The sequence below is a fragment of the Hyperolius riggenbachi genome, chromosome 11, assembly GCF_040937935.1.
Source record: "Hyperolius riggenbachi isolate aHypRig1 chromosome 11, aHypRig1.pri, whole genome shotgun sequence".
Taxonomy (NCBI): domain Eukaryota; kingdom Metazoa; phylum Chordata; class Amphibia; order Anura; family Hyperoliidae; genus Hyperolius; species Hyperolius riggenbachi.
The window spans coordinates 76,167,874-76,288,840 of NC_090656.1; the positions used below are offsets into that span (position 1 = coordinate 76,167,874).

Below are 120,967 nucleotides of genomic sequence, written 5' to 3' on the forward strand. Positions count from 1 at the left end.
ATATAAAACTTGTAGATATAACATAGAACCTGTATGAGCCAAAACCAATTCCGGGTACAACCCCCTGTTTGTACTTGGCGAAATGAAAGTTTCTGATATAAGGCCAATTAGCTTTATAATAGAGTCAGTTAGTGCTTTAATTGCCACGTGCAACCGTTACATCTTTGCCAGAAATAGTAGTGTTATATGGCCCATAGACATAAGCCTGGTACACCCATCCAATTTTACTTGGCCAATCACTGGCCAATTTTATCACCTCCATATAGCATGTGAACCAACAGAAAGTGAATACAGGTAGTCCCCGACTTAAGAACGACCCGCCGATACGAACGACATGGATTCTCTGTTTCCATGGGAACAAGTCAAAAAACATTTTTCCAAATTGGACTTGTAGTTATTGAGAAAATCAATTAAAAAAAAAAACCCAAAGAAAAAAATGGTTTTTAAACTTGTATAAACAGGTACAAATGGCAGAGGTGACACAGAAGAGCCCTGGAGGCACAGAGGAGATACAGGGGGAAGAGATGGCACAATGTTCCGACTTAAGAACAGATTCAGGTTAAGAACGAACCTACAGTCCCCATCTCGTTCGTTAACCGGGAACTACCTGTACTATGAACAGATTATGTAGGTAAACTCTCATACTACATGGAGGTGGTAAAATTGGTTAGTGATTGGCCATTAAAAATGAGATATGTGTACTATGCTTAAAGTGAACCTTAACTAGTTCAACCTATCTGGACGACTATGCTCGTCCAGATAGGCACTGCTGCTGTTGCTGCGCGCGATCGAACAACGCTCCCGCGCGCTCCGCTGCCCGCCGTTAGCCCCATTAATTCCCATTCACCGATCTAAGTTCCCCGCAGAAAAACCGACGCTTTCTAATCAGAGAGCGCGGTATTACTGCCCCCAGAAAAGTTCTCTGTCTTTTTTCTAGTTCCTGGATGCGAGATCGTTTGCATCCAGGACTGACTGTGGCCATCTTGTGGCCAAATAGTAAACTGCACTCACACATTTTTTATTAAACAATTACATTGTTTTTCATTTAAAATTAGCCGTTTCCCTCCCACAACCAAAATTACCCAAATACATTTTTTTATAAAAAAAAAAAAATAATAATAATAATAATAACAATAAAAAAAAAAAAAAAACAAGATAAATACTTACCTAAGGGTCTGAACTTTTTAAATATGCATGTCAAGAGAGTATATTATATTATTTTAAATTATAAGCTTGTAAATAGTGATGGACGCAAATTGAAAAAATGCACGTTTATTTCGAAATAAAATATCGGTGCCATAAATTGTGATAGGGACATAATTTAAATGGTGTAATTAGCGGGACAAATGGGCAAATAAAATACATTCGTTTTAATTACGGTAGCATATATTAATTTCAAGCTATAATGGCCAAAACTGAGAAAAAAATATTTTTTTTTATTTCTTAATCTTCCTGTTAAAATTGATTTTGAAAAAAATAATTCTTAGCAAAATGTACCACCCAAAGAAAGTCTAATTAGTGGCGGAAAAAACGAGATATAGATCAATTCATTGTGATAAGTAGTGATAAAGTTATTGGCGAATGAATGAGAGGTGAATGTAGCTCAGATGCATGAGGTTTGACACTGTGGTGCTGAACGGGTTAAGTAAAAAAAAAAAAAAAAGTTTTGCTCACCTGGGGCTTCCCTCAGCCCCCTGTAGCTGTCCGGTGCCCCGATCCTCCTCTCCCCGCCGGCGGCTACTTCCGGTTTCGGCGACAGGCTGGGAACGCGAGTGATTCTTCGCGTTCCCGGCCACAATAGCACCCTCTATACTGCTATTGCAGCCCTCTTTGCTATAGAGGGCTCTATTATGGCCGGGAACGCGAAGAATCACTCGCGTTCCCAGCCTGACGCGAAACCGGAAGTAGCCGCTGGCGGGGACAGGAGGATCGGAGTGAGGCTGCGAGGGCACCGGACAGCTACAGGGGGCTGAGGGAAGCCCCAGGTGAGCAAAATTTTTTTTTTTTTACTTAATTACTTTGGCCTCCTGGACGTACTAGCTACGCCCAGGAGGCCCGCGGCCGATCGCGCGCACTCCCGGCCGCGGTTCGTTAGCTTGGCAATCAGTGAATCGGGCTATGGTGCCCGATCACTGATTCCTCTCCCTCGCTGAAAAAGCGACAGCTTCTCTCGGAAGCTGCGCTTTTTCTGGCTGTAACGTCCCCCATGCGTCGCTCTAAGCGTGTGTTACGCTTAGAGTGACGTCATGTAAACAAACTCATGGCCGCCATCTTGTGGCCAAAAAGTAAAACTACAACTAAAAGTGAAAAAAATAAAACTCAAGACACATTAACATTATAAAAGTATGGCTTACATCCCACCCTCCCAAAAATACCCAAATAAAATGTTTAATACAAAAAAAAAATACATTACAATAAAAAAAAAACATGTAAATATTTACCTAAGGGTCTAAACTTTTTAAACCCCTCAGTGGTGAAGTGGTTAAATATCAATGTAAAGATGAAATATTTCTAATTTTTTTTTATTTTAAACTTGTAAATAGTGATAGATGCAAAATGGAAAAAAATGCACCTTTATTTCCAAATACAATATTGGCGCCATACATTGTGATAGGGACATAATTTTAATGGTGTAATAACCGGGACATATGGGCAAATACAATGCATGAGTTTTAATTATGGAGGCATGTATTATTTTAAAAACTATAATGGCTGAAAACTGAGAAATAATGAATTTTTTCAGTTTTTTTCTTATTCTTCCTGTTAAAATGCATTTACAGTAAAGTGGCTCTTAGCAAAATGTACCCCCCAAAGAAAGCCTAATTGGTGGCGGAAAAACAAGATATAGATCAGTTCATTGTGATAAGTAGTGATAAAGTTATGGGCTAATGAATGGGAGGTGAAAATTGCTCGGATGCATAAAGTGAAAACGACTGAAGGCTGAAGTGGTTAAGGTTCACTTTAACGATGCAGCTGCATGCCTCTACTTTTCAAAGGGTAATAAAATAAAAGCTGGTACTTTTGTAAGTTTTAGGGCTCTTCCACACTAGGGGTGTGACATTTTTTAAGTGCTGTCGATTTTCAAAATCGCCCTGAAAGCGCTTGTGCAATGATTCTCTATGAGAAATGTAACATCTGAGCGATTCGTTTCCGATCCACACAGATAAGCGGTGCATGAGCCATTTTTGAGGCGGTTCCGCCTCAATGGAAGTTAAAGGAAAACGCTCACAAAATCACTTTGTGCAGCGATTGTGTCAGCGTTTTTAAGAATAAATACATTTTATTTATTCTTTTCCGGATCAAAGAGTTCACTTCATGACGTCAGGAAGCAGTGGCGTAGCTAAGGAGCAGTGGGCCCCGATGCAAGTTTTACAATGGGGCCCCCCCAAGCATGGGAAACAGTTTGTTAAGGATTACCACTATTCAAAGTATCTATAGAAGTAATTATTATGAGCACAGGACCAATAGAGAGCTAATACTGTAGTTGAGGGAGGGCCCTTCGGGGCCCCTCTGGCCCAAGGGCCCCGATGCGGTCGCTACCTCTGCAACCCCTATTTCTACGCCCCTGTGACAGGAAGTGAAAAAACGCAATCGCTCTGCAAAGTCGCTTAACAAAATCGTCCAACGCACAAAAATCAGGGAAAAAAATAACGTCAAAAACTGGCCAATGCGAACGGCCACGCAAGAAGCAACGCAATGGGAACGAGGCCTCAGTAAGGGCTTAACCACCCTCTGCGCCCTCAGTTCCGCATTACTTCAGAGTTTGCAAGTTTCTATTATTTGTCTGCCGGGCAGTCAAATTCTTCATTTTTCAAAAGTCTGCGCTGGACAAGTTCAGAAACTGCACGTGCCCAGTATATGAAAATAAGAGCATTTGCACAAGGCATGCGTGAGTTCACAAACCACACACGCCCTATAAATGTGAATGAGTGCATGTACACTTAGCATGTAAGAGTTCACTAACTGCACATGCCCAGTTAAAGGTATTGGTTGTACTCAAGTGCTTCCGTTTACTGGCTATGCAAGGGCACGTGACCTTGTGCATGTGCATTGCAAATATTCTCATGAACTGGGGACAACACCATTTACAGACCACAAAGTGAAAACTGTCCACCTTCATATATCTGGGGACTGGCAATGTTAAAAATGTATCTATCATCTACACATTTCGGTTGTTACATTTGCAAGCCAGTGTTCTGAATACCTATGAGGAAAGTTATGCTGCCACCTACTGGTGTAATGCAGGATTACCTTTCAAATAATTTCGCAATGCGTGCCAGGTCTGATTGATAACAACAACAACAACAACAAATGACATTTGTAAAGCGCTTTTCTCCCGTAGTACTCAAAGCGCATAAGCATGGCTCAGACCATCATGGTACAGAGGAAGAATTTTATAAGTCTGGAAATGCCAGGCTAAACAGGTGGCTTTTCAGTCTGGATTTGAATAACTCCAGGGATGGTGCTGTCTTTACTGGGTGTGGCAGGGAGTTCCAAAGAGTAGGGGCAGCATGACAGAAGGCTCTGTCTCCAGATTTTTTGAGGTGCACTCTGGGAGTGATTGATCCCACTGATTATTTAGCTTTTTAGCCGATTCTCCGTCTCTAACATATTCTGACCCACTGACCCAGAGTGAGTATTCAAATCTGACTCAGCTAATTACAAAATTGTTGCCAGATGACTTAAAGGAGTCATCAGGCAAACTAGCCCAAATGGGCTTTACTCACCTGGGGCTTTCTCCAGCCCCTTGCAGCTGACTGTCCCACACCGACCGCTCCGCTCCCCGCCGCTGGCCTTACTGTGGCTGCGCGAAGCGCTGTTGTCAATCACGGCTACATGGGCCGTGGCGAACTACTTCGTCACGGCCCACGTGGCCGTGATTGACAACATCGATTCACGCAGCCGCAGTAAGGCCGACCGTGTGGTCGGCTTGAATAACGAGCAGCGAGACCGGGACAGCGGCGGGGAGCGGAGCAGTCAGCGTGGGACAGTCAGCTGCAAGGGGCTGGAGAAAGCCCCAGGTGAGTAAAGCCCATTTGGGCTAGTTTGCCTGATAAATCCTTTATTTATCCTCCTACATTTTGGTGTATATATACACATATATATATATATATATATATATATATATATATATATATATATATATATATATATATATATATACACACACACACACACACATATATATCCCACATTTTTTTATTTTATATTAAAACTACTTCATAAGTTTTTACTGTTTTGATGTTTCTGCTCAATGACATTCACTACAGTATGTCAGAGCCAAAATATTGGAACTATTGACCTTTTTATCTCTTTCCTACACTCAGAAGCCATTTTCTGCTAGGAAAGCGGTTTATGGCTGTAATTCCTTATCAGTGAGGTTACCCTACAGTCCGACCCACATACAAACTGTCACTTGTATACCTGATGTTTAACTCTTTCAGGCAGAGAAATAAAAAAAGGCACTCAGCATAGGTGCTTGTGTGCTTTGTACTGTATAAATACATTTATCTCTTTCTGTCACCACGTGTATCCAACAATCAGCAGCCTGATGTGCTTCACAAATCCAGGTAAATTATGCTTTTTCACAAAGATGGCAATGTGACTCATTCTCTTCAGTGTTGGCTCCCACCTTCCCATCAGAATTATGAAATGAGACACAAATAAGATACATTTAGGCCTCTTTCACACCAAGACGTTGCGTTTTAGGGGACGTTATGGTCGCATAACGTGCCCCTAACGCAACGCCTGGTGGTGTTGGAGGTGGACGCCAAAGTGAGCCGCGTTATGCAGCTCTTGGTGCACAGTATAGACTGCGGAGACCACGTGATTGGAACACTCCGCATCACGTGGTCCCGCCAGCCAATCAGCGGCCGCTCCAGGAAGTAAACACTGCAGTAGTGATGGGAAGTCCGGCTCTTTTCAATGAATCATTCATTGAAAAGAGCCGGACTTCCTATCTCTACTGTTCAGAATCGATTCAGAGGCAGAGCAACAGGACTGAACCTAGTAATGGGAAGTCCGGCTCTTTTCAATGAATCGATTCTGAACAGAAGCAATAGGAAGTCCGGCTCTTTTCAATGAATCGATTCAATGAAGCCGAGCCGAACTTCCCATCACTACAATGCACAATGCAGTGCAGTGAATATTAATTACCCATGTGGCTAACAATAGCGGACTCTCCCCTCCTCCTGTCCTGCTCAAAATAAAAAAAATAAAAAAACCACACACACAATACTGAGCATGTGCAATCATTCTAACGTAGAATGCACAGCATGCTGCACTTTCAAATAACGTGCAGCGTTACACTGTAACGCAACGTGGGCACCGTGAACAGCCCATTTTTTTTTCATTACTGTGCGTTGGGCTGTGTTACAGGCTGCACTAACGTGCGCCTGTAACGTCCCAATGTGAAAGCAGCCTTAAAGAGGAACTCCAGTGAAAATAATGTAATAAAAAAAGTGCTTCATTTTTACAATAATTATGTATAAATGATTTGGTCAGTGTTTGCTCATTGTAAAATCTTTCCTCTCCCAGATTTACATTCTGACATTTATCACATGGTGACATTTTTACTGTGGGCAGGTTATGTAGCTGCTCCTAGCTGTTTTGGCTGTTACAGACAGCTGTGAACAGCCATTTCCTGTCTGTGAACATTGTTACATTGTGGCAGTTTGCCCAGAGTACCGCGGTACCAGAGTTTCTTGTGGGAGGGGTTTCATCACAAAATCAGTCATACAGCGCCCCCTGATGGTCTGTTTGTGAAATGCAATAGATTTGTCATGTAAAAGGGGGTATCAGCTACTGATTGGGATAAAGTTCAATTCTTGGTTGGAGTTTCTCTTTAAGGGGAAAAAAAAAAAATCTTTCTACAGACATTTTCTGGGTTTCTGCAACAGGAACAGCTCCATCAGGACAGGGACTATAACTAGTGATGGTCAATGCAAGTTATTATTATTAATAATAATAATAATAATAATAATTATAATAATAATAATAATAATTATAATAATAATAATAATAATAATATTTTAGTATTTATATAGCGCCAACATCTTCCGCAGCGCTGTACAGAGTATATAGTCTGGTCACTAAGGCCACATACACACATCAGACCATAGGCTTTTGAAAATGAAAGATCACAGACCAATCTTACCACCCTTCATGTAGTAGGAGAGCCATACTCTACACAGTCTTTTCTATGGAGCTGAACTCCCCATCAGAAAAAAAATCTTTGCAAGATGCTGCACACACAGATGCTGTACAGACACAAAAGATCAGTATCTGCAAAAGATCTGTTCCTGCCAAAAATCCATTTGCAGATACTGATCTTTTGTGTCTGTACAGCATCTGTGTGTGCAGCATCTTGCAAAGATTTTTTTCTGATGTGGAGTTCAGCTCCATAGAAAAGACTGTGTAGAGTATGGCTCTCGTACTACATGAAGGGTGGTAAGATTGGTCTGTGATCTTTCATTTTCCAAAGACTATAGTCTGATGTGTGTATGAGCCTTTAGAGGTAGAGGATTAGCAGGATAGTCTGGCAACGGGTATTGCTTAATACAAAATAAATATGGCAGTCTCCATATCCCTTTTGCTTCAGTTGCCGGAAACAGTAAATTCGGGCGCCTGAGGCTAGTGGACAAATCGGGCGCCGCCATTCACTCCTATAATAAATATCGTTTAATGGGCGCCCGATAGGAAAAAAGGGCGCCGGAGAAAACTAACGTTTTAAAAGCGGCGCCCGGAGACTTAATGTTTTATTACGGTTTCTCATGATTACACATTATTTAATGATTTATACATTTTTAAATATTATTTTTAAACGAAAATCAGTACTTTTTTTTTTTTTTAAATTTTTTTTTTTTTCATTATTTTTAAACGAAAAAACCAACGGGGGGGTCTTAGGTTTAGGCACCAACAGGGGGTCTTAGGTTTAGGCACCAAAAGGGGGGTCTTAGGTGTAGGCACCAACAGGGGGTATTAGGTTTAGGCACCAACAGGGGGTCTTAGGTTTAGGCACCAACAGGGGGTCTTAGGTTTAGGCACCAACAGGGGGGTCTTAGGTTTAGGCACCAACAGGGGGGTCTTAGGTTTAGGCACCAACAGGGGGGTCTTAGGTTTAGGCACCAACAGGGGGGTCTTAGGTTTAGGCACCAACAGGGGGGTCTTAGGTTTAGGCACCAACAGGGGGGTCTAGGGGTTAGGGGTAGGTACAGGGAGGGTTACTTAGGCACCAACAGGGGGGGTCTTAGGTTTAGGCATCAACAGGGGGGTCTAGGGGTTAGGGGTAGGTACAGGGAGGGTTACTTAGTAATTTTTTTTTTAAACGTTATTATACGTTTCACTATTTAAACGAAAGATTAACGTTTTTACAATTGCCGATTTAATGCACATTATTTAATGATTTATAACTTTAAAAAACATTAATTTTAAACGAAATACAGTACAATACATTTTTAAACGTTATCCATGCTTATCGTTAAAAACCCGGCGCCCTTTTTTCCCAGCGCCCCTTTTTAACGTACGCTCAGTTGCCCTCTAAGGCCTTTTTTTCCACGGGCAGTTGAACTGTGTGCTTGGCAAACAGTTGCCAGGCTGCAGCAAGCAGAGTTTGAGAGGCTTTTCACTGCCTATCAACAGCCCAAAGAAAAGAGGCCTTAGGCATCTTGAAAATGAACCAAACCTTGATGGGATTTGATTGGTCCATTTTCAAGCTGCATACATTTACATACAAAATTTACATAATCCGGCATCAACTTAGAATTATTTGCATCTCACTGACCATCCTTAACTATAACAAGTGGCATCCCTGCTGCTGAGCAGTGGTGTAGCTAGGGTGCTATGGGACCCAGTGCAAGTTTTACATTGGGGCCCCTAAGCACTCGATACATAACAATTGATACAGTGCACTAAAATCTGCCAAGGAGAACCACAGTCAGAGGTGCAATAAGTGGGTGGGGAACAGTTAATGATTACTACTATGCAAAGCATTTATAAAAGTGATTATTACTGGCACAGGACCAATAGAGCGCTAACAGTATGGTTGAGGAGGGTCCCTCGGCGGAGCAGTGCTTTTCAGCGCTGCTAGATTTGGGCGCAGCCGGCGCCACCATAGACTACAATAGGAATCACTCCTATTGCAGCGCTCAGTGAGTAACGTCGGCTCCGTCAGAAGTCGGAGCCGAGGTTGCTTAAAAACATAATAATTCGGCCTCCAGCAATCGCTGGAAGCCGAATTATTTCATTCCCCCACTATCCATGGCGGCCTGGAGGGGGAATAGTAATTAAATCGGCCCGGACTTGTGCAGAAGCAGGATCAGCCGTATACCGCTCAGGGATGAGCAGAAACTACGCCAGTGCGAATTTACGCATCGTAGTTCGCATCTACGCATCGTAGTTCATAGGCGAAGTTTCAAAACTACGCTTACGAATTTACGCGTAGCGAAGTACCGCTACGCGTAGCTTACGCCTACTATGCATAGTTAACATGTGTATTGCGTAGTGAACTACGAATGCGTTACTCGCGTCTATTTTTCCGCATGCGATTGTATGCATACAAATTTACGCATTGGAAAGGGGAATGTACACATAGAAGGGTTTCCAGTATATGCATTTATAAAGAAATGAATGCGTACAATTTTCTGCATACGGGCATAAGTATCCGCATACACTACGCTTCGCACTACGCGAAATTGCGTATTTTAATGCGTATTCTATGAAATGCATACGAAGCGAATATTTGTTTTCGAAGCCGTAGTTTGGTGAAGCGTAATTGCGTAAAACTAAGCGTATTTCCAGCATAGCGAAGTTGGCTGACTACGACCATCCCTGATACCGCTGTATCCTGTGCCCAAGTCTACCGGCGCCGATTTCAAATGTACTCTCTCTCGGGGCCCCTCAGACCCAAGGGCCCAAATGCGGTTGCAACCTCTGCACCCTCTCATGGTACACCTTTGCTGCTGAGGTTTTTGCATGTAAAAAGAAAACCAAACAAGAAACTATTTCTTGATGAATCCAGGTTGCTGCAAGCTAAAGGGAGGACTATTGGTACAAATGCCCTCGCCCCCTAAAACCACAGCAAGAATTCAGCACCTAGCTGTGAAGATCTGTGCTCTGCTTATCTCCCTGTGCCCAATTTTACTTCAAGCAGACAGACAAATTACAGCGCTCAAGGCTGCACCTGCATTGTAAACCAGAGGCAATGCAGAGCCCCACTGGGGCTAAATACATGTCTTGAAAGCAAAACAGATGCAAATTATGTACTAATTCTAATCTAAAATTTGGATGTAGATTTGAAGCAATGAATGCAGCTAGCCACTAGTACGCTTACATTCAATCTGTACAGCGGGAGACATGGCAGAGCTTTCAAACAGAAGTTATACCTGAATTATCATTCTGCATAGATGTGCAAAGCTCCAGCGTTAGGTGCTGGAGGTGCTAGGTATGTAATATTGTCCAGTTTCTGGAGCTCTGCACATCCATTCAGATTGATCATTCAGGTATAACTTCTGTTTGAAAGCGCTGCCATGTCTCCCGCTGTACAAATTGCCCAGTTTTACTGATAGTCAGCTGAACATGGCTATGCATGTTTTAGGGTCCTATTATGCTAGCACGCTGCGGAAACGGTGCAATTTGGAACAATCGCACCCTAGCCAAAAAGTTACATGCACGGCATACCCAGTGCGACTGAAGGAAAAAACAAACAACATGCGATTTCCATTGCTCTTTTGGGAGTTGTAGGGTGATGCTCTGCAGGGGCTGCATTATTTCTGCTGCGCCTGGAGCACTTCTGCCCCATCGCTGCACTACAGGCTGTGTGTCATGTCTTACTGACTTCAATTGCCCAGTGCTGGTCGTAATGGAAAAATCTACGCTTACGGATCATTATGCGTAATTTTACGATATTACGCAATTACGGTTACGGCGTAGGAAATTATCTACGGTTCATCACTGTAATTACGTGTTAACTTACGCAGTTACGCGTAAGGATAACGTAATGTAGGCGATTATGCTACGATGTTACGCGTAGTGCCGTAATACCCATTAATGCGTACTTTTTGATGCATACGGACGATGTGTACGCAATAGCCATCAATGTGACAGCTATTGCATACACATCATTCGTATGCGTCAAAACGTACGCTTATATACTGAAGGGCGGGAGAAGATACTATTGGTTGCTTAGGATGTTGGCTTATTGGCTACTCTTAGAAATGGGGAGTTGTACGTTAGTAATTACGCGCAAGTCATCGTAAAATTACGCATACCTAGCAATTACAGTAGACAGCGTAATTACGATACCGCTTTACGGCTTACGCATAAATAATTACGCGTAAGACTAAATTACGTGTAGCGCTTACGCGTAATTTTGCATTGAAATACGATGCATAATTACACTCATGCGTAATTTTGGCCCAGCACTGCAATTGCCCACTGCGACAAGCTGTGGCGGGGGAAATTACCGCGATGCAACATGACGCAGTAAGTGTAAAAAGGGACCTTACAAGTTGTATTCCACCATTCTGACATTTACAATGGACATTACATCACAAATCTCATGTAACCTGTATCTGCAGTTCCAACAAAGGGGCTATGTATTGGAACAGATAAAATGGGCACATGTTGGGAATTTGGTCGTTGCCATAGGCCGCAAAGCAACTAACGTCTATGGCGGTGCTGGTGAGTAATTTGGGCACAGGAGTAGCCACTGAAGCTGAACTCTAGCTAGCTGATTTGATCGTCTTTACAGCTGCTGTAAATTGTGACTAGAGTTGAGCTGAAATTTTCGTAATTTCGCATTACTAAAATTACGCATGCGAAATTTGCGATTACGATGCGAAATAACAGTAGCGTAATTGCCATTAAAATCGTAATTGAAAATACCGTAAGCGTAATTTTCAACGCGTAATTTCGCGTTTCGTTCATGCCGTAATTTCGCATTAAACGCTACCGTAATTTCGCGTTAAACCGTAACGCTCCGTATAATATAAAAAAGCCGCCGACTTTAAGGGTTAATAGCAAAGCCCCCTTAAATGCTAAGAGCCTCAAATTTGGAGAATATATTAAGGAGATCAGGAGGAATAAGAGGAAAAATTTTTTTTTTCAAAAAGACCTTATAGTTTTTGAGAAAATCGATGTTAAAGTTTCAAAGGAAAAATGTAAACATTTAAAAACCCGCCGACTTTAACGGTTAATAGCAAAGCCTGCTTAAAGTTTAGGAACATTAGGGTATATTAAGGGGATCAGTGGGAATAAGAGGAAAAAAAAATTTTTCAAAAAGACCTTATAGTTTTTGAGAAAATCGATTTTTACGTTTCAAGGGCGAAAATGTCTTTTAAATGCAGAAAATGTCAGTTTTTTTTGCACAGGTAACAATAGTGTATTATTTTCATAGATTCCCCCAAGTGGGAAGAGTTTTACTTACTTCGTTCTGAGTGTGGGAAATATTTAAAAAAAAACGACGTGGGGTCCCCCCTCCCAGACCTCTTTAACCCCTTGTCCCCCATGCAGGCTGGGATAGCCAGAATGCGGAGCACCGGCCGCGTGGGGCTCCGCACCCTGACTATACCAGCCCGCATGGTCCATGGATTGGGGGGTCTCGGAAGGGGAGGGGCAGCCAAGCTTTCCCCTCCCCCTCTGAGCCCTTGTCCAATCCAAGGTCAAGGGGCTCTTCTCCACCTCCGATGGGCGGTGGAGGCCGCGATTTCCTGGGGGGGGGAGGTTCATGGTGGAATCTGGGAGTCCCCTTTAAAAAGGGGTCCCCCAGATGCCCACCCCCCCTCCCAGGAGAAATGAGTATAGAGGTACTTGTACCCCTTACCCATTTCCTTTAAGAGTTAAAAGTAAATAAACACACAAACACTTAGAAAAAGTATTTTAATTGAACAAAAAACATAACCACGAAAAAAGTCCTTTAACCACTTCCGGATTCTCGGAGCGTATATACACGCCCCTGAATCCAGAAGTGTATACCATGGAAACGGCTGCTCGTATGAGCGGCCGTTCCATGTCAGCTCACGGAGGGTGTCTCCGTGAACACCCTGCGAGCCGATCGGCGGCTCGCAGGGTAAATGTAAACACACGGGGAAGATCTTCCCCGGTGTTTACATGTATACGGCGCTGCTGCGCAGCAGCGCCGTAGAGGAGATCGGCGATCCCCGGCCTCTGATTGGCCGGGGATCACCGGCATCTGATAGGCTAAAGCCTATCCCATCAGGCGCAGGACGGATTTCCGTCCTGCGCCGCTCACAGGGGGAGGGAGAGGGAGGGAAGGGGAAGGAGGCCAGGAAGCGCTGCGGAGGGGGGCTTTGAAGAGCCCCCCCCCCCACAAGCGCAAGCAGCCGGCGGCGATCAGACCCCCCCAGCAGGACATCCCCCTAGGGGGGGAAAAAGGGGGGGAAGTCTGATCGCCCTGGCTGCTAGCTGATCTGTGCTGTGGGCTGGAGAGCCCACGCTGCACAGATCAGCATAAAATGTCATGGTGTGGAAGTGGTTAATATTCTTAATTAACCATTAATACTTACCTGTCCCTTTAAATAAATGATCCCTCAAAATAGCCTCGGAAATGTTCTATCAGTTACAATGTAACAAAGTTATTACAATGTAACAACTTTGTTACATTGTAACTACGCCGCACCCGACGTCACTCGCCGCCGCCGCATACGCGTCTGCGCTGCACACATTCCCGACAGAGCTCTGAGCTATATAGCTCAGAGCTCTGAGAAGCATCTTTGTATTTTGGCTCCAAGGAGCCCCATTGGTCCTTAGCAGACCAATGGGGTTCCTTCAAATCAAAAGGAACCCCATTGGTCTGCTAAGGACCAATGGGGCTCCTTGGAGCCAAAATACAAAGCTGCTTCTCAGAGCTCTGAGCTATATAGCTCAGAGCTCTGTCGGGAATGTGTGCAGCGCAGACGCGTATGCGGCGGCGAGTGACGTCGGGTGCGGCGTAGTTACAATGTAACAAAGTTGTTACATTGTAATAACTTTGTTACATTGTAACTGATAAAACATTTCCGAGGCTATTTCGAGGGATCATTTATTTGAAGGGACAGGTAAGTATTAATGGTAATTAAGAATATTAAAGGACTTTTTTCGTGGTTATGTTTTTTGTTCAATTAAAATACTTTTTCTAAGTGTTTGTGTGTTTATTTACTTTTAACTCTTAAAGGAAATGGGTAAGGGGTACAAGTACCTCTATACTCATTTCTCCTGGGAGGGGGGGTGGGAATCTGGGGGACCCCTTTTTAAAGGGGACTCCCAGATTCCACCATGAACCTCCCCCCCCAGGAAATCGCGGCCTCCACCTCCACCGCCCATCGGAGGTGGAGAAGAGCCCCTTGTCCTTGGATTGGACAAGGGCTCGGAGGGGGAGGGGAAAGCTTGGCTGCCCCTCCCCTTCCGAGACCCCCCAATCCATGGACCATGTGGGTTGGTATAGTCAGGGTGCGGAGCCCCACGCAGCCGGTGCTCCGCATTCTGGCTATCCCAGCCTGAATGGGGGACAAGGGGTTAAAGAGGTCTGGGAGGGGGGACCCCACGTCGTTTTTTTTCAATATTTCCCACACTCAGAACGAAGTAAGTAAAACTCTTCCCACTTGGGGGAATCTATGAAAATAATACACTATTGTTACCTGTGCAAAAAAAACTGACATTTTCTGCATTTAAAAGACATTTTCGCCCTTGAAACTTAAAAATCGATTTTCTCAAAAACTATAAGGTCTTTTTGAAAAAAATTGTTTTCCTCTTATTCCCACTGATCCCCTTAATATACCCTGGGAATTTGGTGTTCCTAAACTTTAAGCAGGCTTTGCTATTAACCGTTAAAGTCGGCGGGTTTTAAATGTTTACATTTTTCCTTTGAAACTTTAACATCGATTTTCTCAAAAACTATAAGGTCTTTTTGAAAAAACATTTCTTCCTCTTATTCCCACTGATCTCCTTAACATATTCTCCAAATTTGAGGCTCTTAGCATTTAAGGGGGCTTTGCTATTAACCCTTAAAGTCGGCGGCTACCTAACATTGATACATGCGTCAACTTTTCCGCTTCGGGAGCATGACCATACGCATTAATTTCGTAATAGCAGTTGCAATGCGAAAATTACGCAAAAATTACGCTTATGCGAAATTTCGCAAATTCCTTCTTCATTACGATTATGTACTTACGGCCATAAACGTAATTACACTAATTACGCGAAATTTCGCGAAATCGTAATTACTCCATTACGCTCATCTCTAATTGTGACTTTAAATTTGCTGTAATTAGCTGTTCTGGCAACTTGCGGCTTTATAGCTGCTGTAATCAGCGGTATTTCAGGCACTACAGTTAACTGTCTGGGCTGTGGTTTTGAGAGGCTATATTGCCGTTTGTGAGTGCGCTGGACTTTGGACAGCTTTTTAATTAAAGTTTGTTTGGCTGGTGAGGCAGTATTGTGCTGGAGTTTGACGCCTTTCAGCACTAGGGATAACTTTGGGCGCAGGGGTGGGGCTTGGATATAGTATAGCCAATCGTGGGGGGACGTTAGCCGCCAGTTTGTAGTCAAAGGGAAGGGGGGGGGTAGTATTAGGCATACGCAGTATATAGGGGAAAGGTAATTGTTAGGCATATATAAGTGGACTCTTTCTCCCATTCATGTGAATTAAAACAAGGTTTTTACTGAATTTTCACATTAACACCAGCCTTTGCATAACTGCGTACATTCTGACTGATTTCTTACGAGTTGTGAGCGACTACTATACTGTGCTGACACTGTAAATCTTATTTTGTGTATTATGGTGGCAATGATGGCCCCAGGGCCGGATTTAAGCCAAGGCCCCCTAGGCAATGGCCTAGGGCACCACAGGGGCAAGGGCACCAAAGCAGCAGGCTAAAATGGTGCAGCATTTGCAAGGCGAGCCTGATCTCCCTGCTGCCAGCCACCTGTGCAGTGGCCACCTTGCACTCTGTGCATATTGGCATTGTGGTGGGCGACTACAGATTTGGGCAGCATTGGAGACATAGGAAGAGGAAGCTTCTGCACTGGAGATGAGCAGAGAAGTGAGGGACACTGATGGAGGTGGGCTGTATTGAAAGAGGGGGAATGGGAAAGGGAGGGATTAAGGGAGTCATCAGGCTACTTATACGGGAGGGAACTGGATAGGGGTCCTCTCGCTAGCTATACTGAAGGGGGCGGCTGGTGACATTGGCCTTGTGCAGTAAAGAGTACAAATCCGGCCCTGGATGGCCCCGATTGTTTGCCGACAGTGTTCTCCATCTTTTTCTGCCAGTTACAATCATGGGTGCTTTCCTGCCTCAGACCTCCCTTTGGTTCTTGTTTTTAAGGTTTGTGTAGTATAACATATATTTCTAAAATTTGAGTATTAATAAAAATGTCCACTTTTACAAATAATATGAACCTTGCTTTCTTTTTGTATTGTCTAGTTAGTTCAGGTCCCATTTAGTTGTTTCCTGACAATGAAGCTCAAGTGCCTCCTTCTGTCCATATATAGGGGGGAGGTTAGTGTCAGGAGTAGGTGGGGGGGGGGGTAGTGTTATGAGTAGGTGGGGGGAGGGTACAATTAGCCATAGATAGGGGAGGGTTAGTGTGGGAATTAGGTTACAGTGGGTGGATAGTACAATTTGGTATAATTATGATATTCTACTATTGGGTGCAGTAGAATATTGGTTAAATTGATATTCTACTATCGGCATTTCTTGGCCCAAATTACCTGGTGCCCCTTTTAGACATACGCCTATTTATAAAGAGGTAATGGTTTGAAAAGAGATTGCCACATTTTTTTTCCACTTTACAAAATCTGATTGGCTATTTTATAGCATCTGATTTATGAAAGGGCAATCAGATTTGTAGTATGGTCATCACTACTTTCCTCACCATAATTATCTGGAAGTGAAGAGCCAATCATTTAAAGGAAAACTTAAGTCAAATAAAAAAAAATGACATTTACTCACCTGGGGCATCCCTCAGCACCCCGAAGCTGGATGGTGCCCTCGCAGCCCCGCTCCGATCGTCCTGTCCCCGCCGGCGGCTACTTCCGGTTCGGCGACAGCCGCCGACAGGCTGGGAACGCGGCTGATTTTCCGCGTTCCCAGCCGCTGCTATCACCCTCTATGCTGCTATAGCGTCTATATATACGCTATAGCAGCATAGAGGGTGATAGCAGCGGCTGGGAACGTTCCCAGCCGCTGCTATCACCCTCTATGCTGCTATAGCGTATATATAGACGCTATAGCAGCATAGAGGGTGATAGCAGCGGCTGGGAACGCGGAAAATCAGCCGCGTTCCCAGCCTGTCGGCGGCTGTCGCCGAACCGGAAGTAGCCGCCGGCGGGGACAGGACGATCGGAGCGGGGCTGCGAGGGCACCATCCAGCTTCGGGGTGCTGAGGGATGCCCCAGGTGAGTAAATGTCATTTTTTTTTTTACTTAAGTTTTCCTTTAAGTGGAGTAACAGCTCACCACTCTTCAGCCAGACCATTACTTCATAGGACTAGTTTCCATATGCAGCGCAGGAGCCACGCTTGTGATTCCCCCACAGTGCTTGCGATCCTATTAATTTACCATGAATGGGATTGCAGCGCAATCACCCCGAGATGCAGGTATGTATGGAAACATCAGACAGCGCAGCCTATGCACTCCCGGATGTCCCTGCAATCGCATTCCATAAGCACGGCTAAAAGTGCGCAGATGGAAACGGGCATTTACTAGAATAATAGTGGTATGGTTAGCAGACTCACATGACATTGCAGTTGTGTATTGCCACTTTTTTAATTGCAGTCTGTGGAAAATTGGCTAATGGGGGCTTTAAAACAGTAGCCCATAGCATTGGCTACTTTCAAAGGGACAAACTCTATTTGGTGGCATAGTGAATAGCACTCTCACCATGCAGCACTAGGCTCCCTGGTTCAAATTTGGGCCAGACACTATCCACATAGAGTGTGTGTGCTTTTCCTGCGTTTGTGTAGTTTTCCTTCAGGTACTCGTTGATTCCGATCATATCCCTTACATACAGTACGGTTGATTGGTTCCTCAAATAAATGCCCTTAGATTCCTATGGGAACATAAAACTATGGTGGCCATTAGTTTGTGAGCTCCTCTAATGGACAGTCAGTGACTTGACTATATACTCTGTAAAGCGCTGCAAGAGAAGTCAGCACTATATAGATCATATTATTATCATCATTAACAATAACCATAGCTCCCAACTGTCCCTCTTTCGGAGGGACAGTACCTTTCTGGGAGCCCTGTCCCTCTGCCCCCCTCATTTGTCCGTCTTTCAGGACTTTGTCCCTCTTTCTATGTAAATATATATATTTCTATACTAAAAATGGGGTTTCATTGACTCTAAACTTCCACTATCGCGAATCCGCATGCGTTGCCCGCATGCGGATTCGCACAGCTAGTACAAGTGGATGGGACTGTTTCCACTTGTGCGTTTTCCTGCACGTTTTTCTGTGCAGAAAAAATCTGCAGGGTGGGGCCCTCAGAATTCGCCTGCGTGTGGAATGCAGGCGAATCGCACGCAATGTATTTAATAGGGAAATCGCATGCGTTTTCCCCATGCGTTCTTTGCCGCGATTTCGCATAGGTATCAATGTTAATTCACACAGGCAGTGACATGGTTAAAATCGCATCACCCTAACCTATGCGAAATCGCATGCGAAATCGCGGCAAAAAACGCATGCAGAATCGCACCCGCATGCGATTTTCCTGCGGTGATTCGCCGGCGATTCCGCAACGCTATAGTGGAAACGGGCCCTAAATTGATATATTACTAATTTTAAAATGCTACTATGAAGGAAAATTAACCAGGATAAAAAGGACCAGTGTGGTTTGAATTATAATACAACATATTTTTCTTATGAAATCTTTATGGTATGCGTGACTAAGGATGTGGTGGGGGTGTGACCAGAGGTGTGGCAGGGGCGTGGCTTAAGTGTCCCTTTTTCTCATCTCAAAAAGTTGGGAGGTATGTAATAACAACAACAACAACATTTGACAGCCTATAAAGTTCCAATCAGGCTGATCACCACTTTACAAATTTGGCTATTGTGATTTTTGTTTGTGGACATCAGCAGAAACTAATGATCCAAGAAAAGCAGCAATCGGGCTGAAAAGTGACAAAAAGCATGAGGGCACTTATCATTTTGGTACTCTGTACAGTGGCACACAAAGTACTGCATAGTTTCAAAGTACAGCCAGAAAGCGTTTGTTGAAAACAGACTAGAATAAAGGCAGGGAACACAGATGATCCTGGCGCTGCTATTATGTTGTGCAAGCAGATTGAGAATCTTGTTTTTGTCAGAAGTATCTCCTTATCCTCCAGACCAAATATCACACAGGACAATGAGCTGGGGCTGGGGGTGCAGTGTGTGCCTGATTTTTTTACTTTATTTATTTTATTTTTTTAGGAGGGGGGAGAGGTTGTTGTTAGTTTGTTTTCTTTTTAAACTGTCAAATTACCTTGCAGTGAACTCAGTTACTCGTTCATTGCCAGTAAAGGTCAGTAGTAGATGACCACCCCCATTACTTGCACAACCTTTATATTTGATGCAGAAATACCTTTTGGAAAGGTTGGTCATGTGACACAAGTGTCATTGTCAGAGCTGCCTGGAGGGTGAGTGGCTTTGTCAGCAGAACAGAAATGTTCTCTTTGTGGCCATCTCTTTGGCTACAGAGGACGGTATGGGAGGGCTTACATACTTTACTACAGGCACTGAGAAGAGAAGAACTGGATAGGAAGGATGACACGACTCTGCTGAGCTGTAGCTACATTGCTGACCACAAAAAGTTCATCTCTCAGCAGAGGAGGGAGGAGGTGGATGGGGTAAGATGCTCACAAATTAAGACAGAGAAGGAATGGCTGGTCAGTCTCTTTGGCTGTTTATGCCATCCTACCTGAATGATGGTTAGGGCTGTGTGTAGTTTGTACCAAACCTATGACCTTTCCCCAGTGCACATGAGTGCAATTTCCACTGCAATCTCTGAACGTGCTCACAGATCAGCAATTCTTGCATGAGCCACCGGAAAACCCACCAAACTCAGAAGGAGATACTGAGAAGACTTTTTGCAGCCCTTATCCCAACAGGTGTAACGCACAGAGGCAACTGACTGGTATGCACCTTTATTGAGTAACATTGTGCACATCAATGTGCGTGGTTCTAGTGACGCACTGCATGATGTTTTGTGTTTTAAAGGGATACTTACGTCAAAAATAAAAAAGGATTTTTACTCACCTGGGGCATCCCTCAGCCCCCTGAAGCTGTATGGTGCCCTCGCAGCTTCGCTCCGATCCTCCTGTCCCCGCCGGCGGCTACTTCCGGGTTCGGCGACAGCCGCCGACAGGCTGGGAACGTGAGTGATTCTCCACGTTCCCAGCCGCTATATCACCCTCTATGCTGCTATAGCGTATATGTTATACGCTATAGCAGCATAGGGGGTGATATAGCAGCTGGGAACACAGAGAATCACTCGCGTTCCCAGCCTGTCGGCGGCTGTCGCCGAACCCGGAAGTAGCCGCCGGCGTGGACAGATGTATCGGAGCGAGGCTGCGAGGGCACCATACAGCTTCAGGGGGCTGAGGGATGCCCCAGGTGAGTAAAAATAATTTTTTATTTTTGACTTAAAGGGATACTGTAGGGGGTCGGGGGAAAATTAGCTGAACTTACCCGGGGCTTCTAATGGTCCCCCGCAGACATCCTGTGCCCGCGCAGCCGCTCACCGATGCTCCGGCCCTGCCTCCGGTTCACTTTTGGAATTTCTGACTTTAAAGTCAGAAAACCACTGCGCCTGCGTTGCCGTGTCCTCGATCCCGCTGATGTCATCAAGAGCGCACAGCGCAGGCCCAGTATGGTCTGTGTCTGCGCAGTACACTCCTGGTGACATCAGCGGGAGCGAGGACACTGCAACGCAGGCGCAGTGGTTTTCTGACTTTAAAGTCAGAAATTCCAGAAGTGAACCGGAGGCGGGGCCGGAGCATTGGGGAGTGGCTGCGCCAACACAGGATGTCGGCGGGGGACAATTAGAAGCCCCGGGTAAGTTCAGCTCATTTTCCCCCGACCCCCCTACAGTATCCCTTTAAGTATCCCTTTAACAACGGAATCCATTGCATTGCAGCGCAGCTGATGAGGTGTGACCTGTTCATAGACTTTGAATTGCATGTTACAGTGCCCAAAACAGTGTGGGCTGGAACCCACAAGAGCGTTTTTTTGAGCATTTTGGCAGCGCTGCGATACGCTAGCCAAAACGCTCAGCTGATGTTAATGGATGGGGCAACTTCCACAGGAGCGTTTGCGTTTCCCAGAAACGCAAACGCAGGACCTGCAGCATTTTGAGAGCGTTAGCGCTTCAATGTAAAGTATTGAAACGCTAGCAGAAACGCTCAGCAAAACCTAAACTGAGCGGTTTTGCTAGCGTTTTGTGGTTCAGCACACTGTAACAAAATTAAAATAATTCACAGGACCAATCAGGATAAAAACGCAAAACGCTACACAACCGCTGAGCAAAAAAATACACTGTTGCAAAACGCGACCGAAAACGCGCATGAATCTGCTTGCAAACCGCTCAGACAAAACGCTAGCGGTTGCGTTTTGCGTTTGCAGATTTCAGTGGGTTCCAGGCCTGTCAGTTACTTAGCAACATGTTAGTGTGAAGGCCGGATAATCACTATGGCCTGGTGCACACCAAAAAACGCTAGCAGATCCGCAAAATGCTAGCAGATTTTGAAACGCTTTTTCTTCTTTTTCTGCAGCGTTTCAGCTAGCGTTTTGCAGTTTTGTCTAGCGGTTTTGGTGTAGTAGATTTCATGTATTGTTACAGTAAAGCTGTTACTGAACAGCTACTGTAACAAAAAACGCCTGGCAAACCTCTCTGAAGTGCCGTTTTTCAGAGCGGTTTGCGGTTTTCCTATACTTAACATTGAGGCAGAAACGCATCCGCAATCCAAAATCTGCAGCAGCCCGGGAGTATGCGTTTCTGCAAAACGCCTCCCGCTCTGGTGTGCACCAGCCAGGGCCGGCCCGCCCATGAGGCGGGGTGAAACGTTTGCCTCAGGCGGCACTTCTGGGGGGGCGGCACCCACCCGTCCGTAGGTGTGAGGGGCCGCCCGAGCTGGAGGGGATAGCGGGCAGGAAGAGGTTTTGGGCCTAGCGGCGGGGAGGGCCCCCCCCCTCCCTCGCCTGGGTCCCTCGCCTGGGTCGGACCCCCCCCCCCCCTCCCTCGCCTGGCTCCCCTGTCCTCCGCTCCCCTCCAGCTTTTAAAAGCTATAAGAGGCAACGGGCGGGGATCACTCACCTCTTCCTCGTTCCAGGGGGGGGGGCGGTGATTTCTTTAAAGCTTGCCTCAGGCGGCAAAAAGTCTAGGGCCGGGCCTGGCACCAGCCCATTGAAATACATTACCCTAGCGGATCCGCACCCGCAAGCGGATCGCAAACCGCAGCGGAAACGCTCCGGTGTGCACTAGGCCAATGAGCTGACCAACCTACTCCTCTAAATGATCCTGCTGATTTCTGAGCATAGGCAGGTACAGGAAGGGATAGGCAGAGATCAGTGATCAGACCTGGCTATGGATCACAAATAAGTGAGAAAAGTCACACAAAAATAAGCAGCATTGGGGGGTTTCCAGGAAGAGGCATGAGGAAGTTAACAGAAGTACAGACACAGTAAAGCTGATGCACAGTGTACACAGCACACAAGCTGCTATGAAGGGAAACGTTTAGTGAATAATAGGCAGTCAGGAGCCTCTCAGAACTCATCCAGGCAGCAAAATCAGTAATTCATTAATGTTACATTACTGATCGGGGAGCAGTGCCGGGCCGCCCATGACGCCTCTTCCTCAGGTGGCATCAGTGTCAGGGTGGCATCCCCCTCCCTCCCTCTTCTAGGGTCACCCTGTGGTTCTTTTCACCCCCTCCATGCAGAACAGTAGCGGAAGCGTAAAGGCACTTATGTCCAGCAACCAGCGGATCTCCCCTGTGATGTGCCTGCAGCCACTGGGTCTCCCTGTAATCTGCTCTCCCGTAGCTGCTGCTAGGGATGGTCGGAAATGCCAATTTCCATTTCTGCAGAAAATCCGCATTCTGCCATTGCCAATTACTGCTACTGCTACCAATTCCGCTTTCCGCTAACGATTTCCGCATTATGATGCAGATTTTCGCTGTAATTTTCCGCCAACTCAAAAACTACAAGGTCTGAAATATTTTTGTTTCCTTTTGCTCCCACTTTTCTGCTTAACATTCCCTGAAAATTGTGTTTCTAGCACCTATGGGGGTTTTGCTATTAACCCCTAAAGTTGATGTCATACCGCATAGCGGTTCCAATGCCGATTTTCGCTGTAATTTCTGCCGATTTTAACATCAATTTTCTCAAAAACTACAAAGTCTTTTTGAAATATTGTTTTTTCTTCTCATTTCCATTTGTCTGCTTAACATTCCCAGAAAATTTGGTGTTTCTAGCTCTTATGGAGGCTTTTCTATTAACCTCTAAATTAAGCATAATACCGCATATCGGTAATGCGATTTTTTTGCATTTTACATTACAGTCAACAGCAGCCAACTTTGGTGGTTATAGCAAAGCCCCCGTAGGTTCTACAAACACCAAATTTTCAGGGTATGTTAAGCAAAAAAACCCACTGGAAACAAGAGGAAAGTAGTTTTTGAGAAAATCGATTAAAATCGGCAGAAATTACCACGAAAAATCCGCATTGGAACCGCTATGTGGTATGATGCAGACTTTAGAGATTAATAGCAAATCCCCCATAGATTTTTTTTTCCCTCTTGTTCCTATTTTTCTGCTTAAAGAAAACCCGAGGTGGGTTTGAAGAATATTATCTGCATACAGAGGCTGGATCTGCCTAAACAGCCCAGCCTCTGTTGCTATCCCAAACCCCCCTAAGGTCCCCCTGCACTCTGCAATCCCTCATAAATCACAGCCACGCTGCTGACAAACAGCTTGTCAGAGCTGGCTGTGTTTATCTCCTATAGTGTCAGTCTGCTGCTATCCCCGCCTCCTGCAGAACTCCAGTCCCCGCCTGCATCCCTTCCCTCCCTGCTGATTGGAGGGAAGGGACGGGGGCAGGGACCGGAGCTATGCAGGAGGCGGGGGAGCAGCTGAGACTGACACTACAGATGTAAACACAGCCTCACAGCATGGCTGTGATTTATGAGGGTTTGCAGAGTGCAGGGGGACCTTAGGGTGGTTTGGGATAGCAACAGAGGCTGCACTGTATAGGCAGATCCAGCCTCTGTATGCAGATAACATTCTTTAAACTCACCTCGGGTTCTCTTTAAGGGCTCATTTCCACTATCGCAATTCGCATGCGTTTTTCGCATGCAAATTTGCATAGCAATACAAGTGAATGGGACTGTTTCCACTTGTCAGGATTCCTTTGCGTTTTCTGTGCAGAAAAAATTCGCATGGCAGAGCCATCAGAATTCGCATACCGCTATGTGAATCGCATACAATGTATTTAATAGGAAATTCGCATGAGGTTTGGGTATGCGAATTTTCATGCAGGGGCGGCCTAACTGTTTGCCCAGGAAGGGAGGCAGCCAGTGAAAGGGCGCTGGTGGCAAATTGGCGGAGAAGGGGGGGGGGGGGGGGAGTCTCCCCCCCTTCCCTCACCTTGGGGCTCCCTTTCCTGGCTCGCCCTTCCGGATGAATGTGTCTCTCTCCGATGGCGCAGCGGCTGACAGCAGGCGGGGAGGACTTACCGCTCTTATGCAGCCGCCGGAGAGAGCTGTGATCTGTGCACCGCAAGTCTGGTCTACTCAAGACCAGACTAGCAGCTCACAGATCACAGCTCCCTCTGCCAGCTGGAAGGACATCGGTAAGTCCTCCCCGCCCGCTATCACTCTGCCGCTGCACCATCGGATGAAACACATTGATCCGGAAGGGAGAGCCAGGAAAGGGAGCCCCAAGGTGAGGGAAGGGGGGGGGGGGAGACTTCTCCCCTTCTCTGCCACTTTGCCACCAGCCCCCTTTCACTGGCGGCCTCCCTTCCTGGGGGCACATATACACCTGGCTGCATATACTGGGGGCACCTATACACCTGGCTGCATATACTGGGGAGACCTATACACCTGGCTACATATACTGGGGAGACCTATACACCTAGCTACATATACTGGGGAGACCTATACACCTAGCTACATATACTGGGGAGACCTATACACCTAGCTACATATACTGGGGACACCTATATATCTGGCTGCATATACTGGGGAGACCTATATACCTGCCTACATCTACTGGGGACACCTATACACCTAGCTACATCTACTGGGGACACCTATACACCTAGCTACATCTACTGGGGACACCTATACACCTAGCTACATCTACTGGGGACACCTATATATCTGGCTGCATATACTGGGGACACCTATAAACCTGGCTGCATATACTGGGGACACCTATACACCTAGCTACATATACTGGGGAGACATATACACCTGGCTGCATTTACTGGGGGCACATATACACCTGGCTGCATCTACTGGGGACACCTATACACCTGGCTGCATATACTGGGGGCACCTATACACCTGGCTGCATCTACTGGGGAGACCTATACACCTGGCTACATCTACTGGGGACACCTATACACCTGGCTGCATATACTGGGGACACCTATACACCTGGCTGCATATACTGGGGACACCTATACACCTGGCTGCATATACTGGGGACACCTATACACCTGGCTGCATATACTGGGGACACCTATACACCTGGCTGCATATACTGGGGACACCTATAAACCTGGCTGCATATACTGGGGAGACCTATACACCTAGCTACATATACTGGGGAGACATATACACCTGGCTGCATTTACTGGGGGCACATATACACCTGGCTGCATCTACTGGGGACACCTATACACCTGGCTGCATATACTGGGGGCACCTATACACCTGGCTGCATATACTGGGGAGACCTATACACCTGGCTACATCTACTGGGGACACCTATACACCTGGCTGCATATACTGGGGACACCTATACACCTGGCTGCATATACTGGGGACACCTATACACCTGGCTGCATATACTGGGGACACCTATACACCTGGCTGCATATACTGGGGACACCTATACACCTGGCTGCATATACTGGGGACACCTATTGTGCTGTCACAACAGCCTCCTTTAATGTTATTTAACATTATTTATATTCTTTGTATTAGTATATTCCAGTCCCCCTGCAAGATTTAGTTATTTAGCATTTCCCAACTGTAACTCCCTGCTCAACAGCCTTGTCTAGATGTTTCTGCAACAGTTGAGTTCAGTTAGTGAGGAGATCCTGCTGTGCTTGTAGTCGCATCGTATTTTTATCTATGAATATGCTCTAAAAAACATCTTTGTATGCTTTCAACGCAAGTAAAGATACTACAGATTATACTTGGAGTCATTATTTCATCGAGTAAACTGCCTGTGGAGGTTTCTAAATCAGTGTGGAGTTGTACTGCTATACAGACTGGGTCTTCTGGAGTATGCCTCACACATAAAGCGGGAATTCGAAACAGAACAGTAAAAATACGATATCTGCAAGAAGGTAATGGGATTTCCTGTCATCTCATCAGTAAAGGACTGATCTGCAATACGATAAAGGATTACCTAGCTACACCTCAAACACAAGTCTACAAAGAGTAAATAGACGTTCAGCAAAAAAGTACAAGAATTGCCTGTCTGCCTTCCTACAGTGAATACAGTGAGTACAGACTGCTTCAGAAATTGTACATTTCTTCTGTTTGGGACTATCGCTATTAAGTTTAAAAAAAAAAAAAAATCACCCAGTGATAAGATTCATAAGCATCATATCTGCAACCATAGAGCATGTCTATTTCTGCGCATTCTATTAACATGGAAGATGAATTAATGCTCGGTCAAGATGATTCAGATAAACATGTTGTACTACCTGAGAGACCAAGGCGGTCAATACATCTTTCTCTAAAGGCAAGAGAGAGGTATGAAGCAGAAAGTGAAGGAATGTTCCATAGTCTGCCTGAATTGTGGATAAAAACGCTGCAACACATATCTAATATTGAGAAGACTGGCAGTAATGGAGAGCAATTAAACAATGCACTTACAAGACTTAAGAAGACATATGAAAATTACAGGAAACTCTCTGAAAAATATTCTTCCTTTCTATCGCAAGTTAGTACAGAACAAGCGTCAAAAGAGTTGAATGACTTTACCACCGCTGATCAACAGAGACATGTTATGTTTATGGAAGCGAAGTTACAGTTAGAGAATAGGATAGCAAATTTGATCGAAACTACATCCTGTACCTCTATTTCTTCTAGACACTCCAAAAAACTGTCAGTGCAAGCAACCTCTCACAGATTTACTAGATCAAGCAAATCGCTGCAGTCACTCTCCCAGAGGTCATCATTAAGCATTCAGTTAGTCAAAGCCCGTGCAGAAGCAGAGGCTGCGAAAGCACAATCCTATTGCTTTGAACAAGAATCGACTCTTAAAGCGGACGCAGCACGCAAACAGGCGGACGCAGCACGCAAACAGGCGGAAGCACAGGCAGAAGCAACACATGTGCAGGCAGAAGCACAGGCAGAAGCAACACGTGTGCAGGCAGAAGCACAGGCAGAAGCAACACGTGTGCAGGCAGAAGCACAGGCAGAAGCAACACGTGTACAGGCAGAGACAGAGGCCCAGTTAGAACTTCTGCAAAAGAAAAGAGAAGAAGCAGCAGCTCTAGCAAGGTTAAAGGTCTTCGAACAAGCTGTGGAAGAGGAAGAAGGAATGAATTACCCTAACCTAAAGTCTGCTGACGATCCTGCTAAACGAACTTTGCAATTTGTTCTGAACCAGAACAATGGATATACTCCCCTACATACAGCTGAAGTCTCTGCACCTACCTGTTCAGCAAGTAAGCAGCCAGAATGCATATCGTTAAAACATGAATCTCAGTTTAACACTGTACCTTTGAAGGATTCTACTATGCTGTCCAACACTACAAGTCCAAGAGAACAAATCTATACACCTTGTCAGACCTCAGCAAGATATAATCCCCAATAAATATCACAACCAATTGGAACAAATCCCATGAATCTCATAACACAGTCTTTTTCAAGCTCCCATGCTCCAAACATCACACAGATCAAACCCTCGCCTGGAGTAAACGCATCTGCATCTCCATTCTCTACATCACCACTGGAACAGCACAAGCCACATACTGTCTGCAGTGGTGACGCATTTCCACGTACAGAAATAAAATCAGAAAAGTCTGAAATGGAAGAAGTTGGCAAGTATATGATTCGCCGAGAGCTTCTTAACTCTGGACTAACGAAATTTGATGATCAACCAGAAAACTACAGAGGTTGGCGAGCTACATTCAAGACTATAATCCAGAACCTGGAGATTGAACCTATAGGAGAACTTGACCTACTTATCAAATGGTTGGGACCGCAGTCATCAGAACAAGTTAAAAGACTGAAATCTGTTCATTGCGATGATCCAGCAACGGGTCTTAACATAGTTTGGGAGAGATTAGAGAGAGTTTATGGATGTTCTGAAGCTATTGAGCTTGCTTTATTCAAGAGACTTCGAAACTTCCCAAAACTGTCTAACAAGGACAACCACAAGTTTCAAGAATTAAGCGACCTTCTTCTTGAAGTAGAAAGAGCCAAGGCAGACCCACACCTTCCAGGTCTTGTCTACTTGGATACAGCTCATGGTGTAAACCCAATTGTACAGAAGTTGCCACCGAATATTCAGAGTGAATGGGCAAAGAAAGGATCTAAATATAAACAGGACTATAAAGTATCCTTTCCACCTTTTTCTTTTTTCTCCAAATTCATTAGAGACATAGCTACTGTAAAGAATGACCCAAGCTTTTTATTTTTTGATACTACAGTTCTTCCTTCAACATCTTTAAATTGCGATACTCAAGGCAAGTTTAAGGACTCACAGAACTCTATCTATGTCAAGAATACTGGAATCTTCTCAAGTTCTCAAGACTCTGATTTTAAACCACAGCAAGTCAAGGAAAATGATCCTAGGTATCAATGTTCTATTCATAACAAGCCACACCCTCTTAGAAATTGTCGTGTGTTTAAACAAATGCCCTTTGAAGAGCGCAAATCTTTCCTCAGAGAACACGATATTTGTTATAGATGTTGTGCATCTACAGACCACTTTGCTAAAGACTGTAAAGTTCCTGTCAAATGTTTTGACTGCAACAGTGATAAACACATAACGGCTTATCATCCTAGTTCTCCCAAAGAAGTGCTTCAAACTGCTCAAGCCTCAAAGACCACACCAAGTTATGGCGGGGAGAGTACTGAGGAAATGACAGCATCTGTATCCACAAAATGTACTGAGGTATGTGAAGAAGGATTCCACAGAAAGTCATGCAGTAAAATATGTCTGGTCAAGGTATATCCAGAAGGACGACCACAGAGCGCAGTGAAGATGTATGCTATCCTTGACGACCAGAGCAATCGTTCATTAGCAAGTCCAGAATTCTTCAACGTGTTCAATATTCAAGGAGAAACATGGCCCTATACTTTACGAACTTGCTCAGGCCTGGTTAAGGTATCTGGAAGAAGAGCACATGGTTTTGTGGTAGCATCTGAGTATGGAAACACAGAATTTTCACTTCCAACACTTATCGAATGTGATCAGTTGCCAAACAATCGAGAAGAGATCCCTACACCAGAAGCGGCTCTTTTTCATCCTCATATGAAACACATAGCCAGTTACATTCCACCGCTTGATGATGATGCAAAGATTCTCCTTCTTTTAGGCAGAGATATCCCAAGAGTCCATAAGGTGCGACAACAATGCAATGGACCAAATGATGCCCCTTATGCACAGAAATTAGATTTTGGATGGGTCATAATAGGAGATGTTTACTTAAATACATTTCAAGAGTCTTATGATGTGTTCTCATGCAAGACCAGCATCAGAGAATCTGAATGCACCTTTCATTCACTTAAACATCCTTTTAACTTTCAAGTTCAGGAGAGTTTCAGTTTAAAGACTTCATGCGATGTACAAAAGCAAATCAGTTGTAAGAACAGTTCTCATCAAGACTTTGGTGACACTATATTCCAAATAACTCGTGATGACAATAAGACAGTTCCTTCCATTGAGGATAAAGAGTTCATAAACATCTTGAATAATGAATTCTTCAAGGATGAAACTAACAGTTGGGTAGCTCCTTTACCATTTCGTTCACCAAGAATTAGACTTCCAAATAACAAGAAACAAGCTATTTCTAGGCTAACTTCACTTAAAAAAATTCTGAAGAACAAACCCGATATGAATGATCACTTTATAAAGGCAATCACTAGTGATGATGGAAAGGTTCGCAAGGTGAAAGTGAAGACAGCAAGAAATGGTAGTGTTAAGACTTTGTTTAGACCCATCACGGAGACAGTCTTACTCTTGCCTTCAAATGAAGATGTCTTATCTACTCGATCCAAGGGAACAGCCTGATATGCCTTCGAGTCTACTGAGTTACATCCTTTCTCCAGTGATGGAAGATTCTTCAAAGATCTGCATTCAAGAATTAATGTTTATGTTTTATGTTTTCTCTCTTCTCTACAAGTCTTAATTATACATATAGTTTTCAATGTTAAATTGTATTATATATAGTGGTATCTACCGATACCAAGCGGGGAGTGTGCTGTCACAACAGCCTCCTTTAATGTTATTTAACATTATTTATATTCTTTGTATTAGTATATTCCAGTCCCCCTGCAAGATTTAGTTATTTAGCATTTCCCAACTGTAACTCCCTGCTCAACAGCCTTGTCTAGATGTTTCTGCAACAGTTGAGTTCAGTTAGTGAGGAGATCCTGCTGTGCTTGTAGTCGCATCGTATTTTTATCTATGAATATGCTCTAAAAAACATCTTTGTATGCTTTCAACGCAAGTAAAGATACTACAGATTATACTTGGAGTCATTATTTCATCGAGTAAACTGCCTGTGGAGGTTTCTAAATCAGTGTGGAGTTGTACTGCTATACAGACTGGGTCTTCTGGAGTATGCCTCACACATAAAGCGGGAATTCGAAACAGAACACCTATAAACCTGGCTGCATATACTGGGGAGACCTATACACCTAGCTACATATACTGGGGAGACCTATACACCTAGCTACATATACTGGGGAGACCTATACACCTGGCTGCATATACTGGGGACACCTATATATCTGGCTGCATATACTGGGGAGACCTATACACCTGGCTACATCTACTGGGGACACCTATACACCTAGCTACATCTACTGGGGACACCTATACACCTAGCTACATCTACTGGGGACACCTATACACCTAGCTACATCTACTGGGGACACCTATACACCTAGCTACATCTACTGGGGACACCTATACACTTAGCTACATCTACTGGGGACACCTATACACCTAGCTACATCTACTGGGGACACCTATACACCTAGCTACATCTACTGGGGACACCTATACACCTAGCTACATCTACTGGGGACACCTATACACCTAGCTACATCTACTGGGGACACCTATACACCTAGCTACATCTACTGGGGACACCTATACACCTAGCTACATCTACTGGGGACACCTATACACCTAGCTACATCTACTGGGGACACCTATACACCTAGCTACATCTACTGGGGACACCTATACACCTGGCTACATCTACTGGGGACACCTATACACCTGGTTGCATATACTGGGGGCACCTATACACCTGGCTGCATCTACTGGGGACACCTATACACCTGGCTGCATATACTGGGGAGACCTATACACCTGGCTACATATACTGGGGAGACCTATATATCTGGCTGCATATACTGGGGACACCTATATATCTGGCTGCATATACTGGGGACACCTATACACCTAGCTACATCTACTGGGGACACCTATACACCTAGCTACATCTACTGGGGACACCTATACACCTAGCTACATCTACTGGGGACACCTATACACCTAGCTACATCTACTGGGGACACCTATACACCTAGCTACATCTACTGGGGACACCTATACACCTAGCTACATCTACTGGGGACACCTATACACCTAGCTACATCTACTGGGGACACCTATACACCTAGCTACATCTACTGGGGACACCTATACACCTAGCTACATCTACTGGGGACACCTATACACCTAGCTACATCTACTGGGGACACCTATACACCTAGCTACATCTACTGGGGACACCTATATATCTGGCTGCATATACTGGGGAGACCTATACACCTGGCTGCATATACTGGGGAGACCTATACACCTAGCTACATCTACTGGGGACACCTATACACCTAGCTGCATCTACTGGGGACACCTATACACCTAGCTGCATCTACTGGGGACACCTATACACCTAGCTACATCTACTGGGAACACCTATACACCTAACTACATCTACTGGGGACACCTATACACCTGGCTGCATATACTGGGGGCACCTATACACCTGGCTACATCTACTGGGGACACCTATACACTTGGCTGCATATACTGGGGAGACCTATACACCTGGCTACATATACTGGGGAGATACTTTAAAGTGATATATTACTAATTTTAAAATGTTAATATGAAGGAAAATGAACCAGGATAGAAAGGACCAGTGTGGTTTGAATTATAAAACCACATATTTTTCTTAGGAAATCTTTATGGTATGCGTGACTAGGGGTGTGATGGGGGAGTGATAAGGGGTGTGGCAGGGGCGTGGCTTAAGTGTCCCTCTTTCTCATCATGTTGGGAGTAGTGATGGGAATTCCGGTTCTTCTCAGAGAATCGGCTCCCATTAAAGAGCCGCCTCTTACGGCTCTCAATCGGCTCTTCATTAAATATCACTAGACACCACTCAGAATCGGAGTAAAAGCCCCGCCCCCGTCTCCATGACAACTCCAGACTGCTTCTCTGACTGGTGCAATCCCTCCTGCTACTGCTCTGCTCCGCCCCATACACTGCTACAGGCTGCAAGAGGAGGACTACATCTCTTGTCGTTCGCAGCAAAGAGCCGGCTCTTAGAGCCGGCTCGTTCGCAAACGACCCATCACTAGTTGGGAGGTATGCGTACGTCTCAGGACAATGACGTACGGCTCTGATGAGCTTCTCTTCTTATGCACAGGATTCCAGCGTCTTGATTCAGCACACGCAAGTGCTGTGTAGCCAGTGTCCTGCGTGTGTCTCTGAAGGGGGGCCTCAGCGGGGAGCATTTTTTTCATCAGAGTCGTACGTCATTGTCCTGAGACGTATGGCAGATCAGAGGAGCTGTAACAGCACTAATGTGCAGTTAGACATTGGGTGAAACCTTGTACGGCAGATCAGTGGAGCTGTAACAGCACTAATGTGCAGTTAGACATTGGGTGAAACCTCTCCCGATACATCAAAGAGGGCGATTACAACTTCAGATGAAACGACTGATAAGGCAGCCTCCTCCTACAGAATGGAATGTGCTGGTTCAGCGTCGCTTAGCTTTCTCTGGCGACGGGACTCCAGCACTGATTTAGGGTAAAGCAATATTTAAACAGAGTTTTATTCAGCCACAATACAAGTCTTACACATTGCTACAATTGCACATATTTTATATTAAATGATAATTACAGTTGGGCTGAACCTCCGATTTTAGGTTCGCGAACCGGGTTCGCGAACTTCCGCGGAACGTTTGGTTCGCGGAAAAGTTCGCGAACCGCAATAGACTTCAATGGGGAGGCGAACTTTGGGGAAAAAAAATTCTGCTGGCCACAAAAGTAATGGAAAAGATGTTTTAAGGGGTCTAACACCTGGAGGGGGGCATGGCGGAGTGGGATACACGCCAAAAGTCCCCGGGAAAAATCTGGATTTGACGCAAAGCAGCGTTTTAAGGGCAGAAATCACATTGAATGCTAAATGACAGGCCTAAAGTGCTTTAAAACATCTTGCATGTGTATACATCAATCAGGTAGTGTAATTAAGGTACTGCTTCACACTGACACACCAAACTCACCGTGTAACGCACCGCAAACAGCTGTTTGTGTAGTGACGGCCGTGCTGGACTGGTGCGCACCATGGCGAGAGTGCAGGTTTTGGTGGCTTTACAGCCCATATGGTCGCCTGGCTGATGTAGCTGAATGACAGAACAGTGACTGTCCAGCTGATCAAATTTGGTCTGACCACAATGAAGCAACGACCTTATTATCTTTTGTGTGCCCCCCCGAGACACTCATCTAGGCGCCGGTCATTGCTTCATTGTGATACGCAAGCCCCTTCACCACGGCAAGGTAATGATCACGAAGGGGAATGGGCGCATGTACATGCCTTTTCTTTTGTTGTTGCAGCTGCCCGCAGTGCAGCCAGAAAAATTAGGCAGTCATGTACACGCACCAGAAAAATTATTACAGCGGCCGCTGCTAGCAGCGGCCTCAAAAATTCAGCAATCCGCCTGGAGTCCCGGACCCTGTTGGTGGTGGCGGAGAAGGTAGTCAAGCGGCCTGCAGGCAGACATGCTGCGTGGAGGGACTGGGAGCGACTTAGTCTTCTTGGGGCAGGCCAGGCAGCCAGTCACACGGCGTGCAGGCAGAGATGCTGTGTGTGCGGGGACTGACTTAGTCTTGGGGCGGGCAGCAGCCCTCCGGGATCCATGCCTCATTCATTTTGATAAAGGTGAGGTACTTAACACTTTTGTGACTTAGGCGACTTCTCTTCTCAGTGACAATGCCTCCAGCTGCGCTGAAGGTCCTTTCTGACAGTACGCTTGCGGCAGGGCAGGAGAGAAGTTGGATGGCAAATTGGGACAGCTCTGGCCACAGGTCAAGCCTGCGCACGCAGTAGTTCAAGGGTTCCTCATCGCTGTTCACAGCAGTGTCTACATCCACACTTAAAGAGGAACTCCAGTGAAAATAATTTAATATAAAAAGGTGCTTAATTTTTACAATAATTATGTATACATGATTTAGTCAGAGTTTGCTCATTGTAAAATCTTTCCTCTCCCAGATTCACATTCTGACATGTATTACATGGTGACATTGTTACTGTGGGCAGATTATGTAGCTGTTCTGGCTTTAACAGACAGCTATAAACAGCCATTTCCTGTGTGTGTCATTGTTACATTGTGGCAGTTTGCCCAGAGTACCGTACGGTACCAGAGCCTCTTGTGGGAGGGGTTTCAGCACAAAATCAGTCATACAGCGCCCCCTGATGGTCTGTTTGTGAAAATCATTATATTTTTCATGTAAAAGTGGGTATCAGCTACTGATTGGGATAAAGTTCAATTCTTGGTCGGAGTTTCTCTTTAAGGCCAGGTAGTCGGCTACCTGCCGTTCCAGGCGTTGGTGGAGGGTGGATCCGGAAGGGCTACGGCGAGGCGTTGGACTAAAGAACGTCCGCATGTCCGACATCACCATGAGATCGCTGGAGCGTCCTGTCTTTGACTGCGTGGACACGGGAGGAGGATTAGTGGCAGTGGTACCTTGCTGGCGTTGTGCTGTCACATCACCCTTAAAGGCATTGTAAAGGATAGTTGACAGCTGGTTCTGCATGTGCTGCATCCTTTCCACCTTCAGGTGAGTTGGTAACAGGTCCGCCACTTTGTGCCTGTACCGAGGGTCTAGTAGTGTGGCCACCCAGTACAGCTCATTCCCCTTGAGGTTTTTTATACGGTAGTCCCTCAACAGGCAGGACAGCATAAGACGACATCTGCACAAAGTCCCCCCAGCCGCGAACAATACCACGGGAAGGTTGAGCAGCACAAGCCCCCTGCGACGCCTGCTGCGGTTGTTCTTCTGCCGCCGTCCCCTCCTCCTCCCCCAAAGAAACACTTTGCTCATCATCCTCTGAGTCTGACTCGTCTTCTGCACACGACTTCTCTTCTTCCTCCTCCTCCCCCCTGTGTGCTGCCGCAGGTGTTGAGGAAACAGCTGGGTCTGATGAAAATTGGTCCCATGCCTGTTCCTGCCGTAACGGTTCCTGGTCATGCTCATTCGCAGCTTCATCCGCCACTCTACGCACAGCACGCTCCAAGAAGTAAGCGTAGGGAATTAAGTCGCTGATGGTGCCCTCCCTGCGGCTCACCAGGTTGGTCACCTCCTCAAACGGCCGCATGAGCCTGCATGCATTTTTCATCAGTGTCCAGTTGTCGGGCCAGAACATCCCCATCTTCCCAGACTGTTTCATTCTACTGTAGTTGTAGAGGTACTGGGTGACGGCTTTCTTCTGTTCTAGCAGGCGGGAGAACATGAGCAGGGTCGAATTCCAGCGAGTCGGGCTATCGCAAATCAGGCGTCTCACCGGCATGTTGTTTTTCCGCTGAATTTCCGCAAAGCGTGCCATGGCTGTGTAAGACCGCCTCAAATGCCCACAGAACTTCCTGGCCTGCTTCAGGACATCCGCTAAGCCAGGTTACTTTGCCACAAATCTTTGAACAACTAGATTCATGACATGTGCCATGCAGGGTATGTGTGTCAGCTTCCCCATATGAAAAGCGGCAAGCAGATTGCTGCCGTTGTTGCACACCACGTTGCCTATCTGCAGGTGGTGCGGGGTCAGCCACTCATCCACCTGTTTCTTAAGAGCAGCCAGGAGAGCTGCTCCAGTGTGACTCTCCGCTTTGAGACAAGACATGTCTAAGATGGCGTGACACCGTCGTACCTGGCATGCAGCATAGGCCCTGTGGAGCTGGGGCTGTGTAGCTGGAGAGGAGAACTGCCACTCAGCCAAGGAGGAGGAGGACAGCGAAGAGCATGTAGCAGGAGGAGAGGAGGTGGCAGGAGGCCTGCCTGCAAGCCGTGGAGGTGTCACAATTTGGTCCGCTGCACCCTGCTTGCCATCGTTCACCACCAGGTTGACCCAATGGGCTGTGTACGTAATGTAGCGGCCCTGCCCGTGCTTGGCAGACCAGGCATCCGTGGTCAGGTGGACCCTTGACCCAACGCTCTTCGCAAGAGATGACACTACTTGCCTCTCAACTTCACGGTGCAGTTGGGGTATGGCCTTTCTCGAAAAATAAGTGCGGCCTGGCATCTTCCACTGCGGTGTTCCGATGGCCACAAATTTACGGAAGGCCTCAGAGTCCACCAGCCGGTATGGTAACAGCTGGCGAGCTAACAGTTCCGCCACGCCAGCTGTCAGACGCCGGGCAAGGGGGTGACTGGCCAAAATTGGCTTCTTCCGCTCAAACATTTCCTTCACGGACACTTGACTGCTGCTGTGGGCAGAGGAGCAGGAAGCGCTCAAGGGCAGAGGCGGAGTGGAGGAGGGTGCCTGTGAAGGTGGAAGGGAGAAAGCGGCAGAAGCAGATGATGCACCTGAAGGAGGAAGAGGAGAAGGAGGGTGGCTTTGCTTTTGTGTGCTGCTGCTGCTTTTGCTCAGGTGGCCATCCCATTGCTGTTTGTGCCTTTTCTCCAGGTGCCTTCGTAAGGCACTTGTCCCTACGTGAGTGTTGGCCTTTCCACGACTCAATTTTTGTTGGCAGAGCGAACAGATGGCTTTGGTCCGATCTGAGGCACACACATTAAAAAATTTCCACACCGCTGAGCCACCCTGGGATGTGGGCACTATGGGGACCTCAGCAGCTGATGCTGAAGGGCAAGTTGGCTGGCTGTACATAGGTGGCGATACATGGTGCCGGACACTGCCACCAGCTGTTTCTGACGAAGAGCTGCCCCAGCTTCTTTCAGCAACTTCTCTCCTCCTACTACTCTCTGACTCCCCCTCTGAACTGTCCCCCTCTTCATCTCTATTGGGAACATACAGAGGATCCCTATCATCGTCATCATCCTGCCCAGCTTCGCTTGCCTCAGAAAAATCCAAACATGCACCATCAGTAGGTCCTTCATCCTCCTTACACGTTACATCCATAGTGTTGCCGTGTAACTCAGACATATGAGCTGGTGAAAATTCATCTGGCTTTAACAACAATGGCTGTGCATCAGTGATTTCAACACTAAATAATTCTTGCGAAGTGTCAAATGCAGCGGAAGTGGTGCTAGTAGTAGCGCTGGTGGCTGAGCATGATGAGGTGTTCTGTGTCGCTAAATACTCAACCACGTCCTGACAATCTTGGGAGGTGATGGGACGTGCCTTCTTCCGAGCACTGTACTGTGGGCCAGGTCCACACGAAATTACATTTACACGACCTCGCGCAAACCTGCCGGGTGGCCTTCCTCTGGCACTACCTCTTCCTCTACCTGTTTTGTCCATATCGGGTATGCACGGAGTGGTATATCACACTGCGTGCACTCACGTAGGTAGGTGGGTTCACTTAACTGCACAGGTATGCGCACTGATGCGGTGGGTTCACTGAACAGAATAGGTATACAGTGGCGGGTTCACTGAACAGTACAGGTATACAGTGGCGGGTTCACTGAACACAACAGGTATACAGTGGCGGGTTCACTGAACACAACAGGTATACAGTGGCGGGTTCACTGAACACAACAGGTATACAGTGGCGGGTTCACTGAACACAACAGGTATACAGTGGCGGGTTCACTGAACACAACAGGTATACAGTGGCGGGTTCACTGAACACAACAGGTATACAGTGGCGGGTTCACTGAACACAACAGGTATACAGTGGCGGGTTCACTGAACACAACAGGTATGCAGTGGCGGGTTCACTGAACACAACAGGTATGCAGTGGCGGGTTCACTGAACAGGTATACAGTGGCGGGTCCACTGAACACAACAGGTATGCAGTGGCGGGTCCACTGAACACAACAGGTATGCAGTGGCGGGTCCACTGAACAGGTATACAGTGGCGGGTTCACTGAACACAACAGGTATGCAGTGGCGGGTTCACTGAACAGGTATACAGTGGCGGGTTCACTGAACAGAACAGGTATACAGTGGCGGGTCCACTGAACAGAACAGGTATGCAGTGGCGGGTTCACAGAACAGGTATGCAGTGGCAGGTTCACTGAACAGGTATGCAGTGGCAGGTTCACTGAACAGGTATGCAGTGGCAGGTTCACTGAACAGGTATGCAGTGGCAGGTTCACTGAACAGGTATGCAGTGGCAGGTTCACTGAACAGGTATGCAGTGGCAGGTTCACTGAACAGGTATGCAGTGGCAGGTTCACTGAACAGGTATGCAGTGGCAGGTTCACTGAACAGGTATGCAGTGGCAGGTTCACTGAACAGGTATGCAGTGGCAGGTTCACTGAACACAACAGGTATGCAGTGGCGGGTTCACTGAACAGGTATACAGTGGCGGGTCCACTGAACAGAACAGGTATGCAGTGGCAGGTTCACTGAACACAACAGGTATGCAGTTGCGGGTTCACTGAACAGGTATGCAGTGGCGGGTTCACTGAACACAACAGGTATGCAGTGGCGGGTTCACTGAACAGGTATGCAGTGGCAGGTTCACTGAACACAACAGGTATGCAGTTGCGGGTTCACTGAACAGGTATGCAGTGGCGGGTTCACTGAACACAACAGGTATGCAGTGGCGGGTTCACTGAACAGGTATGCAGTGGTGGGTTCACAGAACAGGTATGCAGTGGTGGGTTCACAGAACAGGTATGCAGTGGTGGGTTCACTGAACAGGTATGCAGTGGCGGGTTCACTGAACAGGTATGCAGTGGCGGGTTCACTGAACAGGTATGCAGTGGCGGGTTCACTGAACAGGTATGCAGTGGCGGGTTCACTGAACAGGTATGCAGTGGTGGGTTCACTGAACAGGTATGCAGTGGTGGGTTCACTGAACAGGTATGCAGTGGTGGGTTCACTGAACAGGTATGCAGTGGCAGGTTCACTGAACAGGTATGCAGTGGCAGGTTCACTGAACACAACAGGTATGCAGTGGCGGGTTCACTGAACAGGTATACAGTGGCGGGTCCACTGAACACAACAGGTATGCAGTGGTGGGTTCACTGAACAGGTATGCAGTGGTGGGTTCACAGAACAGGTATGCAGTGGTGGGCATGGGCGTCCGCACATATGGCAAAACCGGGCATCTGCCCGAGCCTGGCCGCCCGCTGCCCCCCCCTGGCCGCGTGCCCGTGCAGCCAGCAGGAGGGGAACAGCGCAGAGAAGGGAGAGAGCTATGGGCACAGTGGGGAAGGGCGGACGTCTCCCCCCCCCCCTTCCCTCACCTTAGGGGGCTCTCTCTCCCTCGCTGTCTCCTCCGGAATGAAGTGTGCAGCGGCTGGCAGCGGGCGGAACTTACCTCCTCTCGCTCCTGCGCTGGAAGTTCTGGTGCCGCACTCTGGTCTGGATCAGGCCAGAGTAGCGGCTAATCCATCCGGCGCGTGCGACGAGAGGAGGTAAGTTCCGCCCGCTGCCAGCCGCTGCACACTTCATTCCGGACTCCGGAGAGGAGAGCGAGAGAGGGAGGGAGAGCCCCCTAAGGTGAGTGCCCATAGCTCTCCCTCTTCTCTCCGCTGCTCCCCTCCTCCTGCACACATGGCCACTTTTCCTGGGGACATATCCCCCTGCCTACATATACTGGGACATATCCCCCTGCCTACATATACTGGGACATATCCCCCTGCCTACATATACTGGGACATATACCCCCTGCCTACATATACTGGGACATATACCCCCTGCCTACATATACTGGGACATATACCCCCTGCCTACATATACTGGGACATATACCCCCTGCCTACATATACTGGGACATATACCCCCTGCCTACATATACTGGGACATATACCCCCTGCCTACATATACTGGGACATATACCCCTGCCTACATATACTGGGACATATACCCCTGCCTACATATACTGGGACATATACCCCTGCCTACATATACTGGGACATATACACCTCCCTACATATACTGGGACATATACACCTCCCTACATATACTGGGACATATACCCCCTGCCTACATATACTGGGACATATACCCCCTGCCTACATATACTGGGACATATACCCCTGCCTACATATACTGGGACATATACCCCTGCCTACATATACTGGGACATATACCCCTGCCTACATATACTGGGACATATACCCCTGCCTACATATACTGGGACATATACCCCTGCCTACATATACTGGGACATATACACCTGCCTACAAATACTGGGCACATATACCCCTGGCTACCTGTTCTAGGGACATCTCTACCCCTGGCTACCTGTTCTGGGGACATCTCTACCCCTGGCTACCAGTTCTGGGGACATCTATACCGCTGGCCACCTATTCTGGGGACACCTATAGACCTGGGGCTGCCTATTTTTAGGGAACCACTGCTGTCAGATTGAGTGTATTTTGGGGAACTGCTGCCAGGTGAGAGGTGTCTACATATTAAGGGGGCATTCTGCCTATTTATGTGAAAAGCTGTCTATTTATGTGCCTCATGACTGCTGAATTTGTCTTGTTGCGGGCCTCATGGTTACTGACTTTGTCTTGTTGGGGGCCTCATGATTTGTTGGGGGCCTCAAGATTGCTGAATTTGTCTTGTTGGGGGCCTCATGATTGCTGAATTTGTCTTGTTGGGGGCCTCATGATTGCTGAGTTGGTCATGTTGGGGGCCTCATGATTGCTGAATTTGTCTTGATGGGGGGGGGGGGGGGGGGCTCATGATTGCTGAATTTGTCTTGTTGGGGGTCACATGATTGCTAACTGCGAGACTATGGAAAAAGCTGAATCATTATCATATGAGACAATAGCATCGAACCTACTTTTTCCGCTTTTTAAAACAGAAAATGAAACTGGGAGGTTCTAAAAAAAATGAATAATTTTTTTCAGGAGTACGATGGATGAAATTGTTTATCTTCACAGTTTATTTTCTACTTAATTTTCCATAATGTTCATGTATGAGTTAAAACGTTTGTATTTAGTTTAAATTGCTGTTGGCACTTTGTGATAGTAAAGTGACTTTGCAGTTTGGACACTCGACCTCCAAAAGGTTCGCCACCACTGTCCTAATCTAATGTCCCACCATTGCTTAGTTCATGTAAACTTGTCTCCACCCACGACCACACCCACATTCTGGTTCATGACCACACCCATTTTGTAGCTCCATTTTTTGGCACGCGTAGCGCGCCACACAACAGCAGCCCAAATTGCCCCGCCTTTTGCTCCCCACTTTTTGCCCCCCCCCCTGGAAAATTTTCTGCGGACGCCCATGGTGGTGGGTTCACAGAACAGGTATGCAGTGGCGGGTTCACTGAACAGGTATGCAGTGGCGGGTTCACTGAACAGGTATGCAGTGGCGGGTTCACTGAACAGGTATGCAGTGGCGGGTTCACTGAACAGGTATGCAGTGGCGGGTTCACTGAACAGGTATGCAGTGGCGGGTTCACTGAACAGGTATGCAGTGGCGGGTTCACTGAACAGGTATGCAGTGGTGGGTTCTTAGTACAGGTATGCAGTGGTGGGTTCTTAGTACAGGTATGCAGTGGTGGGTTCACAGAACAGGTATGCAGTGGCAGGTTCACTGAACACAACAGGTATGCAGTGGCGGGTTCACTGAACAGGTATACAGTGGCGGGTCCACTGAACACAACAGGTATGCAGTGGTGGGTTCACTGAACAGGTATGCAGTGGTGGGTTCACTGAACAGGTATGCAGTGGTGGGTTCACTGAACAGGTATGCAGTGGTGGGTTCACTGAACAGGTATGCAGTGGTGGGTTCACTGAACAGGTATGCAGTGGTGGGTTCACTGAACAGGTATGCAGTGGTGGGTTCACTGAACAGGTATGCAGTGGTGGGTTCAATGAACAGGTATGCAGTGGTGGGTTCAATGAACAGGTATGCAGTGGTGGGTTCACAGAACAGGTATGCAGCCAGGGACAAGCTAAGCCTAACTAATCTTTCCCTATGAGAGACAGTCTGCATCAGCTCGCCCTACTCTCACTAATGCAGGCACACGAGTGACCGTAATGGCCGCCGCTGCCTGCCTTATATAAGGGGGGTGGGGCTCCAGGGACTAGTGTAGCCTAATTGGCTACACTGGGCCTGCTGACTGTGATGTAGAGGGTCAAAGTTGACCCTCCATGGAGCATTATGGGGCGAACCGAACTTCCGCAAACGTTCGCCTGCGGGACGTGAACGCGAACCACGGAAGTTCGCATGGAACCGTTCGCAGGCGAACCGTTCGGCCCAACTCTAATGATAATATAAACATAATTTAGCCATAGTGCCCCTTTAACCTCTAAAGTCGGCATCATACCACATAGCGGTTCCCCAGGCTGAAACTTTCTTGGTGGGCCCTTGGTGTCCCAGTCCGACCCTGATCACGCCTATTTTACTATACCCAGAACCAAATTACATTCCGTTGACTCAGCCATTATTAATCAAATACCATCTCAGAATTTTATTGAGCTTCATAAATAATTACAAAATGTTAAATAAGGATATGAAGAACAAATATTTACAAATGTGACATTATAGAGATGGTGGTGGTATTTTTGGCTAGAAACATGACATTTTCATGCCTTGTCACAGACGGATTTATTCACATTGAATAAAGTTGTTTGGATTTATGATGGTGTACATTTGCCTTTGCACGTTTATGAGTTTAGAGAAATCCAGCAATGCACCATTTGCGTGCTAGAATTAAGGTTCATGGAAGGATAGTGATGGTCTGTCTATGACCTCTTTTCCACGGACAGTTGATAGACAGTGAAATGCCTCTCAAACTCTCACAACTGGTCACTGCAGTCTGATACCTGCTCACTGCTGCCTGGTAGCTGCTTGCTGAGCACACAGTTCAACTGTCCATGGAAAAGAGGCCTTAGGGCCCATTTGCACGAGCAGTTAATAGGCAGTGAAAAGTCTGTTGAACTCTCTGCCTGCCTGGTGCTTGGTAAAATGCTTGCTGCCGCTTGGCAACTGCTTGCTGAGCACATACAGTAGTTCAACTGCCCATGTGAAAGGGCCCTAACTTAGGGCTCGTTTCCACTGTAGCGGTGCGGAATCGCCTGGATTCCACCGCAGAAGAAATCGCATGCAGGTGCGTTTTTTACGCGTTATTTTACGCGATTACGCATGCGGTTTCGCATAGGTTAGGCTATGTGCGTTTTTAACCATGTCACTGCCTGTGTTCATTTACATTGGTTCCTATGCGGAATCGCATGCGTAATCGCGTAAAATAACGCGTAAAAAACGCATGCGATTTCCCTATTAAATACATTAGCGGCGATTCGCATGCATTCCACTAGCAGGCGAATTCGTTGGCTCTTTTGTGCGTTTTTTCACCGCTCATAAAAACGCACCACGCAAACGCTACAGTGGAAACAGGTCCATTCACTTGCATTACATGTGCGAATCTGCATGCGTTGGACGCATGCAGATTCGCGATAGTGGAAACGAGCCCTTAGACAAACAGCATTGGCTGCCACAGCAGGTCAGTGGCTTTACATGACTATGGGCTCTATTCATAAAACATTTGCAGGAAAAAAAAAAATCTTACAGGGAAAACACCGCATCGGTATTTTAGACTTTTGTGTGCCAATTCATAAAAAAAGTTTACACTTGCGATAAAAGGTTGGGGAATTACCGCACTAAACTAGCAGTGCTGCTTGAGTTGATACATTTTCTCTGTGCAGAGACAGAGTTACTATAAAGGAGGCAGCCCCAACTTCCCTTTAGATGTGCATTTTTTTAAAAACTGCTTCTCCTTGCCCTGAATCTGTCTATAAGGACCCGTTCACACTGCACGCGTTTCCAGCCGCATTTTGGAAACGCGTGCTGGAGGCCGACACGCACGACATCAGACAGTGCATAGAGTGCACTGTCTGATGTTCACACTGCATGCGTTCGGACCTGTGCGGTCCGGGAACGCATGCTGCACGCATTTTTTGTAAAAACGCGTGGCTGTCCCATTCACTTTCCAGTGATGGGATCAGCCACGCAACGCACACAAACGCGGATGGCGTGCGTTCGCATGCTTTGCGTTCCGCACGCATGGCCATCCACGTTTGTGAAGTGAACGGGGCCTTAGTCTTTCTAAACAATCTATTTAATTGCCACAGCTTAGAAGAACTTCAAGAAATGTTACACATGCAGGCTTTCTGATGTGAAATGTATCTGAAAACAGGTACCCAAGGGGTTAAAAACACAGCCTGGGTATTCTGGGATGCCTTTTTTGCTCTTCTCTCACTGCTGCTGCCTTGGACGTCTGTCTCCATTAGCTTGCCTGTTATTGCTGGCTTATCTCCTTTTCTAAACAGTCGGTATTCTCCGTTCCCATTCCGCCTGCTCTAATCTTTATGAATTGACATATGGCGACATGTGTAGTGATAATCACTGCATAAGGCGGTAATTTCCCGCACTGCTCAGGAATGTCAGCTTTTCATGCGGAAACAGCTTTTATGAATGGATACTTTGCTAAATGGTCGGGAAAGTCAGCTGTTTTGAGCATTATCGCATGCGGGAATGCTTTATGAATAGAGGCATTTGTGGTGCTGATACCTGGCTTCATTTTCCAAAAGCTAAAGGCAATTCCTTTGCCTGGTCTCACACCATCGAGCCAAATCATGGGCTATAAACCAAATGAGACAGCATTTTTCTTGGTTTATAAAACCTACCATCTCTGTGTCTTGAAAACTGGCCACACATAGAATACATTTTTCCAGTTTAACAATGATTGATTGTACAGAAGGATTTGAAAAAAAAATTGAACACGAATGTGTGAGTGTGATACATTGGTCAGATATTTTAAAATTCACACGCAATCTGCTGAAAAACAATCACTCAATTCCCAAATTAAAGTAAGGAGAAAAAAAAAAAAAAAAGTTGGTTCTTTTCCGTTAGCCGGCGCATCCACTAGGTGGCGATAAAACTCCACCAGAGTTACATCTTTCCCTACTATCCATGGCAGCCTGGAGGGGGAATAGTAACGCCACCTAGTGGCGCCTGGCTAACGGAATAGTACAAAAAAAAATAAAAATTATATTACATTACATTAATATATTTTATCTCTCTTCAGGGGATCTGAGATTAAGTTCACACAGTTTAGGCAGCCTCACAGTTCAGAACAATAGCTTTGTTTATTTGCAACATAAGTCAGGCATACACCAGTAGTCAAATAGAAAAACAAAATGCAGGTTCAATCAGCAAAACGAAACTATGCAGTTCACTTTGCAATTCAACATAAAGAAAGAAAAAGTCCATCTCTCTTCAGCAACCCAAACATTACAGTCTTTGCAAGAGAGGAAAAACACAGTCTATTTACTGACACACCTGTGTTTCTTTTGCTTTTGCTTTTTAGCAAGAGTGTCACCTTCCTTATAGCACTGAGAAATCCAGCCAGGAGCTCTGATCCACACACCCAGCAGCCTGCAAAGCTCATCAGCATTACACCTGCTCAGGAATCACTTTCCCAGAGCTCCTAGCAAATATCCCTTCCTTCAACAGGTTAACCCTTGATGCACTGGCATCTCTTTTACTAAGGCTATCTCCAGACATGCCCTGTAGTGGCCTGCCCAACCTTTTCCCTTCAATTCCAGAGTCCATGCCCTTACAAATAAAAGAACAATCAACCCTGGTTTGGATATATATATATATATATATATATATATATATATATATAGTGGGATGCAAAGGTTTGGACTACCTTGTTAATCGCCATAGATAATAGGATAACAGAGGCGCCAGTAGGATAAAAAACACTAAAAGAACTTAAAAACCCATCTTGGTAATAGAGGAGGCAGTGGTGGACTCACCCCCTCCAAGCAGAACAGACGACTGTGGATTTTCAGTCAAAACAATTTTATTGGATACTCCAAATAAAGTGCAATGCGTTTCACGGGATGCAAACCCGCTTCATCAGGCAATAACAGATAGGAGTAAACAGCATATGCCAGTATCATCAACACTGAGCGCCTCTCAGTGTTGATGAGAGGCGATCATGTACACCATCATAAATCCAAACAACTTTATTCAACGTGAATAAAGAGGCGCTCAGTGTTGATGATACTGGCAGATGCTGTTTACTCCTATCTGTTATTGCCTGATGAAGCGGGTTTGCATCCCGTGAAACGCGTTGCACTTTATTTGGAGTATCCAATAAAATTGTTTTGACTGAAAATCCACAGTCGTGTGTTCTGCTTGGAGGGGGTGAGTCCACCACTGCCTCCTCTATTACCAAGATGGGTTTTTAAGTTCTTTTAGTGTTTTTTATCCTATTGGCGCCTCTGTTATCCTATTATCTACATCAAGTCCACCCTTGGTGGAGGGTTGCACCCTTCCTTCTTCAACTACAGAGAGCGACTTTTTAATCCTGAGTGGGGTCAGGACAATCTCCCCACCTGCTTTGACAGTGGTTGCCTACTTGGTAACCCTGGTTTGTGAGTATTAAATTAATTTTATTACTCTATCAATTATACCTTACCAGTACATACTACACTATATTGGGCTCTTGGTGTTCTCTCTTTTTCTCATCTTTTGTTAATCGCCATGATTTTCCTGTATAAATCGTTAGTTGTTACGATAAAAAATGTCAGTTAAATATATACGAGACACACACAGTGATATTTGAGAAGTGAAATGAAGTTTATTGGATTTACAGAAAGTGCGCAATAATTGTTTAAACAAAATTAGGCAGGTGCATAAATTTGGGCACTGTTGTCATTTTATTGATTCCAAAATCTTTAGAACTAATTATTGGAACTCAAATTGGCTTGGTAAGCTCTGTGACCCCTGACCTACATACACAGGTGAATCCAATTATGAGAAAGAGTATTTAAGGGGGGTCAATTGTAAGTTTCCTTCCTTTTTTAACTTTCTCTGAAGAGTAGCAAAATGGGGGTCTCAAAACAACTCTCAAATGACCTAAAGACAAAGATTGTTCACCATCATAGTTTAGGGGAAGGATACTGAAAGCTGTCTCAGAGATTTCAGCTGTCTGTTTCCACAGTTAGGAACATATTGAGGACATGGAAGACCACAGGCTCAGTTCATGTTAACCTTCCTGACAGTAAGCCTGAGCTGAGCTTGGGCTATGCCACGCAGGAAGATATCTCAGCCCCTGGTGGGGCGATTTGGGCCATTTAAAGTGCTGTACGCGCAGCTAGCACTTTGCTAGCCGCGTATACAGCTTGATCGCCGCCGCTCTGCGGCGATCTCCCGCACGCAGCAGCAGAAGAGGGCCCCCCCGCCAGAGGCCTGCGCTGCCCGGACCAATGAGTTCCGGGCAGCGCTATGGGCTGGATTGGAGGCGTCTGACGTCAGGACGTCTACTGACGTCCATGACGTCATTCCGATCGTTGCCATGGCGACAGGAGAAGCCAAACAGGGGATCGCGTTATATACGCGTTCCCCTGTTTGCTATTGATGCCAGTGACGATCGCACTAGAGGGACACATGCGCCCTCTAGTGGTGTTTCATGTAGCTACCACTCTGGTAGCTTTACATGAAACAAAAACAAAAAAAAATCTAAAAAAAAAAGGATTTTTGCCTACTTGGCAAAAAAAAAATTAACCACCAGGGAGGTTAAGGCTCGAAGTGGCAGACCAAGAAAAATCTCGGATAGACAGAAGTGATGAATGGTGAGAACCGTCAGAGTCAACCCACAAACCAGCAGCAAAGACCTACAACATCATCTTCCTGCAGATGGAGTCTCTTTGCATCGTTCAACCATTCGGAGCACTTTACATAAGGAGATGCTTTATGCGAGAGTGATGCAGAGGAAGCCTTTTCTCTGCCCACAGCACAAACAGAACCGCTTAAAGTATTCTAAAGTACATTTGGACATGCCAGCTTCATTTTGGAATAAGGTGCTGTGAACTAAAACTGAGTTATTTGGGCATAACAAGAAGGAAGCGTTATGCGTGGAGGAAAAACAACACAGCATTCCAAGAAAAACACCTGCTACCTACAGTAAAATATGGTAGTGGTTCCATCATGCTGTGGGGCTGTGTGGCAAATGCAGGTAATCTAGTCAAAGTTGTGGGACACATGGATTCTCCTCAGTATCAGCAGATTCTGGAGCCGGGGTCGGATCTTTCAACAAGACATCGACCCTGAACACTGCTCAAAATCCACTAAGGCATTCATGCAGAGGAACAAGTACAACGTTCTGGAATGGCCATCTCAGTCCCCAGACCTGAATATAATTGAAAATCTGTGGTGTGAGTTAAAGAGAGCTGTCCATGCTTGGAAGCCATCAAACCTGAATGAACTAGAGATGTTTTGTAAAGAGGAATGGTCCACAATACCTTCAACCAGAATCCTGACTCTCATTGGAACCTACAGGAAGCGTTTAGAGGCTGTAATTTCTGCAAAAAGAGAATCTAATAAATATTGTCTTTTTTGTGGTGCCCAAATTTATGCACGTGCCGAATTGTATTTAAACAATTATTGCGCACTTTCTGTAAATCCAATAAACTTAATTTTACTTCTCAAATATCACTTTATGTGTCTCCTATATGATATATTTAACTGACATTTTTATCGTAACAACCAGCGATTTATACAGGAAAATCATGACGATTAACAACGTTGCCCAAACTTTCGCATCCCACTGTATATATATTTAGTATTTATATAGCGCCAACATCTTCAACAGCGCTGTACAGAGTATATTGTCTTGTCACTTAATTGTCCCTCTGAGGGGTTCACAATCTAATCCCTACCATAGTCATATGTCTACGTATGTATCGCGTTGTGTATGTATCGTAGTCTAGGGCCAATTTTAGGGGCAAGCCAATTAACATATATGTATGTTTTTTGGATGTGGGAGGAAACCGGAGTACCTGGAGGAAACACACGCAGACACGGGGAGAACATACAAACTCCTTGCGGATGTTGACCTGGCTGGGATTTAAACCGGGGACCCAGCACTGCAAGGCGAGAGCACTAGCCACTACGCCACCGTGCTGCCCATATATATATATATATATATATATATATATATATATATATTGTAAACCAATATGTATATACTATATATTGGTTCAGAGATGCTTTTAGGGCCTATTTCCACTACTCGCAGATTGGATGCAGAATTGATGCAGAATGGATGCAGAAAAACTGACTCCAATGAATGTCTATGGGAAAATCTGCATCAGGAAAAATGCATTTAGTGAAAACAGGCCCATAGGCTTTCATTGGAGTCAGTTTTTCTGCATCCATTCTGCATCCAATCTGTGTGTATTGGAAATAGGCCCATAGTAAACCGTAAAGTAAAAAAAATAGCTTAATTAAAAAAAAAGACCTGGTTTTAAAAAATGTTTGATAAAATCCAATGCTGTAATCTGCTACTGTTTTCTAATTATTTTATTCTGTTCTTCATCCGTAATCTTCTAAATATTTCTGTCTTTATCTGTACACACCACCTTCTGACTTATATAAAACATTCATCTGCTGTTTTCTGATTGTAATTCTTCTTCATTTATTCATTTTTTTCTTCACCTGTAAACCTCATGATGTTTTCCGTTGTGTTCTATTGTTTTAATTCCATCCTTCTCCTGTCTTGCTTGAAGAATGCCATCGCACCATCTCTACTTATCCTGCCGTAACACAGACCAGAAGCCCTAAGATTTGTGATTTGCTGAAAATGTAAATAAGCCTCAGTTTCCTTCTTTCTATTGGAGATAAATGACACCCAATGTGAGGAATCATAGTCAGTGCTGTGGCAGGAGGTGGTGAATACTATGGCAGAGCAGTGTTCCTCAAACAAAGCAAGGACAGAGGAAGAACATAACAATGAGAAAGACAAAAACATTGCGAATGAAGAAAGAAATTTACAGATTTGAAGACAGAAGTAGAGGCCCCCCAAATGTCCTGGATCCTGCTGGACTGCCCCGGGTTGGGGGGCTGTCCCACTGTCCCACAGCGCTCCCGTGTGTCCTCTGCCCTCTCCTGGGCAGAGGAGAGAAAAAATGATCGAGGCACCAGCCGCCGGCAGCCGCTGAAGTGTAATGCAGGGGTGTGGGCCGACATCACTCCTTCCTCCATGGGCATCACTCTTGAGTCCCCTTGATGAGTATTTGCCCAACGCTGTGGGCGTTCAGTTTACCTGTCTGTGCGTTCCAGCGGCCGTCATGGGAAACAGGAAGTAGAAAGAATCCAGTAGCCGTAACGCATAAACAGGTAAACTAAACGCCTGCACCGCTGCTCAAATACTCATCAAGGGGACTTAGGAGGGGTGCCCATGGAGGGAGGGAGGAGCGATGTTGGCCCGCATCCCCACATTACACTTCGGTGGCTGGTGCCTCGATCTTTTCTTCTCTCCTCTCTGCCCACTGGCCCTCCCCAGTCCTCCCCCCACAGGGTAGCACCCTCCTTCCCACCCAGAGAGAGTGGCACCCTCCTTCCCACCCAGAGAGAGTGGCACCCTCCTTCCCACCCAGAGTGGCACCCTCCTTCCCACCCAGAGAGAGTGGCATCCTCCTTCCCATACAGAGTGGCACCTTCCTCTTCAACCACTGGCACCCTCCTCCCACCCATTGTCACCATCTCCCACTCACTGGCAGCCTCCTGCAAAATGTAGGGTAAGGCTTAAGGCCACACAGGGGTGTGGCTTAAGTGTCCCTCTTTCTCATCTTACAAAGTTGGGAGGTATGGAGTGGCACTCTCCTACCCACCCAGAGTGGCACCCTCCTTCCTATCCAGAGAGAGTGGCACCCTCTTTCCCACCAAGAGAGAGTGGCACCCTCCTACCCACCTACAGTGGCACCCTCCTGTCCACCCAGAGTGGCACCCTCCTTCCTACCCAGAGAGAGTGGCACCCTCCTCCCCACCCAGAGTGGCACCCTCCTCCCTACCCACTGGCACCCTCTTCCCTCCCATTGTTACCCTCTCCCACCCACTGGCACCCTCCTGAAAAATCTAGGGTGTGGCCTAAGGCCACACAGGGGGCATAGCTTAAGTGTCCCTCTTTCTCATCTTCCAAAGATGGGAGGTATGGAAGTACACAGATAAAGACCAGTACGATACAGAATCCAATGCAGATCAAGTGATCGGGAGCCAGCGAATGGCAGAAGAGAGTAGTGTTGTAGGGGTGTTTCGGCACCCTGTAGGAAAATACACAGGAGACAAAAACGGGAGCCGAATAGTGTAGTGAAAAATAAACTTAAGTAAGTAAGGTACTACTCACAAAGGAGGGTTGCAAGGGGCAACCAACCACAGGAAGCAGGTGGAGATCAACAAACCCGACTCCACTCGGGGTGGTCCTCCCCTTTAACACACTAACTTATTTATTTATGGGGTGTGAAACGAAAACCTTTTTTTGTGATCCTAAAACTTAAGGTGGCCATACATCAGACGACTTAGCGGCCGATCGATCATCCAATTCGATTATTATAATCTAATTGGATGAAAATCGGTGCTGCAAATTGCATGCCCTACCAACAATGCGACCAATGTCAGGATGAAAACTGGTCGCATTCTCAATTGTGCATGCTGCAAGATGTTTCTTGATCGAGTGCACGGCAGTAACGGCATGAAATTTCCCGACGATCGACGAGTGTGAAGAAACCCCTGACGCTGTTCCCCCTAATGTAAATGTCCCCCGTTCCTCATGTAATGTATACATGGTGCACGGGGGACATTTTCATTAGGGAGGCACAGCGTCGGGGCAGTGAGGCGGCGGATGCGGTGCACAAGGCCGATTCTGGATCAATTTCAGCATGGAATTGATGGGGAATCGACCTGTGGTGTATGGGCAGCTGACAGATCTCTCTCTTATCAGATTCGATTTGTCTCTTGGTCCAATCTGCCCATACATTGCTAGATGTATGGCTACCTTTACTTTTCTTTCTTTGAGGATAAGGACTTTCAGATTACCCCACCTATATGTGTATCATATTTTTATCCTCCCAGGCCAATTGCCTTGTGGTGCCACCCTATTGTTCCATGTGCAGCCCCATGCCACATCTAGCACGCACACACACACACACACGCACACACACACATACACCTTTTTGTGCAACAGGTCCTCCCCATGTTCAGTAGTCTCCCTCCTATTCAATCCTCTCATTCCTACCCACCACTGACTCCTTTGCACAATAGCTCCCCTCTCCCAGGTGCACCCCTCCATACGCAGTCTAGTCTGAAATATACAGAAGCCCTTCCCTCTATATTCAGCCACCCCCTTGGGTAGTAGATGCCATAGGCCATGGCCTATGTTGTCTTTGCAGAAATACGGCCCTGCATGGGACTAATGACTCAGAGGAATGTTATTTTGAAAAATGTCTAACTGTAACATGAAGGATGAATTTATGTGAGTGCCATCATTTCTGAATGTAGGTCCACTTTAATTACCAGACACTATTCCAAATAAGGATTAAAAAGCCATGCCTGGATATTATCTCATCAAACAACTGTTAGGCTGTTGAACATTGGCCAGGGGAAAAGATTAACTTGCCGGAAATCCCACAGCGTGGATGAGGATCGTCCAACTTTATGTCATGCTCTAGCATTAACCATTCATCAGAGGAGGCACAGGGCGCCATCAATGGCAAATGGCAGCAACACAACACAGAGAGAAACAAAGGCCAACTTATAAAAGGATGCTTGTTGGATTCACCCTTCATATGCTGGATATTTGCTGTAAAAAGATTCATGCATGCTATTGCAAAAGCCCCTGCATTCTGCTGCTGACAAAAATATCAGACTCTTTCTTCCCTACCCAAATTATTATTATTTAGTATTTATCTAGCACCGACATCTTCCGCAGCGCTTTACGTAGTATATTGTTTTGTCACTAACTATATCTTAGAGGGGCTCACTAATCTCTACCATAGTCATATGTCTATGTATGTATTGTGTAGTGTATGTATCCTAGTCTATTTTATCTTAGTGTGTGTGTGTGTATCGTAATTTAGGGCCAATTTAGGGGAAAGCCAATTAACCTGACTGTTTTTGGAATGTGGGAGAAAACCGGAGTGCTCGGAGGAAACCCATGCAGACATGGCGAGAACATACAAACAGTATTATTACTGTGACATGTGGGTTCCACTTCTGTTCACCCCTGTTCAGTTGAGTACTATCGATTTGATATCCCACCATTGTTTCATGACTGTATATAGTTTGCATTCTCTAGAACCCTCCCTTATGGATACCTAACAATAACCCTCCCCTATGTATGCCTAACACTAATCCCCCCACCTACTCCTAACATTAACTGCCCCACAATCACCACTATTTTGCACAATGGTTAGACTGCAGTGTTGCCAAACTCTGGTGCACTACTGTTGCCAGTATGCTCACTGCCCTACCTGCAGAGTTCCACTGGCATCAGCTATTTTTTTCATGTTTTTAATGTGATTATACTACTCAATAACCACTTGAGGACCGCAGTGTTAAACCCCCCTAAAGACCAGGCCATTTTTTGCTAAATTGGCCACTGCAGCTTTAAGGTCTCGCTGCAGGGCCGCACAACACACAAGTGATTTCCTCCAACACCCTTTTCTCCCCACCAACAGAACTTTCTGTTGGTGGGGTCTGATCGCTCCCCCAGTGTTTATTTATTTATTTTACAAATATTTATTTCATTATTTTCATAATAAATGTCCTTATTTTTTTTAAACCCGCCTTCCCTCCCCCACCAGCCAATCACTGTGATCAGCTGTCATAGGTTTCAGCTGTCCCCAGTACAGCGCTGCCTTAGATGGCAGAACTGTACTACACTGTACTACGTTAATACCCAGAGCCGGGACAAGGTCCTCCAGCACCCAAGGCTGAGACACCAAAGTGCGCCCCTCCATCCCTCCACCCCAGCCATCACACACTGATTGCTATTAGACTAAGAGGCACCCCAGGACCCCCAACACCTTAATCTCTAGTTATCTGGCTTGCAGTCACTGCCCTGTATCCCCTTTTCTTATTTCTTTCTGCTTCAAACACAATTAGGAATGACAGCTGAATGAATTGTGCGCCCCCGACTACACTGCGCCCTGAGGCTGGAGCCTCTCCAGCCTATGCCTCTGCCCGGCTCTGTTAATACCTCCTAGCGGCGATCGTTGCTGGGAGAAGCAGGGATGCGTGCACGTTAGCGTGCGCGATCTCCTGCAAAACAGGCCCGCAGGACCTTACACCGATAGGCGTTAGGCGGTCCTGGGGCTGCCGCCGCAGCCACTCCCATCGGCGTGATGCGGGTGGCAAGTAGTTAAGGTATGACATATGTCACATTTATTTACCAAATATTTTACAGAGGACATAGACTAAATATGATTGTTATCAGAATTTATTTTGACTAGCGGTACAATTAGGTCCATAAATATTTGGGCAGAGAAAACTTTTAATGTTGTTGTCCATCTATATCATGAAACACCACCCAATCAGTTTGACTGCATTTAGCTTGATTTGAGCAGACAGTATGTCTCTGAACACTTCAGAATTAATTCAGCTGCTCCTGTCCTGTGTCACATCATCAATAAACACTAGTGTCTCAGTGCCACTTGCAGCCATGCACACCCAAGCCATCACACTGCCTCCACCGTGTTTTACAAATGATGGGGTATGCTTTGGATAATAAGCTCTTCTAAGCCCTCTCCATACTTTTTTCCTGCCATCATTCTGGTAAAGGTTGATCTGAATGTTTTTTCTCGAACTGTGCTGGCTTTTTTAGATGTTCTTTAGCAAAGTTTAATCTAGCCTTTCTATTCTTGAGGCTTATGAGTGGCTTGCACCTTGCAGCGCACCCTCTGTATTTAACTTCATGCAGTCTTCTCTTTGCGGTAGACTTGGATATTGATACCTACCCACTGTAGAATGTTGTTCACTTGGTTGGCTGTTGTGAAGGGGTTTATCTTCACCATGTTGTCTGTTCACGGCAGAATCTTACACATGTAAGCACCACACCTCAAATCAACTCCAGGCCTTTTATCTGGTTAACTGATAATACCCAACAGGCAGTAAATCACCACCGTCACTTGTTGGCGCTACTCTACTTTAGGGGAACAGCAGGAAACGCCCTAGGGAAATTCCACTAACCTGATTAGGTTAAGTTTAAAACATTTAGGTTTTAGATAAGTTGCAGTAAACTACCCTCACAATATTCGGCCAACCACAGTGCTTTGTGCTGTATGGGGTGCGGTGATTGGAGAATGGTTTCCTATGAGGGCCCATAACGTTTGCAATTAACTTTTTCTCCTGAATTTTCTCCTATGTGATATTTTCAAACTTGTCAATAAAATGCCTTTTAAACCACCAACAAGCAAGAAAACACTCACATACTTTTTTAACTACTTTTTCGTACTTTTTACTTTACGAAGTGCTGAAAAGTTATTTTTGTTAGAAGATTGAAAAATATCTAGGAGAAAAATCCAGAGAAAAAGTGAATTGCATATGGGCCGAGGTTTCTTGCTGGGTCCCCTAAAGTAGTCTAGCGACCACTTGTGTATATGAACTAGGAGCTGGCAGGGTAAAAAGGACACTGAGCTCTGCTGTCATTATTTTATTTATGTATTGTATTTATAAAGTGCCATCATATTACGCAGCGCTTCTATAAATTATCTAAAATGAATCATGAATATATCTGAATTACTGATCAGAGGCTACTTTTATGGATGTCTGTAAAAATAATAATAAAATGAATGTACTACTTATTGAATAAACAACTCATACTTGTCTAAGGTTTTCCATAAAATTCTTAATTTAGATGATAATAATGACTCTTTAAAATGTTAAACCACCCAATAAAAATGATGTATAAAGTCTCTGTCAAATACCACCAAGCTGCTTTAAGATTTACTTGGTCTGTGGATCAAAATAAGACGAGGTTTCTTGATATGGCTACTTTTACTGATTACCAAACACAGATGGACATCTGTTCTGGTACTGTTGGAAATTAACCTCAATTCCCCAGATCCACATCCATTAGCAGACAGCATTAGAACATATGCAAACCATGAAAGAAAAAGGTAATGCGGAAAGCCTGGAAAACCAAGAAACTGAAAAAAAAAACCAAAGAAATCCATGACCATTAGTCCATTCTTTTCAAGCCGTGGACCACCAGCTCATCAGATGATCTAAACTGAAGCTGTCACTGGGCCCCTATAATTAATGGGAATGCCTTCATGTTTGTACAAGGGAAAAAAAAACATACATTCTCCTGTCCAGGGAAGATCTGGTGCATGTGAACCCTAAAGTGAATCTCCACAATTATTAAAAATAACTACATATACACACAAAATGTCTTGTAATTTAATACTATTCAAAAATACCTGTACATTTTAAAAAGGGACAAGTTGTACATTTCTCCAAAAAACTAGATGAAGCTGAAATTACAGGTCTTTGAAAGCCTGAAATCCGTATTTGTTTTGTGGAAAATGGGCTGCCTGGAATCTCCTGGTCAGGGCACTGTTGAGCTCATCAGGTTGGCGGTAGGTGTGAGTGCTGCCAAGGCGTGGAGTCCAGGTGACCATGGGTCTACTCTTCGCCAGAGCACTCCTTAAAGAGACTCCGTAACAAAAATTGCATCCTGTTTTTTATCATCCTACAAGTTCCAAAAGCTATTCTAATGTGTTCTGGCTAACTGCAGCACTTTCTACTAACACAGTCTCTGTAATAAATCAATGTATCTTTCCCCTGTCAGACTTGTCGGCCTGTGCCTGGAAGGCTGCCAAGTTCTTCAGTGTTGTGGTTCTGCTATGAACTCCCCTTTATGCACACTGCCTGTGTGTTATTTAGGATTCGAGCAGCTTCTCTCTTCTCTCTCTTATCTTTTACAAGCTGGATAAATCGTCCTCTGAGCTGGCTGGGCTTTTACATACTGAGGAATTACAAACAAGGGCAAAGCTGTTTGCAGGAAGAAAAGAGCAGCCTGAAACTTCAGTGCATGGGGGAAAGAAACAGACAAATGATCTCTTGAGATTCAAAAGGAAGGCTGTATACAGCCTGCTTGTGTATGGATGTATTTTCTATGTGTGGACATACTGTACATCAACCTACTTCCTGTTTTGGTGGCCATTTTGTTTGTTTACAAACAAACTTTTTAAAACTGTTTTTAACCACTTTTAATGCGGCGAGGAGCGGCGAAATTGTGACAGAGGGTAATAGGAGATGTCCCCTAACGCACTGGTATGTTTACTTTTGAGCGATTTTAACAATACAGATTGTCTTTAAGTGGAAGAAAAGAATGGTGAACCCTGAAGTGTGTGATAGGGAAGTCATACTGGAAGGGAAGGACTGGCAAGGCAGACTGGAAATATGGGCTGGCTGGTAGGTAGGAAGGACTGACAGGGCGGACTGGAGGGGAGGCTGACAGGAATGTCTGGTGAAACAGACAGGACTTGCTAGCTGGATAGACAGTCAGTATTGGTTGCTATAACAGCCTAGACTGGCTTATGAGACAGGACTGCCTAAATGACTGTGGCTGTGTAAAAACAAAGCAGCACCAGACACTGTTTGTCAAGGTTTTTAATGACCCTGGCCTTCGGGCCAGTGCTATATACTATAAACTGAATCAAGGACTGTCTTCAGAAACGGGAACAACTTTAGTAAGTGAAGTGTGGTCCGGTGCTAGTCGAGGAGCAGAAATGCAGACATCAAACCAGGAAACGTTGATTTTGGTGATAGCTTCAATGACTAACTATACATGGTTTATTGCAAGCTTTCGAAACGTTAAGTGCCTTAATGCCTGAAGAAGAAACTCAGTGTTTTGAAAGCTAGCAATAAACCATGTACAGTTAGTCATTGAAGGTATCACCGGAATCAAAGTTTCTTGGTTTAATGGGAGCAACTTTGTGAGAAGGTCCATTGGCTATTAGTCCAATAGTACTACCTACTGTAAGGATTAAAAAGGAACTTAAACCCACAATTGAAATTCATCCCAATTAGTAGTCGATACCCCCTTTCCCAAGATAAATTATATGGAGGGTTCTATGTGTCTGACATTGTGGTGAAACCCCTCCCAGAGTGTGGTATCAGGGCTAGTTTCCGGTCTGTGAACCTTGTTGCATTGTGGGAAATACATGAATGAATTAGGCAGCGAATAGCAATAATTTCTTGATCTATATTCTATTTTTTAACTTCTCACTTTGCAATGTATTGATTTAATGTTTTCCGCTACTACTATATTTCAGTAAAGTTCCTCTTTAACAACAAACATAATTTCATCTTTCTTACCTTGTTTGTTGCAAATGAAAAACACAACTATGTAAATGTGTCCTATGCAAAACTGTCAGATAATAGCATGCTGCCTATCATTTAACCTCCTTAGCGGTAACCCCGTGTGTGACACGGGGTAAGCCGCTGGAGGGTGCCGCTCAGGCCCTGCTGGGCCGATTTACATAATTTTTTTTCAAACACGCAGCTAGCACTTTGCTAGCTGCGTGTTTGGTCTGATCGCCGCCGCCGATGCGCCGCTAATACAGGCCCCCCCTCTGCAGACCCCTTGCGCAGCCTGGCCAATCGCCGCCAGGCTGCGCTATGGGGTTGATCGGTACTCCCTGTGACGTCACGATGACGTCACTCCGTTCGTCGCCATGGCGACGGGGGAAGCCCTCAAGGAAATCCCGTTCAGAACGGGATTTCCTTATAGGCAAGCGGCGCCGGCGGCAATCGGAGGATATGGGGGGATGCCGCAGGGAGGGGGGAAGCATGTAGCTAGCGCTAAGCTAAAAAAAGTGAAAAAAACCCTCCCGCGGCCGCGCAGCCGCGGGAATTAAACCGCCAGGTGGGTTAATTATTGTAGGTGTAGAAAATTAATACCATAGTTTCCGCTGTATAAGATCATCTGGAATATAAGATGCACCTAGGTTTAGAGGGCAAAAATCAGGGGGGGATATATATATATATATATATATATATATATATTGTACTAAACTTGGTGCATCCATATTCCAGGAGCATCTTTTAATGTACTCCCTTAATCGGTGTCCTCCTGTGTCCCCTTCTGTCCCCAGGTGCCCCTTCCTGTCCCCAGGTGTTCCTCTTCTGCCCCCAGGGGTGCCCCTTCCTGTCTCCAGGTGTTCCTCTTCTGTCCCCAGGTGTCCCCAGGTGCCCCTTTCTGTCCCCAGGTGGTGTTCTTCTGTCCTCAGGTGTCTCCTTCTGTCCCCAGGTGTCCCCATCGGCCTCTCTTCTGTCCCCAGGTGTCCCCTCTAGTGATGAGCATAAATTACGCCTATACGTAATTACACATTCTGTCGCATTTACGCATCGTAATCTTATGTGAAATTTCGGGGGAAAGCGTAATTCATTTTGCATGTAATTGTAAGCTTTCTTAATTAGGCAAAAATGTACACATAATTTATGCGCAATTTAGTGCCAACTTTGGCGGTGGATAGCAAAGCCCCCATACATGCTATTGCTACCAATATTGCTACCTATTTTAAGGAGAATAGTGGGTACAAGTTAAAAAATGTTTTTCAAAAAGACCTTCTAGTCTTGAAAAAAATCAGTAAATAGTTTTTAAACTCATTTTTCCAAGTTTAAAAACGATTTTTCTTTGGATTTTTTAAAAAAATCAATTTCCTTAAAAAAACTACGAGGTCTTTTTGAAAAATTCTTTTTTTGATTTGTTTGTAGCAATTTTGTAGCAATTATGTAGCAATTTTGGTAGCAATAGCATCTATTGGGGCTTTGCTATTCACCGCCAAAATCGTCATGAAATTACACGTAAATTACGTGTAAATTCATGCGTAATTACGAATGCTTATACAAAATCAATTACCGTAAACTAACAATTTGTAATTATGTATAGGCATAACTGTGAAAATGTATGCAAAATGTTGCATAATTAGCTGCTTACGATCATCACTGGTCCTCTCTGGTCCCCAGATGTCCCCTCCAGTCCCCAGGTGTCTGCCTTCTGTCTTCAGGTGTCCCTTTCTGTACCCAGGTGTCCTCTTATGTCCTCTGTTCTGACCCAGTGTGTTCCCTTCGTGTCCTCAGGTGGGTGTCCCCCCTTCTGTCCGATCTATCCCTGCTCCTGCCGCCCCCTCCACCCCCGCATCGCTCTCTTCCCTGTGTCTTCGCTCCGCATGTATACTATATGTAGAGCAGTGTATCGGCGTGTCTTACCTAATCCGTCATGCCTGTGGGGATCGCCGACTTCTTCCCTTCCGTGAATGGCTTGTGTTGATCACGTCATCATGATGCGATCAATACAAGTCGGTCACTAGGGTAGCAACACGAAAGGGAAGAGGTCGGCAATCCCCGCAGGCATGGTGGATTAGGTAAGACATGCCAATACACTGCACTACATATACACAGGGAGTGGAGACACAGGGGAGGGAGCAAGGACGTAGCGGACAGAAGGAGGACTATGCAGGGAATCCCCGATGTGGCAGCGGGTCGGTGGTTGGTGTTGCCGGGCGTTTTTAAGTTGGGTATTCCCTGCAGGGGCTTTTTTCCCCTTTTTAGGGTTAAAGGTTCCTACTCTGTAGATTTCTAGTATTTTCCTGCAGAGGCTTTTGAAAAAATAAGAAAATGCCCCCTTCCCCTCTTCTTTTGTTGAGACGAAAATGAGTAATGCTACTTTCACACTATATCCATTGCATTGCGCATTCAGAAAAATAGGATGGCAATTCAGCAATTATAGAAAGGACACATACAGTGCAGCATACAGTCCATAGTCTTATGCTTGCAGCGCATCCAGAACCGCATGCATAAAGCACTACGTGCAGAGCATTATCCCAACAGAATGCATTGCACCGCCCCTCAAACATGGCACCGTGAAAGTGCTATTGAAAGCGTATTGATGCAATTATATTGTATGTTGCACTTTGACACAAGGGACATAGGGCATGACCCAATTCAGTTTTTCTCCTAGGAGATCATTTTTCATCTTATGTTTAAAATAACTTTTGCACTCTTTTGCAATTAACTTTTTCTCCTGAGTTTTCTCTGATATTTTTAAACTCGTCAGTAAAATGCATTTTAAGCCACTAGCAAGCAAGAAAATACTCAAAATAATTTTCATAGTACTTTTTTTATCGACTTTTGATGAAAACTGCTGGAATTTTAAATTTATGACGAAACATTGTCTCCTAGGTGGAAAAGTGAATTGCATATGGCCCTGCAATAGAAAAAGCACTGGCAAAACTATTCTGAGGATTTTCTTGCTTGCTGGTGGCTCAAAAGGTGTTTTATTTATAACTAGCTAACCCGCGGCGTAGCATAAGCCGCATAAGAGGGTAGAGGGCAGGACGGGGGTATTGGGCACAGCGGCAGGGAGGGGGGGTTGGAGCCCCCCTCAACTGGGTCCCCCATGTGTGCTCTACCTCCAGCTTAAGCTCAGCAGGAACCCCCCCTCACCTGGGTCCCCCATGTGCGCTCCCCCGACAGCTTAAGCACAGTAGCAGCCGCCACTATTAGTAAGAGGCAGCGGGCGGGGATGACTCACCTCTTCCATGTTCCATCGTGCGTTCCACTGTCGTCACTTCCTTCAATGCCGCAAACTGTATTGGTGTAATTTGCCTTTTTAAAACAGAAGGAAATCTGCAATAATTCAGCTATAAGTGAACATTTGTGGTTACCCACAATGCACTGCTACTAAATATGCAAATTACCCCTTTTCCCCCTTGATAAGCCAAGCAAGCATCCAGAGCCACTGGTGTATAGCAAGCATATAGCTTTACATTTTACACAGTCATATCAAACCCACATGTAGACAGCCTGTTTCAGACTTTTGGCCCTCATCAGTACATGGCAGGGATTGATACAGCTGTATGAGATAGGGCTTGGACCAGTACAACAGAGTACCCAAGCAGCTCAGGGTGACCCAAACCACTCGGAATGTATAGGGGGATAAAAGGGACCAAAAAGACCTCCTACTAAAAAAAGCAAAGCTTGGTGTAATTTGCCTTCCTAAAACAGAAGGAAGTATGCAATAATTCAGCTATAAGTGAACATTTGTGGTTACCCACAATGCACTGCTACTAAATATGCAAATAATTCCTTTTCACCCTTAGTAAGCCAAGCAAGCATCCAGAACCACTGGTGTATAGCAAGCCTATAGCTTTAAATTTTACACAGCCATATCAAACCCACATGTGACAGCCTGTTTCAGACTTTTGGTCCTCATCTGTACATGGCAAGGATTGATATGGATGTACGAGATAGGGCTTGGACCAGTACAACAGAGTAACCAAGCAGCTCAGGGTGACTCAAACCACTCGGAATGTATAGGTGGATAAAAAGGACCAAAAATACTTTCTACTAAAAAAATCAAAGCTTGGTGTAATTTGCCTTCTTAAAACAGAAGAAAATCTGCAATAATTCAGCTATAAGTGAACATTTGTGATTACCCACAATGCACAATGCACCCTTGGTAAGTCAAGCAAGCCTATAGCTTTAAGTTTTACACAGTCATATCAAACCCACATGTGACAGAATATTTTTGACATTTGGACCTCATCAGTACATAGCAGGGATTGATAAGGCTGTATGAGATAGGGCTTGGACCAGTGCAACAGAGTAACCAAGCAGCTCAGGGTGACCCAAACTACTAAGAATGTATAGCAGGATAAAAGAGACCAAAAAGCCCTCGTACTAAAAAAAAAAGCAAAGCTTGGTGTAATTTTCCTTCTTAAAACAGAAGCAAATCTGCAATAATTCAGCTATAAGAGAACATTTGTGGTTACCCACAATGCTCCACTACTGAATATGCAAATTGTCCCTCTTTGCCCTTGGTTTGATATGACACTACTTCTTCTTCTTGCTTGGACCAGCCCTTTCTTCTTGCTTGGACCGGCCCTGGGGGCAGGGCGCTACTTCTTCTTCTTGCTTGAAGGTTGAGGCACTTACTCTATTATATATATAGATGTGAAAATATCACCTAGGAGAAAATGTTAATTGGGTCAGACCCATAGGCCCATATGCAATTAAAGGAATACTTATGTCATTTAAAAAAAATGACTTTTACTCACCTGGGGCTCCCCTCAGCCCCCTGCAGCTGAACGGTGCCCTCGCCGTGTCCCTCCGATGCGGCTGGTCTCGCCGGCGGCCACTTCCGGTTTGGCCGTCACCGGCCGACAGGCTGTGAACGCGGCTGATTATCCGCGTCCCCGGACGCAATAGCGCCTTCTACAATGCTATTGCGTCCGGGGACGCGGATAATCAGCCGCGTTCACAGCCTGTCGGCCGGTGATGGCCAAACCGGAAGTGGCCGCCGGCGAGACCAGCCGCATCGGAGGGACACGGCGAGGGCACCGTTCAGCTGCAGGGGGCTGAGGGGAGCCCCAGGTGAGTAAAAGTCATTTTTTTTAAATGACTTAAGTATTCCTTTAACATTGTCTCCTGACTTATCTCCTAGGAGATCATTTTCATATTATCTTTAAAATAACTTTTGAACATTTTACAATTGAAAAAGTAGCTAAAAGTAAGTGAAAACATACTATCAAAATTATGTTTAGCTTTTTCTTGCTTGCTGGTGGGTTAAAAGGCATTTTAAAAGGTGTGAAAATATAACCTAGGAGAAAACACAGGAGAAAATGTGAATTGCACATGAGCCATCGTGTTAAAGGAGCATAACTGTGATTTTACTTCTTCCATCGTCATGCAAGTCCAGCAAAACTAAAAAATGACAGCAGCCACAAGTATTTGGCATTGTCAGCTGGGTATTGGTACCTAATAGCTGTTGCTACTAATCATGAGAATTGAAGTCTGGTGCCCTAAGGCACTATAAAACAATCATGTTAGAAGCAGATTTTTCAAATGGGGTCCGGCTTATACTGCACATAATTTAGCCGAGCCCAATTGGGTCCATGCTACAGCGGAAGTTTGAGCTGCCTGCGCAGTAGCATGGGCCCGATCAGGCTTGGCTTTTTGTGCACAGGCATAGTGTTGCCAGGGGCATAGGGGCCACAGTCGCAGCAGTCGCCTGTCCACTGGGCCCGAGCGTGGGCGGGTGCAGCAGCACACCAACTAACAGCGGCAGAGGGGACATCAAATACTCACTTTGCCGCTATCCATGTTCTGTATCTACAAACTTCTTCCAGTCCTGCGTTCCAGCTCACAGTAAGCGCGCCCCCTGGCCCAGTTACACAGTATTTGATGCCCTCTCTGCTGCTGCTGGTTCGCGTGCCGCTGCATTCCTCTCCACCTGGCTACCTATACTGAGGCACCTACTCCTATCTATACTGAGGCATCTAATCCTTCTGGCTATCTATACTGAGGCAACTATTCCTGGCTGTGTATACTGAGGCATCTATCCCTGGCTATCTATACTGAGGCAACTATTCCTGGCTATCTATACTGAGGCACCTATCCCTGGCTATCTATACTGAGGCACCTACCCCTGGCTATCTATACTGAGGCACCTATCCCTGGCTATCTATACTGAGGCACCTACCCCTGGCTATCTATACTGAGGCACCTATCCCTGGCTATCTATACTGAGGCACCTATTTCTGGCTATCTACACTGAGGCACCTACTCCTATCTATACTGAGGCATCTAATCCTCCTGGCTATCTATACTGAGGCAACTATTCCTGGCTATCTATACTGAGGCATCTATCCCTGGATATCTATACTGAGGCACCTACCCCTGGCTGTCTATACTGAGGCATCTATCCCTGGCTATCTATACTGAGGCACCTATCCCTGGCTATCTATACTGAGGCACCTACCCCTGGCTATCTATACTGAGGCACCTATCCCTGGCTATCTATACTGAGGCACCTATCCCTGGCTATCTATACTGAGGCACCTATCCCTGGTTAACTATACTGAGGCACCTATTTCTGGCTATCTACACTGAGGCACCTACTACTGGCTATCTATACTGAGGCACCTATCCCTGGCTAACTATACTGAAGCACCTACTACTGGCTATCTATACTGAGGCGCCTATTCTTGGCTACCTATACCGAGGCACCTATTCCTGGCTACCTATACCGAGGCACCTATTCCTGGCTACCTATACCGAGGCACCTATTTCTGGCTACCTATACTGGGGCACCAATTCCTGGCTACCTATACTGGGAGTACCTATTCCTGGGTACCTGTACTGAGGCACCTATTTCTTGCTATCTATACTGTGAGCGCCAATGCCTGGCTACCTATACTGAGGCAGCTATGCCTGGCTACCTATACTGGGAGCACCTATTCCTGGCTACCTGTACTGGGAGCACCTATTCTTGTGTTACCTATACTGGAGCACCTATACCATGCTACAAAAACTGTGGGCCCCTATTATTGGCTACCTATACTGGGGGCACCTTTTCCTGTCCAACTATACTGGGGCACCTATTCCTGGCTACCTATACTGGAGGCACCTATACCTGACTATTTAATGTAGAGTGGGTGGGGGGCCCATGTCCAAATTCCACATCGGGGCCCCAAGGTTTGTAGCTACACCACTGAGTGTGGCCCCACTTTAGGGGTCCCTGCTCGCTAACAGCTTGTTGGAGGAATACGGGGAAAACCTCTTGAGGATCCAGAGGCTTCCCCCTCCCGAGGTAGGTATCTGTTTTTTCTCCAAACTGACCTCACAGGTTTACTTTAAGCATAGGTAAACTAACACTTTAAGCTAACTATATACATGTGTTTCATTAAGACAGGCAGTTAAACTTGCACTCTTTACATACAGTTCTTTTACAAAAATGCAAACAGGATAAGCAGCTCAATTAAAATTGCTGAGAGGGTGAATATAATTACTTGGGTACTTTACATAGAGCTGCACAGCTGGGATCATTCAACGCAGTGGTAAAACTATTGTTTGGGGTCACAGAGTTGAAAGCAAATTCGGAAGAGCTGGGTTTGGCAGTTGGGACGAGCCCTCAGGACTGAAGGAACGATCGCTCTGTCTAATTTTCCTAGTGTGGCTGCGTTCTAGACCTAAACAATGTAAAAAACAAAGTACAATACGCCTCTTCTTTTCAATAAAGGCTAAACCGTTGATGGAAATATAGTCAATTTTTTCCTTGTTACTGACAGAGCAAAAGACAGTTAGAAAATTGATGTATGTACGAGTATATGGTTGAGTGAATGGTTGAATTAATAGGGGGATAGGCCATGTCTGCTGATCTGAGTGGCATTGACTTGACCATTGCTAATTTGGCCATCCCACTAGTACAACTGCCTTTCAGTACCAGACCGTTTCTTTTCATTGCACTTACATAGTGTACATGGACCATACAATCCTAGTGTCTTTTTTTTAAGGACAATAATGTTTTTCTTTTTGTACTAAATATTTAACCCCATGTAATACAAAAAAATAAATGAACACACAAAAAAAAACATTTGGGGGTAAATTTGTCTTTTTTTCACTTTGACAAAACAATTTTTGAAAGCCTTTCAGTGGCGTACCTACCACAGGGCTGCCGGCGCTCACAGCCCCGAGTGTAGCCATGACTAGATAACAGAACCTTCCCATTCCTCCATTCGGCCCGTCATTCCAACAACCTTCTTCAATCGGGGCCCGGAGCTACCATAGGAAAACATGGGCAATTGCCCCAGGGACCCAGAGCCTGTAGGGGCCCCCAAGGTGTCCCTCCCCATCTTAGCTGTTGCTTCCCAGGGACTCTGCAGAGTCTGTTAAGTTGGGAGGTGATTGAGGGAGGGTCAGCAGCCAGCTCAGGGGCCCAGGAGGGAAATTTGGCTGCAACAAAGGGCCTCTAATGACGCTTTTTGGTCAGGGGTGTCTGTTGGGGGGCCCCCAGGCTAATTTTGCCCTAGGGCCCAATTGTTACTTGAACCGGCCCGGTCTTCAATAGAGGTATTCCACCAAATATCTCTTCTGAACTAGTTATGTCCCCCGATAAGTTCAGAGGACGAGGGCATCACTACGGCTCATGTGTGGGGCTGGACTTGCACATGCACAGTAGGTATGGGCTCATCCTTGGACCTAATCAGGGACATGAGTACTCTTGTAGAGCGGTTTCACCGAGCAGCTTGTATAGCTTTACCAGAGAGCAGCGCTGGAATGACAGGCCAGACGAAGGCTATGCTTTCCACAGCCTTCCCTCTACTATGGTATCAAATCTGAAATTAGTGTTTTCACTACAGGTTTACTTTAATCAATCTAAATTGATTTTGCTTATTTCTAGTATGAAGCAGTGAGCACAAAAAGATCTGGCATGGTTTGAACGATGAACCTTTGCATTTTCTGCATGCTATCGTCATATGTGTGACAAGGGGTATAGCTATAGCTGGAAGTGTGTTTTAAAGGCTTTACTTTTAAATTCAAAAACTTAGGAGTTAAGGGAAATATTTTAACTGTGCATTATACTTTCCACGGTGTAGCAGCAGTAGAAAGTTTTGCTGACACCTGTTTTTGGGGTCCTCCAATACTCACTAATTGCTCCTCAACATCCCTTCTGGTGCAGTTTACTGTTAGGCATACAGACTTTGATCTTACTGGCCATCTTTCCTCCATGCAGTGTAGTTGGATTATAATTTTTACGGTGGGTAACTGGCAAAGTAGTAGCAACTGCAATAAACGTGTGGCGATTTAGGAGAGCTTTCAGTAAGCTCTTGTGACTCACCTAGTTAAAGGGACCCTGAGCAGTAAAAATAAACAAAATCGGGACTTACATGGGGCTTTCTCCAGCCCGCCATAGGTCGGGAGGTCCCCCGGTGTCCTCCTGGCTCCTCTCCTGGTCCCGCTGCAGAATACACCACCGGCGACACCCGGGCCGAGACTTCCTTATCGGTGACGCTATCCATCATCACGCCGGCCGCTATGCGTCTTCACGCCGCCCGGTGTGACAGTACTGCGCATGCTGATTTTCTAACTCTCAACCACGCATGCGCAGTACTGTCACGCCAGTCGCTGTAATGACGCATAGCGGGCGTCGTGATGATGGGTAGCGTCACCGATAAGGAAGTGTCAGCCCGACACTCGGCCCGGGTGCCGCCGGTGGTGTATTCTGCAGCGGGACCGGGAGAAGAGCCAGGAGGACACCGGGGGACCTCCCGACCTATGGTGGGCTGAAGAAAGCCCCAGGTAAGTCCCGATTTTGTTTATTTTTACTGCTCAGGGTCCCTTTAAAGAAATGTATTACTGAATATATGAATACGTTTCCTTATCTGGAATGTGATGCTCTGAAAATATACGTACCACAGGCCACCACTTCACCATCTAATGTTCTTTGGTGGCTGGAAAGTGTAATGGTTAAGGGCTCTGCCTCTGACACAGGAGACCAGGGTTCGAATCTCGGCTCTGCCTGTTCAGTAAGCCAGCACCTATTCAGTAGGAGACCGTGGGCAAGTCTCCCTAACACTGCTTCTGCCTATAGAGCGCGTCCTAGTGGCTGCAGCTCTGGCGCTTTGAGTCCGCCAGGAGAAAAGCGCGATATAAATGTTATTTGTCTCTACTATTGCACATGTGCATGTTCTATTTAAATTTGCAAGGGGCACTTGGTGAAAGTTGGGCCTAGGGTAGTGAAAAGTACAAATCCGGCCCTGGTGGCAGCTACCAGGGACTTTGCTGTACATTGTATATTTATACAGGCATATGGCTGGGACCTGAGGACTGAGTTTACTATAGCCAGAGGTTTACTATATCAGAGAGTTTCCTATAACAAGATTCTACTGTATAAGGAATAGAAAACATGAAAACAAAAACACAGAGATAATAGGAGCACAGATGGTGACGTATATTCAGTCAATAAAGACTGTTAGGCAGAAGAAGTTGCCAAGAAGGGCAACCAACCAATAAAGCAGGGATTTTGGTCCCTCTCTCTCAACAAAAACAGGACTGCTACCAGCCACAGGGGCAAACCCAGAGTTTTCAGGGGGGGGGGGGGGGGGGGGAATGGGCCTTCGGTCATGCTGCTCCAACATTATGGAACTCCTTACCTCAGCAGATTAGGACAGCTCCATCTCTGGACGTGTTCAAAGGACCACTATCGCAAGAATCGCAAAATTTTAAATACATGTAAAAACATACAAACAAGAAGTACATTTCTTTAAGAGTAAAATGATCCATACATTGACAGGTTTTGGACTAGCCCATCTCCTCATGGGTGAGTCTCCAGGTTTTATTTATTTTCAAAAGCACTTAGTGAATGGCAGTTGCACCAACCAACTGCCAATAAAAAGTGTGCAGTGAGCAGGGAGGCTGGCCAGCATCTTTGTATAAATGCTTTCCAGGGAATATCTTTATAAAGAATAAAGGCCATATTGAGAATCCCCCATGAAGAGATGGACTAGTCAAAACCTGTCAGTTCTGTCAGACTTTTACTAACTACTGTAAGTGACAGCAACATAGGAGAAAAGTAATTTATGGCTCATTTTGCTTTGGAAGAAACCCATTTCTTTTTTTTGTATGTTTTTGTATGTATTTTAAATTTAAAATTTTTTCGCAATAGTGCCCCTTTAAATCTAGACTTTAAACCCACCTGTTCAGTTTGTCATTTGCAGAAATATAATTTTATTGTGTTAATACGTCATCCTACTACCAATTACTGAATCTGTAAAGAGCCTAAGCGCTTTGAATCCTATTGGGAGAAAAGCGCTATAGAAATAGATTTAGATTGTAAGCTCGCAAGGGCATGGTCATCCTCCTAATGTTTACGGTTTTTGTTGCAATACTTGTGCTGCTTGAGACTCTGCTGTACATTTTTTGGTTGTACCTATGTTCCCGTTGTTGTCTTATCGTGCTTTGTTAAAGAGACTCTAAAGTCTCTAAAAAAAACATCTTTTTATTTAACAAATATGTTTAATATGTTAGCCCAGGGCTACCATCAGAAATTTTGGGGCCCCTCACACATCATCAGGCCTGCCCTCCCCCTCCCTGCCCGCCCACTGGTTGCTGTGCCCGCCCACTAGCCACCCCACCCCGTGTCAATGCGTGAAGTGCGCTGCAGTGAAAAATGTGCACGGCTCTGACACTGAAGAAAGCGGCATCCACAGCTTGTTGCAGCAAACAGTGGGCATGACCATGGCATGTTGTGGGTGGAGCCAAATACTAGCAAAATACAGGTAGTCCCCAGTTAACAATGAGATAGAGACTTGTAGGTCTGTTCTTGTTCTTATCCTTTATCCATTCTCTTTTGTCCCCCTCTTTTCTTCCTGTGCCTCTTTTGTCACCCTCTGTTTTACCTCAGTTTGTGCCTCTTTTGTGTCCCTCTGTGTGACCTCATGTTCCCATCTCATCTCTTTTCTCCCTGTGCCTCTTTTGTCCGCCTCTGTTCCCCCTGTGCCTCTTTTATCCCCCTGTGTTACCTCTTGTCCCCTTCTGTCTCAGCTCGTCTCCCTGCCCTAGCCAGGTATAGGTGCCCCCAGTGTAGGTGTCCAGGCATAGGTACCCGCAGTATAGGTAGCCAGCTATAGGAGTTGCCCCAGTATAGGTAGCCTGGTGTAGATGCCCTCAGTATAGGTAGCCTGGTATAGCTGGTGCCCCAGTATAGGCCAGCAAGATACCGGTTCCCCAGTATAGGTATTCAACTATAGGCAGGGGCGTAGCAATAGGGGTTGCAGAGGTAGCGACCGCATCAGGGCCCTTGGGACAGAGGGGCCCCGAAGGGCCCTCCCTCAATTACAGTATTAGCTCCCTATTGGTCCTGTGCTCATAATAATAACTTCTATAGATACTTTGATTAGTGGTAATCATTAACAAGCTGCTCCCCATCCCCTTCTTGCTCTCTGACACTGTAGTTGCCATTGGCAGGTTCTGGTGCGCTGTATCAATTGTTATGTATAGAGTACTTGGGGGCCCCGTTGTAAAACTTGCATCGGGGCCCACAGCTCCTTAGCTACGCCACTGACTATAGGTGGTGCCCTGGTATAGGTAGCCTGGTATAGTTGCCCCTAGTATAGGTAGCCTGGTATGGGTGATGCACCAGTATAGGTTAGCCAGGTACAGATACCCCCAGTATAGGTAGCAAGCTATAGGCACCCCAGTATAAGTAGCACTAGCCAAGTATAGGTGGTGCCCCAGTATAGGTAGCCTGGTGTAGATGGTATAGCTGGTTCCCCCGGTATAGGCCAGCAAGATACAGGTGCCCCATGTATAGGTATTCAGCTATAGGTGGTGTCCCGGTATATGTAGCCTGGTATAGTTGCCCCCAGTATAGGTAGCCTGGTATGGGTGGTGCATCAGTATAGGTTAGCCAGGTACAGGTGCCCCCAGTATAGGTAGCAAGCTATAGGCACCCCAGTATAAGTAGCCAAGTATAGGTGGTGCCCCAGTATAGGTAGCCAGGTACAGGTGGTGCCCTCAGTATAGTTAGCCAAGTATAGGTGGTGCCCCAGTATAGATAGCCAGGTATAGGTGGTGCCCCAGTATAGGTAGCTAGGTAAAGGTGGTTCCAGCCCCAGTATAGGTAGCCTGTAGCCAGATACAGGTGGTGCCTCAGTATAGAAAGTCTGCTGTAGCGGGCTCACTCATCTGCTCCCCACGTTCAAGTGCTGATGTCACTCATCTGGAACGTAATGTGCTAGTTAGTGAACCTGGTTAGTGAACCACAGTTAGTGTGCTGGTTAGTGAACCACAGGCCCGCAGCCAGCACACATGGCCCTTCCAGAGCTTTGGGGGGCCCAGGGCCCCCAAAATCCCTGGGCCCCTCACTGCAGTGTCAGTTGTACCCCCTGATGGCTGCCCTGTGTTAGTTAGCCCTAACTAAACCGCCGCTGTACACTATCTAAATCCCCCCTAACTCGCCGGGAGGCAATCCGGGCAGCGTTTCTGTGAGAGGCAAAGCTATGAGCTGCAGCTCTGCCTCTCAGCGCGTCTATCAGTCCGGATCGCCGCCTCTCCCCCGCCTCTCACAGTCTTCCTTCACTGAGAGGGGCGGGGGAGAGGCAGAGATACACGCTGACAGACGCGTGTAGAGGCAGAACTGCAGCTCATAGCTCTGCCACACACGGAAGCGTACAGGCATAGCTCCCAACTGTCCCTTTTTCGGAGGGACAGTCCCTTTTTGAGAGCCCTGTCCCTCTGTCCCTTTTTGCCTCTCATTTGTCCCTCTTTCAGGACTTTGTCCCTCTTTCTATATAAATATGTATATTTCTATACTAAAAATGTGTTTGATTTACTCTTTATTCACTTTATTCACATCCTTTATATTGATATATTACTAATTTTAAAATGTTACTATGAAGGAAAATGCACCAGGATAGAAAGGACCAGTGTGGTTTGAATTATAAAACAACATATTTTTCCTATGAAATCTTTATGGTATGCGTGACTAGGGATGTGGTGGGGCGTGGCACGGGGTGTGGCAGGGGCGTGGCTTAAGTGTCCCTTTTTCTCATCTAAAAAGTCGGGAGGTATGGTACAGGGCAGCATAATCCACGACCAAGAAAGTCGTAGATTTTGCAGGGGAGAGGGAGGAGGGAGTTAGGGGGGATTTAGATAGATTACAGTGGTCGGAATGCGGCGGTTTAGTTAGGGTAAACATATTAAACACATTTGATATATAAAAATATTTTTTTTTTTGATACTTCAGTGTCTCTTTAAATTGCTGCGGAATATGCTGGCGCTATATAAAAAATAATAATAATAATAATAACAATAATAAAAATGTTATTGTTATAAAAGAGGAAAAGCTTACTCCAGTCTCCACAAACTTTGCTGAAGTCCTTGCAGTGTGGATTGTTGGCCACCAGGGGGTGTGGTTTATCCACAATAACAGGTATTTCAGTTTTGTAAACTTTCCAGCAGATTGCACAGGGAGGTTGTGTACCTTTCCCCTGTAACTTTGCTGCTAGCACTGCCGTGTCAAAGTGCAATATTGTGTGCTGAGGATCAGCAGGGCATTTACTGATAGTATACACCTGGAACATTCAGTGATATCGCTTGTTGAGGTGAAGAGGCAGACATGTCTGTCATGACTACTGCAGGGGCTCAGGCTGAAGATCAGCAAAGGTATATTCTGTCACTCTTTTCTTTCAGGATATTAGAATGAAATATTACATTCTAATGGGCCAGGTTTGAACTCATCATACATTTTGCAAAACAAATGACTGCTCACAGTGTGATAAGATCATTGAAATTGAAAGAAACAATTGTATTTAACTGATTCACAGTATTTAATTGAACCTTAAAGGGAACCAGAGACGAAGGGAACCTTAAAAATGGAAAAAAAGATTTTATACATACCTGGGGTTTCCTCTAGCCCCATAAGCCTGGATCGCTCCTACGCCGCCATCCTCCACTGCCTCTATCCAAAGGTACCGGGTCCCGTCACTTCCGCCGGACGCGGCCAGTTTCCCACATCCACAGGGACTCCCTCTGTCTCTTTACGCATGCGCCTGCGCAGTACGGACGGAGCGCACTGCGCTTGTGTCGACTGGCCCTGACTGGCCGAAATAACAGGACCCGGTACCGGCGGATAGAGGCATCGGAGAAAGGCGGCGTGGGAGGGATCCAGGCTTGTGTGGTTGGAGGAAGCTGCAAGTATGTATAAATCTATTTATTCTTCGTCTCTGGTTCTCTTTAAGAGAGGGATATAGAGGCTGCCATGTTTATTTTCTTTTAAACAGTGCATATTTGGCTGTCCTGCTGACCTTCTGCCTCTTAGGCCACATACACACATCAGACTATCATCTTTGGAAAATGAAAGATCACAGACCAATCTTACCACCCTTCATGTAGTATGAGAGCCATACTCTACACAGTCTTTTCTATGGAGCTGAACTCCACATCAGAAAAAAATCTTTGCAAGATGCTGCACACACAGATGCTGTACACATGCAACAGATCAGTATCTGCAAAAGATCTGTTCCTGCCAAAAATCCATTCCTGCAAATTGCAATGAAAGTCTATGTGATCTGCAGATCATCAAACACACATGATTTAAATGACATTCATCTGCAGATCAAGCAATCATCTGCAGATCTGAAAATCCATCCTGGTGGATCTGATCTGCAGATGAATGTCAGTTAAATCATGTGTGTATGATGATCTGCAGATCTCATAGACTATCATTGCAATTTGCAGGAATGGATTTTTGGCAGGAACAGATCTTTTGCAGATACTGATATTTTGCGTCTGTACAGCATCTGTGTGTGCAGCATCTTGCAAAGATTTTTTTCTGATGTGGAGTTCAGCTCCATAGAAAAGACTGTGTAGAGTATGGCTCTCATACTACATGAAGGGTGGTAAGATTGGTCTGTGATCTTTCATTTTCAAAAGACTATGGTCTGATGTGTGTATGGGGCCTTACTTTCAGCCACAGACCTTGAACAAGCACATGCAGATCAGGTGCTCTGACTGAAGTCTGACAGGATTAGCTGCATGCTTGTTTCAGGTGTGTGATTCAGACATTACTAATGCCAAAGATATCAACAGAACAACCAGGCAACTGGTATTGCTTAAAAGGAAATAAATATGGAAGCCTCACTTTAGGTTCCCTTTAAAGGGGACCTGAAGTAAGAGGTATGTGTAAGCTGCCATATTTATTTCCTTTTAGGACTGGTTCACGCTGCAAAAGCTTTCTAAGTGCTAGTGATTTGAAAAGTTCTTGCTAATGCAATGCTATGGTGGATTTTTTTAAAAATCGCTCCAGTGTGAACAGACACATAGGATAACATTAACAAGAGCTTTTAAAATCACAAACAGAGGCGGCCTATTTGGGGGGGGGGGGGCAAGTGGGCCGATCGCCCCAGGTCCCACACCTCAAGGGGGCCCCACAATCATGCCTGCCATGCCCATTTTGGTGCAGGAAAGGGCTACAGAAGTCTAGCTGCTTGTGATTTGAACAGTAGTAAGTCATTTACAAATTCACAGATCATCATATTTTTTTTTATGCACCTTATATTTTGCACCGACCTCCCTTTTATTGCTTAGGTTTTTGTCTTCAGCATGCTTTACTGTACTATGCCGTTTGCATTTTTGTAATGCATTTCTACACTGACATGAAGCTTGCCAAATTTCAGATTAAGTTATGTGCAAGTGCCTCAGCCCGAGGGGCCCATGGGCTCTTAGGTCAGTCAGGCTGGAGCCCCCAGACTGGCTGGGGATGAGTGCTAGGCTGGATGGGGAGCTAGGGATACGTAGAGGCTGGCTGGGGAGCTAGGGTTGTGTACCAGAGTGGCTGGGGATGGGTCTAGGCTAGCTAGGGAGCTAGAAATGGGTGCTAGGCTGGCTGAAGAGCTGGGGATGGGTACTAGGCTGGCTTGGGAGATGGGGATGGGTGCTAGGTTGGCTGGGGAGCTGGTGATCGGTGCTAGGCTGCCTTGGAGAGCTGTGGATGGTACTAGGCTTGCTTGGGAGCTGCGGATGGTACTACGCTGGCTGGGGAGCATGTCTGGATAGAAGTACAAAATTAAACTTCCTATTCAGCCTAGCATCCATCAGTCAAATAAAGGCCATTAAGCCAATATAACAATAATTACAATACATAATGTAATTAAACAGCCAACAGCAAATGGTAGTACCATTGGCTGTTTGATTACATTATGTATTGTAATTATTCTTATATTGGTTGGCTTAGTGGCCTTAATTGTTTTTAAACAATAAAAAGGTGTACTGCATTAGAGGCGGACAAGCCCATGGGTGTGGTGGTACCGTATATTACCTACACTTATGGCTCTAGGCCTCGCATATTACACTCGCCCCAGGCCCCGCGTACTCTAAGGCCGCCTCTGATCACAAAGCTCTTAGAAAAGCTCTTGTGGTGTGAACTGCCCCTTAGGGTCCTTTTATACTTATGCACTGCAGTAGCTGTGTGATTCAGAAGAATTCCCCTAGCTCTGTTGTCATACATAGTTACCTTAGGGACTTAACTTTTTTAATACGTATGTCAAAAGGGTATATTATTGTTACTTTATAAATTATGGGCTTGTAATTTATCGATGGATGCACAACTGAAAAAATGCACCTTTATTTCCACATAAAATATTGGGGCCATACATTGTACTAGGGAAAAATGTAAACATTGCAACAACTGGGAAAAATGGGCAAATAAAATCTGTGGGTTTTAATTACAGTAGCATGCATTATTTTAAAACTATAATGGCCAATAATGAATTTTTCAATTGTTCTCTTATTTTTCCTGTTAAAACACATTTGGAATAAAATAATTCTTAGCAAAAAGTACCCCCCAAAGAGAGCCTAATTGGTGGTGAAAAAATAAGATATAGATTGTTTTGTTGTGATAAGTAGTAATAAAGTTATAGATGAATAAATGATAGGAGTGCTAACAGGTAAAAATTGCTCTGGTTTTTTTAAGGGGAACAACCTTTTGGAGTTGAAGTGGTTAAACTGGTGATAAATCAACTTTTTTTTTTAACTGCCATGAACTGCTATACAATTTAAAAATCTCTATATATATTCTCCCTGTGTCTCTGTATCCCATGTCCCTGTGTCAGTGCAGGACATGCGCAGTAGCGCAAAAGTACTGACAGTCGTTGGGACAGGACGCAGGTCAGTCCAGGGGGAGGACGGGTGGGCATGTGTGTGCGGCGCACGCTGTAATGCTGCGGAGGTGACAGACCTAGAGCCCGTTTTTAAATGGGCTTAGGTTACCTAGTTAATGATAAAATTTAAATGAAGATGCCACCAAACATCAAACTCCTCAGCTTGACATCTAAAAGTAGTCCACATCTTTTATGCTGCAGTGTTCCTCTGCTAATAGGGGAGAAGTGCTAAACCTAACCACCCCCCTGGTGGTGTATATTGCACTGTAACTATACCTAACCCTCCCTGTACCTATCCCTAACCCTTAGACTCCCCTGGTGGTACCTAACCCTAACCACCCCCCTGGTGGTGCCTAACCCTAACCACCCCCTGGATGCGTATAATATACTGTAACTATACCTAACCCTCCCTGTACCTATCCCTAACCCCTAGACCCCCCTGGTAATGCCAAAACCTAACCATCCCCACCGTACAAACACCCTAAACACATATAAACAATAATATATTTAATCCTTAAAATACTTCACTGCAAATAACATGAATAAAATAATTTATATATTTGTAATAGAATAAATAGCCTTAAAATCACTTATACATTAATAATATTACAAGTAGAAAAAGATATATATATATATATATATATATATATATATATATATATATATATATATATATATATATATATCTATATATCTATATATATATTTTATACACACAATACAATAGATAGCCTTACAATCACGTATGCATTAGAAATCTTAAAATAAAGCGATATTTTAGTAACTATAATCAACGCATTATAAGTGTAAAAACAAAGTTAATACCAAAAGCGATGTATTTCTAATACAATCAGGTTGAGAAACGTTATTTAAGCATTATACATATGAAAATGAATTTTAAATGATAAAAGAAGTGTAAACGAAAATTTAGTTGTTATAGTTTTGTAAGCGAAATTTTAAAACGAAAAAATACGTAAAACTCCTATAAGCGAAATTTAAAAACGAAAAAATAAGCATAACACAAAGTCAAAACGAACTTGTAAACGATTTTTTGTTATAAACCTTATCCTGTAAACCAAAACTTTTGTTAACACGATCCCTGTAACCGCTATTTCTCGGGCGCCCTTTTTTCCTGTCAGGCGCCGAATAGCCGATATTTTGCATTGCAGTCTATGGCGGCGCCCTTTTTGTCCACTATCCCTGTGCGCCCTTTTTTACTAGCCCGCCAAAAGGGTGCTTGGAAAAAAGGATGCAGAATATAGCCAAAATTATTATGTAAAACAATATTTTTCGTTTATAGCTTATAAACAAAAATCAAGTGCTAAATATGTGGAATAAACGAAAATGAAATGGCAAAATACGTCTATAAGAAAAAAAATGATACCGGAAATGAAACGGCAAAATAGCGTCTATAACAAAAAACGAAATTTACACTTGTATTAACCATAGTAATACAATTGTAGATATTCCAGGTATTTTACTGCAACTATACCTAACTGTACTCTCACATACAGTGGGATGTGAAAGTTTGGGCAACCTTATTAACCGTCATAATTTTCGTGTATAAATCGTTGGTTGTTACGATAAAAAATGTCAGTTAAATATATCATATAGGAGACACGCACAGTGATATTTGAGAAGTGAAATGACGTTTATTGGATATACAGAAAGTGTGCAATCACTGTTTAAACAAAATTAGGCAGGTGCATAAATAAAAAAGAAATGAAATCAATATTTAGTAGATCCTCCTTTTGCAGAAATTACAGCCTCTAAACGCTCCCTGTAGGTTCCAATGAGAGTCTGGATTCTGGTTGAAGGTATTTTGAACCATTCCACTTTATAAAACATCTCTAGTTCATTCAGGTTTGATGGCTTCTGGGCATGGACAGCTCTCTTTAACTCACACCACAGATTTTCAATTATATTCAGGTCTGGGGACTGAGATGGCCATTCCAGAATGTTGTACTTGTTCCTCTGCATAAATGCCTTAGTGGATTTTGAGCAGTATTTAGGGTCGTTGTCTTGTTGAACGATCCAGCCCCGGCGCAGCTTCAGCGTTGTCACTGATTTCTGGACATTGGTCTCCAGAATCTGCTGATACTGCATGGAATCTGTCGGCGCTATATAAATACTAAATGATAATAATAATAATAATGGAATCCATGCGTCCCTCAACTTTGACAAGATTCCCAGTCCCTGCACTGGACACACAGCCTCACAGCATGATGGAACCACTACCATATTGTACTGCAGGTAGCAGGTGTTTTTATTGGAGTGTTGTGTTCTTTTTCCTCCATGCATAACGCCCCTTGTTATGACCAAATAACTCAATTTTAGTTTCATCAGTCCACAGCACCTTATTCCAAAATGAAGCTGGCTTGTCCAAAATACCTCAAGTGGCTCTGTTTGTGTTGTGGGCGAAGAAAAAGCTTCCTCTGCGCAGAACAAGGCGCAGTGACTCCATCTGCAGCAAGATGATGTTGTAGGTCTTTGATGCTGGTCTGTGGGTTGACTGACTGTTCTCACCATTCGTTGCTTCTGTCTATCCAAGATTTTTCTGGGTTTGCCACTTTGAGCCTTAACTTGAACCGAGCCTGTGATCTTCCATTCCTCAATATGTTCCATAACTGTGGAAACAGACAGCTGAAATCTCTGAGACAGCTTTCTGTATCCTTCCGCTAAATCTTGATGGTGAACAATCTTTGTCTTCAGGTCATTTGAGAGTTGTTTTGAGACCCCCATGTTGCTACTTCTTCAGAGAAAATGAAAAGAAGATGGAAACTTACAATTGACCCCCTTAACCTCCTTGCCGGTCTAATTACCTCCGGCAAGGAGGCAGCGCAGGACTTTTTTTTTTCTTCAAATCATGTAGCGAGCCCGCTGAGCTGCGGCATCCCCCCACCCACTCCGATCGCCTTCGGCGATCAGAGTAAGCAGGAAATCCCGTTCAGAACGGGATTTCCTGCAGGGCTTCCCTGGTCGCCATGGCGACGGGGCGGGATGACGTCACAGACGTCATGGACGTCGGGACGTCATAGGGAATCCCGATCCACCCCTCAGCGCTGCCTGGCACTGATTGGCCAGGCTGCGCAGGGGTCTGGGGGGGGGGGCGGCTCGGCGCGGCGGGTAGCGGCGAATCGGCGGGTAGCGGTGGCGATCGCGTACTACACGCAGCTAGCAAAGTGCTAGCTGCGTGTAGGGAAAAAAAATTATGCAAATCGCCCCAGCGAGGCCTGAGAAATCCTCCTGCGCAGGTTACCCCGAGCTGAGCTCGGTATAACCGGCAAGGAGGTTAAATACTCTTTCTCATAATTGGATTTGCCTGTGTATGTAGGTCAGGGGTCACTGAGCTTACCAAGCCAATTTGAGTTCCAATAATTAGTTCTAAAGGTTTTGGAATCAATAAAATCACAGCAGTGCCCAAATTTATGCACATGCCTAATTTTATTTAAACAGTTATTGCACACTTTCTGTAAATCCAATAAACTTAATTTCACTTCTCAAATATCACTGTGTGTCTCCTATATGATATATTTAACTGACATTTTTTATCGTAACAACCAAAGATTTATACAGGAAAATCGTGACGATTAACAAGGTTGCCCAAACGTTTGCACTCCATTGTAGATCTCTCCCTATCCCTAACCCCTAGACCCCCCTGGTGGTGCCTAACCCTAAAACCCCCCTAGTAGTGCCTAACCCTAACCAGCCCCCTGGTGGTGCCTAACCCTATCAACCCCCCCCCCCCCGGTAGTGCCTAACCCTAAAACCCCCCTGGTGGTGCCTAACCCTATCAACCCCCCCAGTAGTGCCTAACCCTAACCAACCCCCGGTGGTGCCTAACCCTAACCACCCGCCTGGTGGTGCCTAAACCTAACCATCCCACTGGTGTTGCCTAACCTTAAAACCCCCCTGTTGGTGCCTAACATTAACCACGCCCCTGGTGGTGCCTAACCCTAACCATCCCCACTGCACAAACACCCTTACACACATAAAAACAATAATATATTTAATTCGTAAAATACTTCACTACAAATAACATGAATAGAATAATTTATATATTTTTAATAGAATAAATAGCCTTAAAATCATGTACACATTACAAATATCATAAATAGAAAAAGTTATATATTTATAATAGAATAAATAGCCTTACAATAACGTACTCATTAAAAATCTTAAAATAACGGTAATATTAAAAGCGATATAGTAGTAAGAGAATAAATGTGAAAACTATAATTGACACAAGGTTAATACCAAAAGTGATGCATTTCTAATACAATAAGCTTGAAAACGATACTTAAGCATTACATGCATGAAAACGAATTTTAAAACGATAAAATAAGTGTAAACTAAAATTTACTTGTTACAGTCCTGAAAGCAAAATTTAACCACATAACGACCAGCTAACGCCGATATGCGGCGGCCGGTCGTTTGTGGATTTCCATGCAAACGGCCGCGTTCCATGTCAGTTCACGGAGGGTGTCTCCATGAACAGCCTGCGAGCCTCCAATCGCGGCTCGCAGGCGAAATGTAAGCACGCGTGGAATAAATCCCTTGTTTACATCCTACGGCGCTGCTGTCGCAGCAGCGCCGTAAAGCAAATCGGCGATCCCCGGCCTCTGATTGGCCGGGAAATGCCGCCGTCTGATAGGCTGAAGCCTATCAGAGGCGGTACAGGATGGATCGCTGTCCTGTACCGCCCATGGGAAGGAGGGGAGGGAGGGAAAGAGAGGGAGGGGGGAAGAGCGCTGCGGCTTTGAGGAACCCCCCCCCCCCCCCCCCGCTACACACATCTAGCCGGCGGCGATTAGACCCCCCCCCCCCCAGCAGGACATCCACCTAGTGGGGAAGAAAGGGGAAGGGAAGTCTGATTGCCCTGCCTGCCACACGATCTGTGCTGGGGGCTACAGAGCCCAAGCAGCACAGATCAAAGAAACCAGCCCCGGTCCGATAAAATAAGTTAAACCGAAAGTCAAAACTAATTTGTAAACAATATTTGTAATAAACCTTATTCTGTAAACAAAAACTTTTCTTAACACGATCCCTGCAACCGATATTTCTCGGGCGCCCTAATTTCCTCTCGGGCGCCCAATAGCAGATATTTTGCATTGCTGCCGATGGCGGCGCCCCTTTTTGTCCATTAGCCATATGCGCCCTTTTTTCCTGCTTCCGTGTAGGGGTGTGTGGTTTGAGCTGCCAGTATGCTACAACTCACTTAGCAGTGACCACTGACTAAGGCAGGGGCGTCTCTAGCCATTTTGTCACTCCATGCGAGAAAACCTGTGGCGCCCCCCTCCCCCCATGTGGTGCCCTCCTGATGGAAATATTCATAACGCGGCAATGATTCTCTTAAAATAATCATAATGCGGCAATCTTTCAACAGAAAATAACCATAACGCAGCAATGATTCACCATAAAATAATTATAACGCAGCAATGATTCACCATAAAATAATCGTAATCTGGGCAGCATTCATCGGAAAATAATCGTAATGCGGCAGCGTTCACCAGAAAATAATCGTAATGTGTCCAGCGTTCACCAGAAAATAACCGTAATGTGGCCAGCGTTCACCAGGAAATAATCATAATGCGGCAGCGTTCACCAGAAAATAATCGTAATGTGGCCAGCGTTCACCAGGAAATAATCATAATGTGGCCAGCGTTCCCCAGGAAATAATCGTAATGTGGCCAGCGTTCACCAGGAAATAGTCATAATGTGGGCAGCGTTTCCCAGGAAATAATCGTAATGTGGGCAGCGTTCCCCAGGAAATAATCGTAATGTGGGCAGCGTTCCCCAGGAAATAATCGTAATGTGGCCAGCGTTCCCCAGGAAATAACCGTAATGTGGCCAGCGTTCCCCAGGAAATAACCGTAATGTGGCCAGCGTTCCCCAGGAAATAACCGTAATGTGGCCAGCGTTCACCAGGAAATAATAATGTGGCCAGCGTTCACCAGGAAATAATCGTAATGTGGGCAGCGTTCCTCAGGAAATAATCGTAATGTGGGCAGCGTTCCCCAGGAAATAATCGTAATGTGGCCAGCGTTCCCCAGGAAATACAACCACTAAACAGCAACGGTCTTGTCTGTCCCAGCTGTCATTTTTATTTATAGGAGCCACTGCCTGTAAAGGGATATATAGGGGCGAGCGTGGGAGGGAGGGGGGGGATGGTAATCAGGGCCAGCCAGGGGGGCATATAAAAAAATTATCAAGAGCTGAGCCTGCGAGCAGCAGAGGCAGAGGGCACTCACTGTGAGCCGGTGTCGCCTCTGCATTTGTGTAGCCAAGCCAGCCGCCCTGGTGCGTCACTTCAACCACGTGTGACAGGCGGGGGCGGAGTTAGGGGCGGCGCCGGTGTGTAAATAAGCGTGCGGCGATCGCACGCTCAGCGCCAGTCAGCACAGAGAAGGAGAGGGGGCGGGGAGAGGGGGCGGACCAGTAGGCGGCAGCACGCAGCGCACATATAAACTAACGTGCGTGCTGCTCGGAGGCTCTGAACGGAGGAGAGGAAGGGGGCGGACCAGTAGGCGGCACCGGGCACAGGCTGAGCTGCCTGTCACAGCCGACGCCGACCTGGCTCAGGCTGGCTGAAAGAAAAAAATAAATAAATAAACACACGCACAGAGCGCCCACTGCCACCAACTGCGCCATAGGCAAAAATTTAGAGTTGCCTAATGACACAGACGCCCCTGGACTAAGGAAAGGTGGAGCCACGGACAGTCATAAGGAGGCCACACACGATAAAATAAAATGATCCAATTTCACGGCAATTCAATAAAAAGAATTGGATTGTCCGAAAAAGCGAAAGCTTTTTTTTCTTTAACTGACTGAAAATTCCGATCGGATTTCCTGTTTTTTTCCCGATTTTTATCAATCCAAAATGCTGGAAAATTTTCAGCAATTTTTCAAAACATTGTATAGTGTGTGTTTGATTTTAACTGGTTGCACATAAATTTAAAATCTAACAGAAGTATTCAATTTGTTAATAACTTTATTAGTGGGAAGTATAAACAAGAAAGTTTTTTATTTTTTCAAAGGTAAAAGGGGCTGATTCATAAAGCTGCGCTGCTACAGCAGCACCAGTTCCTTGTCAGCATCGCGAGCTAAATACAGGGAGGCACGCTACGTGCGGTCCTGCAGCATAGGATGCCTTCCTTTGTTACACGCGTTGTTAACATAGCAACCTGCTTTCCTTTAAATGCCAGGCACTGCTGTGAAGTATCGCCACTGCAATACTTTACTAGAGCGGCCACTACTATGTTAATTGACATACCGTATATACCGGCCTATAAGGCGATTGGGCGTATAAGACGATCCCCCAACTTTCCAGTTAAAATATAGAGGTTGGGGTATAGTCGCCGTATAAGACTACCCCAGTAGTGAGTGCCGGGTGCCAGACTGTATCAGTGCGGCTTCCGGGGTCACCTGACTGGTGACATGAGCGCAAACGTCACCAGTCTGGTGACTTCGGAAGCCACACTGATACCATCGCGAATGGCTGCTCACAAGAAACTATTACAGCAAGTCTTTTTTTTCAACAGAGGCTGCAATCTACTTTTCTATTCATCAGAAGACTGCACAATTAGAAAATTACAGCACAGCCTGACACCCGTCACCCAACTACCTCCGCCGTAAAAGACGACTCCTGACTTTTCAGAAGATTTTTAAGGGTTAAAAAGTCGTCTGATAATGAACATAGCGGCTGCATTAGTGGAGTATCGTGGTCATGATGCCTGGATTGGATTAGTGTAGCTCTGTACAAATAACAAGCTGACACATCACTGCACTCCTGCGGTTCTGGAGCTGTGTTTGGCGTTCTTCAGGGACAACAAAGGGGTGATTTGCATATTCAGCAGTGATGCATTGTTGGACATCTCATAGGCTCACTCCAACCTGAGTAACCGCAAATACCTCCTATTTTGAGAAAGCACATTTCTGTTTGGGAGGTGAAGATCTCGACGAGACTTTCATCTATTAATTCCGAAATTTCAACTTTGCCTTCTAATTTCCAGTTTAATTCTTCTGTTTTCTGTTAAGTCTTAGAAAGAAACTCAAGACTCTCATGAGCAGATATAACGTTGGCAGCCGGTTCGCAAACATTCCTCTGCAGAAAGCCTCGATTCTGCTCCCTGTAGTAATTAAAGAAGGCAGACTGCACACAATCCTGACTGTCAGATCTATGAAGGTATGTCAGCAATTGCTCACAATGCCTGGTTTGTGTACTGAACTATATGCACGTTTATCCATTGTTCTCAGCCAAACATTCGACAAATAAGATTGTCTCTGACCGAAACATTGTGCCACCTGTGAGCTTTGGTACTTAAAAGCAATAAAAGCAGCTCTGCTGCTGAAAAATCCAGGTTGAGTCCCGGATCTACTTTGTCGTTTCTCTTTAAACCCACAGTCCCAACAGACCTTACCTTCAGGTGGTATAAAACCCAGCATTTCTTCTTTGCTCTAAAAGATTATTGACAGCATATAATATACTGTATTACCACAATTTTTTTTAAGCAGAACAACATTCAAAGGGTTAAAACACATGACTTACTTTATCAATAGAATGCACCCTACAGGGAGATCCGCATCCCAACTGGTGATAACATTATCTTGTGTTTACATAATTGTAGCATAGAGGAATGTAAACATTTCCTAAGGCCAGGAACCCACTAGGAGCGATTTTCTGAGTGGTTTGCGATTTGAAAACTCTTGCTAAAGTAATGCTATGGGTGTGATCCCACTTGAGCGATGTGATTTTATAAAGATCCCCCATAGCATTGCATTAGCAAGAGCTTTTTCAATTCACTAGTGATCAGAAATTGTTCCTAGCGGGTTTCTGGCCTGTGTGCAGAAACTTCTTCTAATGTATCCTGAACTGAAACACTGCTCAGAAATCATTACTGGGTACATTACAATATAAATAAACCTATGAATAAACTGCAATGGCAGCTGTCAGGGCAAATAAAACTGTACTTTGGGAAATTGTAGTTTCCAAATAAATAATACGTATGCACAAAAGAAAATATGAAAACTGTATGGGATATAAAAAAGGAGGAAATAGGAAAAAAACGTTTTTATTAAATATCATGTCAGAGTTTAATTGCGCTCTAAAAAAAAGTTATTCTTGTCATCTTAAACTAGCTCATTGTAGGAAACCTGACCAGACACTACACATGGACCTGCAAAGGTGGGGAATGCTGGAATATTTTTGTATCTCAAAAATATTTTCTGAAAGGAAAGGAGACAGTAGGACACAGGCATAACTGTCCAGTACAGCCTGCATGATCAGGTCATAGTGACACTTCTCCCAGGTACCCATTGCCTGTAGGCATCAGTTGCCCCACCTTCAAATATTCTAACTAGATAGGGCCATTTTTTTCTGTGAGAAAAACTCCTCCTAGCACGGATGGTCAAAGTCCTGGCCTCATGGTTGGACTGCCCAGCGCAGCTCTGTTCAAAAATAACTTCACAAAAATGGGGGACCACTGAAATAACATTATTTTGGTAATGGACTCAAAATGTTCCGGACTACTGTCTGAAGTAACTAGAAATGCGGGTGTATATAGGACATGGTGCATGAAAGAGTGCATTAGTTTCAAGGTGTAACGATCGGTGTCAACACGCAGAGAGAATCTGATTATCTGCAGAATCACCAGTAATGCAGATATACACCAGATTATGGATGATCTGCAGAATCACCAATAATCCAGGTATGTCTAACCTCTGGACACCTGAGATATGAGTGTGTGGAATAACAGTAACTCTTTGAGTGAGAACCACCAGAGGAACTGGAGGTAGAACGATGAAAGGAATTCACCCCAGACTGCGGGTGAATCCCTATAGGCCCAAGGCTCCCTAGGAGAGGGGCCTAGGCTAGGTTGCAGGAAGCCCTGCTGCTAATTGAACAGACTTGCCCTATTGGATGAGAGATCCTGGCTCTCTACACCCTAGTGGCGGGCTAAAGTAGAGCAGATACACAGTGCTAGTCTTGGGGGTGAGGTTTGTAGTTACAGCACCCTGGAACTAGCATACGTAATACTGATACAGTTTCCTAGTCTTGGGTGTGAGGTCCGTAGTCACAACACCCCGGAACTAGTCTATAACATATCATAGCATTGACACAGTTCCCTAGGCTTGGGTGTGAGGTCCGTAGTCACAACACCCTGGAACTAGTCTATAGCATAACATAGCATTGACACAGTTTCCTAGGCTTGGGTGTGAGGTCCGTAGTCACAACACCCTGGAACTAGTCTATAGCATAACATAGCATTGACACAGTTTCCTAGGCTTGGGTGTGAGATCCGTAGTCACAACACCCTGGAACTAGTCTATAGCATAACATAGCATTGAGACAGTTTCCTAGGCTTGGGTGTGAGGTCCGTAGTCACAACACCCTGGAACTAGTCTACAACATAACATAACATGACATGCGAGAATATCTAGCTCAGTGTGATTTCCCAGGTCCGTCCTGGTTCTAACACACTGTAGGATCTGACTGAGGTCTGTGTGCTAACACGTTAAGCATTTGCAACGGCAGACAACGTGAGACTGAGGGACGAGTGGTTATATAGTGCGGCGCTAATCAGCGCCGCCCAGTCCCTTCCAGCCAATCCGCATCCATCCTGGGATCAGCTGACCAGCGGAGTCAGCTGATCCCTCTCTGCTTCCTATAAAGCCTCTGTCTCTCCGCGCACGCGTATTCCTCAGCCTATGTGCACAGGAAGGCTGTATCACCTCAGACACCTGTCGCCGCGCGTAGACCGCCGGGCTAGACACGGAAGTAGCCGCCACGCCGTCAGAGCACGCGGCGGCTATTCCGCAATCCTTCACAGGTCCCCCCCCCCCCCCCCGAGGAGTGGACTCCGGACACTTGCCACCTGGCTTCCCCGGATGTAAGTCATGGAACTCTTTCCTCAATTCCTCGGCGTGCATGCGGCATTCTGGTACCCAAGTTCTATCCTCCACACCATAACCTTTCCAGTGTACCAAATATTGCACAGAATTTTGCACCAGCTGGGAGTCCAGAATCTTCTCAACCTCATACTCGGGTTGATCATCAATTAATACGGGAGGGGGGGGAGTGGAATCCACCTGTACTGCCGGCTTGAGCAATGACACGTAGAATGATCTTACACCACGCATACTGGTAGGAAGATTAACAGTATAAGTCACAGCATTAATTCTTTTGGTGACAGGAAACGGTCCAATAAACCTAGGCCCTAATTTGGGTGACAGTTGTTTCAGTGCCAGATGTCGCGTAGACACCCAGACCAAATCTCCTGGTGAAAAGTCCCATTCAGCAGAGCGTCTCTTGTCAGCCTGCTTTTTCTGAGACTTGAAAGCCTTCCCCAAATTTGTTTTCACCAGCGCCCAAATTTGTTTCAAGGCCACCTGCCAATCCTCTAATGCTGGGAAAGGAGTAGACACCACTGGCAAAGGAGCAAACTTAGGAGACCTTCCTGACACTACCTGAAAAGGAGAAAACCCAGAGGAAGAACTTTTCAGGTTGTTGTGCGCAAACTCCGCGAAAGGTAGAAATTTTACCCAGTCAGTTTGTGCATCAGCCACATAGCATCTGAGAAACTGTTCCATGGATTGGTTGACCCTCTCGGTCTGGCCATTTGTCTGTGGGTGGTAGCCTGATGAAAAGGAAAGATCCATGCCCATAAGATGACAAAATGCCCTCCAGAATTTAGAAACGAATTGGACGCCCCTATCTGACACTACATTCTCCGGAATGCCATGCAGCCGGAAAATGTGCTGGATGAAGAGATTAGCCAGCTCTTGGGCGGAGGGGAGTCCTTTCAGAGGGATAAAATGGGCCATCTTGCTGAATCTGTCCACTACCACCCAGATGACAGTCATGCCCTCAGACCTGGGGAGTTCACCCACAAAATCCATGGACAGATGGGTCCACGGTTCATCTGGAACCGGCAAAGGCTGTAAGGTCCCTACTGGAGCTTGTCGGGAAGGTTTGATCCTAGCACACACAGCACACTCCCTCACAAATTCCTTACAATCTGTGGCCAGAGATGGCCACCATGCACACCTGGCAAGGAGATCCTGTGTCCTGGTGGCCCCGGGATGACCAGCATTCTTATGGGAGTGAAACAGCTGCAAGAGCTGTAAACGAAAGGGCAGGGGCACAAACAACACTCCCTCGGGCTTTCCTTCCAGGACATCCTGCTGATATGGGGCCAGAGTGGCAGCCCAATCCTTCCAGGTCTCTGTGGCTGCCAAAACCACCCTCCGAGGCAGAATAGTCTCGGGTTCCGAGGGCTGTGCTGTCTCAGGCTCAAAACACCTGGACAAGGCATCAGCCTTACTGTTCTTGCTACCAGGAGTGTACGTGATTATAAAGGAGAATCTGGAAAAGAACAGTGACCACCGGGCCTGTCGAGGACTGAGTCTCTTAGCATTCTCTATGTACTCCAAGTTTCTGTGATCCGTGTAAACTGTAATGACATGTTCTGCACCCTCTAACCAATGTCGCCACTCCTCAAAGGCCAACTTGATGGCCAGGAGTTCACGGTTGCCTATATCGTAGTTTCTCCCTGCTGGAGAAAACCTGCGGGAGAAGTAAGTGCAAGGATGAAGCTTACTCTGCAAACCGGAACGCTGAGACAGCACAGCCCCCACCCCCACCTCAGAGGCATCAACCTCTACTATGAACGGGAAGGTGACATCGACATGTCTCAGGATAGGGGCAGAACAGAACAGTTTTTTTAAGGTATCAAAAGCCGTGAGAGCTTCCTCGGGCCAGTGGTGAGTATCAGCCCCTTTCTTAGTGAGACTGGCGAGTGGCGCAACCACTGTAGAGTACCCCTTAATAAATCTCCTGTAGTAATTCGCAAACCCTAGGAATCTCTGGAGGGCCTTCAGACCTACAGGCTGTGGCCAGTCCAGTACCGCAGAGACTTTCCCAGGGTCCATAGAGAGGCCCGAGGTAGATATTACATACACCAAAAACGCCACAGAGGTCACCTCGAAAATGCACTTTTCCAGTTTGGCATATAATTGATTCTGTCTTAGTCTTTCCAGAACATACCTAACATGTCTCCGATGCTCGGCCAGAGTGGCTGAAAAGACTAGTATATAATCAAGATATACTAATGCAAATTTACCCAATATTGGTATGAAAACTTCGTTAATCAGCTCTTGGAAGACGGCCGGGGCGTTGCACAACCCGAAGGGCATCACTAAGTACTCGTAATGCCCATCGGGTGTATTAAAGGCCGTCTTCCACTCGTCACCGTCCCTGATGCGCACTAGGTTGTATGCACCCCTTAAAGGGACACTTAAGTCAAACAAAAAAAATGAGTTTTACTCACCTAGGGCTTCCAATAGCCCCCTGCAGCTGTCCTGTGCCCTCGCTGTCTCCCTCCGATCCTCCTGGCCCCGCCAGCAGCCACTTCCTGTTTCGGTGACAGGAGCTGACAGGCTGGGGACGCGAGTGATTCTTCGCGTTCCCAGACACATTAGCACCCTCTATGCTGCTATATGGTATATGATATATGCTATAGCAGCATAGATGGCGCTATTGTGGCCAGGAACGCGAAAAATCACTCGCGTCCCCAGCCTGTCAGCTCCTGTCACCGAAACAGGAAGTGGCTACCGGTGGGGCCAGGAGGATTGGAGGGAGATGGCGAGGGCACCGGACAGCTGCAGTGGGCTATTGGAAGCCCCAGGTGAGTAAAACTCATTTTTTTTGTTTGACTTAAGTGTCCCTTTAAGTCAAATTTCGAGAAAATTTTAGCATTGGTGATCTGGGAGAATAAATCGTCAATCAGAGGCAACGGGTAACGATTTTTCACAGTGATCTTATTCAGACCCCAATAGTCTATGCAGGGACGGAGGCCTCCATCTTTTTTTTTTTACAAAAAATAACCCAGTACCCGCAGGACAGTACATGCAGAGCTGTTCAGCTTTTCTACGACTCTGCTCAACTCGGGACAATTTTGACCGTCCAATCTGCATGGGTTCAGGAGGGGATGACGTAGGTGGAGAGGAAGCATAGGTAACGTATCTCACACTACTCCTACCCCGACTTTGTCTCTGGTACCGTAGGCGACGGTCCACTCTGATCGCTAAAGAAATGGGTTCATCAATAGTTTTTGGCTCAGGATATCCCAGCATCAGATTAGACACTGCATCTGATAATCCTGTCAAGAAACAATCCAACAATGCAAGTGAGCCCCATCTAGCTGACACCGCCCACTTCCTGAACTCCGCTGCATATGTCTCCACCGAATCTTTGCCTTGTCGCAACATCTTGAGCTTCTGCTCAGCGGTCGTGGCAAAGTCTGGATCGTCGTAAATGATAGCCATTGCTTTAAAAAATTCCTCCACAGAGGTCAGGGCCCCATCCCCTGGTTGAAGGCCATATGCCCAGGTCTGGGAATCCCCAGTCAACGGTGTTTTAATAAAGATAACCCTCTGTGCGGCAGTACCTGAAGTATTAGGTTTCAACTCAAAGTAAGATAACACTCGATTTTTAAAGTTTCGAAAGTCAGATCTTTGACCAGAACATTTCTCGGGCACCGACATGCGCAAGTCAGTAACAAGAGGGGATCGCACTGTATTAACAGTCGTCTGAAGGGCTTGTATAGACCCAGACAAAGCATTGATCTGGGTCTGATGACTATCCAGCACGCTGATGCAATTCTCCACCGAGGTGGTGAGTGCAAGCAGACGACTGTCAAGTGCGTCCATATTGTTTTGGTCTGCCGTTCTGTAACGATCGGTGTCAACACGCAGAGAGAATCTGATTATTGGAGATCTGCAGAATCACCAGTAATGCAGATATACACCAGATTATGGATGATCTGCAGAATCACCAATAATCCAGGTATGTCTAACCTCTGGACACCTGAGATATAAGTGTGTGGAATAACAGTAACTCTTTGAGTGAGAACCCTACACCCTAGTGGCGGGCTAAAGTAGAGCAGATACACAGTGCTAGTCTTGGGGGTGAGGTTTGTAGTTACAGCACCCTGGAACTAGCATACGTAATACTGATACCGTTTCCTAGTCTTGGGTGTGAGGTCCGTAGTCACAACACCCCGGAACTAGTCTATAACATATCATAGCATTGACACAGTTCCCTAGGCTTGGGTGTGAGGTCCGTAGTCACAACACCCTGGAACTAGTCTATAGCATAACATAGCATTGACACAGTTTCCTAGGCTTGGGCGTGAGGTCCGTAGTCAACACCCTGGAACTAGTCTATAGCATAACATAGCATTGACACAGTTTCCTAGGCTTGGGTGTGAGGTCCGTAGTCACAACACCCTGGAACTAGTCTATAGCATAACATAGCATTGACACAGTTTCCTGGGATTGGGTGTGAGGTCCGTAGTCACAACACCCTGGAACTAGTCTATAGCATAACATAGCATTTAGACAGTTTCCTAGGCTTGGGTGTGAGGTCCGTAGTCACAACACCCTGGAACTAGTCCACAACATAACATAACATGACATGCGAGAATATCTAGCTCAGTGTGATTTCCCAGGTCTGTCCTGGTTCTAACACACTGTAGGATCTGACTGAGGTCTGAGTGCTAACACGTTAAGCATTTGCAACGGCAGACAACGTGAGACTGAGGGACGAGTGGTTATATAGTGCGGCGCTAATCAGCGCCGCCCAGTCCCTTCCAGCCAATCCGCATCCATCCTGGGATCAGGATCATTTTTTGTTTGCTGTGGAGTGAAAAAATAAATAAGTGTAGCTTGGCTTTAATATTTTTGGGATGACCATAGAGCAAACTTCTTGAGGGCCACACAGCCAGCCAGCCCCTGAAGACTACTAGCGTCCCGAGGGCCACGTGTGATCAACAAAAAGCTAGAATGTTCTAATGGCAAAATTTGCTAATTTGAAATGTATTGTTTAATAACAAAACCTAAAGCAAAAATGTACATATATTGTTCTTACATTTACATATTTTCTATTTCTCTTTATGTTGCCTTAATTTGTTTGTATTATCTGTCTCCAGCTGAGTGTTATGCCAGGGCAAGTGTGCTTTCCTGGAGGTAGACAAGACCCTGGAGACCAAGATTATGTAGAAACTGCTCTAAGGGAGTCCCGAGAGGAGATTGGACTTTGCCCCAATCAAGTGGAGGTCATTGGCAACTTTGTTCCCTGTATTTCCATGGTTAGTAAATATGACTTGTAGCGTAGTAGCTAAAGTGTAAGCATAGCATAAGGATAGCAGGACATGTAGACATCAACTAGTCATCTAGGCTGGCAAAGATTGAAGCTGAAAATCAAATCGCTAGGGATATCAAATCTAACCCAAATAAGTTTTACAGGTACATCAACTTTAAAAAAAAAAAAAAAAAAAAAAAGATTGACTCTATTGGACTCCTAAAGTATGAGGGTGGGAACTCAATGGTGGATGACCATGGTAAGGCGGCGTTACTAATTTCTTTCTTCACTTCTGTCTTTACAAGAGAAACATCACTGTTGCAAGAAAAGTTTCATACTTCCAATTGTAAAATTAAACGCAGGAAGAAGTGAAGGCAGCGCTGCGTAATATGTTGGCGCTTTATAAATAAAATAAAGAATAAATAAATAAGGCAAGACTAAATAAAAAAAAATAGACAAGACACCTGGCCCGGATGGCTTGCATCCTCGGGTCCTAAGGGAATTAAGTTCTGTTATCGATAAACCCCTTTATCTTATCCTTTGTGACCTTCTTTCAACTGACAGAGTTCCAGTAGATTGGCGTACAGCCCAAGTTTTCCCATTATTTAAGAAGGGCAAAAAATTAGATCTGGGAAATTATGGACCTGTAAGCTTAACATCAGTTGTATGCAAACTATTTGAGGGGTTACTAAGAGATGCTATACAAGACTTCCTAGTAGAAAATAACCTTACATCTCAGTGTCAGTATGGGTTTACTAAAGACAGGACCTGTTTGACTAACATGCTCAGCTTTTATGAGGTAGTGAACGCTAATGTGGATATTGGGATTGCTGTAGATGTGATATACAGTACTTGGACTTTGCAAAGGCCTTTGACACGGTTCCCCACAAAAGTCTGGTGCAAAAGTTGCAATGGAAAAAAAACAGAGTTGTGGTCAATGGATCATATTCAAAATGGGTGACTGTTAGCAGTGGGGTCCCACAGGGGTCAGTATTGGGTCCAGTGCTCTTCAATTTATTTATTAGTGATCTAGTAGATGCAGTAGAAAGCAATGTTTCTATTTTTGCAGATGATACAAAATTGTGCAGAATCATCGACTCTTAGGAAGATAGTGACATATTGCAACAAGGTCGAGATAGGATGGCTATATGGGGACATAAATGGCAGATGAAAGTCAATGTCGAAAAATGTAAAGTCATGCATTTTGGTCGTACCAATAGTCTAGCACCATACAAAATAAACGAGATACAGATGGGGACATAAAATTTAGGAGTACTCCTAAGTTTTAGGACTTAGGAGTACTCATCGACAACAAGTTGAATAATCATATTCAATGCCATGCCGCTGCAGCTAATAAAATTTTGGGATGCATTAAAAGGGAAATAAAAACTCGAGATGCTAGCATAATATTGCCCCTGTTTAACTCTCTAGTAAGGCCACACCTGGAATATGGAATTCAGTTCTGGGCGCCACATTACAGGAAAGATATTGCAGTTTTAGATCAAGTGTAGAGACGAGCAACAAAACTGATTCGAGGGATGGAAGGTCTCACCTACCAAGAAAGGTTAGATAAACTGGGTTTATTTAGTCTAGAGAAAAGACGCCTTAGGGCCCTTTTCCACTAGAGCGATTGTGATTGCTGAATCGCAAAATCGCAAATCGCTAGTGATTTTTAAATCGCTAGAGTTGTTACTTTATCATAGAAATCACAAGAAGTATTTTCCACTACAGTGATTCGATTTGGAAATCGCTAATCGCAAATCGCAATCGCTTGCTGGAGCGATGTTTACAATGATAATGCAATGCAAATAAAAATCACAAATCGCAATCGCATAACAGAATTAATGAAAAATCGCAATCGCAATCGCTGGCGTTTGTGATTTGTGATTGCGATTGCTAGTGGAAAAGGGCCCTTAGAGGGGATATAATTAACATGTATAAATACATCAGAGGGCAATATAAAAGCTTGGCGAATGAGCTTTTTGTCCCTAGGCTTTCACAAAGGACTAGAGGACATGATCTGCTCATGAAGGAAAAACGTTTTAGCCTTCTATTTAGGAAAGGGTTCTTTACAGTAAGAGTGATTAAGATGTGTTGAATGCATTGCCACAGGAAGTAGTTATGGCAAATACGATATCTGCATTTAAATGGGGCTTAGATGCATTCCTGGCATTGAAAGACATCCATGGCTATAATTACTAGGTAATGCCCTGTGATGTTGATCCAGGGTTTTTATCTGATTGCCATCTGGAGTCGGGAAGGATTTTTCCCCTTTTGGGGCTAATTGGACCATGCCTTGTAAGGGTTTTTCGCCTTCCTCTGGATCAACAGGGATATGTGAAGGAGCAGGCTGATGTTTTACTTTTTTTTTTTCTTTCTGGTTGAATTCGAAGGACGCATGTCTTTTTTCATCCCAATGCTTCTAAAAATGTTTAAGCTCAGAGTCTGCCTTTCTAGCTTCTTTTCCATCTGGGAGACAGACCAGGGAACCCAATCACAGTTTAAACTTAAACTTGATAACAAGACCAGCAGTGGCTGGATAGTGTAATGGTTAAGGGCTCTGCCTCTGACACAGGAGACCAGGGTTCGAATCTCGGCTCTGCCTGTTCAGTAAGCCAGCACCTATTCAGTAGGAGACCTTGGGCAAGTTTCCCTAACACTGCTACTGCCTATAGAGTGTGCCCTAGTGGCTGCAGCTCTGGCGCTTTGAGTCCGCCAGGAGAAAAGCGCAATATAAATGTGTCTGTGTTTGATTATTGGACCTTGTAAAGTGTAGGTATACTTGTATATGAGTGTGGGGGCACTGAGGATGTGTACTTGCTGGCCCTTGTGAGATGCATAGCTATGTGCACACTGCAGGACTGATTTACAAAATGTATCTCACAAATTGCATCCCTTTATTTGTGTTAGCTACTTGTGTTATCTCCTGAATTACCTTCCTGATCTGATGACTGGAGGTACCTAGAGGTAATAACATTGGGGATAACTGGTTAAAAAGAGAGGTTGGGAAAGAGGAGGAGTTCTGCTCTTCTTCTACATAGCCTCTCTATGTCATGGAGCACATGGCTGTATAGCTCAATATGGCAGTCCTTACACTGTCTGGCTTCGATATCTAGCATTTATGATGAAGGAAGGGTCCTCGGAACCCCTTTTATCTGGCCATATGGCAACCTAAGGAGTATAAATACAGTAAAAAAAACAAACAAAAAAAAACTGACAATGGGTATAAAGTGAGCAAACTGGAGCAAGAGAGATATGGATGGTGCCAAATGTACTTCCTTTTAAGCAATATCAGTTGCCTGGCTATCCTGCTGAGCCTTTGCCACTAATACTTTTAGCCATAGACACTGAACAAGCATGCAGCAGATCAGGTGTTTTTGACATTATTGTCAGAATTGACAAGATTAGCTGCATGTTTCTTTCCGGTGTTATTCAGACACTACTGCAGTCAAATAGATCAGCAGGGCTGCCATGCAACTGGTATTGTTTAAAAGGAAATAAATATGGCAGCCTCCATATTCTTCTCACTTCAGTTGTCCTTTAACCACCTTAGCGGTATGGACGAGCTCAGCTCGTCCATTACCGCCAGAGGGTGCCGCTCAGGCCCTGCTGGGCCGATTTTGATAAAATAAAAAGCAGCACACGGAGCCGGCACTTTGCCAGCCGCGTGTGCTGCCTGATCGCCGCGGCTCTGCGGCGATCCGCCACGAGCAGCGGCGAAAGAGGGTCCCCCCAGCCGCCCGAGCCCTGCGCAGCTGGAACAAATAGTTCCGGCCAGCGCTAAGGGCTGGATCGGAGGTGGCTGACGTCAGGACGTCGGCTGACGTCCATGACGTCACTCCGCTCGTCGCCATGGCGACGAGGAAAGCCAAACAAGGAAGGCTGCTCATTGCAGCCTTCCTTGTTACTTATGCTTGCCAGAGACGATCAGAAGAACGCCTCCGGAGCGCCCTCTAATGGGCTTTCATGCAGCCAACTTTCAGTTGGCTGCATGAAATAGTTTTTTTTTATTAAAAAAAAACCCTCCTGCAGCCGCCCTGGCGATCTCAATAGAACGCCAGGGTGGTTAAAGTAGACCTGAACTCAGAACTTAATCGCTGCTCTAAAAGATAAGCAACAGCATAATAACCTTTAAAGAAAAACATTTCTTTGTTACAGCCGATACAAATCCTGCAATAAATCTGCAGTGTGTATACTTCCTGCTTTCATGGAAGCAGACATATTGTGAACATCCTGTGTTTATCAATTAGCTGCTCTGTCATGACAGAAAAATTCCTGAGCCGACACAGCTGGGAGATAAAATTATAGCTTGTATTTAGTCACAGATGACAGGGAATTAGACAGGCTAAACCAGGGGCCCACAGCCCGAATCTGGCCAGCCAGGCTATTTCATCTGGCTCACCAATGCAGGGCCGGATTCAATGTGTTGCATCGTCCAACAGACACCGCACCATTTCCCCAGCCACAGCTGTAATCCAGGCTGCGAGAGACTGTGAGTAGCCTAAGTTGGATTGCCAAAGGCAAACCAATTGTCCAAATAATATAAATAATAATACAAACAATTCAATTACAACAGTATAACAAATTAATGATTAAACAAAATGTACACAGTGACCAAAAGCAATATGGTAAGGTGTACAACACTACCATCTAGTGGTGAGAAAATGGAATGACATACATAAACAGATTTATAGGATTTATAATATGAGAGCAAAAGTTTGCTTTCTTAAAACAGAAAGAATTTGCGATAATTCAGGGAGTTAGCGCTGAGATGTCTCCCAGTGCATCACTGCTGAATGTATGCAAATTAACCATTAACACACCTGCAGATCTGCTGGAATGCAATTATGTGTCAGCTGTTAATTGTACAGAGCCACAATAATCCAACATGCATACAGACTGTTTCAGACTGGTTGGTCTTCATCAGTGCATGGCATGGATTAATGTGGCTCTATGAAGTAAGACTTGAAACACCCAGAGATTTATAACATGTCAAAATCAGAATAATTTATTTTGCCAAGTACAACGCAAGTTGCACCCGGAATTATTTTTGGCACATATCGGGTCGGTGATGGTACAGTAGCAGCAAAATAGTAGAAGTTTACAGGGTAGTCACAGCAATAGCAGAGATATACAAAGCGGTTGTCATATACATTGCATGTTACGAATGACATACTACATATTACTCTAGTACAGTGGAGGAAGACCAGCGGGGTCCATGTGAGTGCTATGTCAAGCGGAGATGCCACACTCTGTGCGGCTCTCAACTACTCTGCAGCAATTACAGACACCCCACCGCATGTCTTTGAAATAGGAGAAAGAGAGAAAAAGAAGGAGCAATAGAGAGACAGAGAGTCCGAAGGTCAAAATGAAAGCCAGCCAAGCAAAATCCATGTGCAATAATAGGGGATTAGGCATTAACTAATGAAAGGACACAGTAGCTTGATGGTGCTGCAGCTTGAAAATCACTATTTTGTTAGAGCTGCATGACAAATGGTGGAGGGTCAGCTCAATCATATATGGCAAGAACATCCCTGCATTACATGGCCATATATAAACATAGGCCTCACAGTGTTGCTCACCAATACTGGGACACGTTTACCAGTTCCATGTAGTATGAGAGATTACCCACAATCTGTTCATGGTATTGACATTTTCTTGGGCAATCAAAATTGGATGTGTATATGCACCTTTAGAAGACTAAAGCTCGATACACACATCCAGTTGTGAATGGCCAACTGCTGACCAGTTTAACCACCTCAATATGACATGAGGGCCAACAGATTTTGAATAGTATGAACAGATTGTGTAGGTAAGCTCTCGTATGACATGGAAGTGGTAAAATTGGACAATCAAAATTGTATGTGTGTACCAGGCTTTAAACATGTATGGGGGATTTGCTAATAACTGTATAAGTCTAAGTCATCGCCATTGATCGTAATTACCGAAAAAAGAAAATTTGCTCCGAAATAACCGGCAGTACCTCATAATCTCTCCTTAATTATCTCGCCATGCTTACTTTTCACCTCAGCTATAAGATGAGATAATTGGGCAGCACAGTGGCGTAGTGGTTAGCACTCTCGCCTTGCAGCGCTGGGTCCCTGGTTTGAATTCCAGCCAAGTATTCCAGCCAGGTCAACATCTGCAAGGAGTTTGTATGTTATCCCCGTGTCTGCGTGGGTTTCTCACAGTGTGGGTCCTCCCACATCCCAAAAACATACAGATAAGTGAATTGGCTTCCCCTAATTTGGCCCTAGACTATGATACATACACTACACAATATAGACATATGACTATGGTAGGGATTAGATTGTGAGCCCCTCTGAGGGACAGTTAGTGACTAGACGAGGCATGGGCAAACTTGGCCCTCCAGCTGTTGAGGAACTACAAGTCCCACAATGCATTGCAGGAGTCTGACAGCCACAGACATGACTCATAAAGGCAAATGCATTGTGGGATTTATAGTTCCTTAACAGCTGGAGTGCCAAGTTTGCCCATACCTGGACTAGACTATATGTATATACTTTGTAAGCGCTGCGGGAGATGTTGGGGCTATATAAATATTAAATAATAATAACTCAGTAAGCAGATAAATAGCTCCTATCCAATTGACTTTTCTGATGATGAAAAATGATCTATTGGGAGTAGGGCCATATTTGTACATTTTTCTGCCCTAGGCCAGCTGTTAATACCCCCCCTTTCGGCAGTGTCACGGCACCTTTGTCTTACCTGGACCAACTCGATGTGTAGATTTAGGGCTGTTCCTGGCCTATCTGATGTCCCTGGCAAGTCAGCCTTTATCAACCCCACACACTATTCCAGGAGATTGTAATATTTTCTGTAAAGATTAAGTATAGAAGGCAGATTATGTTAAGGATAAGCACTTCTGAGCTAGGAGTAGACTTCGTTCACAATAGGCATTAGGCAGCCGCAGCAATGCTTTCCCTATGGGAAAGTTCACATTGCTACGTTCCGTTCCCTGCGTTCCGCTCATTGGAGCGGACATTCCCGACATGTTGGGACCTTGCGTTCCCGCTACGCTAACAGAGCGGAATGCCTAATGTGAACCCGGCCTTAAAGTTAGGTATAAGCATTCATGAGGCAAGCTAAGGGAGGGTAGAGCAAGGCACTTGGACAAGTTAGTAATTCTGGTATATATGAATGCACACCATATCCGCGCAAAAGGGGGTGTAAAAATCAAAAACAAAGTCCCATAAAGCTTGCCAAGTTAAAAGTCCTCAGAAAGACTCCATAAAAACGCCACATTAAAACTTCAGCGCTAAAAGGTCCTTCAAATATTCATTCCTCCACCAACACCCTTCAAAGTGCAGGCTTACCAGCTCTCAAAAAGACCCAAGTTATAAGGTCTGAAGCGTGTATACATATGCCACCACGATCACTGGTTCCAAATCCACTCTTCTATACCGACATGTCCAGCCTCTTTTCTCAGCATACAGACATTCCCAGCATTTATATAATAAATGAATGAAAGATCTAAGTGTACTCCGTTAAAAGTTCACCAGATTTATTCAATACAAAAGCATGTACAGGATACTCACTTCTGGGCCCTTTTGACAGGGACCCACAGCAGTAAAACACGTAGAATGGTAAGTGGGGTGCCGCTCTCCCATCCACCAATCGTCCGCCCGACCAGGTTTCGCAATAGCGTCATCAGGGGCTTGCAGAACCTAAAGGTAGAGTAACCGGCACTTAAATAGAAAAGCCGCGGCATTACCATCACGTCATCGGCCATAGCGTAAGTGTGCGACGTCACTTCCGGACTTCCGCCGCTGAAATTTTAATGTGAAGTTAGTAATTCTAACCAAATGCTGTATAAATACATAATAATAATAATAATAATAATAATATGGTAGGACATTACACTATAGGTGGCCACTAATGAAACAATTTGCTGAAATGATCGCTTGGGACCACTAATGGACAAAAAAGTCTCCTATCCAATTCTATCAGATTGATGGGATTGAACCGAAAATCGGATTGATTTCATTAATCTGCTCGGATTGGTTAAGAGATTTTTGTCCTTTAGTGGTCCCAAACGATGGTAGCGGAAATTGCATTTGCAATTAATGTACGTGGCAGCGGCCGCACTAGTGAAGTACTGCGTTAACGCTATGTCACTATCATGCGGCATTTAGAAGGATCGGCCATAATTAAAGAGTGCACAATACGCTGCCAGGACTGCACAGAGCGCGCAGGCATGCTAAAAAAAACAAATTTGGATAAAATCTGAATAGGATTATTTGGATTTCATCCTGCTAATTACATCACCTGTGCTGGTGGGCGAGGCGGGGTTAATCTTACCCATCGGACGTCTTCTTTGATCCGTCCCTCGGCGCCTCCCACGATGCGTTCCAAGTGCATCACGTGACTACAAACACTTCCTGCAACCCGTAAGGAGGAAGTGTTTGTAATCATGTGACCTCGGTTTGGAACGCGTCGTGGGAGACACCGAGGGACGAATCAAAGAAGACATCTGATGGGTAAGATTAACCCCGCCTCGCCCACCAGCACAGGTGATTTAATTAGCAGGATGAAATTCGAATAAATCGATTCAGATTTCATCCGAATTCGTTCTTTTGAGCATGCCTGCACGCTACGCGCAGTCCTGGCAGCGTATTGTGCACTCTTTAGCTATGGCCGATCCTTCTAAATGCTGCATAATAGTGACATAGAGTGAACGCGGTACTTCACTAGTGCGGCCGCTGCTACGTTCATTAATTGCAATGCAATTTCGGCTCCCATCCACAGAAACCCACCCTGTCATTTGCCGATCATCATCCCTGTATCGCACCGCTCATGTCCGTCACGGACTGTATTAAACCGCTCATGTGACAGTCAGTACCGCACAGCGCATGGGATAAACTGCCTTTTAACTGTACGAGCTGAACTGTATTGTATTGTGCCCCTACTCTCCCATCTGACTGCCGCACCCGCGGATATGCTGCCGCACCCACAGCAGCATACTAGGCGACCCGGGGAAATGCCAGGCTCCTCCACCCCCAGTAGGCACCCCACTCCCGCCGTCGGCCACGCCCCCGCCCCCCACACCACTACACGCGCCACATACTCCAGGGAGCAACTCCTGCGGTGGGAGCATTGCGGCCCACCACTCCCTGAGTCCAATCTCCTGCCGGACCAGGTCCAGAACTACATACAGCAAGTCCTGGACTTCGCCCCTCGGCCCGGTGCAGGCTGGCGGCGAAGGGGCTGTCGAGCTGGGGCCCGTGTCAGACTCAAGAAGAGGGGCCTGAGGTCAGCCATCCCCTCGGTACTCCTGGCAAATGTCCGCTCCCTCCCTAACAAACTGGACGAACTGCGTCTCCTCTGCGGCAGGTGGGAGCTCGGGAGAAACACCCCAGTACTCTGCCTCACGGAGACCTGGCTACATGAGAACATCCCGGAGAATGCCCTACACCTTCCAGGCTTCAGCCTCATACGGGGAGACCGTGACCCTTCCCTCTCTGGGAAGAAATAAAGGAGGTGGCATCTGCTTCTACGTTAGCTCTTCATGGTGCCCCACCCCACCAGTACTCGACAGGATGTGCTCCCCAGACCTAGAACTTCTACTCGTCAACTGCAGACCGGCATATTCACCACGGGAGTTCTCCTCCTATGTCCTTGTCGGAGTGTATATTCCCCCTGATGCGGACGCCAAATCTGCCCTGAATACCCTCAGCGACACCATCTCGCAGTGGGAAATATCCCTCCCTGACTCACTGTTCATAGTCATGGGTGACTTCAACAGGGCAACCCTTCGACAAGAGCTGCCACGCTACCATCAGCATGTTGCGTGCCCTACCAGAGGCCTGAACACCCTCGATCATTGCTACACGCCACTGAAGAATGCCTACAAGGCTATCCCTGGGGCGGCACTTGGCTCCTCCGACCACTGCCTTGTTCATCTCATACCAACCTACAGGAGGATCCTGGAATCGGCAAAACCGGCCGTGAAGTCCTCCAAGGTATGGTCCAGCAAGGCCAAGCTCCACCTTCAAGCCTGCTTTGATTGCACGGACTGGGAGTCCCTGGCAGCTCCAGACCTGGACGAGTGGGCAGACAACGTCACCTCATACATCAGCTTCTGCGAGGCCTCCTGCGTCCCAACCAAATCCTTCAAGGTCTACCCGAATAACAAACCGTGGTTCTCCAACAAGCTACGGCTACTGCGGAAACGTAAGGAGGCGGCTCACAAGGCGGGAAACCAGGAGGAATTCAGGATGGCGAGGAACGCTCTGAAGCGAGAGCTGAGAGCCGCAAAAAAGGAGTTTGCTCAGAGGATGGAGCAGAACCTGCGCTCGAACAACTCACGAGCTGTATGGCAAGGGCTCAAGGCTGCCACCAACTACAAGCCTCCCCCTCAACACGCTACACCCAGCCCAGAATTAGCGGAGGAACTTAGCAGGTTCTACCACAGGTTTGAAAGGCAGGCTGAGCCTGGGGGGAACCCTCCACCCCCTCTCCCCCCAGCCCCCGCGCACAGTGACCCAAGCGTGGACTCACTCTCTCTGGAAGTGAGGGAGGCAGACGTACGGCACCTCCTGTCCACACTAAATGCCAGGAAAGCCTCAGGACCCGACGGCGTGTCCCCAGCCTGCCTCAAATCCTGTTCGGAGCAACTTGCCCCCATCCTCTCCGCCATCTTCAGCAGGTCACTGACAGAGGGCAGAGTCCCTGCGTGCTTCAAGAGGTCCACCATCATTCCTGTTCCCAAGAAACAAGGCATCTCCGACCTCAACAACTACAGGCCTGTGGCCCTGACGTCCGTCATCATGAAGTCCCTAGAGAGAGTGGTCTTATCCACCCTCAAGCTATCCACCCTGCCCCTACTTGACCCACTCCAGTTTGCCTACAGGGCAAACAGGTCCACTGATGACGCTCTAAACATCTGTCTGGAATACATCCACAACCATCTAGACAGGAAGGATGCGTATGCCAGAGTACTGCTATTAGACTTCAGCTCGGCATTTAACACTATATGCCCACGCACCCTCCAGAATGTTCTGTCCACGCTTGGGGTCCACTCTGCCCTACGTCTATGGATCGTTGACTTTCTCTCCAACAGATCCCAAGTTGTCAGGCTGGGAGACATCTACTCGCGAGAAGTGACAACCAACACAGAGGCACCCCAGGGCTGCGTCCTGTCCCCGCTGCTCTTCTCCCTTTACACAAACGATTGCAGATCCACGGTAGACTCTGTCAAAGTCATAAAATTTGCGGACGACACCACCATCGTCGGCCTCGTCACCAAAGACAACATCCAGGATTACCAGAAGCAGGTGGAAAGGCTATGCCACTGGTGCAAGGAGAACAGCCTAGTGCTCAACACGGCCAAAACCGTCGAACTTATAATTGACTTTAGGAAGTCGGCTCCTTCCCCACCTCCCATCTACATCGATGGCACCGAGGTGGCCAGAGTGCCCTGCGCTCGCCTGCTGGGCACCACCATCTCCAGTGATCTCAGTTGGAGAGTCAACATCACGTCAACCCAACGGAAAGCCCAGCAGAGACTCTTCTTCCTCCGCCAACTGCGGAAGTTCGGCATGGCGCAGGAGATCCTAACATGCTTTTACACTGCCACCATTGAATCTATCCTCTGCTCCGCCATCTTGGTCTGGTATGCGGGAGCCACCGTCAGTGACAGGCACAAATTACAGAGGATCATTAGGTCGGCGGAGAGGACCATTGGGAGACCTCTGCCCCCACTTGACCACCTGTATAACACAAGACTGCGAGCCAGGGCACTGAGGATTGCAAGTGACTTCTCTCACCCAGGGCACTGTTTTTTCTCCCCTCTTCCACTGGGTCGGAGACTCCGGGCCATCCCCACCAAGACCACCAGACACAAGAACTCTTTCTTCCCGATGGCCGTTAGCCTCTTGAACTCCCTTAAAATTCTACCACCTCTATCAGCGCCCTACCACCTGCATAGGAGCGCCCTACCACCTGCATTAGAGGGGTGAACTTCAGCAGTGTACTTTTTGAAAAAGGAATACTGAGCTATATGTATATCTATATCTAATGCTGATTGTATATTGTGTATGTCTATATTTGAGGATGATGTATTACTGTCATTCTAACGTTTTTTCCTGCCTTTCCTTCTATGTACCGCTCCATTGTGCCAAACCCAATTCCGGGCATGACCCAGTCATGCTTGGCGAAATAAAATGATTCTGATTCTGATTCTGATTCCTCTACCCCCTCCATAGCACCAGAATGCTTTGCCTGAAGGCTAGCAATGTGTCTGTACAGCATTGGTCCTCATATTGTTTCCCAAGGAATAGTTTCCCCATCCCCCATTTGAAAGAACTTTAGGTGAAAAATTTGGATACTTTCCCCATCCATCTCCATCTCAGCACTGGGACCCCCGAACTTCCATGGAGCCCACCTGTGCAGGCCTGTGCAGTAGCATGGAGCTGCCACTTGGGCTCGGCGGAAATTCAGCTCCATGCTAGTGCACAGCAAGCGCTATCGACACCACCTTTGTCGATCAGTTAGTGGGGGTCTCAGCGTCAGAACAGCGAGGAGGAGGCGCCAGGAAATTTAGGTGCCATCTTCGGAAAGTAGACTATCGGTAAATTTACCAATATTCTACATTGTTAAAGTGACACTGAAGCGAAAAAAAATGATGATATAATGCATTGGTTGTGTAGTACAGATAATTAATAGAACATTAGTAGCAAAGAAAATAGTCTAAAATTTTTATTTTCAGTTAGGACTCGTCCACACTGCAGGCGTTTTCGGGCTTTTTTCACCAGCGTGCGATCTTTAAAATCGCCCCTCAAACACTTGTGTAATGAATGTCTATGAGAAGGTTCATATCAGCACGCGTCGTGCGCTGTCCATTCGGTAAAGCGGTGCGTGGACCATTTTTGAGGCGATTCCGCCTCAATGGAAGGTATAGGAGAAACGCAAAACGCTCACAAAATAGATTGTGCAGCGATTGTATTCGCGTTTGTAAGTATCAATACCTTGTATTAACCGCTCGGCAAAACCACTTAGAAAAGCAGTTTAAAAAAAAAAAAACAACGTGCACAGGTAATCGCCAGGAATCAGAAAAAAAAACGCCACAAAACCCGCCCAACGCGGACGGCCATGCGAACGGAGCGCAATGTGAACAAGGCTTTATACAGTTTTTTTTTATATGACATTGCATCATTCTCTAATATTTGCAGTTTACACACTACACCCAGCATTCGAAATTATTTCACAGGGCAGGCTATTGACCTTTTGAACAGAAAAAAAAAAAAAATACAGTGACAGACAGTTAATAAGCTTCGGAAGACAGAGCTCTCTGCGACTTTGAAAGTTGGAGAGCTCAGTGAAGCTCTTTTGCATAGGTAACTAAAGGAGTTTAACTCTTCCTGTACTGGAAACAATATCAGACTTATCTATGTTGTTTTATTTCTTAGCTGTACTACACATACAAATCATTATATCATAAGTTTATTTTCACTTCAGGTTCCCTTTAAATTGGCAATTAGGATGGCAGAATATTTGTAAATAATACAGATATTTTACTACAACTAAACCTAACCCTATTGTCACATTGAATACTCCCTCTACTGATGCCTAACCTTAACCACCCCCCTGCCAAAGCTTAACTCTAAATTTCCCCTTCTCCCGCCATGCCTAACCTTAAAACCCTCCCCACAAACCCCTGCGCTGCCTCATAGGCGCCCATTGAAAATATTGGTATAAATTATATGACATTTGGGCATACTTACACTGATATACTCAATAAACGTCTATGAGGCGCCACTTTTGCCGCTAACGGTGCACACATTTCCTGCCTCCAACGGGGGAGGCCTCTGGAGGAGCTAAAGGTTTCTCTCTCCTGAGGTAAGTTCTCAAATTGGGACCTTTTATTTAAAACAGGATAAAAGGGAGCAGAAGCCCTTTCAGAATAAACAGCACCGCTATAGGCGCCGATTATAAAAGCCGCAGTTAGCAGCAAAGAGAGGAAATTTGTGTGCACGGCGGCAGCTATAGGGACCTCCAGGCATTGGAAGGTACCTTCTTTGCCGCAAATCGTGGGTATTATAAGATAATATGCGGTAAAAAGATTGATTTTGCCACCAAATTAGCGTAAATGATTAAAAGTAGGTAAATTTCAGCTCCAGGAGGCACCCGATTATCACACCCGCTATTCAATGTCGCTGTTTGCATTTCCACAAGCCCCGGCGCACGGGATTCTGTCGGGTGCCGATATTTAAAATGATCGCCGGTATTTACCTACTTTTGCCGCATGTAGCGGCTTTGCGGTAGAGGGGGCTGTAAAGGTTTAGGGGGGCGTCTAGGGTTAGGCACACCAGAGGGGGGTTAGGGATAGGCCTCGCCAGGTTAGGCACCACCAGGGGGGAAGGGTCTTAGGATTAGGCATCGGTAGAGGGAGGGTTAGGCATATGAGTAGGGTTAGGTTTCACCATAGTAAAACATCAGTAAATCAATTTCAGTTGTAAAATATCACTAATTTTAGCGATATACTACAAGCGGCAAACCAGGCGCCTTTCTTATCATGTATGCCCTTTTTTCCCTTAGGTTTATTTTAAGTCTGAGAGCTTCTTTAATGAAAGTGAAATGAAAGTGTAAATTTGTTCTAACAGGTGCACTCTAATGTTTCTCTTTCAGCCTCCTGCTGTGTATGTCGTGACTCCGGTAGTTGGAATTGTAGAAGACACCTTCCAGCCGACCTCTAATCCTAAAGAAGTCACAGATGTCCTCTGTATACCCTTGGAGTTCTTCCTCAGCAGAGATCACTGCACTGTACGGGAATTACACGTTAAACCTATTGGATCATATTTAGATTACCTATATGTTTACCAAGACAAGGAAACCGAAAAAACTTTTCATATCTGGGGATTAACAGCCCATTCTGCCTTACTGATGTCTATAATGCTCCTAGAAAAGTCTCCAGAGTTTGCTCCGGAGTTTGATCTAGACAGCAGGATTCAGGCATGTGAAAAACATATATTGGCATGCGTTCAGAGTAAACTGTAATCTGCCAACATAGTACTGGATTTCTAAATAAACAGGGAGTTATTTACACACCATATTTTCTGCTGTATAAGGCGCACCTTTTCTCCCCCCAAAAATGGGGAGCAAAAGTCCCTGCACCTTATACGGCGAATGTAGTGAATCCCCGACTTACATACGCCCGCCAATACAAACAGCTGATGCACCGCCACATCAGGGATTGCCTGCATGTGTGTTTGCAGAGTGTATATATATATATATATATATATATATATATATATATATATATATATATATATATATATATATATACACACATACATACATATACACATACACATACACATATATATATATATATATATATATATATATATATATATACACACATATATATATATATATTTGTTTTTCCCTGGTTTTTGCCCTCTAAACCTAGCTGTGTCTTATATGCAGCGGCAAATACGGTGCATCCTGGTTGTGTTCTATAAATGTGCATGTAATTGGTGAATGTAATCATTGCCAGCTAGACTCTCTCTGCCTCATGACAGGTAAAAAAGGGCCTCATGCAGCCGAGGACATTTGGGCGCCGCCACAGGCAGTAATGTGAATAACGGCGCTCAGTGACTAATTTGGGCGTCAGCAAAAGATGGAGCCCAAATTACGATAAAAACAGTGCAATTTGGCCGGCAGCAATAGTTGGAAGCCGAATTGTACCTTACCCCCACTGTATGGCACCTTGAGAGGGAGCATAGTGATAAACGCTGCCAAGAAATTTGCCACAGTAGGGTGAGCCATTTGTCGGCTTCACCCTGTACCCAAATTTTCCGGAGCCCTTTTTGCTTGTGTGCCTCTGCCTGGTCTCTTCACTATGGTTTACCCCTTCCCCTGACATGACTCAGCCATTGCCACAGCGACGTGTCTATTCACCTTATCCTGGTTAGCAATTAATGTAACTTGCCGATTAGCAGAGATAAGCAAAGCAGTATAAACGTTAATGCCCTCTGCATGTAAAAGTAGACATTTTTACAGAGAGAAAGTTTTTTAATGTTTTTTTATGTACTTAAGAGCATGGAGCTTAACCCCACTCTAAAGACTACCCAAGGAGGTGCAGGGGGCAGATGGGACACGCCCTGGTCCATGACATTCCTCTTCCCCCCCCCCCCAAAAAAAAACTAAGTTGCAACAAGGAGAGCAGAACGGACATATTGTGCATGCACAGCGCAGTATGTCTGGGTTTGGAGTCACTGAAATCGCCCAGCACAATGTGACAGACCAGAGAAGAGCGGCCCCTACTCAGTGCAACTTCAGTTTATACCAGATGCTTTCACATCTGGTATTCTTTGAAGGACAACTGAAGTGAAAGGGATATGGAGGCTGCCATATTTATTTCCTTTTAAGCAAAACCAGTTGCCTTGCTGTTCCCCTGCCTCTACTACTTTTAGCCATATACCAGTACCTGGAGAAAGCATGCAGCACAACAGGTGTTTCTGGCATTATTGTCAGATCTGACCAGATTAGCTGCATGCTTGTTTCTGGAGTGAATCAGACACTAATGCAGCCAAATAGATCAGCAGTTCTGCCAGGTGTGTCGCTAGGGGGTTTTATCCGGAGCACCGCCCTCAAACCTATTGCCATGGTGCCCTGGATACAATATGATCGGATGACCTGTGAGCCTCCCTCCCCCCCAGTGTGCCGGCTCCCCGCTCTTGCCATGATCAGACCTCAGATCACAGCAACTGGGGAAGGCAGAGCAGGACGCACTTCAAACGCGGAAGTGACGTCACTTCCATCCCAGCAAAGCAAAGACCCCGGGCCCCAGCCTAGCAAAGCCCCCAGTCAATCCTAGCAAAGCCCCTGGGCCTCAGCCCAGCCAAGCAAAGCCCCAGTCCAGAAAAGCTCTGTGCCCTAGCAAAGCAAAGCCCCTGGGCTCCAGCAAAGCAAAACTCCAGGGCCCCAGCCCAGCAAAGTGTACAGCCAAGCAAAGCCCCCAACTCAGCAAAGCCTAGTAAAGCCCCCAGCCCAGAAAATCGCCCAAAATTGCCCCCAGCCCAGCACTCACCCCAGCAAAGCCCCCAACAAATCACCCAGCAAAGCCAGGCCAGCTCAGCATCATCACCAGCCAGGCCGGCTCAGCATCACCACCAGCAAAGCATCACCACCAGCCAGGCCAGCATTAGCAAAGCATCACCACCAGCAAAACTGCCAGCTGAGTTTGGCACACAGCCCAGCCAGCCAAAGACAAGACAGAAGCCAGGTGAGGGGCTTATTTATGTGAAGTACTGCCTATTTCATATATTTGTTACACCACTGATATGCTCATGTACATTTGGCCCCACCTATGACCACACCCACTTTCTCATGACATGAATACACCCATTCCCAGGGGTGCCCCGGATCTCCCAGGAATCTAGAAACGCTCCTGAGTTCTGCCAAGCGAATGGTATTGTTTAAAAAAAATAAATATGGCAGCCTCCATATACCTCTCACTGCTGGCTGGTTTCAGACTGAAATCCAGCATTAGCGATGCATTATACCGTCAAAAACAGGCCTTCAGGGAACACCAGCCAAACAGGAAGTGACGCGTGTTTTGCCTGCTTCGGGTATGCGGAAGCGTAGTTAAAATACGCTTCTGTGCATGTGCGCCATTGGTCCACACGCCGCCATAGACTAACATGACTTCTGAGGCAATGCACTTCGCCACAGTGTTAATGTAGTTTTGGACCTACATTACGAATGCGGCAAAAACTTTTCTTCCGCCACATTGCACCGTACCACAGAAGTATGAAAATCTCCATAGATTTTCATTGCACGGTGGTAGGGTACTATAAAAATACCACAGCGCCTCGGTGTGAAAGGGCCCTCAGTTGTCCTTTAACCACTTGCTGGCCGCCTTAAGCCGATGGGCGGAGGCGGGCGTGGTTATGCGGCGATCGCGTCATTCGTGACGCGATCAGCCACCGGCAAAAGGCTCCGCCCCACTCACACTGTAACCCGCCGGCCGTTCGGAAGCGCCGGCGGGTTACTAGCGTGCATATCGCCGCATGACAAGTGTATAATAGGCTTTGTAATGTATACAAAGCCTATTATACAGGCTGCATCCTGCCCTGGTGGTCCCAGTGTCCAAGGGACCACCAGGGCAGGCTGCAGCCACCCTAGTCTGCACCCAAGCACACTGATCTCCACCTCCCCCTTCCCTCTGATCGCCCACAGCACCCCTCAGTCCCCCCCTGCCCACCCCCCCAGACCACTGTTTGCACCCAATCACCCCCCTAATCACCCATCAATCACTCCCTGTCACCATCTGTCAACGCCATTTTTTTTTAATCCTAAACTGCCCCCTGCTCCCTCCTGATCACCCCCCAACCCCTCAGATTCTCCCCAGACCCCCCCCCCCATGTACTGTATGCCTCTATCCCCCCTTTAATAACCCACTGATTACCTGTCAATCACCCGTCAATCACCTCACCCCCTCTCACTGCCACCCATCAATCAGCCCCTAACCTGCCCCTTGCGGGCAATCTGATCACCCACCCACACCATCAGATCGCCCGCAGATCTGACGTCAGATCACCTCCCAAGTGCATTGTTTACATCTGTTCTCTCCTCTAAACACCCACTAATTACCCATCAATCACACCCTATCACCACCTGTCACCGTTACCAATCAGATTAGACCCTAATCTGCCCTTGCGGGCACCCAATTACCCGCCCACACGCTCAGATTGCCCTCAGACCCCCCCCCCCCCCTTATCAATTCGCCAGTGCATTATTTACATATGTTCTTCCCTGTAATAACCCACTAATCACCTGTCAATCACCCCGTCACTGCCACCCATCAATCACCCCCCTGTCACTGCCACCCATCAATCAGCCCCTAACCTGCCCCTTGCGGGCAATATGATCACCCACCCACACCATCAGATCGCCTGCAGACCTGCCGTCAGATCACCTCCCAAGTGCATTGTTTACATCTGTTCTCTCCTCTAATCACCCACAAATTACCCATCACCCCCTGTCACTGCTACCCATCAGATTAGACCCCTATCTGCCCCTAGGGCACCCAATCACCCACCCACACCCTCAGAACGACCTCAGACCCCCCCCCCCCGTGTACTATATACATCTATTCTCCCTTGTAATCACCTGTCATTCACCACCTGTCACTGCCACTTATCAGATCAGACCCTAACCTGCCTCTTACGGGCATCTGATCACCCTCCCACACCATCAGATTGCCCCAGACCTACCCTCAGATCACCTCCAAAGTGCATTGTTTACATCTGTTCTGCCATCTAATCACCCACTGATCACCCATCAATCAGCCCCTGTCACTGCTACCCATCAGATTAGACCCCTATCTGCCCCTAGGGCACCCAATCACCTGCCTACACCCTCAGACCCCAGCCCTGATCATCTCGCCAGTGCATTGCTTGCATCTATTTCCCCCCTCTAATCACACCTTGAGACACCCATCAATCACCTCCTGTCACCCCCTAGCACACCTACCCATCAGATCAGGCCCTAATTTGCCCCGTGTGGGCTCCTGATCACTCGGCCAAACCCTCAGATCCCCCTCAGACCCCCTTCCGATCACCTCCCCAGCGCATTGATTGCATCAATTTTTCCCTCTAACCACCCACTGAGACACCCATAAATTACCTCCTGTCACCCCCCTAGCACTCCTATCCATCAGATCAGGCCCAATACAACCTGTTATCTAAGAGGCCACCCTGCTTATGATCGGTTCCACAAAATTTGCCCCCTCATAGACCACCTGTCATCAAAATTTGCAGATGCTTATACCCCTGAACAGTAATTTTGAGACATTTGGTTTCCAGACTACTCACGGTTTTGGGCCTGTAAAAATGCCAGGGCAGTGTAGGAACCCCACAAGTGACCCCATTTTAGAAAAAAGACACCCCAAGGTATTCTGTTAGGTGTATGACGAGTTCATAGAAGATTTTATTTTTTTGTAAAACGTTAGCGGAAATTAATGTTTATTGTTTTTTTCACAAAGTGTCATTTTTTACTAACTTGTGACAAAAAAATAAAATCTTCTATGAACTCACCATACACCTAACGGAATACCTTGGGGTGTCTTATTTCTAAAATGGGGTCACTTGTGGGGTTCCTATACTGCCCTGGCATTTTAGGGGCCCTAAACCGTGAGGAGTAGTCTAGAAAACAAATGCCTCAAAATGACCTGTGAATAGGACGTTGGGCCCCTTAGCACACCTAGGCTGCAAAAAAGTGTCACACATGTGGTATCGCCATACTCAGGAGAAGTAGTATAATGTGTTTTGGGGTGTATTTTCACACATACCCATGCTGGGTGGGAGAAATCTCTCTGTAAATGGACAATTGTGTGTAAAAAAATCAAAAATGTGTCATTTACAGAGATATTTCTCCCACCCAGCATGGTTATATGTAAAAATACACCACAAAACACATTATACTACTTCTTCTGAGCACGGCAGTACCACATGTGTGGCATTTTTTTGCAGCCTAACTGCGCTAAGGGGCCCAAAGTCCAATGAGTACCTTTAGGATTTCACAGGTAATTTTGCGACATTTGGTTTCAAGACTACTCCTCATGGTTTAGGGCCCCTAAAATGCCAGGGCAGTATAGGAACCCCACAAGTGACCCCATTTTAGAAAGAAGACACCCCAAGGTATTCCGTTAGGAGTATGGTGAGTTCATAGAAGAATTTTTTTTTGTCACAAGTTAGCGGAAATTGATTTTAATTGTTTTTTTTTTCACAAACTTGTGACAAAAAAAAAATTCTTCTATGAACTCACCATACTCCTAACGGAATACCTTGGGGTGTCTTCTTTCTAAAATGGGGTCATTTGTGGGGTTCCTACACTGCCCTGGCATTTTAGGGGCCCTAAACTGTGAGGAGTAGTCTTGAAACCAAATGTCGCAAAATGACCTGTGAAATCCTAAAGGTACTCATTGGACTTTGGGCCCCTTAGCGCAGTTAGGGTGCAAAAAAGTGCCACACATGTGGTATCGTCGTACTCAGGAGAAGTAGTATAATGTGTTTTGGGGTGTATTTAAAGTCCAATGAGCACCTTTAGGCTTTACAGGTGTGCTTACAATTAGGCACCCCCAAAATGCCAGGACAGTGAACACACCCCACAAATGACCCCATTTTGGAAAGTAGACACTTCAAGGTATTCAGAGAGGAGCGCAGTGAGTCCGTGGCAGATTTCATTTTTTTTGTCACAAGTTAGAAGAAATGGAAACATTTTTTTTTCCTTTTTGTCACAAAGTGTCATTTTCCGCTAACTTGTGACAAAAAATAAAATCTTCTATGAACTCACCATGCCTCTCAGTTAATACTTTGGGATGTCTTCTTTCCAAAATGGGGTCATTTGGGGGGGGGGGGGTATTTATACTATCCTGGAATTTTAGCACCTCATGAAACATGACAGGTGGTCAGAAAAGTCAGAGATGCTTCAAAATGTGAAAATTCACTTTTGGCACCATAGTTTGTAAATGCTGTAACTTTTACCCAATCCAATAAATATACACTGAATGTTTTTTGTTTTTTTTTATCAAAGACATGTAGCAGAATAACTTTCGCGCTCAAATGTATAGGAAAGTTTACTTTATTTGAAAAATGTCAGCACAGAAAGTTAAAGTAATTTTTTTGACAAATTCATGTCTTTTCATTTAGGTGGTAGTTTGTATGAGCGAGCAATAAACCGTGAAAGCTGCAGTGGTCTGCATGGAGAAAAAGGCTCTGGTCCTTGAGGGGCGAAAAGACTGTGGTCCTCAAGTGATTAAGCTCTTTTTGTACAAGAAGACGAGACCCTGTTTTTGACTTTGTAATTACAATGTAATTCAAACAAAATGGCTGATTTATAATATTGTGTTATTTTAAAAATGCAATTGAGATTTCCATGTGCTATATATAGTATAATTTATGTTACTATTTATGGGGCCGATTAATGAAGTTGCGGCGTTATGTCAATTAACGTAGAAGCGGCGGCTCTAGTGAGGAACCGCGGTCACGATAGATAATTCACAGCAGCGCCCGTCATTTAAAGGAACGTGCATTGCTATGTAAGCAGAGCACGTAACTAAGACACGTTACACTGCACAACCGCGCAGCCCTGGATTTAGCGTGCAGTGCTATAGCAGAGCTGCTTCATGAATCAGCCCCTTTTTTGCTATTATGGGGGACTATAGAAAAACTGGAAAAGACAAACCCAGTTATTGCTGCACACCTATATAAATGTATTGATGTCTCAAGCCATACTCGTGCATAAAGGCTTGTACACACGCTTGACTTAAGTCGGCTGAGGTGGCGGCTAACGACCACCTCAGCAGAAAATCAAGCTTGGGTACACCAGCCCCTGACCCCCAGCCCACAAGCGATCCGCCCATTGGATCAACTCATCTGACCGATGGCAAACTTAATTGTTGACACCACTCCGGTGCCCGCTGCGTGACATCACACACACGCTGCTTCATCATTCCTCCGCCCCCTGCATAGCAACAGAACCCGTTGTCAGCTGACACGCGTTTGTACTCGCCAATGGGGAACGTATCCTTATCTCTGTAATTAAAATATCCAACACTGTTGAAATGCCTGTGACTAGGGCACGTGTCAAACACAAGGCCATGCGCCCTCATTGCCATTTTATGTGGCCCTCCAAAGCTTCCATTGCCCATCGTTGTTAGCAGCAAAACAAATGACAACACGCTGCCTTGCAGTTCAAAGGAGAACACCGGTGATTGTCAGTTTTAACGGGGTGCAACAATAATGCACGGTACGAATCAAATACACACATCTATATACCTTACCGCTTGACACCATCTCCCCACAGATTACCGCAGAGTAGTGTAATAAGGTTTCTTCCTGGCAGTCGCATGCTCTGTGCTCCTATACTTCATGACATGCCTCACGACGTAGAGGTGTGCAGCTTGGAACATGTGGCTGTCAGGAAGCTCGAAGGAGTACCAAATCAATACTGGAGCAGGTAAATATTAACCTTCCTGGCAGTAAGCTCGAGCTGAGCTCGGGCTATGCCGTGCAGGAGGATGTCTCAGGCCCTGCTGATCCGATTTACTTACTTTTTTTTTTGCAACACGCAGCTAGCACTTTGCTAGCTGCGTGTGCATTCCGATCTCCGCCGCTCCGCGCTCGATCACCGCTGTTTGCCTCGCCGCCCCCCCCCCCCCCCCGACCCCGTGCGCTGCCTGGCCAATCAGTGCCAGGCAGCGCTGAGGGGTGGATCGGGACTCCCTTAGACATCCCGCCATGGCGACGGGGGAAGCCCTTCAGGAAATCTCCTGATCAAAGATCGCCGGAGGCGATCGAAGCAGGCTGGGGGATGCCGCTGTACAGAGGCTATCATGTAGCGAGCCCTAGGCTCGCTACATGATAAAAAAAAAATATTTTAAAAATGGTGTTGCGCTGCCCCCTGGCGGTTCCTAATAGACCGCCAGGGAGGTTAAACTGCTCCACTGCGCTACTCTGCAGAAGGGAAGGGCAGGCTCCCACGGTCACTACAGGAACGTCACTTCATTTTAGTTTGTTCAATAATTAATTTGGCCCTCGAGTAGAATCTAGCCCCTTCCGTGATTTGAGTTTGACAACCATGGACTAGGGTAAATTATATTGCCTGCAATCAAATCATACAGCTTACGTAGAGGTGCTTCACAGTGCAGATGGACAATGACCCAAAGCATACTGAAGAAGCAACCAAAAAGTTTTCGAAGGGAAAGAAGTGGCCAAGTCAATCACCTGACCTGAATCCGATTGAGTATGCATTTCACTTGCTGAAGACAAAGCTGAAAGGAAAATGCCCCAAGAACCAGCAGGAACAGAAGACAGTTGTAGTAGAGATCTGGCAGAACATAAGCAGAGATGAAACCCAGCGTCTGTTGAGGTCTAGGCATTCCAGACTTCAGGCTGTAATTGACTGCAAAGGATAAGTAACCAAAGTATTAAAAAGTGAAAGTTTGATTTTTGACAATAAGGGAACCCCTATAAGGCAGGGAAATAGGGGGAGGAGCTCTAAAATACAGAAAAGTGACATTGGGGGGGGGGGTTGAGTTGACACAGTACATTGCGGACTTTGTTCTATGTCTATACATGCATGACTGTAGGTGCACCAGAACCTTAACGTGTTTGCTATATAGTCGTTTCCACCGGAAGGTTCCAGCATATGATCCCTCCCCCTTGTGTGACATGTATGATTTCAGTACAGTGGGCAGATTATTCACAAACAATGGGACCCAAAGCAGACACCCACATCCCCCTTCCCAGTAAGAAAACTGAGACACAAACATGAATACAATCACTGCATTTTTTATTCAAAATCATTACTAAACGCTTGAGAGTCTCATTAGGCTCTCCAGGTTAATAAGATACATTATTTTACAGTACAAAACCTCCCGAAGACCAAATATGAGCTCTTGTGCGACTGACTTATGATAATGCAATTATATATCCCTACTGTGCAAATAAAAAAGAAGCATTGTCCAGCACATGCCAAAGGAACATACAACAGTTCTGGCCATACAGCTGTAGCGTACAGTCACAGCCATTAATGCCAGGTTGACAAGAGCCTAGGAAAGCTTTTAATATTAATAATAGCTTTTGAGGTTGTCATGCTCCTGCCTACAGAGGGATGCTGTCATTCCCAGTAGTTACTATCTAAAGGTCTCAGTGTTACCCCTTCCCTTACCAGCTTCCAGCGAGTCCTGCACTGAACAGCTTGGTGGTACCCAGGAAGGCAGACAAGTTTATGAACAAAGTTTTACCCCTCTCCTATAACCCATGTTTAGCACCAAAAAAAGCAGCGCTGTAAACGTCAACAAACCTATCACCATTTAAATGCAAAGAATAGGGTTTTTTTTTTTTTTTTTTTTAGTTCAATTTATTAGATTTAGTATTAAAAAATAAAATAGGAAATATTCATTTGTTTAACCAAGAGAATATTAAAATGGATATCTGCGGGAGGGGGGGGGGGGGAGGGTTTAAGAAAAGCACACACCTCCCCCACAGGAACACCAATGGTCTGCCACTTTTTTTACACTCACCCCTTTTCTCTGCCAGTACTGCAGTGGATACTCTGAAAGTGTCCCCACCCTTCTGTGCCTGTCCGTCCCTGCATTTTCTTTAAAGTGGACCTGAACTCTTGCACAGGACAGAAGGAAAACAGAGAAACACACCCTGTATGTATTAAGGGCGTTTAGCCTGTCTAACTCCCTCCCCCCCCCCTACTCTGTGACTAAACACCACTGTCATTTGATCTCAGCTGTGTCACCTGGTTGCCATGGCAGAGCAGCTCAATTGTAAACACAGGATGTTAACCCTTTGTCTGCTTACATGAAAGCAGGAAGAAGACACACTGCAGATGTATTGCAGGATTTGTATCAGCTGTAACGAACTCTGTTGTGTATCTTTTAGGGCTCTTTCACAGTAGAGGCTAGTTTTGGCGTTTTACAGCCAAGACCATAGTTAGCATTTTCCAAGGTAAAATAAAAGTCCATAGACTTTCATTTTACCTTTCACACCAAAAGCAGCTTTTTGGGGGCATTGCGTTTTGAAGCTCCCCGAAGCTTTTTTGAAGCGGTTGGCTTTTTCGCATTTCAATGCTAGTCAATGGAAAAGGCCAACTACAGCTTTTTTTTTACAGCTGTTTCAAAGCATTTTACAGCTGATTTGTTGACTTCTTTTTAAAGAAAAAAAAAAAAAAAGACGTTTTTATATGAGCTGTAAAACGCTTTGAAAAAGCTATGTGTATTGGCTGTAAACCGCTGACAGCAAAAGGTAGCGTTTTAGCCTTTTCTACCGCAGCCTCTAGTGTGAAAGAGCCCTTATATGCTGGGGATACACGGTACGTTTCTGTACCGTGTATCGACCAGCTGATCCGGCCAGCTGATAATATTCAGCTGGCCCGATAAAGCCGCTCGACTCCCGCCCGCTCGATCCCTGTCGGCAGTGGCAGGGAATCGAGCAGCTGATTAGGAAGCGCCGGCGGGGACGAGCGGCAATCGATGAGCGGGGACGCGGCTGGGGTCGATCCGGCTGCTAATCGGCCGCCAGATCGACCCGTGTATTCCCGACATTAGAGCAGAGAGGAAATTCTGAGTTCAGGTCAGCTTTCCCGGGGAAACAGGAGTGAGTGGTAGGCCTGTCAGTTTAAGCCACTCCTTTTACATTCCTATAGCACAGGTTACTAGAAGGGCTGCAACATCTTTGGATACTAAATTAGAGGATTTCCCAACTGCCACAGTAGCGCCACAAGAGAAGACACTTGCGTAGGGAAAGGAGAAGAACTCCTTGGGGAGAATAGTAGGTTTTCTCTATACAGATTCTTTTTTAATACTGTGTCTAAAGTTCTGATCCAACCATCATACTTCAGAATCATTCGGTTTAATTTCCGGATGGCACGCCACCTGCTGGTTTCACTCACAAAGGTCTCTTTTTGTTGGAAAGATAAAAGAATTCATTTATATCTAATATTAACCAGAACAAACAAATGTGCTAAAACACTACTACCTTCAAAACATTTCAAATAAATGTATTTCCTTCCGTCTTCAAACATTTAGCTAGCCTTCATGGTCATGGAAAGTTTTTTAAAAATTCGCATTCAGCACAGCATGAAACGGCATTGTCCACCTTTTCCATCATCACATTGTAACAAGTACAGGAGACATTCTCAGCAGATTTAAAGGTCTGGTTGACTAAGACCATTTGTGTTCATTTCACCTGAAGATTAGTTGTAATAATGAATATGGCTTACGATATTTCTGATTAGTAATGATAATCTAATCTTGCTGCCTTTCAGCAACACTAAGGCGTCCTTCATATGGATGGCTGAAGGCAATGTACTCACCACCTATCAGCTGCTCCCGTGCGCTGGCTGGGCGTTTCCTGGCACAAGTGGTGAAGTGGCCACCGTGCTGAGTCATGTCAGAAAGTGGCTGCACTCTGATTTTCTTTTTTGACGCCACGTAACCATTGTTTTAAACCCTTGACCAACGTTGACATGGTTGGAACTACAGACGCTGCTGGCAGATGGAAGGCTGCACTGCCCGACAAGCACGTAATTCTGCAGTCCGTCTGAAAGAAGCCTGAGGATGATTTATCAAGACAGGTGCAGAGAAAGCAGAGGCAAAAGTGGTGCTATTGCCCAGAGCAACCAATGTAAATACTTGTTGCACTTAAATGGCTGCACCCCCATTGGTTATGGCAGTTTGCTGCCTTTGATAAATTTACATCATTTGAAAAGCTTATTTTTGGCACATCGGGGCCTGTCGCTACGGCATGTCTCCACAGACCATAATGTATATTTACGTCAATGGGGGCGCAGCATACTTGGTTTTGGTGGCTGAGCACACTGGATGGTTATCTTAGTTGCAGTGCTCGGCTATAGGGTAACCAAGCACTCTGGATGGTTATCTCTGGCCTAGCGCTCGGCTATGAGATTACTAAGGGCAGAGAGCGGTGGACAAAACCAGAAGGGGCAGCAGCGATGTCATATACATCGGTAAGGAGTTTGGCTGGACTGTAGCCAGACTGATAGCAGTGATACGGTGCGAGGATTAGTAAAAGAGTTTTGTTACATTGTAGCCAAACGCAGATGGCAGCAGGTCCAGTAAGTTAGTGTAATAAGATAAGAACAGGGTTCAGCTATAATATAGCGGAGCCCCAGAGGTTAGTGTTAGGCATTAAGGTAGTGGAAAGAAAGGTTAGTGTTAGGTATGGAGATGGGGAGGTTCGTGTT

The 120,967-nt window shown here is 45.7% G+C and overlaps 1 protein-coding gene across 2 annotated transcripts; it reads left to right on the plus strand.

The window, feature by feature from the left end:
* The first annotated feature begins 19,688 nt into the window (after positions 1–19,688).
* LOC137539242 (peroxisomal coenzyme A diphosphatase NUDT7-like) lies at positions 19,689–115,074 on the plus strand. Of its 2 annotated transcripts, none has more exons than XM_068261787.1 (5): positions 19,689–19,823; positions 85,114–85,261; positions 93,066–93,224; positions 107,867–108,001; positions 114,898–115,074. In XM_068261787.1, the coding sequence occupies exons 1-5, from the start codon at positions 19,819–19,821 to the stop codon at positions 114,922–114,924; spliced, it is 474 nt and encodes a 157-aa protein (XP_068117888.1). In that variant the 5' UTR covers positions 19,689–19,818; the 3' UTR covers positions 114,925–115,074. The 2 variants fall into 2 exon arrangements, with proteins under 2 accessions (XP_068117888.1, XP_068117887.1); XM_068261786.1 differs by lacking the exon at positions 19,689–19,823 and adding an exon at positions 73,456–73,582.
* The last annotated feature ends 5,893 nt before the right edge of the window (positions 115,075–120,967 follow it).

What these genes read in the sequence shown, in the direction of transcription:
- LOC137539242 (XM_068261786.1), top strand. Translation starts at nt 73,536, where the DNA reads ATGTCTGTCATGACTACTGCAGGGGCTCAGGCTGAAGATCAGCAAAG. An exon ending in TGACTGTCAGATCTATGAAG is followed by an intron (nt 85,262 to 93,065) that starts GTATGTCAGCAA and finishes ATCTGTCTCCAG; the next exon opens with CTGAGTGTTATGCCAGGGCA. An exon ending in TTGTTCCCTGTATTTCCATG is followed by an intron (nt 93,225 to 107,866) that starts GTTAGTAAATAT and finishes TTTCTCTTTCAG; the next exon opens with CCTCCTGCTGTGTATGTCGT.